Source organism: Notolepis coatsorum (genome assembly GCF_963971535.1).
Source record: "Notolepis coatsorum genome assembly, chromosome: 16".
NCBI classification, from domain to species: Eukaryota; Metazoa; Chordata; class Actinopteri; order Aulopiformes; family Paralepididae; genus Notolepis; species Notolepis coatsorum.
In genome coordinates this window covers 41,432,586-41,554,481 of record NC_140180.1, presented here as the reverse complement: position 1 = coordinate 41,554,481, position 121,896 = coordinate 41,432,586, and the positions used below count along the sequence as shown (strand labels likewise).

Below are 121,896 nucleotides of genomic sequence, written 5' to 3'. Positions count from 1 at the left end.
TTGGGTGGGTGGGGTGGGGTCGGGTGGGTGGGAGAGGGCTGTACATTGGAGGTGGGGGGGGGGGGGGGTTGGGTAGGGGACACACACACATTTTACACTGTACATTGGAATACTGACAAAGCCTTACTTGGTCATTTACTGTACAACTAGGTTAGGACATTTGTAGGGGCCAGTTTCGAATTGCAGTCTCACGTAGGTGTTTTTTGAGTGTTTTTGAAAGTGGGTAGTGATTCACATTCCTTTACAGCTTGTGTATTGTATTGTGTATTGAGCCGTACTGTATTGTACCCATTCTGCAATCTGTTAATACAATTTTCAATCAATCAATCAATCAATCAATGGATTTATTTGCCAAAGCGGCATCGAGATGGCCGCGAGGGGGCGGCAGATGTTACCCTGCGCCTGATACGTCACTGGGAATTTCCAGTGGGGAAGTCAAAATATTTTTTATTTTTTAAAACAAGTTGTTGATGTCACCGGCTGTCTTTTGTTGCACTTTGACTCGTTTCACTTTGATCACTTGGAGTCAACCGTCTTGGAGCTACGAACTGTAATGACGTTCTCGCTGTTAACTTAGACACCGCCAGCAGCCAGTGTTAGTGAGTGTACCGCAGCAGCAGCAGCAGCAGCATGGCCGTGGTGGCGCAACGATGAGCTGCACAAACCAACTACACTGAGCTGGACTGGAGAGAGACTAGTGTCACTCTTCATTTCATGTTGACAAAGGAATACGACTTGCTGCGACCTTGCTGACTCGGTAAGACACTTGCTTTGTTTTGTTGTGTTATTAGTTACAAACTGGTAACAACATTATTTCCCAGCTTAGCTGTCGCTACAGCGATCACTTGTTTCTTGCCCACTTGCTTTGTTGCTGTTCACTTCCTTATTGTGAGCTAACGTTAGCCTGTTAGCCAGCGAGCTAACCCAGTAGACTGGATAACCTTTGCAATGACAAGGCGCACCGCGGGCAACAAACTGCAGAACACTAACGCATGACAGCCACATGCTTCCGTTGTACAATCATAGTATGTTTATTTGGTTGACGTTCTGTTTTAGTGAGGTGGACAACTAAACGTTGCAAGGGTGCAACTAGCCAGTGAGCTGCTAGCTAACCCCAACAGCAACAAGTGCCACTGGGCAGCTTTTATGATGAATTGAAAATGGGGGACCCTGATGTAAACAAGACGAAAGTCTTTCTCTGGTCTGCATCCCCTTAACAATTGTATGTATTGAGCCGTACTGTACTATACTGTACTGTACCCATTCTGCAATCTGTTAATAAAGTTTTCAATCAATCAAGCCTAGACATCAGACCAGCATCCATTATGAGTTATCCATCATCAATTGTAGGCAGCTGGGTGATGTGATGGGTGTGACTATTAAAGTTACTTACACACATAATAGGTCAACGTTTTATAGAGGCATAACCCTTTCTGTCCCTTTGCAGACACCATGGCTGGGGAGGATCCCTACCTTACAGGTCACCATCAGGTAATGACCCCGAGCCAGTATAGCCTATTCCATTAAATCACTAGAATAGAATAGAAAACTTTATTGCCATTTCAACATATGGTTGATTGGGATTTGTCTTGGTGCCAGCACATACAGTGTATACAGTATAAAACATACAATATAATTAAAAACACAAGAATACATGCAATACAATCCCCACAATAAAAGTTTTACACAAACAATTGAAAAAAAATGCTACAGTACCTAAAAGAAATAGCTCAGTGTTCCAGTTTAAAGTGCATATTGCCTTAAAGTGCCTGTCGGCTGGTGCTAGCCCTTGTGGTACAAAGTGCCTGTGCATTTGGACTTGAGTTCAGGTGCCAGACAGCCTCGGGATATGTACTGTTTTTAAAACGGATGTCCTGCACCTGAGACTTTGGAGTTTTCTGCCAGAGGGAAGGGGGTTAAAAAGGTAGAAAGCAGGGTGAGAGGGGTAGCTGATCACCTTCTCCCCTTTCCGCCTGATTTGTGTGGCATAAATGGAGGCCACAGAAGGGAGATCACAGCTGATGATTTTTGACGCTGTGCGTACAGTTCTTTCTAGATGTCCCCTATCATGGACGGTGGTGTTACTGTTTCCGTACCACACAGTCATTGAGAAGGTGAGGACACTAGTCTCCACAGTGGCTCTGTAGAAGTTGAGCATCGCCTCCCTGGACACACCAAACTTTTTAAGCTGGCGCAGGGAGTGGAGCCTCTGGTGGGCTTTGCTAATTATGGAGGCTGGTGTTAACTTCCCACTTTAAATTATCACATATGGTGATGCTGAGGAATTTAAAACTGTCTACCCTCTCCACCTGCTGGCCATTTATGTACAGAGGAGGGTGGACTGCCTCCCCGCGCCGGAAGTAACTATAATTTCCTTTGTCTTAGAGATGTTTAATAGCAGGTCGTTCTCCTTGCACCATACAGCAAAGCTATCAACTTCAGCTCTATAGGCCGATTCATCCCTGTTCTTAATTAATCCCACTACTGTTGTGTCATCCGCGTATTTGAAAAATCGGACAGAATCAGAGTGGGAGGCACAGTCATTAGTGTATCGACAGTAGAGCAGAGGAGAGAGAACACAGCCCTGGGGGGCCCCGGTGTTCAAGGTCCTGGATCTAGAGAACAAATTACCTATTTTAACCACTTGTTCTCTGTCTGAGAGAAAATCTAGGTGGCAGGGTTTGGAAGGTTGCTTTGCAAATGTAACCCACTGCTGAAACTGTTTAAAACTGTAATCAGTAACAGATCTTCAGGTATACAGACAATTTATTTGATCTTGATTATATATATGTATATATGATGTCATTTTAAAATGTTTGAAATAATATAAATATGGAAAGAAAGAGACCACTCGATCACACTGGTATCGTTGTGTCCTTGAGCAAGGCACCAAACCTTGTCTGCTTTAGGGGTGCTGCAAAAGGCTAACCCTTTACTCTGACCCCTCTGGTGAGTGTGTTTCAGAGGGATCTGTGAAGGGAATAAATTCCTAAATACACTGTGCATAATATGGTGATTAAATGCCCTTGAACATGTCTGAATCGGCAGTGTTTGCATTATTGAATAAGATGGACATGGCCTCATTATATCATGCCACACATCATGCTACTGCACCTCAAATTCAAGTGTTTTGTCTTTGTGTGTGTGTGTGTGTGTGCGTCTTGCAGCTTCTTGACATGATGGATCCAATATGGGAATTTCAAACCTTCCCCCCAATGCCCCAAACCGGTTCACTACGGACAGGTAAGAGTCCATCCTCCTACTAAGCCATGGGATTTTAAAATTGGCCGCTGCCATGATTGTTTTGGTTGTAGAGAACATCAGTGAAGTCACACCTTTTATTGACATTTTTGGAAGTAAAGTATAAATCCACTTCCTGAAAGAAACCATGCTAACCTGTCTTCAATACAATCTGGAAGACGGTAGACATCCAGTGATTTTAAAGGAACACGCCAACATTATGGGAAATGCACTTACCGTCTTCTCCAGAGTCAGACAAGAAGATAGTTATTAGATACCAATTTCCTCTCTGCATTCAGTAGAAAGCTATCTGGATGCAAGCTAGCCTAGCATAAATGAATGGAAGTGTATACGGATCAGCTTATGGTCCATATCCGTTTCCATGAATTTGTGCTTAGCTAGGCTAGCTTGCAGCCGGATAGCTTTCTACTGAATGCACAGAGGAAATTGGTATCTAATATCTATCTTCTTGTCTGACTTTGGAGAAGACGGTAAGCGCATTTCCCATAATGTTGGCGTGGTCCTTTTTTACGATTACTGAAGGGTACCCAAAAATGCCTACTCGACCATCAAAAAGTTCAGAATAATGAACCTCAACACTGAAAACGAACACTGAATCTTCAGACACGACAACTTGTCTCTGGGTTGTTGAGAATCCTCATTATTAGAATCCTCAACATGGGAATCACACTTCTCAACGGGTCTAGGGATGAATCCTGCCAGTGTATTCTCAGAATACCACAGTGTCCTATTACTTTTAATCGGTAATAGTCCCTTGTCTAAGAACATTTTAAAAAGCAGAAATGGTTGGAATTAGGGATGTTCGATATTATCGGCCTACCGATATTATGTGCCGATATCGGCATAAAAATGTGATATCGGAAAATATCAGTATCGGTTTTCAAATTATTACAATTTTTTTTTTGATTTTTTTTTACATTTATTTAACCTTTATTTACCCAGGCAAGCAAGTAAGAACAAATTATTATTTTATTTATTGTCAAAGTATGCATAATGTTGTGTTAATTACACAACAAGAGATATGTAATGTTAATTACCTGAAATTATTCCATTTTGGGGGGGGACTCTGCATATATCGGTACCTGTTGATATCGGTTGATATCGGTTGATATCGGTATCGGAAATTAAGAGTTGGACAATATCGGTATCGGTAAAAAAGCCAATATCGAGCATCCCTAATTGGAATGTATATTCTCTCTTTTTTGTTGTTGTTGCAATCATGAAAAATAACACGATCCCTCACTCCTTGCCCCCTGAATGTAAACTGAAACAGCGGAACAGAGTTTCACTACGTCACCACATGGACACAGAGTCGTAGCATAGTCATAGGTGGTGGTGTTGCACTGTACTTTCTCTGTCCCTGGGAAGCTCTCACTTCCCCCCTGTGGCTGCTGAAGACCCTGCCAGGCCTAATGTAAAGATGCAAACAGTCCGTTGCTTTAGACAAGATGGTGGGTGTGGGTGTGAGCACCGATATGGAATTAGTTACTCTCCCTTTAGGGCGGAATACCCAGCTCATGCATACAATGTGTTTACATGCTGTCACAAACCGGCCGTACGGCGATGACAAAGAGGGAGACGCAGACAACCAAAGTCAAGCAACAAGGGATTTATTCCACAAAAGGAGACAAATACCAGGAATAACCAACAACATGTGTAACGGTGTCTCAGGGGGAGAGCGCGCAGCATCTAAACTCCATGAGTGTTTTAACAGCATGGGAACACCGGGCCCAGGTGTCTCCCATTGCGCTGATGATTGCTCCAGCCACGCCCACCTCCAGCTAGGGATGGGTACCTTTCACATTTGAACCGATACCGGTACCTGTGAATCGATACCGGTACCCAACGGTACCTTTTTTCTGTACTTTAGTCTCAAGAAATTTAATTTACCTACCTCAGTCGTAAAAAAAAAATCCAAACTTCAAATAACTACAATTTCGACAGTTTTCGGCTTGTCATTGCTCCGACTGCTTTGTTGTTGAATCAAGTCAAATCCTAGGTAAGCATATATTGTGCGTGTGAACGTTGACATGAAAAGAAAAAAGTTAAAAAAAAAAAAAAAATCTTTTCTCGGTATCTCACTTGATTCGATACTCGGTAGTACCGACGTGTTTCGGTTCGGTACCTCAAAAGTACCGAATTCGGTACCCATCCCTACCTCCAGCACCTGTCAACATGGAACATAACATACAGACAGACAGGCGGACGGACAATGGTAACAGAGTGGAGGGGGTCGTAACAATGCACATTGATGTTCCCACTTTATTTGGTCATTTTACTAGTGTTTTTGTGTCTTTGGGGTTGCAACATGTTACATATTGTGATTCGTACCCCAGTTATAATAACAGGGATAAGCTTAATATCCCCATAATGAGTAACTCAAATGTGATCACTGGGAAATGACGATGTTAACTGGGAGCCGTTGCTAATTACGCACCAAAGCTATGGAATACCTTACCATGGACATTGGGGAGTCTAGCTCACTAAATATGATCTCTTCACCTTAGCCTTTTAATACATTCTGCCACCTTACACTGATTACATCCACACTGAGTATTATATTGTAAATTAGATCTATTTCCCTGTTGTTGTTTTAATACCTGCATTGTTTTTACCCCTTTTCTTTTTCTCTGCACTGCTTTTATTTAATATTTTATGCTAATTCTATGTGTGTTTTTCACTGCAGTTTATATCTGCATTTTATGTCTATCTGTATGCCTATGTCGATGTCGATTATGAAAAATCGTCGACGAGATATTGTTGCGTCGATTAGTCATTAATTAATTTTTTTTTTTTTTTTGGCACTACCTATCTTTGTGAAAGTGGCTTCTCAGCTCTGGTCCAGCCAGCTGAAGACTTCTTAGCTTAACATAACAGACCGACAGTAAGTTTGGGGGAACTAATGGGATAACTGGGGATGTTGTTTGGTCCTGACAAGTCTCAAAGCAACTCTGAGGTCATGCTCAGTGTCCAATCTGTTCCTCTGCTCTGTCTTCAGCTGGACCAGAGCTGAGAAGCCACTTTCACAAAGATAGGTAGTGAAAAAAAAAAAAAAATTATATATATATTTTTTTAAATATAATTGTTTTTCGATTAGTCGACTAATCGAAAAAATAATCGACAGATTAGTCGACTACCAAAATAGTCATTAGTTGCAGCCCTAATCTGGAATATTAATGTGCATGTAAAACACTCACTGATGCCAGCGGGAAGTGTTTCTCTGGGCTGAGCAGACCCTCCGGGGTTATAATTATATGACGTTCTGTTGGTTTTAATGACCACATGAAACCGCAATCGGAGCAGGTTTTGATCTGTTGATCTGTGTTCCCAATCAAACAAAGATTAAATAAACAGACTAAATTTTAACATTAATATCAGTAATCTGGAGAGTAGCATTGTTGTTAGGCTTGACTCATTGTTGAGGACCAATGAAAAAGATGTTTTAGGTGATAGGAGGAGGGGCCATGGGATTGTTTTTAAAATAGTTTATAATTTATTGGATTTTTATGTATGTTCCCAATTGCTGGGTGGGTCAGCAAAAAATGGTTGCAGTTTCCGTGAATAGAGGAGAATGGTGTTTTTTTTTTTTAAATTGTGGTTTTTCTTTTGCATGCATGCTTGTATTGGATTTGGTTTGTATTATAGTACATTCAGAGACATGAGGTAACCAGATGTAAAAGTACATTTTCAGTTTCAACTAGGCAGTTCCTGATCCCCGATCCAAAAAGTTAGAGAAATGTCGGCATAGAGTCTAGATTGGTTGAAATTAGGGATCAACTGATTGGTTTGACTGATGTATCAGCCAATATTGGCATTTTCTTTTTTATATCTCTATCAGCCCGTATAGAATTTCCAATATCGGCCGCCAACATTACAATCTTTCGCAGGCATATAATGCTCAAGTTCAAGTTCAAGTTCTTTAATAGTTGTCATACAGAAGTACAGAATACTTTCATACAAAATGCTTCTTACTGTTACGCTCCAGAGACTGTGCTAGACAAGATAGTATCAAATAACATAATAACATAATATAGCATGAATTTAGAAGAAGAAAATGAGGTCACAGTGTTCGGTATAGACATATGTACAATGTTCTGAGTTACCATATAATATACAATACACAATACTATGCAGTGTACTAATGTACAGTACTATCTAGTGCAAAGCAGGAATGGGATGAGGTACAATTTTAGGTACAATTTACAGTAAGGTGTACGAGTTGTAGTGCAATCCTTCATCCATAAATATAAAGTGTGGGGAGTGGGTGCTACAGTGTGTTTGTTTAAAGTGGGTGTGTGCTATAAAGTGTGTGGAGTGGGTGCTACAGTGTGTTTGTTTAAAGTGAGTGTGTGCGTGTGGATGTGTGTGCTATGTGCGTTTGGTGGTTGTTGTTGTGTAGTGTTCATTCATTGTTCGTTTAGCAGCCTGATGGCCTGGGGATAGAAGCTACTTCTGAGTCTTTCTGTGCTCGCCTTGAGACTCCTGTATCGCTTGCCTGACCGCAGCAGTTCGAAGAGGCAGTTGTTCGGGTGACTGGAGTCTTTAATGATTCTCTTAGCCTTGCCCTTGCAACGCTTGTAGTAAATGTTCTGGAGGGTGGGGAGCCCCCCTCCAATTGTGCGTTCGGCTGAACGTGTCACTCTTTGTAGTCTGCTTCGGTCTTTTGCAGTGCTATTCCCAAACCAGGAGGTGATGTTGCCGGTCAAGATGCTCTCTATTGTACATGAGTAGAAGTTCTTAAGGATCTTCTGGCTGACTTGGAACTTCCTTAGGCGCCTGAGGAAGTAGAGGCGTTGTCGTGCCTTCTTCACCACACTGTTAATGTGTGTGGTCCATGTCAAGTCCTCGGATATGTAGGCTCCGAGGTACTTGAAGCTGTTGACTCTCTCAACCGGTGCCCCGTCGATGCTGAGGGGGCTGTAGTCCTTGACCCCCGACCTCCTGAAGTCCACAATCATCTCCTTTGTTTTGCTGACGTTCAGGGAGAGGCTGTTTTCCTGGCACCATCCCGCCAGGACCTTGACCTCTTCCAGGTAGGCCCTCTCGTCGTTGGCAGAGATCAGGCCCACCACCACTGTGTCGTCAGCAAATTTGACGATTGTATTGCTACTCCGCTGAGCCACACAGTCGTGTGTGTACAGGGAGTAGAGGAGGGGACTCAGAACACAGCCCTGGGGGGCCCCTATGTTGAGGGTGATGGATGAGGAGGTGCAGTTGCCTGCTCTCACCACCTGGGGTCTGCCAGTCAGGAAGTATGCTGGTATCATATGAAACTAGAGATCTCAAGGAATCCTAAATAGGGCTCCAAAGTTCACCGATATTTTGAAGGGGAAAAATACTGCATTATTTTATATCAAAAGATTAGCAATATTTTGTCAGGCTAAATCTAAGATAACGCAAGTGCAAACCTATATCTGTTATCAACCAACTAAGATGGCAAATTAACATAGTAGGCCTGCACAATATTAGAAAGGATTGACATTGTGATATCTTTTGTTTTTGTGATTATATATATACATATTGCGATATGAAAGAAAAAAAATCACATATATATATATACAGCTTTTAACTTCCAATAGCTCCATTTGGGAAGAATGATTCGCTCTAGCAATGATTAGGGTAATTCTGGCGGGAAATTAGATAATCGTTTAATACTCTGGTTGACTCACCAGGATACTATTGTATTCAGATAATACTCATCAATACAGGCTAAAGTCCATAATACAACATGATATTAATAATGCATGTTGCTTAACCTAAAATAAGGGGTGTCTAGAAGATATCCAGGAGATTACAGGCCGTTTATCTCTGGTCTCCAGTTCAAAGCACAACATCAAACTTAGAATTAACGTCCTTAATGTCCTTTACAAAAGAAACAACAACATTGTGTCCTTCATGATGTCACTGTGTGTGTGTGTGTGTGTGTGTGTGTGTACATGGACCAGGCCTTCCGGGACAAGTATATCAAATACCAACCACTGCTCAATGTGATGGCCGACCTTGGGTATAGGTGTAGTCATAGTGTACTTGTATTCGGAAGTCTTGGCCATGTATACAAATGCACCATGACCGGTCTGAGAATTGCTGCAATGTCTAAAAGAAAAGTCAAACAAATTGCCAAATATTGCTCTGTCTCAGCTATTATTGGCAGCTTAGCCACGTGAGAAGGAGGTGCTATGTGTACCCTTAAGTGTTCAGTGCTGCTTAGCCCGATACATTTGATTCCCTGTTTATGTAATATAATCTGTGGAACCAAATAAAGTATTCAAGTGTGCGTGTGCGTGCTTGTGTGCGCGCTCACATTGCCATATTGGTGCTGGAATGATATCGTGCAGCCCTATAGCATAGCTAACATTAGTGAACTTAAGTTTAGCAATTTAATATGTCGTATTTGATCAACTACAAAAAAATATATATATTTGCCATCAGACTCTTTGCGCTCTAAATATCTGTATCAGCCATTGAAAAACCCATTTCAGTGCTGCATGGTGGCGCAGCAGGGGCCTTTCTAAATGGTAAATGGCACATTTATATAGTACATTTATATAGCACGTTTATCCAAAGTGCTTTACAATTGGTTCCTCACATTTTATCCATGCAGGCAACCATGCAAGGTGCCAACCTGCTCATCGGGAGCAGTTGGGGGTTAAGTGTCTTGCTCAAGGACACTTCGGCGCGCTGCCCAGGAGGAGCGGGAATCGAACCGGGAACCTCTGTATTACCAGACGACTGCTCTACCTCTCGAGCCACTGTCGCCCCCTTTCTGTTTGTGAAGTGAAATAATCCTTTGATGCCTCCTCCGATACACGTGGAGTCGCCAGCCGCTTCTTTTCACATAAAGGTGGCTTTCTGGAGTTTCACTGGGAGAGCGTAACACGCGCAGAGGTTCACGCTATCTTCCCCATATCCCCTCGCTGTTGAACCGGCGACCGACCGACCACTAGGAGTCGCTATAGCAACGACCAGGACTAATACCCTCACCGGCTTCCCACCTGCGAACACTGCCAATTGTGTTCATGGGGAACGACTGACCAAGCCGGAGATACTGCTGCCAGGAAATGAACCCGGGTCTCTGTGATGGCAGGCGAGTGCTTAGACCTCTATGCCAGAGGTTCCCAAAGTAGGGGTCGCGACCCGCCGTGGGGGGGTCGCCAGATTTCCCAAAAAAAAAATTATGCAGTCATGCCATCACAAACACTGGCATTTAAAGGGTACAAATAAAACAATTCCTGCACCAGAATGCAGGAAATTAAGTCTTTGTAACACAAAATGTCCTGGTGGGGGACCCCCCGCTTAAAAAGTGGCCTGACTGGGGCTATATTTCGAACTATATTTCCTGGCCTGAATGATTTCCCCAGTCCGGCCCTGGTTAAAAGCCGCCAATGCTTATTAGTGTGTGTGCGTTTGAATGGTTGCATGTTTCAACCATACATTTCCATTTATATTTAAAAAAAAATAATAATAATACTTTTTTTTATACCTCTTATAATAGTGGGGGACACTGTTATTTCGGCGGTCGTGGCCTGAAAACTTTGGGAACCCCTGCTCTATGCTACCCAGCCGCCCACCCACAAGGTTTTGAGATAGACTTTCAACTTTGATGGCCTAGTTTACAGTCATAATGCCCAGTCATTATCGGCGTACAATACTGAGTGACGATATCAACCTAAACCTTCAAACCCAGTCAAAATATAATTAAATGGATGACGACCCCGGTCATAAAATCCAGAGGAAACACTTGCATCCCGAGGGCTGAGATGGACAACGCGTTCTTTCCCCTAATAGATGATTCATATTTGAGCTTTTTGACGATCACTCAATTGAGTGGAAGTTGAGTCTGTTTGATAGATGTGGGAGGAAGTGTTTGAGGCCTGTGGGCAGGAAGAGGCTGCTCAGGTACAGCAACAGGATGCTACAGCAGGAGAGTTCAACACACTTTCACACCATCTCCTTTTTTAGCCTCAACATGGACCACATGTTACTTTGTCTGTACCGTGTCGGTCACTTTGCTGTCGTGCATCTTCCCCACCGGGGGCGAGAATGTTCCCTCTAAGGTGCGCCTGTGCGTGCGCACATGGCAAAACGCTCCTGCGCACATCTGAAATCTGTCGCGCACAGAAACGCATGTAGTTAAATTGACTGGCGCGTTGCACCGAATACTACGGTACCCTGTTGCATGTGACGTTACCAAGAGAAGCCCCGCTTTCCAATAGTATCCATCTGCAGAACGTCAGCGCAGCACTCTCAGTCCCCGCACTGTCAGGCCCCTCAGGAATTTGTGAGCAAAAGTATAGTTACTGGCAGTACAATACTGCTGTAGGCCTATAATACTTATATAACAGAACTTGCAGCATCATATTGTTAATTTTGTTGTCAAAATCTGCAGTACAGCTCAATACACACAATTGTTAAGGGGATGCAGACCAGAGAAAGACTTCCGTCTTGTTTACATCAGGGTCCCCCAGTTTCAATTCTTCATAAATTTACAGTTCCCTCCCCCTTGTATATATTTACTGTATGTCACAAATGTAACAGTACTGCATTGAGTGTCATAAATGTCATTATGAATTGAAAATGGGGGACCCTGATGTAAACAAGACAAAAGTCTTTCTCTGGTCTGCATCCCCTTAAAGGATAACGCCAACATTTTGGGAAATTAGCTTATTTAACATCTTCCCTGGAGTTAGACAAGAAGATACATACCTTTTTTGTCTCTGTGCGTGCATTTAGCTTAGGGAACAGACGCTCCTTTAGCATAGCTTAGCTTCATCACTGGAAGTGAGGCGGGACAGTACCCTGACGTTCCCTCTACAGGTTTGTTGATATTCTCATTCCTTCAAAGGATCTGAACCGATTGAAGTTTATGGATACCATGACTTAAAATCCTCTTACCTTGACGATTAAAAGCCTCCCTAATTTAGAAAACAGTAATCCAATGGCTGGTATTGATAATATACTACTACGTACTGGACGCTCGGAGCTAACCGGAGCTAACGCAGAACAGGATGTGTAAGCAGAAAACGAGGCATCATTTTTACTTCCAGTCAGGGGGTTTCAAAATAAAAGTGCGACATTTATAGCAGCGGAAAACGTTTATTTTGTACATTATCTAACGTTAACACGAACCTAAACTAACTTTAGGTTAGTTGTAACGTTAGTTTAGGTTCGTGTTAACGTTAGATAATGTAGAAAATAAACGTATTTCCGGTGCTTTAGACGTCGCTCTTTTATTTTGAAACCCCCTGACCGGAAGTAAAAATGATCCCTCGTTTTCTGCTTAGACATCCTGTTCTGCGTTAGCTCCGGTTAGCTCCGAGCGTCCAGTAGGTAGTAGTATATTATCAATACCAGCCATTGGATTACTGTTTTCTAAATTGGGGAGGCTTTTAATCGTCAAGGTAAGAGGATTTTAAGTCATGGTATCCATAAACTTCAATCGGTTCAGATCCTTTGAAGGAATGAGAATATCAACAAACCTGTAGAGGGAACGTCAGGGTACTGTCCCGCCTCACTTCCAGTGATGAAGCTAAGCTATGCTAACGGAGCGTCTGTTCCCTAAGCTAAATGCACGCACAGAGACAAAAAAGGTATGTATCTTCTTGTCTAACTCCAGGGAAGATGTTAAATAAGCTAATTTCCCAAAATGTTGGCGTTATCCTTTAACAATTGTGTGTATTGAGCTGTACTGTACTGTACCCATTCTGCAATCTGTTAAATAAAGTTTAAATAAACGCATCGCGGATCTGCCCGCACAGTGCAATACTCCAATTCAGCCATTGGCAATTCAGCCATTGGGTGGGTGGCGCTGCTGAGCGGGCCTGTGACGGTCTCGTGACCCAAATTCCTGGGGGGCCTGACAGCGCGGGGACTGAGCGTGCTGCGCTAACGTTCTGCAGATGGATGCTTCTCCCGCTTTCAGTGCCTTGTGGGCGTCGCTACTGCGCTCTCACACACACAACAGATGAGGAAGTGGACAGATTCGACCAGCATTGCTGGCTCCTCACAATGCAAACGCGAAAATGTACATTACAGATGAACTGCAGAGAAAATTCCCAATTTATCGTCCCGGTCGAGACTAATTGGAAGCGGGAGTTTAACGCGTGCAAAGCTTGACCATATGTTTCTGTGTCTAATAAAGGTGCTGGCGATCTCGAAGCTCACATGGACACAGAAAAACATTACAAACAAAGCAGTGCGAGGCAAGAGTTTGATGGCAAAGTTGACCGAATTGATTGAAGAATGCAGCTATACAGAGAGAGAAAGAAAATAATTGAAATCTATTTTGATGCCTCAAAATGATGTTTTGGTTTGATAAGATGCTTATGATACAATCATTCTAAGGATTATGTGTGTAATAAATTAGTTTAGTACACTAATTGCAACAAATCTGAAACTGCATAGTGCACTTTTAAATTAGTATCTTTGTGAGGTTACTGTTTTATAATTTACATTACATTGAAAAGATACAAAGATATATTTTTTAAAGCTGGATTTTCTAATACAGAAGAGGTATTATTTAGAACATTACTTCATATTTTTCTTGTTATTTATTTTGTCCAATAAGACTTGAAAATATATATTATTTTGTCATAGGTTGATTTAGTTATTTTCTTGAGATTTGTCAGATAGATTACTTTAGGCATAATACAGCATGTTGAGTAACTTTGGTTATAGAGAGATATTATTTTGTTATATAAAATAATATAAACTAATTTTATATCCATACAGAGGAGGCATACTTTAAATATATTATAATGATAAGGCATCTTTGAGTAAACTTTGAGTATCATTAAGTATCTTGAGGCTGAAGGCAGAGTGTCCTCTTTAAAAAAAAAAATCACTGGTCACCCTTGAAGTCGCATTATAATTCACTTAATAAAATAATGACGAGTCAGCCTCCTAAAAAGACAAAAGTTAGTTACACGACTCACACCGCTGCCGCCAACCCAGCCAAAGTAAGGACTATGCTCTGTATCGTCAATCAATGGTCAAATAAATATTTGATTAAGGAATATAATATGCCTTTTTGTATTATTTCTGTGTATCAGCAAAATGTATAGATTTCTATGTTAGACATTGAGGGAAATTAAGATTCTCAGATTTTTTCAAAGAACCACTTATCAACTAACCGGTTAACCGGCAGGTGATGTATGTTGCTCAGTGGTTGCTGATGTCTGCTCAGGAGGTTTGAGTGTTTGCTCAGACCGAAAAAAAAATTAGAGGGAACATTGGCGACAGGATGAGGTGGGTAAGATACATGGTTGAATAAGAAACGAGAAGAAATAAACGCACATCCCCAACGCCCATTGCTGGATCAACAAATATCTTGAAGACGTTTATTTTCTGCTGTGAGTTTCGAGCACAAGGGTCTTCTGCCAACTTCTGATAGATTAGATTAGATTCAAATGTATTGTCAATATACAGCACAAGTACAACGAAAATAAGTTTGGCATCCAACCAGAGTTTGGTAAAGTGCAATAGCAATTAAACTGGTTTATATATAAATGAGTAATGCTAATCAGATGTATGTACAGTGTTATAGTATTATGTACAGTGATACACGTATAACATCCCTATGGTAGTAAGTCATACTGGCCAGTGGCCAGTGGTATAACTAGTAAGAGTAGGTAATTAAGGAACATGTACAGATATAAATATAGTATCTACAGGTATGTAAAAAGGATTATATGCAGGTATATACAGACGGATGTGGATACATATATATATATATACAGTAAATATATTATATATGTATACATATATTATTGTACATACAATGCTATATTGGTAGACTGTAGTTTGAGGTAGGTATGTTATGATTACAATGTAAAGCAGTTCAGGTATAAATTGAATATAGGCAACATAGTTTGGACAGTATGGGTAACAGAGCCTAGAGTATAGGCACACAAGAGAGTCTCCATCTTAAATGTGAGTTGCTGACCGGAGTGTCGGACGTCCCGTGATGAAGGCCGGGAGGATGCGACCCTCTCTGCGTGCCCTCCTGTCTCCGGCGGCCTCCTAGTGGTGACCGGAGTGCTGGACGTCCCGCCATGATGTCGGGGAGGTTGCGACCCTCTCTGCGCCGCCCCCTATCTCCCTGTCTCCGGCTGTCTCGGAGCAATGACCGGAGTGTTGAATGTCCCGTGATTAAGACGGGGAGGACGCGACCCTCTTTGCGCCGCCCCTGTGCCTCAAATAGATTCGCTATCAGCTCTATCTTTAATCTTTCAAAATGTTCAGTTGCTATCGCTATCAGCTCTATCTTTAATCTTTCAAAATGTTCAGTTGCTATCGCTATCAGCTCTATCTTTAATCTTTCAAAATGTTCAGTTGCTATTGCATGCACTGATCTGTGTTTCACTACACACTTGAGTGCATGCTTACCAACTGTTAGTCTGCAACACTACTATCACCGACATCTAAGAAGGGAGATCCCCCCTTGAATGGCCCTTCTAAGGTTTCTCTCCTCCACACTGCCTGTGGAGCATTTTTCCCTATTGTTAGGTTTTAGTGAGTTTTTCCTTACCTTCGCGTGGGGTATGTCTGGGAGTGCTTGCATTCTTTCATTTATTTGCATTTATTTTAAATTTGTTTGACCTTATGGTGTTCTTGTTCTGTTCTTGACTTATTGTTATGTTTCTTCTTGACTTGTTTAAAGAAGACGTGTATGGCCCATGGGGACATTAACGTGTGTTGTCGGGCCTTACAAATAAATTTGATTTGATTTGATTTAAATACCCATAGTCTACTACAAACACATGTGACACAATACACCTGGTGCTAATTGCCATCAATCAAATTGTTACAAACAATACATTTCATATTTTACATATTAAACATTTATCTATAAGCTACATGTATACAAAAGGTACATAAAGAAAATGATGTATGTACCCCCAATAGCTTGTACTCCAACAAAAGACTCAGTATGACAAACTATTAGGGCTGGGTTAAAAAAAAATATCTTCATTTGAATAATTCAATATATATATATATATTTTTAAATAAAACGTCAGGTTAACGGGTTCCTTGTACAATTTACAGCATTAGTTCTCTGAGAATCTCTTTCATATCCAAGAAAATATTGGTATTATGACTGAAATATCCCTAACCGAATCGATCAAATCAAATTGGAAATCGAATAGAACCTGGACATTTCAGGACATCAGTGGTGATACCCTACTACCTATTAGAGGCGACTCTGTCTATTTATAAAAGTATAAATGTTTTGACATGGGGATAATGTAACACCATAAGCTAAAAAGAACACCAAAATGACGACGGCATATAGAAAGGCAACATTACTGCTAGAGGGTATTCATTCACAACATTACTGCTCTAGACCTGATACACAGGGTATTCATTCACAACATTACTGCTCGAGACCTGATACACAGGGTATTCATTCACAACATTACTGCTCGAGACCTGATACATAGGGTATTCATTCACAGCATTACTGCTCGAGACCTGATACACAGGGTATTCATTCACAACATTACTGCTCGAGACCTGATACACGGTATTCATTCACAGCATTACTGCTCGAGACCTGATACACAGGGTATTCATTCACAACATTACTGCTCGAGACCTGATACACAGGGTATTCATTCACAACATTACTGCTCGAGACCTGATACACAGGGTATTCATTCACAACATTACTGCTCGAGACCTGATACACAGGGTATTCATTCACAAAAATGGTCTAATGTCAAAGTCCTCATTAAGACCTTTGGGGGCCAAAGGGCCCAGTGTAGTACAGTATGTTTGATGCACAGATGAGCAGTGGACAGGACTCGAGGCATGCAAGACGAGAGTTCACATTATTCCTGTGCCCCAGGACAGTCCAGTTGAATATCTGTGAACATGTACCTCTTTCCTAAAGCTAGAAATCAGAGGGAACCTTAGTTTGTTGCGCAGCCAGTTTGTTGTCATTTTCAATGAGCAATGAATGGGGCATTGACCCATACAATGTTTACGTGAGCTCTTCCACCTAAATAAAATAACCTAATATCCGCAAATTCGATCTTATTGGTGTTTACATTCTTATAATATTAGATGGTTAATGACGAGATTCATATCACAGGTTTTTTTCTTTCTTTTCAGCTGATGGCCCATTCCTGCAAATCATCGAGCAGCCTAAACAGGTAAGCCCAAATGTTGACAATCCGAATACTTCTCAGGATCCCAATCGCTGCTGTTGCCTGATATCTTAAATTTTACTCCATTACATGCCATATTTGCCTGGATATAAGACAACCTTGATTATAAGAAGACCACCCCCTTTTCCCCCTAGATTATTGATTTGAAAAATATGTCTTGTAAAATGCTTGTTTGACATTTTGGAGATTCTTTGGTAAATGATTAGGTGGGGGAAAACAAGTCTTTTCAGGCTTGTCAACTATTTAAAGCTATTTAAAGCAGCCTGTTGTATAGTACCATAAAGTGTGACATCAGTCCACGTATTTCCAGAACTTCCAGTTGTGAGTCTGACGTACTGTATTTACCTGTTTAACCAGAGGGGATTCCGGTTTCGGTATGGCTGCGAGGGGCCCTCTCATGGTGGCCTGCCCGGCGCCTCCAGCGAGAAGAACAGGAAGTCCTACCCCACTGTCAAGGTAACACTTCCTGGAGATAATCTCCAACAAAGACCTGAGAGATGTTTTAGGGTGATGAAGTTTCTGTCATGAACGAGTTTCACGCTAAGGTCCCATTGTTGATGACGAACTTGCTTGTGCTTGCTCATTTTGTTAAATGTTTGGAGGGCATGCCTATCAATGCAAATGTGACAGAAATCATTGACAATGCGCGTGACAGGAAGGCTTTAAATGCGAGTGCTTGTGATTGTTAGATTTCGTTACTTGCTCCCGTTCTGTTCTATGGGAAGTATACCACGTTACTTGAAAGATTCCGCTACATGCACTTTGCACTTGCCCGGCCACCTACATGTACTGTATATATGCGAGGGGTGTGACCGTACATCCGCCTTCCCGTTTCTTTCATTCTAGGAAGTGTTTGCTACAGGCACACGGCAAGTGAGTGATTAGTTAGGTTTTTAGATTCGTTTTTTGTGTTTCTTTTTTTGTAAAAGAATGGCATCGCCACTGGGTCCCGGGAAACGCTTTTCTGGGCTCCACCAGCGGTTCACCGTTGCGACTTCCTCCGTGCGCCGCGGGGGTTCCCTGATCCCACGCTCGTGGTGAGAGGGTGAGCCTCGGCGGCGTGCAGAGCTGGGTGTGCGCCGCTCGGAGGCCGTTGAGCGTCCCTCACCAGTGAGGTGGCCCTCCGGCTCCGACGTCCCTATCGCGAGACCCTCGGCCAGCCCGGCGGTCTCTTTGATGGGTGACGACCTGCGGCGCAAACACTCAGCTTCTGCTCGCTTCCGGCGGTGAGCGAGTGGAGCGGGTGGTCTGGCGACGGAGCGTTTCCTCTCCATTGCATCCGATGGGGAATTGCTCTTCGACGCCCCGGCGGAATCGGGGCCCCGGGCCCTGGTTCCACACCAGGAAGCCTCCACGGAGTCGGAGTTTGCATCCCCAGATCCATGGTGGGACACCTCTTCAGCATAGTCAGGTTACAGCCCCCACCTACCAAGTGGGTTCAGCCACCCGACTGCAAGGGATGCGAGCGCGGTGGAGGAGAGACGGCAGGGAGAGCTGCTGGCTCTCTTCCCCGAGCTCATGACTGCAGCGGCGCACGCCAACGGCATCCCGTTGCCAACGCCCCTGCCGGCGCCTGTCCCCGATGACATGGTGGGCCATTCATTCCAACGCGACCCGCTGGGTGAGTTGAGCGTGGTGTGCCCGGCCTTCCCAGCCATGGGCGCCTACGTGGCTCGGGGACAGGTGGTACCCCGCATCATAGGCCTGACCCCCTCCTACCTGCCGTTTACGCAGGTAGAGGGTCTGGTCCAGGGCTTAAGGGACAGCAGGCCACAGTTGGATAAACCGCTGGCATCCGTCCTTTGCCCTGAGATGGTGTGGGAGCCCTGGAAGAAGCCTCTTCCGAAGGGGAGGTCGGCCCGGCGGCTGGCCTACTGGTCCGACCAGACCTACATCGCCTCGATTCAGAACCTGGCTGCGACAACCAACATCGCGCAGCTGGCGCGCTACCAGTTGGGGCTGATGGCGAGTGGGGAGGACCTGGGCCCGGACCAGTGCTTTTCCCATGCGCAGGCGTTTGGTGCTATCCTGCACCTGACCCAGCTCCAGGCCATATCTGCTGGCCACCCTGACCCAACGACACCTGTGGCTGGAACAGGCGTCGCTGGATGAGCGGAGGAGACTGCCCCTCCTCCTGGCCTCCCTCTCCGACGATGGTCTCTTCGGCTCCGCCATCGACGAGGTGTCGGTCGCCTGCAGGGAGATGGAAGAGCAGCGGTCGGTCCTCTGCCAGCACTTCCCTCGACCCGTCCCCCCGACGATGGGGGCCGCCAACGCGCAACGCTGCGGCCAGCGCCGCCAAGAAGGCTCGCAAACCAAAGGGGAGAACCCGACGGCCTACCTCGGCCTGGTACCTCCTACCCTGCGCCCGGGAGAAAAGGTAGGGACCTGCGAGCGCAAGCTGCACCCCCGAACCGCCCCCCCTGGGCAGCCTGCCCGAGGGGGCAAACGAGGTTGCGCCATGTGCGGCGGGAGGTGACTGGCGAGGGGCTAACCCTGGGCTCTGTTCCCCCTCTACCTCTCTCTCCTGCTCTGCACTTAACCCCCTATCCCCCCCCCCCCCCTCAAAATACTACGTTTTAAATAAAAAGTCCCTCTATGAGAGCGGCGAGTTTTTGTTGTAACAAGCGTGTGATTATTCACTGTATTTTTTTAGTATGCCTCTTACAAAATAAACAATGGGGGCCCGCTATCTTTCTGATGCAGTTAACACATTCAGGGCCATTCGATTTCAGCATCTAGCTATAGCACGGCCAGGTTTTCATTACATAGTTTCACTGTGCCACGTTGTTTGTAGAGTTAAATCTATATTTTATATTATAGCTATGGATACAATAACATGGTCATTTGACCGTAACTATCTTCCGTTCAAGATGCAAAAAAGAATACATTTTTTCATGAATACGTTCACACGTTATTCCGTGGTGAATACGAGTATAATTTTGGAATGATCCGGGCTAATTCCTGGGAGGCTGGCTATAGGGTGCAACGCTACTATTTTCAAATCAAATGCATATGATAGGTATTATGTTTCATCATGAATGCATGAAAGGGGGGGGGGGGGTTGTTTCTGATTAATTTATGTGGTAATAACGAATTCTGTTATTGGCAAACACACGCCGATCAGGGGGATGGGTATGAAAACCATGCACGATCAAGCTGAAATTGACGTCAGATTGTCCTTACCTGTGGTCGGTGGTATTCCAAAAATAATATTCCAATTATTTGATCGCCGTCTGGTCCATCCTATGCCCATCTGGTCCACGACCAGGTTCCCCATACCCACCAGCTTAGAGGGTGGGGCTGGGGTTCCCGGCCATTGTAAACGTCACAGGCTTTCGCGTTTTCTCATTGGCCCGAGAGATATGTCCCGAGAGCCTCCTCAGAGAGCTTCGGAGCCTCCTCCTCAGAGAGCTTCTGCCTTGAGTGATCCATGGGGCTGGGACCTCCTCCGTGCCCCGCTGCTAAGGCTTCGCCTGCGGGTCAGGGTTCGGAACCCCGACCCACGGGACGCCTCGCGGTGGCATCAGGGTTCAACGACCCCGACCCCATGAGGTGTGGGAGCGGTAACGCAGGCTTATGCTTTGCGTATGTTTCCCTGGTAGCAAGCGGGATGCGCGGTGGGGTAGACGCGGGGCCTCCTGTCCTGCGGTCTACTCACCTTGTGCGTCTTTTGGGTGCTGCCCCCTTTTTTCACACAGTCTGTGTCCTGCCCCCCACCCCTCACTAGGAAGGGTGGGGGGGCCCGGACCCTCCCTGGTGTTCTGATGGTTGTAGGGGACCTCAGCGGGTGCATTTGTCCGGCTCTCCGTGTCCTGCTCCGGTTCTGTGTCCCATAGAGCAGAACGGGAGAAAGTAACGAAATGTAACGAAGATTATCCTATAACCCTAGTTACATGAGTTACTTGCAAGTGTTCTGCTCTCAACTCACTGAGGACCCCTGACTGTCTTCCTAATGAAGGTCAATACTCGGGAAGGCGGATGTACGGTCACACCCCTCGCATATATACATGTAGGCAGACAGGGGCGTGGCTGTGCAAGTGCAAAGTGCATGTAGCGGAATCTTTCAAGTAATGTGGTAGTATACCTAGGTATACTTCCCATAGAGCAGAACGCTCGCAAGTAACTCATGTAACTAGGGTTATAGGATAACCTTTGTTATTACAGAAACTGAGTGCAGCCCATGATAACCTGTAGCCCCCATCCCCCAACCTTTTATTCACCTAAGCTCTGTCCACGCGTATATGGATATTTCTGAAAATGCAATTTCCCCCTGTCCACACCAACAGTGTTTTAGAAAATCTCTATCTACACGAGAACGCAAAAGCCATTTAAAGCACTTGCATAAGCATGCCAGGCCAGTAGGTCACGATAGTGTGTCATAAAACCTTTATTGTCAAACACAAACATGAGGAGCAAGCATATTGAGCTTATTCTTTAGCGGTGGATTAATAATACACAGCGAATATATTTATACGCCTTGGCAATGTCGGTATAATGATGTAAGTAAAGCTAGGTTGCCTTGTAAACATGCAATTAAACCCACCAGTACCAGAACACATGTAAACAAACCGGTAGCCCACCATTGCTCATAGGTTCCTGGCACATGCTCAATACATATAAAACAACAATGCCATGCGTAAGGCGAGATCATGATGTCAGTGTTTTTCAGAAGTGTTGTTTCATTTGATCACAAGAATACAGTGTTTTGAAAAATCCAAAAGCTGGTTTCCAGCTACCTAAAACACTTCATGTGGATGGGAGGCCAAAACGCAGCGTATCTGCACTTAAGCGTAAGTATCCATATATGCATGGTCAGGGCCCTACGCTTAACCCTCCCTACCATTTGATAACTGCTATGACATGCCCACTATCTACCACCTATTTCTGAAGTTTACCAACCTTAGTATATGTGGTAACATCCTATCCTGTGTATTGGTGAATGCCCTTGGTTTGTGAGAGTGCTCAGACCGACCTGCAGCTGATGGTTATGCGCTGATTATCACTGTTGTCACGTGAAAACCTTGTATCTCCAGAGGGATTTTCCAGGAATTGAGAATAGCTCTTGTTTTTAGGTCGACTACTATGGGCTAGATCCACAAAGAATGGATTGCATGGAGCAAGTTGCACCCTTACTTACAATTCATTATGAATTGAAAATGGGGGACCCTGATGTAAACAAGACGAAAGTCTTTCTCTGGTCTGCATCCCCTTAACAATTTTCATTCAATCAATCACAGTGCAGATTGATTGATTGAATGAAAGTTTTATTAACAGATTGCAGAATGGGTACAATACAGTACGGCTCAATACACACAATTGTTAAGGGGATGCAGACCAGAGAAAGACTTTTGTCTTGTTTACATCAGGGTCCCCCATTTTCAATTCATAATGAATTGTAAGTAAGGGTGCAACTTGCACCGTGCAATCCATTCTTTGTGGATCTAGCCCTGTACTATTTGTACATGTATGTGTGAAGTGTATTGTAATCACTCACATGTCTGTCAAACTTGTTATGTAGGTTGGTTGACAGTCAACCAAGGGCCTTATATATATGTATGATACATTGTATATGATACTAGTAGTTTGGATGCCATTAATATCGAGCCCTGCCTACATTCAAATCCACAATGTAGCAGTAGCCTTCACAGTGAGTGTAGAGAGGAAGACTGGCACAGGCATATGATAAATTATATATTATCGAGTCATAACCAAGCTAAACAAACCTCTGGGCAAAAATCTGTTTAAGATTATCTCCTACACTGACCAGCTCCACAAGTGAATGCCTCCTAAATACTATAACATTACTTCTTGCACATGGGGTCAAAGAAAAAAAACTTCTTCCACTCACCTGATCGATGATGAAGTTGAAACCTCATGTCATGATGTTTCACCATCTCTGTAGAGATCACTTCTGGATCTATGTGTAGTTTGTTGTTTGGTTGCTTGCTAATGCTAGCAGCAACCTTCATTGCTAACTATTAGCATTAACATTAGCAACCGGAGGGCAATTTGGTGACTTCTGTACTGTACACACTGACATAAACATAAATGGCAAACTATCGTCCCAATCTTTATTTGACCTATTCTATCAAAAGTTGCAGATAAATGGGTTGTCAAATTGCTTGTAGAACATCTAAGCAATGGCCACACAAACTGCAATGAATTTGTTTTTAGAGAAAGTCAAAGGCCTGTGGCTGCCGTCTTCCTAGACCTAAAAAGGGCCTTCGACACTGTTGACCACTGAGACCTTCTATCTAGGCTAACTAGTTAAAATGTCTGTAAAGATGCCTTACTGTGGTTTAAAATCGTACCTATCCAACAGGAGACGACATGTCACTGTCGACAGTGTAAAATCCCCCAGTCCTCTTTGTAATGTCTGTGTCCCACAGGGTTTTGTCCTCGGACCAATTCTATTGTCCCCGTTTATCAACCGTCTTCCCCAACATCTGTTAGAACATCAACACCCAGATGTGGTCATCTTCACTGAGGCCAAAAACCTCAGGGAGGTCTCCCATGTCCTCACATCTGCAATGTCGAACCTTAAGAACTGGCTGACTGAATCTTTTCTGTTCTGTAATTATTATCCTCCTCTTCTGCTGACCGGCCACAGGGTTGGTTGTTGTGGTCACCACTGTAGTAAAGTCTTTTCTCACAATGTCACTTTCCGGTTTGCCAAGGACGTGCTTTCAAAAATAAAAGTTCAACTTCAACTTCAAACGTCAAATTACTTTATTTTCCTTCGGAACTTCATTTGTGCAGTGGTTGAAAGACAAACATACAGTCACAGTACATAGACACTCACCACTATATATATAAAAAATGTGGGTATATTAGGCCTTTTCAAAATAAAAGTATAGAATCGTCCCATTTTAGTATTGCGTTGTATCGTGTCACAATATGTACTTGTTACACCCCTACACATTACAGAAAGAAAGAAAAGCGGCACAATTTGAAGTTTACCGGTTTGCACATGACAAGTGTGTTGATTGGAGTGAGCCCCGGAATTCCCCCTCATTCCTAGTAAGCGTCTAGGAACGTTTCTCTGCGGCGTGTTGAACACACTGTTTGCTCTTGTGAAAAACAACATTACTCGTCGCCTGCATTTCTCACTAGAAAACAAAGTTAATTGTGTTTAAAAAAATATATATATATTTTCAAACTAGGGAGACTGTACTCACACACACACACACACACATGTGCACATATCCTGGACAATCTGCACATGTTCAGCCTGGGAAATCCCCCTCAACAAGTCTCTAAAATATAGCTCCAGTTGGGAGAGTAGGTGTGTTTGGTATGTTGATAAACTGAGTCATTTTCTCCACTCTGTCTGATTGTGTAGGTAGTAGGTACTGAGGGTAGTAGAGTTAGTAGCTTCTGTCTGATTGTGTAAGTACTGAGGGTAGTAGAGCTAGTAGCTTCTGTCTAATTGTGTAGGTACTGAGGGTAGTAGAGTTAGTACTGAGGGTAGTAGGGTTAGTAGCCTCTGTCTAACTGTGTAGGTACTGAGGGTAGTAGAGTTAGTAGCCTCTGTCTAATTGTGTAGGTACTGAGGGTAGTAGAGTTAGTAGCCTCTGTCTAATTGTGTAGGTACTGAGGGTAGTAGAGTTGGTAGCCTCTGTCTAATTGTGTAGGTACTGAGGGTAGTAGAGTTAGTAGCTTCTGTCTAATTGTGTAGGTACTGAGGGTAGTAGAGTTAGTAGCTTCTGTCTAATTAGTAGCTTCTGTCTAATTGTGTATTGTGTACAGAGGGATTTGAGACATGGCCACGGTATGCCTAAACCATTTGATTGTTTTTTTTATAAAGTAAAGACAACTTTATTTATAGCGCTTTAAAAACCATACCAGTTGGATATAAAGTGCTTTAGAAAACAGACGGAGGAAAAACAAACCCACAACCACACACTTGATGGCAAAAATAAGACTAGGTCAGACACAGTTAAAGATGCAGTTTCATGTAAGAACTACTTTCTACCGAAGTACATCCCCCATTCATTATTATGGGGGTAGTTTCAGTTTGGTAGAAAATAGTTCCTACATGAAACTGCTCACAACAAGGTATGTGGACAGTGGTTTAACGGGGGCATGGTTTCTGGAAAGGAACATTGCTTTTGTGTTTTTCAAATGTATTGGAGTGACGGCAAATATCTTTAGAGCAGATATCTCTAAAACTATATACTATATATAAATTGATGTGCCCTTGCATTTTATTATAATTTTTTTTTATCTCGAGAAAAGTATCCAATATACAATATAAATCTAACTTGACATCAGTTCATTCTACATGGTGTTGGTACAGGAGTGCGGTCGTGGGCGAAGAGCGAGTGGGACACCGGTGTTCAGGGTGAGGGTGGAGGAGGTGAGGTAGTCTAACCCAGTGGTTCCCAAACTGTGGTGCGCGCACCCCTTGTGGTGCACGAGCGCCCTCTAGGTGGTGCGTGACATGCGTGACATTTTTATTTATTTTTTTACAATAAAATGTCATACAAATCTTAGTCAAACCTTTAGTATTATGGATATTAAACATGCTGGCAGAGTACATGCATCCATGTTGTTGTGAACATTTTAATTAAATAAAGAATTCCCTATCCATAGTCGCCGTGGGAAGAGATAAAATAAAAAATTAGCTAGGTCGGGAGGTGACAGGGGGTGCACGGCCAAAAAAGTTTGGGAACCGCTGGTCTAACCTAACATACTGGGGTCTATTGGTTAGGAAGTCAAGTATCCAGTTGCAAATAGGGGGGTTGATGTCTGTCGAGTTCTTTGGTTTCCACGAGGTCACCAAGTTTGGAGATGAGTTTGGAGGGGATGATGGTGTTGAATGCTGAGCTGAAGTCGATGAACAGCGTTCTCGCATGGAGTTCAACAGTGAGAATGCTTAAAGCACAGCCGTGTCGGTAATCAACACTTTCCCACCGCGTTTTATGCCATTTATATCTACTAACAATTAGCCTTGTTACTAATCTCAACTGGCAACTATTTTTATAATCAATTAGTTGGGTCTATGTTATGCTGCACCTCCATGGCCTGTTAACACATAGTTTTTCTTGTCTTTGTCTTTATTATTATATTATTAACTGTTCAGCTCTTGATATTGAACTCTCTCCCCCCCCTCCTCCCTCCTCTCACTCTACCACCACAGAACCTGGACTAAGAACCCCCCCCCTGACACACACAGACACACACTGCCACTTCACAAACTCACTGCCACTTTACTTTACTGCCATTATTTTAGTTTACATTATATTAGTTTACTGCCATATCTATCATCTCACTGCCACTTTATTATTGTATTCTACTGCCATTATTTATTAGTTATACTTACTATGTACCACTGCTGCTAAAAAAAGATTTGCACTAAGTTCTCTTTTACCTCCTATAATTATTTCAATCATACATTAATTTCTTTAGCCACTGTTTATACTGTATATATAGTATTATGTATAGTGTATGTACATCGTGTCCCATATGTTACTTATGTTTATAGTGTCCTATATGTTACTTTATGTTTATATTAGATATTTTTCTTATATACACCGTGGGAAGGGGGAAACGCAATTACATTTCTCTGTATGTCTTGACATTATGAGAAGCGACAATAAAGCTGACTTTGACTTGATGTATAGCTTACATTTACATCAATTTGCAACTTGTTTGAAAGAGCATTGTACAAGAAGAGGAATAATGTTTTGTTTGCATACAGTTTTGCCTTTTTTCTTTTTATCCGATGAATTGATTAATCGTAAAAAAAAGAATTATAAATTAATTGACTATCAAAATAGCCTTACTTGTTATTAATGACTTATGTAGAGCAAATTTGTTAGATAAAAAATGTGCACTAAACCAAACTGATGAATAAAAATATGTGTATTACACCCCTACTACGGGGACTAAATATTAGTCATGTACAGAGGAGCATGTGGGGCTTGGTAAACAAATAGCATGTTTTCTTTTTTTTTTTTTTACTTCTGTAACTGATAGGTATGTAAGAACAGGAGTAATACTACATGTTCCCTTTTTTTGAATCTAGTCCATAGCTGCAGCATTCTGACCTAGCTGGAGGTAGGGGAGACTGAAGGCCAAATCCCATATCCCTTCCCTTGGCCCTACCTCTCGTTTTGGAGTGCCCTCGACTGGTTAGTGGCCCTTCAAACAAAGCTACAAGGGGTAGAGGTGGAAATCTTTACCTAGGAAATGGGACACCCCATTTTGTCATCTGTAGTAAAATTATGTAAAGGACCTACGTACTATGTATCAGCTGCTTATTTGTTTTTTTTGCAGGGCCTAGAACAGCGGGGGCTAGTGGGAGGGGTATATGACCACTTCCCCGTTCCCTCCAGGTCTGAGAGAGACCGAACGGTCCTGATGATAGAAATAACTCTTAAGTTGTAGTACTGTCCTCCACCAATGAAATTCTTAGTTGGTTATCAAATTTAATAGTCATATAGTCAATAGTCACAAGTTCTTGGTTGACCGACACTACTAAACTGATAGAGGCTGAATATCTTGGCAGAATCGATCTGTCGAATGTTTGTCACCAAGATATTTTTCAAACATTGCTGTTCCCTACATGTTCTACAACTCAGCTGTGATTATATTTAGTCTGTATTATTTTGTTGATATTAGCCAGTTGTTCCCATTTTAGGGTAGTATCCTTTTTGAGTCAGTGGTGTTGCATGGGTTGAATGAAGAGTCATTTAGAACAAGAGAATGATTAAACTTTTCTGTGTTTTGTGTCTTTGTGTGTGCCACTGCTTTCTGGTAGTTAGACGTAGTCCCATCTGCATTTGTTGTATTTTCAACTAGAGCCTAAGCAAAACGAGAAGAATTTACCCCACATGAAGACCGGTATTTCAATCATCATCCCACTCCTCATCCTCACCCCACCCATCACTTTGTTTCGAGTCTCGTGTTGGGAATTTCCTACACGTGGCACCTACGTATAATTACAAGGAAGTGCAGTCTGACGTCACAAAGGGGAAACGCACAGTGTTTCAGCTCAGCAGACAGAGCCAGACACGAAAGGCCTTCAGCCAAAGGTGAACCATGTAGGTTAGAGCGTACCTTGGCTTGGAGTTAACTATTCTATTCATCTCTGCTTTAAATAGCCCACATGTACGAGATGCAAGAGGACTAGACTTGAAGCATATCTAGCTAACAGCAGTGTTGTGCTGAACGGCGGTTCATATGATGGAGCATAAAATCTGTCTTTTTATTTAACTAGACCTGGAGTATGGCGCTAATCTTTTTTGCATTTTCCCATTCACATACATTCGCTTTGCGGGTTGTTTCCATCCGGGAAGCTGATTGGCTGACACCACATTCTACAGTCAGTGACCGTAAATCCCGGGCATCACCAGCAGTTATCTCCCCTACACACTAATGCTTAATGTTAGGATTTGGGGAGGGAAAGCTGATCCTAGACCAGAGGGGTAACTTCACCCTGCGGAGCCAGACCGCCCCCTAGCGGCACAATGTTACAGTGTGATGAAGGAAGGAAGGAACACACAGATAAATCTATAGTGATTCTCAGGGTGGGGGACAACTAGAATGTCACTCGCAGAGATGCTTACACCTGCTCTCCCCCATCTGGGTAACATCAATGATGTCAGTACTAGTCCACTACTGAGCTAAAACTAACTGCAGTGCAGCAACAAACTGCTTTTGTCACAGTGAAAAATGTATTGACCCTTTTCAATTGAACAGCATATTACATGCCTATGCTACACGGATTGAAATGACATTCAGTGATGTTTCATGCGAGTCAGTACACCAGAAAACAACCAGAATCAACATATATTCTTGCTATTTCAATGCACTGAATGAGGATGTTCTCAGTAGTCGGCCATAGAGAACTGAACCTTGGCGGTTCTTGAGCTTGGGCTGAGCAGGACAGACAGCCATGCACTTGCACAACCTCATGATCATACAACTTTGTAATATCAAAGCAAAGATTAATCAGTTTTAGGATAGACTGATGAGGTCAATTAACCATGTATTATCCACCCTTGGCAGATTATGATTATGAAAAAGGGATGTGATTCTTCATTATTGATGGCACATGGAAATTACCGATGGATGAAAAGACGAGGTTGCTTTAAAAGGCCATTTACATTACATCTTTCTTTTCTGTATTCTCTATTTGATATAGTTTACGGAGCCTCAGCCTATATTGCCATACTGAGGTGTACCATATATGTTTCGCATTAACCAAGCAGGCTTGGTTGTACAAGACTGGTGTAGGTTAGTGTAGTGAGAAAGTGCTGTGCTTTCTGCCCAGACCAGCCTTATTGTTTGGCCAAATAGTGAACATTGTAAACATTTCACCTTCACCTATGGCTGATGTGGACACACACACACACATGGACAGGAGTGATTACAATACCCCCGTTGCCCGCAGCGATCTCCGTGCGCGGGTGTAACAAATAACAAAATGGTATTATCCAAATTACTTTCTTCCATTCCTGGCAAGTGTCAATGTTTTGTCTCTGATCCATCATGCACATATAAATTAAAATTTAAAACTAAAACTACTAAACTATATTTTAAAATAACCACTCTGCCCCCGTCACTTCATATAGAATGTTCTTCCTAGTATTGACCCATCTCAGACCTTTTGTTGGTCCGAGGAAACTGGATTTATAAAGCACTGCAAGCACTGTGACCCGTTTGTCTTGAGCCGCACATTTCCGTATTTACCTTGATGTGTAAAGACAGCGTTGCTCTTGTGTAGAGGAGGGATCAGCAGTGATGGTCCACATGTATATGTCTAGATGTGCAAGATGCCATAACGTTCATTGTGGAGAACATTGACAAGTGGAAAAAAGACCTTCAGAGAGAAGTGGGGCCCTAACAGGGAAACATACCCTAACCCACTACTGTTTCCTCTCCTGGCTGTCTCCCCATATTAATCATCAGTACAGTGGTTTTAATTACAATGATGACAAGATGGCAAACTCCAGCAGTTGTTCCCAACTTCCGGCTGTCCAAACATGCGCACAGAGCTATGAATGCTTGCACCTCCACAACCACCATCAACAAAATGCCAGTGGCACTTCATCACAGAACTGTAATTTGGCCTTTATTGTGAGACCATGGTATTCAAGGCTACAGTGAAGAAGAAGAAGAAAAAGAAAAATACACACAAGTCGTGCTGGGAACATGATTTGTGTACACGTTGATAATAATAAATGACAGCCCTTTTGTAGAACTCAAAGTCGCTTTACACTAAGCAATGGGTGATAGTGAGTCAAACAACAGACAAACACACAAGGATGGACAGGGGGAGTGGCTAAGAGAAGGCATTGGAGAAGAAATCGGTCTTGAGGCAGGGTTGAAAAACTGAGGAACTCAAGTTTTTCAACCCTCAAATTGCTAAGGTTGGACTTGTGGGTGGAGAGAAGGCAGGTTGAGGTGGATCTGAGGGACAGAGGGTTGGTAGGGGGAGAGGAGCTCAGTGACGCCTGTGATATTAGTTTTGTCAAGCAGGAAGAGGATATGGGTGCCTATAATTCTTTGGTGACATTTATATCAGGGCTGGAAGGTATACTGAATATGAAGGTATAGCCTACCTTTCATGGATCCATGCAAAGGTATGGAATTTACTATACCGTCGCTCCACATAGTACATATTGTAAAAACATAATAAAAACAACATACTGTATTATTTATTATGTTCATCCCAAAAAAAATCATTGCAGCAGTATTAAAAAGTAAAAGAAATAAAATAGAATGTTGAATGAAATAGCACCATGGCAGTTGTATTACAAGGTAAAGACATACAAATATGTCTCATCACATTGTCATTTGTACTGGAAAACTATACCGTTATATCATCAACACTAAGAAAATAGCCTTAAAAAGCCTTATTTTATATACTGTGGCACATTAATCTGTTATTTAATAGCTTGAGAGATGTGATATTTTTGTTTTGTGTAGTAATAAAGTAGTGTGACATAGACCCACACACAGTCTGTCTGTCTGCTCTGACCCCAGTGGTCGTTAACCCTTTCACTACCACACTACCAACTGGTTAACCTTTTCACTGACGCCGACAATACAGAAGGTTAACCCTTTCACTGCCACATGACAAAGGGTTAACCCTTTCACTACATAAGGTTAACCCTTTCACTACCACACTACAGACTGTTAACCAGTGAAGTTTCTCATAGTTCGCTCGGCTTAGTCCATTATTTCACATCCCATGGGGGTGTTTCATTACCATATATGGATAATCATGCACGAGCATAGACGGTAAGAACAATGGTATTTATCAACACTGAGTGTGCGTACGACCTGTGCATGCACGGTTGATAAATCCCGATTTTTCTGTGCGTAGAGACATTCTAAATTCCTTGTGTAGGAACGAAAAATAGAACACTTTCTACGCACTATTGATAAATGAGGGCCCAGGACATTTACAACTAGTGTTGCAGGAGCATGGCTAAGAATAATCAAAGCCTCTAGTCACCCAAACAACTGCCTCTTTGAACTTCTGCAGTCAGGCAAGCGATACCGGAGTCTCATGGCCAGTACAGAGAGACTCAGAAGGAGCTTCCATCCCCCAGGCCATCAGGATGCTCAACGACAATGACACTATTTAACAACCCATCATCTACACTCACAGCGCACACATCCACACACACACACTCACTTTAAATAAACACTCACCGTAACACCCACTCTACTCACTTTAAACACTTTAACACACTTTATATTTATTAACAAAGAGATTTGCACTACAACTCATACCTCATTGCACCTTACCCTAAGTTGTACCTGATCCCATTGCTGCATTGTACCTCACTGTTTTTTACTCTGTATTGTATATGTGTATATTGATTGACTGAACACTTTTTGTTTATGTACTCTTGACTTTGTCTATTTTATACTTTTAATCTATTTTATCTAGCACACTCTCAGGAGCTCATACAGAAAAAAGCATTTAATGGAAAAATATTCTGTATTTTACTATGACAACTATTAAAGAAACTTGAACTTAACTTCAATAAAACCTCATGGAATTGTCCTAACATGATCATTTCCCCCTCAGTAGTGCCGTTTGCCCCTTGGCCAGCAGTTCATTGTATTTTGCTATCTTCTCTTGTATGATCACACTAGACTTTCTTTGACTGATATCGTTTTGGATGGCTGACAAATATCAGGTCCTTTTTTATTTCTCAGACCATCTAAATTAAAATGTGAAAGGCACATATCTCCCAGTTTTCCCCCTTGGATTTGACAACATCATGATGCTAACTCCAGTGCCTCTTCCTAACCTCATGATGGCGTGGGTTCCAATAGCTTTATGTCGCTTCCTAAAAGTAGTTGGTTGTTGTGTGGATGTCCAACCTCTATAGCTCACCATACTGTCAACATTACAACCTGCCCCAAGTACGTATAAACAGGATACAGTACAGGGACTACAACCCAAACATGAGATATTGTCCCTGTTTGTGATTTCTATTTCCACTTCAGTCAAACTTGAACAAAGTGACTGGTAACACACACACACACACACACACACACACACACACACACACACACACACACACACACACACACACACACACACACACACACACACACACACACACACACACACACACACACACACACTGATTTCTGCTATGTCTGTGGCAGACAGTGACTCATGCTGTTGACATTTCATACCAAACGATTCAGGAGAAGTTGCCCTTTAGTTTTTTTCTGTGAAAATGGTATGACTATTGTCTCTGTTAACATAAAGGGGGTTTCCAGGGTATGTGGTAAAGAAGAAGACCTGTAGGTCCCAGATATGTCCTCCATAGAACAAAAACCATTTTGTGTATCGATGTCCATTTAGTTTTTATGGAAGATTTGTACTCCATTTGTACTCTTGTGAAATCAACAAGGTGGATTGGTTAGATGGGAGGTAGGTTGGATTAAGCAGTATTGTCATGACTGGCAGGTTACTGGTTGAATTTCCTAGCTTAAAATCTGTGAAATAGTGGGGCTGGGGACCCTTTTTCATCATCTTTTGGGGACAGACTCCAGTGACATTCTGGATGACAGCACTTATCAGACGTTTTGTGGTTTCACTTTGAGGCTTCACCTGGAGGCTTCATCTGGACGCTTCATCTGGACACTTCACCTGTTGGCTTCACCTGGAGGCTTCACCTGGAGGCTTCACCTGAGGACTTTACCTGGACGCTTCACCTGAGGACTTTACCTGGAGGCTTCACCTGAGGACTTCACCTGAGGACTTTACCTGGAGGCTTCACCTGAGGACTTTACCTGAGGACTTTACCTGAGGACTTTACCTGGACGCTCCACCTGGGGACTTTACCTGAGGACTTTACCTGAGGACTTTACCTGGAGGCTTCACCTGAGGACTTTACCTGAGGACTTTACCTGATGACTTTACCTGGAGGCTTCACCTGAGGACTTCACCTGAGGACTTTACCTGAGGACTTTACCTGGGGACTTCACCTGGACGCTTTACCTGAGGACTTTACCTGAGGACTTTACCTGTAGGCTTCACCTGGACGCTTCACCTGAGGACTTTACCTGAGGACTTTACCTGGAGGCTTCACCTGAGGACTTTACCTGGAGGCTTCACCTGGAGGCCATACCACATGCCATGCCGTTTATTAATATAAACACACAAATCTTTGGTTTGTGTATTTCAAGCTCCTTTTGCTGTCTGACAACGTTGGTGTTGATAGAACAACAACTGAAAACTGTTTTGCATAAACACAATGTTGGCAATTCAGCAGACATGGGTGATCCCAGCAGAGTTCACCTGCATAATTGTATTAAGTTCTGTGCCATGCTATATCTATATTGTTGCAAAAACAATAATTAAATATAATTAAATACAATTATTTGTGATACACAAAATCAAAACCACATCAACATGTTTTTTTTTTTTTTTTTTTATTTTTTTTTTTGCGTTTATCGCTTTTTCTGGTCAAGCATGACCGACAGATACAGGGTGAAACGGGATATAGATCAGGGGAAGACATTCTGGTAAATGACGGCGGGTCCGGGAATCGAACTCGGGAGTCCACCAGATCCGTGACGCAGCACGGTTTTCCCTGGCGCAGAAATAGCGCCGATATATGCAGTGAGCTACTGGAGCTCCCATCAACATGTTTATTAGTGAAAACTGTTTTTAAAAAGCGCTGTCATTTATATTTCAATATGATGTGATCAAAGAATTGATGTTGTGAAGAAAAATGTAAATGACAAATGAGACTGTATCTCATTGTGTTCGTCAACCAAGATATCTTGATTACAAGTTACAGTTGAAAATAGTCATGAGACAAAAAAACTGAATGTTCACTGCTGTTGTGGGACAAACATAACTCCATAACGTGGACCTAGAAGACTAGGGTTGGCACGTGGGATGTGGCATTCTTCTGTAGGGTCGGGCCGGGCCATAATTCAATACTATTGTTTATTGTCTTTCAATGGGATCATATCGTGCTGAAATAACGATGGTGTGATATTGTTGCACTCAATTATGTCATCTAAATGAATGATGACGACCACATATTAAAGGGATAGTTTGTTTTTTGGACATTAAGTTGTATGAAATACTTGCCAGTAGTGTAGTGGATGTGAAGCTATTTATTCAGACCCTTGGTCGCTGCTGGGAGTTCTGGCCAGAAGCTTTTGACGGGTAGCATAGGGCAGAAACGGGGTCACAAAACCAGAAATATTTTAAACCACAACATGCATAAAGACCAGAGTTACCCATTTCCAACACAAAACCACAGTCCTCCAGCATTTTGAAACCTCTGGTTTTGAGACCCCATTTGCTTGCCGTTTCGCTCGGAACCCGGCCAGAACTCTGACCCGGTGACTCGGTAAGTAAGCTACTAGCGTTACATCGGCTACACTATAGTATACAACACTAAAGTATACAACTCGGTGTCCAAAAAACCAAACTATCCCTTTAAGTTTAATTTCTGCATGTTATTTGAGTTTTGGTTTTGACACTTTATATTACCCTGCAGTTCAATTTAATGAACATCAGCTGGGTTATTTATAATGTGATTTTGCATTTGTGCACATGATATCGGTATTGGAAAAGTTCCAGATGATTGTCTTGATATGAATTTCTTTAATTTCGCCAAGCCTTATTCTTCTGAGTGTCTTGTTTGCAATTTGGGGACGTGAGCTATTTTCAAGCCTAGAACATGTGACAGTAATTCTTTGAAAGACCGGAACATAGTCCCTTAAAGGGCCCGTGTCTTATAAGTGGCCTTTTCCAGTGTTTAGCATTGTTTTATAGCAATGGGGGGTTAGTATCAATGGGTCTGTGTCTCTAATTACGGATTGCTCTAATTCAGTTGAAACAATCTCCTCCCCCATTGAATTAGGTCATTCTGATTTGACTGTTTTGCTGATGTGAAGGCACTGATCTGCATAACTAACCCCCCCTCTATGGTTGTAGCGCAACCATGCGAGTGAAAATAGTAATACCTGCACTTCCTCAAGAGGGTGCCGACAGAGAGAGGCAGAGAACGAGAGAGGGAGAGAGAGATAAAGAGGGAGAGAGAGAGAGATAGAGAGGGACAGGAGCTTCTACACATTTACACACACACAACCTGACCGGCCGCACGGGGAAACACAAACACACACGCATTTACACACAACCTGGCTGTGTGGAAACACAAACACACACGCATTTACACACACACACAACCTGACCGGCATGCGGGGAAACACAAACACACACGCATTTTACACACAACCTGACCGGCGAGCATGGAGAGAGAGAGGGACCGCACGCAGGAGTGTGTAAATGTGTGTGTGCGCGCGGGGCTGGTGTGGGGCTTCTCCCTGGGATATCACTGTCCGTGCAATAATATTCACAGCGGTATATATTGTCATTTGAAACAAGTTACCAATGCATTGCCCCCCCCCCCACCGCGGCGAAATTAATTAGTATCCCCCTCAATCTTTCTACCTCTCTCTCTGTGCCAGTCGCAGACTGTGGGCGACTGTCACTCAAAGCGCTTATGGGCGGAGCCCGGCACAAACGGCTTGGAATCTTGAAGTCGAAATTTTTTGCTTTTGAGTAATTGATTAAAAATATAAAACAATGAATTTTTTTGCAAAATACTTTACAGATGTGTTCCATAGACTCACAGGAATTGTGTAAAGTTGCCCAAATAGTGAAAGGAATAGCAATGCATGTCCCCTTTAACTCTTTATTCGGCCCACAGTGAGTGTGTGTGCATTTAACCCTTTCACTACCACACTACAGAAGTGAAAGGGTTAACCTTCTGTAGTGTGGTAGTGAAAGGGTTAACCCTTTGTCGTGTGGCGGTGAAAGTGTTAATCCGTATTGTCGTAGTGAAAGGGTTAAGCAATACAGCATGTGTGCAATGCTCACAAACGGGTACTTGTCTAGAGCCTGGGCCTAAATTGAAAATGAGATTGTGGACTGGAGTGACTCATTATGCCAAGAGAAAGTGTGTGACTAACCACACAAGAGAGCAGAACACCAAGTGATGACAACATGTCCAAAAGCATCACATCACTCTTCTGTCTCTCTGAAGTCCTTGTGACTCGAGATAAGTTGAGAAGATATCAAACCACTGACTGCAATCACCAGCACTCACTTCAGAATAATCCAACAAATTAGCTTTTCTTTCCAGCTGCGTATCTGGGCTGTGAAACATTTGACTGTGCTTTTGTTTGTCGATTTGACGATTGGCCTTTTTGAATTCCTGCCAAGGCTAAAAAGCTTGTTATTGTTTATGGTGCAACCTATACTGTGTATAGAGGTCTGCTCAAAGATTAAACTATTTGTTTTTTTATGACCGAAGGCACAGAATTCATAGGATCTTTAATGTCGGTTGTCACTACAACTTTAAACGTGTTATTGTAGAATGGTGTAATTTCCCAGTTTCTGTTATTATGATATTACTTTGAATGTTTCTATAAAAAAAATATATTTGTTAATAAATGTGTACATTTTGCTTAGGTCACAGTTTATTAATTGTATGTGGTATATTTGTATTGACTTGACAACTCTTACAGTTTGTTTTAGTCTGATATCTCTTACCAGGATCCTCCATATACAGTAGCTACATATCAGATACTGATAGTGTTTTAGTCTGATATCTAGGGTTGGGCACCGGAAGTTAGGAACCGGAATTATTATTATTATTCTTTTTTATATAAATTAATTTGTTAATTAATACCCTAGTTACAGTACAGCAACCAAATTCAACTGTATCAAGTCAACTGACAATGTGAATAGTATGGGGGGAAAAAAGGATTTTTCAAATAAATCTTTTCTCCTGTGAAATAAGCTGTGACCTGTTTTGACCTGCACCTCTAAAAATGGGAATCGAGAATCGTTTAGAACAGGAATCGAAATGGAGAATCGGAATCATTCAAATCCAAACGATGCCCAACCCTACTGATAATCTGATATCCCTACCAGGGTGTATCTACACTACACTAGGTACATCTCAGATACTGATAGTGTTTTAGTCTGATATCTGATATCCCTACCAGGGTGTATCTACACTAGGTACATCTCTCAGATACTGATAGTGTTTTAGTCTGATATCTGATATCCCTACCAGGGTGTATCTAGTCTACACTAGGTACATCTCTCAGATACTGATAGTGTTTTAGTCTGATATCTGATATCCCTACCAGGGTTTATCTACACTAGGTACATATCTCAGATACTGATAGTGTTTTAGTCTGATATCTGATATCCCTACCAGGGTGTATCTACACTAGGTACATCTCTCAGATACTGATAGTGTTTTAGTCTGATATCCCTACCAGGGTGTATCTAGTCTACACTAGGTACATCTCTCAGATAATGATACTGTTTTAGTCTGATATCCCTACCAGGGTGTATCTAGTCTACACTAGGTACATCTCTCAGATACTGATAGTGTTTTAGTCTGATATCCCTACCAGGGTGTATCTAGTCTACACTAGGTACATCTCTCAGATAATGATACTGTTTTAGTCTGATATCCCTACCAGGGTGTATACACTAGGTACATCTCAGATAATGATACTGTTTTAGTCTGATATCCCTACCAGGGTGTATACACTAGGTACATCTCAGATACTGATACTGTTTTAGTCTGATATCCCTACCAGGGTGTATACACTAGGTACATCTCAGATAATGATACTGTTTTAGTCTGATATCCCTACCAGGGTGTATACACTAGGTACATCTCAGATAATGATACTGTTTTAGTCTGATATCCCTACCAGGGTGTATACACTAGGTACATCTCAGATACTGATACTGTTTTAGTCTGATATCCCTACCAGGGTGTATACACTAGGTACATCTCAGATAATGATACTGTTTTAGTCTGATATCCCTACCAGGGTGTATACACTAGGTACATCTCAGATACTGATACTGTTTTAGTCTGATATCCCTACCAGGGTGTATATGGCTATTGCAGAGATGGAACCTGTGACCTTCCAGTTATGTGATGGTTTCACTAACCTCTAGGCTGCTGCATGATTATACGTATTTCTCTTTAAATCTCTCCTTATTCCCCTCCTCCCAGATCTCAAACTACCAGGGCATGGCGCGGGTGGTGGTCCAGCTGGTGACGGCCAACTCTACTCTGGCCCACCTCCACGCTCACAGTCTGGTGGGCAAGCAGTGTGACAAGGGCATCTGTGTCACGGACATGCAGCCTAAAGACTCCATGATCAGGTGATCTTTCTGTCTCTCTCTCTCTCTCTCACTCTCTCACCTTCTCTTTCCCTCACCCGTTTAGTTCATAGATACATGTAGATAGATAGAAGGATAGAATGGGTATGTGAGTATGTGCACTATCTCATACTCCCTCCATCTCTGCCTCCCTCCATTACCCCTCTCTGTCTGCTACGTTGCTCTCTCTCTCTCTCGCTCTCACTACTTCGAACACACACACACACACTTGTGTTTCATGTGTCCAGGGTCAGTTTACTGAAATGCCGTTCATCATGCCACTGAAATGTTACACCAGTTGCACTTGAACCGCGTTCAGTCACTGCTGTAAACCACCAAGCAGTTATCACTTTAGACATTTATTTAGCACCATTATTCATGCTCTTCCTTATGTTGGGGGTTATTATATTGACTGTACAGTAGTTGTTGAAGGATTAATCTTCCCCGCTCAGGTTCTCCCGGCTGGTCAACCCCTCCGGGTTGAAAAACGGGGCTTTTGAGGTGATGAAATCACTGCGCCCAGGCAGCAGTGGTTCGGCAAAAAATGGTTCCGATTAGATATCTGTTTTTATTTACGTGGTGAATACACAGGTCACAACATGAAACCTCAGCAAAGCCTCCATACCAACATGAAAGTTTTGGAGTTGTATTTGGAGTGTATTTCGTGACTGTTGGGAACTAGGCTACACTGGCACACCTACTTCCAGTGAATGACACTAAGCTAGGCTAACGGTGGGGCTGTTCCCTAAGCCTAATGCATGCACAGAGAAGAAAAGGGTATGTATCTGCTTGTCTAACTCCAGGGTAGATGGCAAATAAGCTAATTTCCCAAAAAGTTTGTGTGTTCCTTTTTAAGTTCTGCCCAAAATCAACGGCCGCCTATTGCTCCTTTAGGTACTAAGGGCAGAGAAGAGCCAACACAGCTTGCTTATTTATGTATTTTTAATTTTTTTTTATTATTATCTTTTTCCCCCTCCTTTTTTCCGATTTTTCTCCCATCCCACTGTTAGTCGTTATGCCAATTCCCAACCCCCTTCCTGGTTGTTGCGCACCCCCCCCCCCCCCCCCCCCCCCCCCCCCTACTGTTGGTCCGGGAGGCCGGAGACTGTCACATGTTTTCCTCCGACACATGTGCAGCCAGCCGGCAGCCAGCCTGGCAGCGCAGATTCTCACCGGGAGAGTGTAACGTGTGGAAGGTCACACTACCTCCCTCCAGATCCTACCCTCGCTGTGCAGGCGCCCCGACCGAACTGTAGGGGTCGCTGTCCACAACTCCCAGGACCCACCCACGGCTTCCCTCCCCCTAACTCAGCCAAACGAGTTAGTATAGCGATCAGCCCAAGCCAAGGCAATGCTGACTCTCCGGGAGTCGAGACCGCAGCCTCTTGCATTGGTGACGAGCACAATCTCCGCTACGCCACCTGACCGCCTTATTTATGTATTTTTATTTTTATTAAATCGGGATCAAGAGTGAGATCTTGTCGACTGAGGTGTCTGAATAATGCAACTTGTGTTCTTCCTTTTGAGAACGTTTTGATTACGCTGCTATATTAGGCTATACATAGAAAGGAATGACCAACCATGTCCCTCCTGTCATTAAAACTCCCGCCACGTTTCCTCGGTGTAGCCCTTGTTCAATGCTCCTGAAAGTTATCCCATATCCTATCGTTGCTCTGCAGGCAGTTCTTTTAATTGCCACATGTGGAGAAAGCTTTCCGACTTGGGAGTAATATTCCAGTGTCCCATCAATCCTTTCTGTGTATTTTTCTGTCCTAGTTTTCCCAACCTGGGAATCCTGCATGTGACCAAGAAGAATGTGAGCAAGGTCCTGGAGGAGCGTATGACGGAGGTCTACAGGATGGGCTACAACTGTGGCGTGTCCATCCACCCCGAGATAGACACCTTCCCGGGAGAGTTCCGTGTGCCCAGGGATGTCACAGGTTAGTGTACTAGAGGAAAACTATACTATTCCTGTTTTTCCTTTCCTGTACGCACCAATTACTGTAGTGAATCATTATATATAATCATTATAATAATTTCTATGGGAAAGCGACAGGAATACTAAAGTGATTAACCATGCATTTCTCTAATATTCCACCACTATCACGACTCGCTACAATATTTTGTGGTAAATCTCGAAACCACAGGAATGCTATAGGTTTTTCTATAGTTCATTTTCATATGGGAGAGCTTGCATGGTGAAACAAAACATAAGAAGTCTTTTCATCTTGTATTGAGCCTCTAGGCCGGCTGGGGAGGTCAAGAAGTCAGGTTAGAAGCAAGGTACAAGAGAGAGAAAGAGCCCCCTGGCTTTTATAGGACAAGGTGGAGTCAAGGTTCATTCATGCCGTACCATTGGTCAGTTTAAATCATTTGATGTTAGTCATTATGCCAATTCCCAATCCCCTTACTGGTCGTTGCGCACTCTACCCCCTACCGTCGGTCCGGGAGGGCGGAGACTATCACATGCTTCCTCCGACACATGTGTAGCCAGCCCACCGCTTCTTTTCACCTGGCAGCGCGGACTCTTACCGGGAGAGTGTAACGTGTGGAAGGTCACACTACCTCACCCAGATCATTCCCTCGCTGTGCAGGCGCCCCGACCAACCTGTAGGAGTTGCTGTTTACAACGACCAGGACCCACCCTCGCCGGCTTTCCCACCCGCTAACACTGCCAATTGTGTTAGTATGGACGATCGGCCAACCCGGAAGCACCACAGCTGGATTCGATCCCACTGTCTCTGTGGTGGTAGACAGTCGCTTAGTCCGCTGCGCTACCCGGCCGCCCCACAGTACAGTATTCTGAGAGATCTCTTGAAACAAGTTTTATCGTATTGGAACAATAGCTATTTTCTCATCCCACCAAACTGGAAACTGTTTGAAAATAAGATTATAAGACTGGGTACAATTGTAAAATTGATTTTCTTTGCTCTGTGTGTGTGGTGCATGCAGTCAGACTTATATTATTTTAGAATCTAAAGTTATCTTATTATCTAAAGCTTAGATAATGGCATCAAATGAAATGGCTCAAGTCGTACTTTTGAGTAGAATATGATTGAGTGAAATAATACGTTGATCAAACCCTTCCTTGCCAGACTTTGTTTTGGGGAAGGGAGGAGAAGGTAGCTTACAAAATGTTTGTGTGTGTCCATGGAAATTGTATGATTTGTTCTGTGTGTGTGTGCGTGTGTGTATGTGTGTGCGTGTGCAGAGCACCAGCGGTGCCTGGTCAGCAGTGCGGCAGCCCACCAGTCTAAAGAGATGGACCTGAGCGTGGTGCGTCTGATGTTCACAGCCTTCCTCCCCGACAGCGACGGGGGCTTCTCCCGTAAACTGGACCCCGTGATCTCGGATCCCATCTACGACAGCAGTGAGTTTTCTATAGTCTGTTGAAGTCCAGTCCCCTTAGCGTTAGCGTTCCCCTTAGCTCAGTAGGAGGGCTGAGAGGGAGACGGAGTAGAGGAGACATGGGTGAGAAGTAGGGATGCTCGATATTGGCTTTTTTACTGATACCGATATTCCGATATTGTCCAACTCTTAATTTCCGATACCGATATCAACCGATACCGATATATGCAGGGTTTCCCCGTCCAAAAAACTGAATAATTTCAGGTAACTAATAATTTCACTGGATATATATATAACAAATATTGTTATTTTTTTTTTATTTTTTTTAAACCGATACCGATATTTTCCGATATCACATTTTACTGCCGATATTGGCCGATAATATCGGTCGGCCGATAATATCGGACATCCCTAGTGAGAAGGCTCCGCTGGGATTTGATCCTAGGCCAGGCTGGCTTCTTTAAAAAAAAATCGGTTTAAATTATATTAAAAAAGACACATTGAGATCCGATCGCACAGACCACATTCAGAGGTGGTCTGGTCCGCATATGGTCACATTCTGTTAACGGTGTGTACGCTAATGGGTCCTGGGCCACATTGAAGGATCACCCTGTCAACTGTGTGTCACGTCCTCTGGGGTCTTAATAGGGTCATCTGTGGCACTTCCGTGACCGTGGAGAGTGAAGGTCCGTTTCTCAATGGATTTGTCATCTAGGAGGGTTAATAAACAAATTTAGCCGGGGTGTATTTTTTTTTAAAAAGCGGGGGAAATTGACGCTACTATCTTGTGAACCTTTTACATTCACATTACATACATACAACCTTTTTCTGTATCATTTATTTTATTTGTTTATTTGTCAGGGACAATGCAAAAGAAAACATTTTTCAAACACAACAAAGACAGTAACAAGATACAGATGCATTGCATGTATGATTTCTAGCCAAAGCTAATTTGCAACTCCTGTCCCTGGTTATTGTTACTCAGCTGATAAAGTTGTACCCTTCCTGATGACTTGTCATACAGAACTTGTAAGTCGCTTTGGATCCACCCTCCTCTGTTCATAAATGGCCAGCAGGTGGAGAGGGTAGACCGTTTTTAATTCCTTGGCACCACCATATGTGATAATTTAAAATGGGAAGTTAACATCAGCCACATAATCAGCAAGGCCCACCAGAGGCTCCACTCCCTGCGCCAACTTAAAAAGTTTGGTGTGTCCAGGGAGGCGATGCTCAACTTCTACAGAGCCACTGTGGAGAGCGTCCTCACCTTCTCAGTGACGGTGTGGTACGGAAACATCACCGTCCATGATAGGGGACAGCTAGAAAGGACTGTACGCACAGCGTCAAAAATCATTGGCTGTGATCTTCCTTCTGTGGCCTATATATATGCCACACACATCAGGCGGAAAGGGGAGAAGGTGATCGGTGACCCCTCTCACCCTGCTTACTACCTCTTTAACTCCCTTCCCTCTGGCAGAAGACTCCAAAGTCTCAGGTGTAGGACATCTCGTTTTAAGAATAGCACATATCCCGAGGTTGTCCGTCACCTGAACTCAAGTCCTAATGCACAGGCACTTTGTACTATAAGGGCTAGCACTAGCCGACACCGACAGGCACACAATATGCACTTTAAATTGGAGCACTGAGCTCTTTTAGGCACTGCAGCATTGTTTGTGAAATACTTCTACTTTAGGGATTGCATTGCATGTATTCTTGTATGTTTTTATATTGTATGTTTTTATACTGTATGTACTGTATGTTTGGCACAGAGACAAATCCCAATCAACCATGTGTTGAAATGGCAATAAAGTTTTCTATCTATCTATCTCTATCTATCTATCTATCTATCTATCTATCTATCTATCTATCTATCTATCTATCTATCTATCTATCTATCTATCTATCTATCTATCTATCTATCTATCTATCTATCTATCTATCTATCTATCTATCTATCTATCTATCTATCTATCTATCTATCTATCATATCATCATTACCAAAAGTACATTCATTAAAATTAGCACATAATTAATAGTGACATTCTTTACATCATCATAAAGTAATTACAATAATTAAATCATATTACAGCCATTGTACCTGTGTTGCGTATGTGTGCGTGTGTTCCCTAATTCATGGCAGTGTATGTGCATTATGTTTAAACTTTATAGGTGTGTGTGTGTGTGTGTCGGACTGTGTCCATGTGCATGCATGCGTGTACTGTAGTAATATGTGTGTGTTTCTCTGTGTCTGTTCCTCTAGCTTTGTGTACATGTGTGTTTGTTCCTCTATCTGTCTGTACATGTCCGTGTGTGTCTGTACCTCTTATCTGTGTGTATGTATGAGTGCATGATCAGTGATCAATGATTGCAGGTTTGGTTTGGTTTCAGCTTTTCATTAAATGTCTTCAGATCAGTTGTTTTTATTTCATTTGGTAGGGCACTCCAAACATTTATCTCGTTTACCGAAAAGGATGACTGACTGAAAGTCATTCTATACTATGAACACAGAGAAAGTATCTGCTCTCCCTTTTTCTCATCTCCAGTTGGTTCTCATATGGCTTGAGCTGGCTTTATCCACAACGTCTGCATTGTAATGTGGGCTTGCCGGCGCCCTTCGGCAGCCCTGTGCCATTTCATAATCGCAACACGCATCCACAAAACAATTATTAGCCTAATTAAAACCGTTTCAGTGCACGGGCTCCCCACTGTTGATACAATTCCCAGAGTGATTTTCTTCTGCAGATACATTCATTCATACGGAACATGACTCTGGGCTAATCTCCGTTTGTTCATTTTGCGGCTCCTTTTCACTTCAGTTGAGAGCCTACATTTATTTTACTGCTTTTTTTTTTCTTTTTTTTTAATCTTTTCCCCCCTCCTTTTTCCTCCGATTTTCTCCCATCCCAATGTTAGTCGTTATGCCAATTCCCAATCCCCTTCCTGGTCGCTGCGCACTTACCCCCCACAGTCGGTCTGGGAGGGTGGAGGCTATCACATGCTTCCTCCGACACACGTCTAGCCAATCAACCGCTTCTTTTCACCTGGCAGCGCGGACTCTCACTGAGAGGGTGTAATGTGTGGAAGGATCACACTACCCCCCTTAGATCCTATCCGCGCTGAGCAAGCGCCCCGACCGAACTGTAGGAGTCGCTGTTTACAACGACCCGGACCCACCCCGCCAGCTTTCCCACCCTCTAATACAGCCAATTGTATTAGTGTGAACGGCCAGCCAAGCTGGTGACAACGCCGGAGCTGTGAGCTGGATTCGAACAGGCGAATCCTAGCGTCTCCGGTGTTGGTGACGAACGCAATCTCCGCTACGCCACCTGAGCGCTTTTTACTGCCTTTTTTAACTAGCAACTGATGAGTAGCCGTGCCCGATTCTAACAATAAATGGACGCTAAATTAATCCAAGGATTAAGACATTTTTACATGGAATTCCGGTGCGGGACAGAAGGAATACATTTGGTCTCATCCCTTTCATACACAACGCTTAATTATTCCTGCACATCAGAGTAAATGTAAGGAGCGAGGACAAAACTACCATATTCCTGCAAGTTTGAAGCCCATCTTTCACAGCGTAATGTTGGCAGGTATGGGATTCAAATTATGTCCAATAAAAGGCTGACCTGCGTGATCACATGGCTTTGTTTAGAAAGTTTGGTTCGTTTGTCAATTGGCAATGTGAACCATAACCCAACCAATAACAACTGCAACAGAAGTAACAATTTCACTTTTGATGCAGGCCATGTCAAAATGAACGCCTCCATACCACTCCGCTCAGATCTCACCATTAGCTTATTATTCATGAACCACAGCAGGCTGGCCTGCTTTCATTTCCCCAGTGCTGTGAACATCCATCTTCCTCCATTCTGCTTCCTCTCAGCAAGCCTGAGACCTGAAACTCCATGTGCAATCTGCTCTTCTTCACCCTAAAACCTCTTGATATTTCGACGGCTGTCATATCTAAGCTATTACAAATGACTGAGAATGAATTCTCTATCATTAAGAAATAAACTGCAGTTGTTGTTCTTGTTGTTGTTGACAATAGAAAGTAAAATCCACCCCAACTCTGCTATCAGTCAAGTTCCAGGCAGCACACAATTCATTTTCTCTATGGTTTCTCAGAACAGAAGAACTCCTTAGAGGAAAAGAAAGGAGTTCCTCTTACAATTTCAGAAAGAACTACCTTCAAGGGTCCTGTGTGAGAGATTGTCAAAGCCTTGCCCACATTCTTTCTCATCTTGTATTATTCATATCGGCATGGAAACAGAACGTGCTATTAATTTGCTAATGATACAGCATCCATTCCAAATTACATCTTGGTTGATTGATTATGACAACCTTCTCATGCCAAAACTTTATTTCAGTTCCACTTCCTGAATTGGTTGAAAGTGAACCAACTTGGGCGCTCCAGTAGCACACCACATAGCGCGCTAAGTCGCAAAGCGGTCGTCCCGGGTTCGTTTCCCAGACCCGGTGACCATATGCTGCATGTCTTCCCTTCTTCTCCTCCCGTTTCTCCCTCTCTCCTCTGTCGGCCCTGCGTGGCCAAGAAAAAGCTGTCAGTCCTGCACGACCAGGAAAAAGCTAATAAAGCTAATTTTAGAAAGTGAACCAACTCCAGCCCAGCTATGAAGCATTCATCATCTCCACCAGGTGAAAACCTGGGGGAGATCATGTAATTGGTTGCGTCTGTGTGTGTATCTTTCTGTCTCCAGCTAAACTACAGAAGTTACTGCTTTTTGCCTTCGTAGGGCAGTATATAAATATATTACTGTCCTTTTTAGGTTTTCTACATTCCTCTTTGTTTTTCTTATTGTATTTTTCTCTTTGCTGATCCTGCCCCAGTATTGGCCATAACGACAAAATATAATGTAAAAAATGTAATTCTAATGTTCATTACTCACTGCATAACTTTGCCTGGGAAACTGTAAACGTAGGCTCCTCTGGTCTGCGCGCCGTAAACTGTTTTGTCTGTTCCGTCACCCTGAAGACGGGAAAATAATGAATCTTCTCGCTGATTGTCTCGTTTGCATAATGTACCTTAAACCTTTCCTGCCCTCTGTCGTTATGGGAAATGTGCCTTATAGGACTCTTTGAGCTTTCTGTTGATCCCTTCAAAAACACAATCCTAACATGCAATAATTAATTAGGACAAGTTTTGACTTAACCCTCAGAATCCAGGGCGGGTCGTTCTAGAGCTTTGTATGTAATGCATACAAAGCTGGTCAATAGCTGGTGTACACGGACTGTTCCACTGACCACACGTCTGTGTCTGTCCCTCCAGAGGCCCCCAACGCCTCCAACCTGAAGATAGTGAGGATGGACCGAACGGCTGGCTGTGTGACCGGAGGAGAGGAGGTCTACCTGCTCTGTGACAAGGTTCAGAAAGGTAGGTTTCTTTTCTTTACCACAAATGCTCACAGAGGATGCCCTGGTGTTGAGAATGTGGCGGGCAGTGGCTTTGGTTCTTATCTTTTGGTTCTAAGAAATATGTGGGTTGCTCTATATTTTCAGTCACACTGACACAGCCAAACATGTTTAGAGTTCTCTGCACTGTTGGAAAGACGACACTGCTTTCTAACAACATCGTTATCTTTTCCCTACTCCTTATATCAGCCCAGTTATGTTCTGTTGAATAGTCACTATTTCCAAACCATGTTTTGGGGGAATTGCCTTCAGTTAAACAGGTTAATGCACTGGAATGAATTCATTAGCCATTACGAATAACAACTCAAAACAAGAGATCACAAAGTGGGTATAAAACAGGAGGGAAGACTGTCAAGTTTTAAACTGGATACCAAACAGAAGGTAAAGACGACTTTGAACTGTTGAACAGTAATCCAGAACAATTTTATTGCACTGTAAAAATATATATTTTATCTATTCTATTCTACCTATTTTATTGCACTGCACTATTTTACTCTGTATTTTATCTTACTCTTTTTATTATTGTCTATTTAAAACGGAATCAAACCATAAACAAGGTGGCCTGTTGGGATGTTAGATCCTAATGTGAAAAACTGTAATTTTATATGTCTGCACTTTATGTGCTCATTTTATGCCTGTCTTTTTTCAGTCGTGAAGCACTTTGAGCTGCAGTTTCTGTATGAAAGGTGCTATACAAATAAAGTTTATTATTATTATCACCTTGCATATTAGTAGTAATATGAGTGCTATCTATCCATCCGCAGTTTTGGTGTGATTTGCCTAGTTTTGGAGATATCTGCCATAGAGATGTTTACATTATTATGGGGGTGTACTTCAGTAAAAAGCAAATACTGCCTACATGAAACTACTCACAGCATGGTCTGTGGATTATCTTGAGTAACCGGGTCATGGTTTCTGGAAATAGACATTGCTTTTACTTGCATTACTTTATCTTTTTTTATGTATTTCGTTGGCATTTTGAGCGCCACAAACTGAGTGCCATTCAGCACCATTGTATTGGAGTAACGGCAAACATCTCTACGGCAGATATCTCCAAAACTAGCAGCCCAACCAACAACACGGTGGTGGTGTAGACAAACTAACTGTCGGTACACATCTGTGTTCAGCCAGTGTCCAAGTTTTAACCTCTTATCTCAGTTGGCTTTGTTTGTATATGTTGACATTTTACCTCCTGTGTGGAAGGTGTACAGCAGGGGTCGCCAATTAGGTTTTGCCGCGGGCCAGATTTTCCCCAAGCCGTTGCTTGGCGGGCCAGGATCAAAAACAATGGCTAATTTAATATACTGATATTGAAAAAAGACAAAGGTTTTTCTCTGGTCTGCATCCCCCCAACAACCGTGTGCACTGCGCCGCACTGCACTGCACCCACTCTGCAATCCGCCAAACAAAGTTCTCACTCATCCATTCATTCATGAACAGCTCTCAGCTGTTGCAGATCAGCTTAACAATTGTGTGTATTGCGCCGTACTGTATTGTACCCATTCTGCAATCTGTTAAATAAAGTTTTCATTCATTCATTCATGAACAGCAGATCAGCTGTTGCAGATCACCGCGGCGGGTGATGAACAGATCAGAAGACAGAATGCATGAAAACACGACTCACCATACCTTGTTTGTTGTTCAGTCCTCCAAAATCCCTGCTAATGTTTGAAACATGTCACATATCCACTCGCCGCCCTCCAATTCCAGATTGGCGTTGAATGCAGCTACTTTATCTGCCAACTTGAACACAGTTGTAATAACAACCATTTCCTCGTTGTTGTTGTCGCCACATATTATGCAGAGAGGACGTCGGCTCGGCACGCAAGAATCACCGACCTGTTGCAATAAACCCGTATTTTAAGTATGGCTCCTGTTTATTAAAAGAAGCGTTATATTTCCCTGTTGCATTTCCCTATCCAAAGATGTTTGTTTTGTTTTTTAACACATTTTGTTACTCGCTCCATCTCGAACGCGGAAGTGAAAGTTCGTTAGGGACTATTCCATTGGTTCTCCCAGTCCATGTGACCATTTCTAGCATTTCAATTGGCTATAGTGCTATTGATGACTACCGGTAGATAGATACAGCTTCACAATAAAAGACACCCTGGCGTCCCGAGTGAATATTTCCTGCGCGTAAAATAAATATCATATTCTCAAAATAATCTGACGGGCCAGAAATTATTGCTGGCGGGCCAATGTCGGCCCGCGGGCCGCCTATTGCCGATCCCTGGTGTACAGTATATGCATGCAAAAGACAGAACTACTTCTGTGGCTACGCCTTCTGGCCTCCATCCCAACACAACTCAAATGATATACAGTGTACTGTTTGACATATACTGTATTATATTAAAACCCACAGTGTTAACCCTGGTCCAGTACAGTATCTTACAGGCTTTTCCAACCGCAGGGAATTCCCCAGCTGTTATGCAAATTAAGTAGGATGAAGAGACTTGTGTTCTGCCCTTTCTCACCTTTTTCCTCTATGCTTCGGTATCAAGTCTACAACCCTATAGAACGCAAGATCCTTTGGTAGATTTAGAGCTCAGAGTTCCAGCATTGCGCTCCTCAGTGTTTGACCGTGAACATTGTCAAATTAATGTCTTGAGAGGTGATTGATTGTCCTAAAGTGATAATTAGGTAAATACCTAGAGGTGTACAAATGTTGTGGTAGCAGTTAGACTATATAGAAATGCTTGAGCTTTGAGGGGTACAAAGACAGACTGAGGATACAGAGATGTATATAGATGTTGACGTGTGTGTGTATGTGTATGTGTATGTGTGTGTGTGTGTGTGCACGCACCTGCTTGCCTGCTTGCCTGCCTGTTGCACACTAGATGACATCCAGGTGCGTTTCTATGAGGAAGACGACTCGGGGCTGACGTGGGACGCACTAGGAGACTTCTCCCCTACAGATGTCCACCGGCAGGTCAGTAGTACATCAGGACAGCGTTGTCTTGAAAATCATCCTCCTCCGGTGGATCCGTCGTCACTCAGTCGTCACACATCTTAAACTGCACCAGAGCACCAGGTGCTTCCACATTACACATCTGATCCAATAATGTCCAGGAAATGTTGGGCTGGGCTTCCCTCAAGCGCTGGCATGTAATTGATCTTTGTCCAACTGACTTGGGATATACATTAAAAACACAGCCCTGTAGTCTTTGCATTCTGTTGTGTTGCTGCTTTACATAGTATTATGGCCCAATCCCAATTCCTTCCCTTTGACCCTACCCCTTGGCACTTCAGAACAGAGTTACAAGGGGAAGGGGTTGGAATCTTTACCTAGGAAATTCCCCCTGCCTCGTTACCATCGTTATCATCGGTAGTAAAATAATGTAGGACTTACATATTTGTGTAGTGATATGAGTGTATCAGCTGATTTGGTTTTTGCAGGGCCTAGAAACGTAACCTACAGTGTATGTATACAAAATATACATATCACTACAAAAACCTAAGTCCTTTATTTTCTCCCTTCTACCGCTCCGTTTGGAGTCGGCATCTGAAAACACTCCGTTTGGAGGGCTAGTTGGAGGGCTACATGATCACTACGCCTAGATCCACAAAACAAATCGGGACACCCTACCCTATGCAGCCACGTGCAAAACAGAGAGGTATAGGGCCAAGGAGAGTGATTGGGATTGGGCCTATATCTGGATCATGATCTTATGTGAGCAATTTGTTTTCACATATTGAACTACCAGCCAGAGGAGTTGAGTGAGGTACCAGAAAATGACACTGTTGATGCTTAGTTTGAGTTCATTGTGATGACCTGACTTTCACCTGCCCCACCAGTTTGCCATAGTGTTCAAGACGCCCAAGTACAGAGACCTGAACCTGCAGAAGCCCACCTCAGTGTTTGTCCAACTGAAGAGGAAGTCAGACAACGAAACCAGCGAGCCCAAACCCTTCACCTACCACCCACAGATCATAGGTAGGCACTGGTCACACTGCTACCCAGGTTGTCTATTCCAGTGGTTCTCAAACCCTTCACCCACAGATCATAGGTAGGCACTGGTCACACTGCTACCCAGGTTGTCTATTCCAGTGGTTCTCAAAGTGGGGCGCTTGAGGGGTCGCCAGGGGGTCCTCCCCAGCAGAATGGGGAACACTTTAATTTCACCAATATTTTCTTCACTAGTGATCTCGCACAATGACAGAATGCAATAGTGACTATTCTGATCCTCTCCACTGTCTCAAATAATAGTAGACATCTATTGACCTAATCATATCCATCAACAACCTCTCAGATGGGGGTCCCTGAAATTAAATCTTATCAAATGGGGGTCCGTGGCCTTTTACTTTTCAATTCGGGACTCCTTGACATAAAAAGAAAAGGTTTGAGAACCACTGGTCTATTCCACAATGTCAACTTGTACTACCAACTTTGCCTGCTAAGTGCTAACTCTCTTTGGGATAAGTGGAGGCCGTTGCTGATCTCATCAGCATTGCAACAAGAAAACATAACTACATTCATGTTGTGAGAGGGGGCTGGGTCAGTGATCAATAGGATAGGCTTCTTTTTTTTTTTTGATCTTTTTCCCCCTCCTTTTTCCTCCAATTTTCTCCCATCCCAATGTTAGTCGTTATGCCAATTCCCAATCCCCTTCCTGGTCGCTGCGCACTTACCCCCCACAGTCGGTCTGGGAGAGTGGAGGCTATCACGTGCTTCCTCCGACACATGTCTAGCCAATCAACCGCTTCTTTTCACCTGGCAGCGCGGACTCTCACTGAGAGGGTGTAACGTGTGGAAGGATCACACTACCCCCCTTAGATCCTATCCGCGCTGAGCAGGCGCCCCGACCGAACTGTAGGAGTCGCTGTTTACAACGACCTGGACCCACCCCGCCAGCTTTCCCACCCTCTAATACAGCCAATTGTATTAGTGTGAACGGCCAGCCAAGCTGGTGACAACGCCGGAGCTGTGAGCTGGATTCGAACAGGCGAATCCAGCGTCTCCGGTGTTGGTGACGAACGCAATCTCCGCTACGCCAGCTGACCGCCTAATAGGATAGGCTTCTAATAATCTTGAACCTTCCAAGGTAGATTCTAGGATATGCTGTCATGGCCAATGTGATATGAGTCATCTTTCAGAGATCATGAAAATATGTTGCTCTGTGCTATAAATCACAAGAAAGAAAGCAGGTGTTACAGCATGTAACTAATTATTGGTGAAAGACTGTTGAGCTTTCAGGAGTCAGAGCAGTGAAATGCTTTCAGGAGTCAGAGCAGTGAAATACTGTTGAGCTTTCAGGAGCGAGAGCAGTGAAATACTGTTGAGCTTTCAGGAGTGAGAGCAGTGAAATACTGTTGAGCTTTCAGGAGTGAGAGCAGTGAAATACTGCCCCTTAGTGCCAGTCTCCATTAACCCTCTCCATGTACATACATTACAATGTATTGTAATTGTATTATAATGCAAACATATGAGTCAATAATTTAATATTAATAATAAAACATGTAAATACATTCTGACTATTGGGGAGAAAAGTGTTATGCACTATATTATCAAATAATAATTAAATAATAACTTATTTATTAAAATGCTGATGGTGGCACTTACTTCACATTTCAATAATGAGAAAGAGGGGCACATTTCTCAGTTCAAGATGTTTGAGAACTATGATAAAATAATAAATATATTGCACTCATTCTCTCTTATTTCAGAAAAAGAGTAAAAGTAATGGCTATTATTTTCACTTTAATATAAAATGAAGACTGTACAAGAATAATCTGATTGCACAACACAAAATGATGAATATATTTCAGCAAATTCATTCTCTCTTATTTCAGAGGCAAAACAGAGTAAAAGTAGCAGCTATTATTAAAGAAAAAAGGCCATGAAATCCATATTCATGTCTGCTCTATTGCAGCACAGATGTTCAATCTTGTCTCTGTAGCGCTCCTTCAGTGTGACAGATAGCACTGGGACCAACAAGTCCATGCATGTCTGGGCTGTAGCTACTGGTTGCAATTCTTAAAGCAGCCACAAGGTGGTCATCTCTCTCTGGATCTGACCTTTGACTTGAAAACCTTCATGTGTTAAAAATGCAGACTAGGTTGATGCAAGCAGTGCTGTCAGGTTGATGACACACTGTCTGGTGTGGGGGTGTTGTCCGTCTCCGGCAGACTCCAGTATCCACTCATTTCCTTTGGATTTGAAAGAGCTTTAACAACAAAGTCACACTGCAGGGTCGTAATCTCCACATCAGTGATGTCCATGCGGAAGATAATTGTAACAGTAATTACCGGTACATATCAGGCAGTGCATCTTTTGTTCGACATGACGAAAAAATAATCCTCTTCCCATTCTGTGTGGGAAATGGTTCTTCTGTCTCTTGCTGTCTCTTGCCATTCTATTACACAGTCTTGTCAGCTCAGGTGTGTGGTTGTAAAACGGGTAATAAAACCTCGCTGAAAACAGCATATTTATAATCCCAGCTAGGATTATAGGCTATTCATGATGTCGTCCCAGGGGGTGGATCCCTGGGGGAAAAGGAGGCGGGCCAGAGAGCCTCAAAGGACGGGGATTAGTTGGGATTCACGTTGAAAACAGAAAGCCTGAGTGTGATTGGCTATATTTGTTTGGATTCCAAAATCATCCAGAGATCGTCTGAGAGGCCCCTTGAGATCGAAACGACATGGTTGCCCACCTCTGGTTTACAAGGTGCTATACTTGTGGTCAGAACTGGTGTCCAGACCAAGAGAGAGCGATCAATATAGCTGATGTGGTCTATCCACAAAATATCCAGTGTGGTCTATCCACAAAATATCCAGTGTGGTCTATACTGAAAAAGCAGAATGCATTTTTATTTAGGATTGATCTCATTCAGGGGTGACCAGAGAAGCTTGGGTGACGTTGCTTCAGTATGTGCGTCATGCACACTTGTATACATGTCATGCATGTTTGTGCCTCTATTTATGTGTTTTTTTATGTGCAGACAAAGAGGAGGTACAGAGGAAGAGGCAGAAGACATTGCCTAACTTTCAGGACTTCAGTCATGGAGGAGGAGGAGGAGGAGGAGGAGGGATGTACCGAGGAGGAGGAGGTGGAGGAGGAGGTTCCGCCACAGGTGGAGGGCCCGGGCCTGGTGGCGGAGGTACAGAGTGGGTTTCTAATTAGTTTGTACTAGTAGTTCTTATGCAAATCCCCTGTCTCTGGTGCTGAGCCAAACTGTGAAACACAGGTATTCAAATCATGAAGAAGGGCTCCCAACTCTTGTTTTTCCACTCCTAAAATAGTTAAATTAAATGCACGAAGTCGGATCAAAACTTTGTGAATTTAATCAATTATTTTTGGAGCGTGAGGCACAATGGGTTTCTGCCATTATGGAAAATAATAATGATCTATTAGTAATGTTTTTATCTTATCTTAAATTATGTCTGAAGCCATTATGGAAACTGGGACCTGTCCAGAAAGTTTTAGAAATGTTTTAATATAATTTAATATATAATATAATTATTCCCCCCATCCAGTCAAGTCTAGGTACTTTTGAAGGAATAATAACCCAAATAACACATTTCCTGATTGCATAAGTCCCATGTGCTTGTTGAAACAAGTCAAGTCAACTTTATTTATATAGTGGTTTAAAAAACAGAAATAATACAAACAAACAAAGAGGACGAGCTGGGGGACCCGTCGGGCACAATTAAAAGCTAACGAGTAAAGATAGGTTTTTAAGTTGTTGTTGTTTTAATATTATGAGGAAGGTTATTATTTTATTTGTTTTATTTTATTCTGTTTCATTTGATCATCAATATTGTGCTTGTATATTTGTTTTTATGATAATATTTGGTTGTCTTTTATTGTTCTCGCTTGTCTATCATTGTTTTAGAAGAGTGCTACAAGAAGAAGTGTATTATATATTTTTCTACTTTGTTTATTCAAATAAATAAATTATATTGCAGATTTGTGTCTAAAAAAACGTGTATTTGTCCTTTAGGCTACTTCCAGAGCTATCCCACCTACAACTATGGCACTAGTAATTATACCACTGGATACTCAGCTGGCATGGGTGGCAATGGAGCTGGCATCAAACATGGTGAGATATTAGAGAGAGAGAGAGAGAGAGATCCACCATGTATCCATCTGTGTGTTCATTATTCGGAGGAGCAAGGAGTCCACGAGTCCTCACAATGAATAATGCTTCTTTTGGGGTTAAAGGGTAAGGGTATTCCCTACTTATCCATGATGTTGTCGATGGATAGAGTAATTTCTCAGCGCAAGCTATGCTGTGCTTCATACTGGATTCCCAGCTCCTCCTTAGTTAAGCACACAATGAATGTAAAGTTAGTGGGGCCACTGTAAAAGGCATTTAAACATACTTGAAAACATACGTCTTTGCCTTTGGTGCACTGTGGAGTAGGAAATAGGGCTAGGGGTAAAAAATTCTGAACTTACCCTTTAAGGTTAGAAAGAGAAATATGATATGAATTGTCTCGCTGTACTTGCATCAGTTTGACTGTTGGACACTAGCAAAACTGGCGTGAAGACATGTGACGTGTGTTTGGTCGCAACAGTAGCATTGTTGATATTTACACACAAAAAAACTACTATTCAATATCTATAGGCTACAGAGCATTAGGGTTGGGTACCGAGTGGTACCGGTGCCACGCCAGCAGTCTCACATGCACTTCAGACAATAAGCAAAACAGCATAATGTGAAAGGCAAAATTCTCTCAAGTATATTAGCGTCACTGAATGACAGCAGCAGGTCACATCTTGCACCTTTTTACGTAGACAGGCCAATTCATTTTCTTTAGGTTGCACTGGTGTAAAAACTAAGACATTACTTTCAAGATTTGTTTAAAAGGTACAAGTGTACATTGTCCATCCCACTATCAACGTCTTCGAGTGTGTCTCTCTCTCCACCCCTCTCTGTCTCGCTGCAAACAGTATAGGCTACAGCAGCCCTCTGCATCATATTTCATATACGTACTTTTCGGACTATAAGCCGCGGCTTTTCCCCCCATTTTTCGACCCTGCGGCTTATATAACGGTGCGGCTTATATGTGACTCAACGTGACCAAACCCGAAAATGTAAAAATCAAAATATTGCTTTTTTGACTGCATTGAAATGTTATTTATCTGTTCCCTTATTTGCTAAACTTAATACAACTTGTAAATGAGTTAATTCTTGTTATTTGTCTGACAGTATTGTGTCCCAATGCTAATTACATATGGTAATTAAACATTAAAACACGTGCGGCTTATAGTCCAGTGCGGCTTATATATGTACACATCATTCAATTTAGCTGCTGCGGCTTATAGTCAGGTGCGGCTTATAGTGCGAAAAGTACGGTAGCTCTGTACAGTGCTTCAGCAAATCAACCAGTACCACAAGCAGATGAAATAAAAAGACAGGATTCAGATCCTGAACCAGGACAGCCGGTGAAACATCCTGCCTAGCAAAGGTTTCGTTTTTCTGGTGGAGTAGTTTCAATGGTTAAAGCACAACAATGGGACAATTAATGAATACACCGTACATACTGTAAGCGGTCTGGTGCAGCCATGTGTTGGAGCTGAGGGGCTGTCCCCCTGGTTGCAGGCTTTCAGAGGCAGGACAGAAGGAACAGAGCGAGTGCAGGTTACACGTGTAACTCCGGTTATATGATCGAACAAGAGATGCAAGTGAAGTTTAAAGCTGCACTGTGTATATTTGGGAAAGAAGTTTGACCCTCTGAAGACTCGAGATGAGATGTGATGTATGATTAGAACAGAGTGTCTCGAGGGAAGCTGGATCCCTGGAACACACTATGACCTAGAGATGATCTGTGGTGTTCCACCCCTGACACATTTACAATATAAAGAAGCATCTTTTAAGGTTAATGTTGGTCATGATTTCTATTCTTTGTGTTGAGATAATTTCATATAATAACTAGTGCTGTCAATCGATTAAAATATTTAATCTGATTGATCGCATGATTGTCCATAGTTAACTCGCGATTAATCGCAAATTAATCGCATACATTTCTTTTTAAATTTTTTTGTTGTATTGTAAATGTATTGTTAAACAGATCTTTTTCAAGTTCCAAGTTTTAATACTCTTATCAACATGAGTCAACAAATGCTTGCTTTATGCAGCCATTTAACACAAAAGGATGACCCTCATGCATTGAATTTGCATCAAATTCAAAACAGAGTGATGCACAACATAACTTAAAAGAAAATAATAATTTAAAACAATGAATAAAGTGTGCATGAAATAATAGGGGAAAGAAAACGTTAGGAACTTGTTACATTCACCCACACAAGGGCTGAGTACTCACCCCCCCCCCCTCTCTCTCTCTCTCACACACACTTTCCCAGCTCTTTCTCTCTTGCCCCTTCCTCATCTCTCTCACCCCCCTCTCTCTCTCTCTATATCTCACACACACACACACACACACACACACACACACACACACACACACACACACACACACACACACACACACACACACACACACACACACTTTGACTCAGAAACAAACATAGTATCAATGAGAGTATCAATAATACACCTGAGTGAAGTCTAGTAAAAAAAAAATATATTATAAATAAATAAAACATTTCTGAAAAGTTAATCGTGAGTTAAAAAAAAATAGTGGCGTTAATAGAATCGTGCATTAATACCGTGTTAACTTTGACAGCCTTAATAATAACATATCATTTCAAACATGATTCCTCCCAAAACTAGCTTTAAATCAGCAATTCGATGTTGGCTTGGTTTTTATTAAAGAAAATGGGTATTGATTCTGGAATCGTTTAGGAATGGGCATAATTTAGAATTTGCGATTTTTGGCACAGGGATCGGAAAATATTTCTGATATCCCACCCTACCAAGCATTCATAGTAGTCTACTTCATATTCATTATGAAGATAAACACACGTTTTCTCCCTCATGCCTGGCGGATTTCTTGTTGAAGTTGAACCATTTCCCCCACCTCCTAGAGCGAAGCGGCATCTGTTCACCTCCAATCCCATTTTTCCATTGTCCTTGTATGCATTCAGGCCGCCCTCTAGATTGTGTGCCGTATTTGAACATACGCACTTGCGCTCACGTCTGCATTCAGGCCTTGCCTCTGGGTCCACCTCTACGAGGAGGACACTTCAGCTGTCATCGGTCAGCGCTGACCACCACCCGGGCGTATACATTCCCCTTATCTGTAACCCGAGCCTTGTTCACACCCCTACAGCCACGCAGGGTGGAGCGGCAGACGACAGCGATGGCGGCGACGGCCCCGCCTCGGCCCAGCCAGGGAGCCTCGAGGACGGGGAGAGCTGTGAGGAGAGAGGGGCCGGCGTGGAGCCCGGAGCAGAGGACGTGACTGCAGAACCAAACAGAGGTGTGTTTGGAATCACGTCGAGCCGGCAGTGGCACACGGGACTATATGTAGAAGGGGTTCTTTTGAGGAATACAATGTCAGTATTTCATTATTATCAATGTAAGTCACATTATAGCAGGTGTAGACTCGAAAAACAAATGTAAAGTGACTTCTTGAGTGACACATGAATATTGATAATAATCTTAACGTGTACTATTTCTGGGTACTGCTATACTTAAGCGTCATCCATGTATACCATGCTACCAAAACCAGCAGTATGGTACAGTATGTCCTGCTGTCTCTCTTTGCGATGTATGTGAGGTCCTGTTTCTCTCGTACCGTATCCGTACTGTATGTACTACGACACATCTCTGCATCACCACCAGGGCAGACTCGTGGCCTCTTGGTACATTAATAGTGCTTGGCTTGTTTCCCATTCTAATGGTGTGTGTGTGGCATTTCTCTGTAGGTGTGTGTGTGCTGGAGGAATGCCTGGTGGAGGTGGCTGAGAGGCAGGCCCGGGCGCTGTTCCAGTACGCCGTCACAGGAGACGTACGCTTCCTCCTGGGGCCCCAACATCACCTCATGACCACGCAGGACGAGAACGGAGACACGTAGGTCCACACATAACACACACGTACAGTATACACTTGTACACAGACTATATTCCCTTATATTGCATTCATATATTATAGGTTTGAGTAAGATTTTGAGCAGTTGTGGGTCCAAGAACTGTATGTATTTGTCATGTACAACTGAACCAATGTCCAAACATGAGACAATTCAAACTGATGTATAAGGAAATTATGTTCACAAGGTACAGGGATGAGGAAGGGACTTGATATTCAAGGGTGTTTACATTTTTATTTTGTTTTCTATTTTATTTTATTTTATACATTATAGTTTTTGTTTTGCATATATATATATATTTTTTTTTCTTTTCTTTTTTATGTTTAAAATAGTACACTCATTTGAGTAGTGGAAAAGGGGTAGGATTAAATAAGTGTATACTTCTTCCTACTCCTTTTCGAACATGCAGATTGAGTTGTTTTTCTTTTTTTGTTATTGTTTGTTGTATTCATAGCATGTTCGAAATAAAGACTTCAAATCAAATCAAATCAAACCTAAACAGTGCCCAACTAGCTGCCTGGTTTGTTTATGTAAATTGGTTCAGAAATGCATTCTGTCAAAGATTGCATTTTCTTTACAGTGACAGGGCTCAATTGGCTTTCTTTCTTCTTCTTTCTGTCTATCCATCCATCCGTCTATCCAGTGGTCTTCATTTAGGAGTGATCCACAGCCAGCCAGAGGCAGTGAGGAGTCTGGCCCAGGTCCTGGCTGCTCTGCCTGGGGAGGAGGTGATCAATATGAGGAACAACCTCTACCAGGTACCTATACCACTCTGATGCACTTTAAACTCTATCAGGTACCTACAGTATACCACTCTGATGCACTCTAAACTCTATCAGGTACCTATACCACTCTAATATGACCGTCGCTTATCAATGACTTGTTTGCAGTCAACATTGTCGAAACGGATTGTTTTTTTAATCGGTTAATTTCCGTTTGATACCATTTTGAAAAACGCTCGTTTTTTTTAAACTTTCAACAACAACAAAAAAGATTCTGCAGGAGTCGCGCTTTACTGTAATACACAAAACACGTTGTCATTTTTCGGCCTATTTATGAATAGTTTTCAAATAAAAGCTAGATTATCGATAGTACCGTATATGTGTACTTATGCACGCTATAGATGCGGGCTGAAAAATGGATTATCTTATTTCCTGATCAGCACGCATATATAGGTGAAAACAGCTCTGATTATCCCAAGACTGGTAAAATAGATTCCTTACCTCAGATCAGATGTTCTCCAAAAAGATTATTCCAATTCCTGATCGCCATTCCAAATATCGATCGCGTTTATTGATCCAACGCTGGGTGGTCGAAAGACATATTCCACGCTATTCTGATGGTGGGCGATGACTGCAATAGGCTCGGATTACATGCCTGACAAGTAAAATGTGGAATCCGGACTCTTTTTCCCCATGCGTTTCATTCAGTCCAATCCAATGGGGTGCAATACCATCCGGAGAGACGATAGGGGGCGGTATTTTCCCTGTTCAAGCTCAGACAGATCCCCACTGGTAACGTGAGGCTAGATTGATGAAAAATTTATGGAAATCGATAATAAAAAGAATAACGATTAAAAAATTTGATTTCTCGTCTGTTGGCACTCAACGGTTGGCATGAACTAACGAGAATTCTCGTCGCTGGCACTCAAAGTGTTAATAGCTAATGCAGGATGTGAGCAATATTTTGTTTGTAAATCTTTTGAGTACATGGATGATGTTTGAAAATTGGATGCATTACTTTTAACACATTGATACCCCATTCATCGCCAGGTCTTTATTCAATGGATATAGTTTTAGACTGTGACATTTGCGAGTGCTTAAAATATATCTTATATTATATCTATGGGTCTAATAACGCTGTCGAGTCTCAGTGAGTTGCTTCTAGTCAACATGCCTGAGACAGATTGTTTTTTCATCCATACATTTCCGTTTTATACCGTTTTGAATAGAGTATGGTTGGGTGTTTTTCAGTAATTCCAGGAAAAAGGCGAGAAAAAGGCATTTTACTGTAATCCAGTCATCACGTTGTAATTTTTCGGCTGATTATCTAATCATCCTGAAATCAACACTAGATTATCATTAGTATGTCTCCTCGTCCATACATGAAATGGCCGTCGTAGCGTGGGCGCTCGCCCCCCCTCCTCCTACCCAACGGTAAACAGCCATACACGGTCCACACATAGCTGTGATCGGGGTAGAAATAAATGTCAGATCAACGATCAAATTTATATATAATATTCTTACCTTGTATCTGAATCTAATGCAAAAGAGATAATCCAAATATCTGATCGCAATTCCAAATAATGCTCATGGAGGTCCGCACCACACTACCGACCGTTTCACAATGACGGGCGGGCGGAGTTACTGCTCGATGCCACCGTTGTATAGAACTGGTTTGCCAGAGTATTTAAACCCCGCCCGCTCGGCTCAGATCGCCTCCTAAAACACACCAGCCCATTTTCAATGAGATGCAATATCTCCGCCTGGCAGTAGAGGGCGGTGTTGACCGTCTGCCAGCTCAGACAGGCTCTGAAGGGGATACCAGAGGCTGCAGCTATGAATTATGAATAGATATAGCGAATAAACAAAATAACTAGTTAACTCGTTTTTGGCGCTCAACGCATGGCGGCCAATAACGAGTTAACTCGTTTATGGCGCAGAATGTGTTAAGAGTTGAGTCAAAGGTATTTGTGTAGCCCAATATCACAATACATGTCTCAACGGGCTTCACAAGCAAGAACAACACCCTCTGACCTTAACCCTCAATGAAGATGCGGAATGCATTGTAAGAGCTGTCCACTAGATGACGTGGCTCAGACTAAATCTAATTGCCTTAATAACTTCTTCTTAGCAATGATGAGGAATCTGAGCGACCAGAAACGGGCCTCTAAGGCCCTCAGGATGTGGGCCAAAGACACGGGGCTCACAGACCTCTGGCGCTTATGCAACCCCACCCTCAGAGATTACTCTCACCTGTCAGCCAGACACAAAAGCTTCTCTCGAATTGACTATGCATTCGCGTCCCCTAATATGTTTGATAGTTTCGATGTCTCATTGGTTCCCTTGGCTCTCTCAGACCACAAGGGGATTTTCCTTACGGCAACCTTTGGCAGGCTCTCCGCAAGAGCTCCCAGATGGCGTTTTAATTCGACCTTGCTAAAGAACGATGACTTCTGTTCTGAGTTCAGGAGTAAACTAGCTGAATTTTTGCAGATCAACGTTGGCACAGTAGAAGACCCTAGGGTCCTGTGGAACGCATTGAAAGGATTCATCAGGGGTCATGTCACACTATTTGCCTCCAATTTGCGAAAATCCCGGTCAAAAAAGCTAGAAGGACTGGAATCATTATATGCGGACCTATACGCATCCTTGCAAACTGACTATAATGAACGACTAAACACACAACGTAAGATAGTCAAAAAAGAAATAAACTCCATACTTAAACAACAGTCTGAGTTTTTGATACATAGGACAAGACAAAATTACTATTTTCACGGCTCCAGACCTAGCCATCTATTGGCAATGAAAATACGATCAAATGATCATTTCTCAGATATCCCCTCGATTAGGACGAGCCAGGGTGCAGTCACTACTGATTCGAAAAAGATCAATGACACTTTTAAAGAGTTTTACTCACAGTTATATAGCTCAGAGGGTAATCTGGATGACTCTAGATTTGAATCGTTCATTGGCGGGCTTGAGATACCCCACATTTCTGAGGAAGAGGCCAAGGAACTGGGGAGACCGATTACTCTCGTAGAATTGAGGGAGACTATTGTTGAAATGCAGAGGGGTAAGGCGCCAGGCTGGGATGGTATTCCACCCGAAGTGTATTTAGCTTTCTGGGACCAACTGGGTCCATTGATGCTCGATATGATCAATTACGCTATCGAACAAGGGGAGTTCTCAAGAGATGTCAATATGGCGTTGATTTCTTTACTTCTCAAAAAGGACAAAGATCCCAATGATTGTGGTAGCTATAGACCCTTGAGTCTTCTCGGGCCGATTTAAAGGTGTTTGCCAAGGTGCTGGCCCGTCGCCTGCAGAGATTTATGTCTGTATTGGTACACTGCGATCAAACTGGTTTTATCCCGGGGCGTCTGGCTGCAGATAATCTTAGGAGGCTGTTGCATGTAATCGATAACAGTAAAGACAATACAACTCCATCCACAGTTCTGTCTTTGGATGCCATGAAGGCGTTTGACAGACTTGAGTGGTCATATCTGTGGAAGGTACTTGAGGTCATGGGTCTTGGAAAGAGTTTTATTCATATGATTAAAGTCCTGTATGCCTCGCCGTCTGCGATGATACTGACAGGCAAAAACTGTTCCACACTCTTTCCAGTCTCCAGATCTTCTAGACAGGGTTGCCCTCTGAGCCCGGGACTGTTCGCGCTTTCCCTCGAACCTTTGGCCCAATTTATTAGGCAATCGGAGGACATCGTCCCCATAATGGTCAACAATACTCCACACAAAATTGCTCTCTATGCGGATGACCTGCTGATTTTCATGGACGACCCCTCCCGGTCGGCCACAAAATTATTGAGGATAATCGACGACTTTGGTAAATTGTCAGGTTTTAAGATTAACTGGAACAAATCAGCCTGCCTACCTCTTAATGAACTGGCCAAGGCGGTACGACTACCAGCTGATATCCCCATAGTAGAACATTTTAAATACCTGGGCATAGAGATATTCCCCACGCTGAACCAAACTACTAAGTACAACTTCACGGGTACTTATGATAAAATACGCCAGGATCTAGACAGGTGGTCGTCCCTTCCTAACTCCTTACAAGCCCGGGCTTCCATAATCAAAATGAACATCCTGCCTAGGATAAATTTTATTAGCTCAATGCTCCCCCTGCCCCCTCCAATAGACCACTGGCGCAAGGTACAATCGATGGTATCTAAGTTTGTCTGGAATAACAAACGCCCGAGAATCAAAAGGGCTACTACTCAACGTAGGAAACAAGATGGGGGCCTCGCAATCCCTGATTTTAAACTGTATTTCTGGTCCTTTTCACTGAGACCTTTGATGTGCTGGCTAGACCCTGTAGAGGCTGTATCGTGGCGCTCCTTAGAAGCGGCGGCGGTGTCTCCGCTAAGATTGCAGGATGTAGTGTACTCCACTGTCTCTATTGCGAAATGCCGGCTGAGGTATGGACCGATCATAACTCACGTGATCCAAACGTGGCGTAATGTACAGAGGTCGTGTGGGGTTAAATGCCCTTGGCACCTGGACTCTCCAATTTTTAATAACCAGCAATTACTTGTTGGACACAAGCCGGTTAATATTCCTCAATGGCAAAGGAGGGGAGTGCATACTCTGGAGGATATTTATGATAAGAACGGCCTCCGTGCGTTTCAGGACTTAAGAGAATTTTATGATCTTCCCGGCGAGTCCTTCTTTCTTTACCTTCAACTAAGGTCAGCACTGAGGGCGCATGGCGTACCGTGGGCTCAAGCCTTGCACCCACACCCCTTCCTCAGGCTCATAGTGGACAGGACGACATCCAGAGGGTTTGTCTCCGACTTTTATACGCTCTTAATTCAATCCACGTATAAAAATTTATCATTGGATACAATCTGGCGTGTGGATATCCCGGAGTTGGACCCCGAGTTTGACTGGGATGATGTTTGGGCAAATGTGGCATTATCTTCCCGCAACCCCAATCACCAGCAAATTAATTTTAATTATATTCATAGGACCTATCTTACACCTAGGAAGCTATTTGCTATGGGACTGATAACCGACTCTCGGTGCACTTTGTGCTCTCAAAAGGCCACTGGCACTTATATGCATATGTATTGGGATTGCCCACCAGTGGCCCGCTTCTGGAGGTCAATAACGGACAAACTTTCAGATCTGTGTGGCTTAACTATCCCATTCATAGCTCTTACGCTACTCCTGAACGATATAACGACACTACCCGCGTCCGTACAACTGAAAAGGGTTGTCCTAGCGGGCGTCACAGCAGCGAAGAAGCTAATAGCAATGAGATGGAAGGAGCCTGAGAAGCTTACAATGATTAACTGGTCCCTAACTCTATTGGATGTGATTTATCTTGAGATATCCACGGCCCGGGTGATCGGGGTAGGGCAGGCTGGAATTGACCTGTGGTTCGCAGCAGCTGAGAAGGTAAAGACCGCAGTGTGCGGCTGAGCGGGGTTGGGGCGCTTGATCGGGGGGGTCCGGCGGTCTCTGGGGAGGGGGAGGAGGAAATGTCTTGTCTGTCTTGGTTTTTGTCTTGTCCTTCTTAACTTTGACTGGGGGGATTTTAGGGGGGGTTGGTATTTAGCTATTCTGCGCTATATGTTAATTCACATGCCATCTCCCCAAGAGACTAATATTGGCAGACTGATTGACCTGTCAACCAACTTGGAGGAAGAATTTCTTTCTTCTTACACTTTACCTTCTGCAAGTTTGGCAGTCTTGAACATGTGTAAGGGACCTAGGCTATCTACAGTAAATCTGCGGCAACACTCTCATAAACAATCTTTTAAGTCACTCCACTTTGTAAAGGTGGGGAAAGGTTGCCATGTTTTGAAGACCCTTTTTGTTATTGAAGTAGCCATCTATATTTGATAGGTTGGACGCTGTTTCTTTTTCTTTTTGTCTTTATAATTTATTATTCTGTATTATTATTGTTTGTTATTCTCCTGTGAAAGTTATGTTTTTTGTTACTGTGGTTATTGTGTTGTCCTGTTTCATGTAATTAATAATAAAAAAACTTGATCAAAAAAAAAAGCAATGATGAGGAATCTTCAGACCCTCCTTTGTTCCAGCTACAAGCTGTGTTTTTACCTGTTTAATATCTACCCTAGTGAATGTCCCAATTACCTGTTTAATATCTACCCTAGTGTCCCAATTACCTGTTTAATATCTACCCTAGTGAGTGTCCCAATTACCTGTTTAATATCTACCCTAGTGAGTGTCCCAATTACCTGTTTAATATCTACCCTAGTGAGTGTCCCAATTACCTGTTTAATATCTACCCTAGTGAGTGTCCCAATTACCTGTTTAATATCTACCCTAGTGAGTGTCCCAATTACCTGTTTAATATCTACCCTAGTGAGTGTCCCAATTACCTGTTTAATATCTACCTTAGTGAGTGTCCCAATTACCCGTTTAATATCTACCTTAGTGAGTGTCCCAATTACCCGTTTAATATCTACCCTAGTGTCCCAATTACCTGTTTAATATCTACCCTAGTGAGTGTCCCAATTACCTGTTTACTATCTACCCTAGTGAGTGTCCCAATTACCTGTTTAATATCTACCCTAGTGAGTGTCCCAATTACCTGTTTAATATCTACCCTAGTGAGTGCCCCCCATACCCCAACCACACACGACACGGGGGGCACTCACTCCTGCTGCCTCTAGGAATGTTTACATACTTTTAATTTCAGACTAATCCACTTTGGGAGTGAGCACAGCACACATTGCGACGGCTCATCTCACTGTGGTGACAGAGTAAACGCCACCTAACCTGGGAATTAATCCTATAGAATATTTAATTGTATTTATACACACTTACAAAATGGAAGCAGTTGGCGCAATAAAGACGTTTTCCACTTAATCTCGAAGCTCGCGCCATCGCTTCCTCTCTGATATCCCAAATATTTCTCTCTACCAGACTCCTTTACACCTGGCAGTCATCACGCAACAGAGGGAGGCGGCTGAAGCCCTGCTATTGGCCGGGGCAGACGCCACTCTGACGGATCGTCGTGGTAACACGGCGCTCCACCTGGCAGCACAACAGAAGGAGGGAGGGATGGTTGGCTTCCTGCTGAGGCACAGACAAGTGGCCGAGCTGCTGGACTTCCCCAACGCAGCAGGTACACACACACACACACACACACATAAACACATACACACACACACACACACACCAATGCTGGGTACTGTAGAGGCTTTCAAGTAGTAGAAAGTGAGGCCATTCACAATGTTTTTAATATTATTTTGCTTTATTAGTGAGGAGATGTAAAAAGAGGCAATTTTTTGTAATATAGTGTTGAATCCCTTGCTCAGGGGCATACAAACATTACTCACCAAGGTTTCCCTGCCAGCCCAGATATCTAACTGACCTACTTCCAGCCACAAGCCCACTTCTCTAACCTTCAGGCCACCGCTGGCTCTACTAGTGATGATATGAGGGGAATTCACAGTGATTCACCACAGTGCTGTCTTCCTCAGGTCTGTGTGCACTCCACCTGGCAGTGCTGGCGGACAGTCTGCGCTCTCTCAGAGATCTGCTGGACAGCAGGGCCGGTGTGGAGGCTCAGGACAGGAGCTGCGGCAGGACGGCCCTCCACCTGGCCACCGAGAAGGACAACGTCTCTCTGGCCGGATGCCTGCTACTGGAGGTCAGACCTGGGATCAGTGTCTCTCAGTATTTCATTTTAGTCCACTCAGTACAGTAACCTGTTCCAGGGAGGCCTGGGTATTAATAAAAAAAAAGATTATGGCAGGGGGGAGGTTGGAAATACAACAAACAACAATTGAACTACTCTCAAATCATTAATCTCCATAACAACCAGTATTGTTTCATTAGAATGAATGAATGAAGTGTATTTTTCGGTCTTGTTTACAAATCAAACATACCCGTGTGGACTTACAAAAAAAAAAAAAAAAAAAATCACTAATGTACATATTCAAGGCAAGCTCAAACACAAAATCCAAAATCAACGACAGAGTAAAATCATGTGCAGGTCCTCTTCTCAGACCTGTGGGGCAAAGCACTGCACACGCATCATGCAAGCTACACGTTGCGGCATGTTGATAGCACAATAGTAGCCCACTCTGTGCATCACACTCACTGACTGTGATGCACCGAGTGGGCTACTATTGTGCTATCAACATGCCGCGGCGTGTAGCTTGTTAGCCGGCATGAATGCCCGATTTAAAATGGTTCTCTCCTCTTCGTATACCTTTGTCCTCACAAGTATTCTGCCAGGGAACTTATGGACACGACAATAGTAGTAGTTATAAGGTGTTTGAGCTTGTAACGTTAGTTAGCTCATAGCTATCGTGGTAGCCAGTCTCTCACCATGGTGATGTGTTACCATGGTGATGTGTTACCATGGTGACGTGTTGGAGTCTCATCTCTCACCATGGTGACGTGTTGGAGTCTCATCTCTCACCATGGTGACGTGTTGGAGTCTCATCTCTCACCATGGTGATGTGTTACCATGGTGATGTGTTACCATGGTGATGTGTTGGAGTCTCATCTCTCACCATGGTGACGTGTTGGAGTCTCATCTCTCACCATGGTGACGTGTTGGAGTCTCATCTCTCACCATGGTGACGTGTTGGAGTCTCATCTCTCACCATGGTGACGTGTTGGAGTCTCATCTCTCACCATGGTGACGTGTTGGAGTCTCATCTCTCACCATGGTGACGTGTTGGAGTCTCATCTCTCACCATGGTGACGTGTTGGAGTCTCATCTCTCACCATGGTGATGTGTTGGAGTCTCATCTCTCACCATGGTGACGTGTTGGAGTCTCATCTCTCACCATGGTGACGTGTTGGAGTCTCATCTCTCACCATGGTGATGTGTTGGAGTCTCATCTCTCACCATGGTGATGTGTTGGAGTCTTGTTACCATGGTGATGTGTTGGAGTCTCATCTCTCACCATGGTGATGTGTTGGAGTCTTGTTACCATGGTGATGTGTTGGAGTCTCGTCTCTCACCATGGTGATGTGTTGGAGTCTTGTTACCATGGTGATGTGTTGGAGTCTCATCTCTCACCATGGTGATGTGTTGGAGTCTCGTCTCTCACCATGGTGATGTGTTGGAGTCTTGTTACCATGGTGATGTGTTGGAGTCTCATCTCTCACCATGGTGATGTGTTGGAGTCTCGTCTCTCACCATGGTGATGTGTTGGAGTCTTGTTACCATGGTGATGTGTTGGAGTCTCATCTCTCACCATGGTGATGTGTTGGAGTCTCGTCTCTCACCATGGTGATGTGTTGGAGTCTTGTTACCATGGTGATGTGTTGGAGTCTCATCTCTCACCATGGTGATGTGTTGGAGTCTTGTTACCATGGTGATGTGTTGGAGTCTCATCTCTCACCATGGTGATGTGTTGGAGTCTCGTTACCATGGTGATGTGTTGGAGTCTTGTTACCATGGTGATGTGTTGGAGTCTCGTTTCTCACCATGGTGATGTGTTGGAGTCTTGTTACCATGGTGATGTGTTGGAGTCTTGTCTCTCACCATGGTGACTGAAAAAGACAGTTTTTCTCTGTTACCAAGGTAACAGGCTGTGCGAACAGGGTTTTATATAGATGTTTATCTCCATGCGCACAGGGCTTGTTTCCAGTGGGAGAGCTGTTGGCTAGTACAGAGAAACCGAGAAATCATCTTTTTCCCCTCACTGCAATGTGATTACGGTGCCAGGAATGCATTATGGGATGAGAAACAAGACAGAAACATCACCATTATAAGTCGAACTGACTTTATTGATGATTATTTTCGTCGGGAGGCTAATTGTTTACTTTCACAGTCTGCCGTGTTCAGAGCCAATGGAGAGCTAGCTTGCGTAGTGTTCCATGGGTCTGACGTATCAGGCTAAGCCCAGTGTAGCCTCGGATAAGAATAAAAAAGCCTTTGATAATTAACGTCACAGTGACCAATCGCAGCCACTCTTATTGTCTGGGACCAAATACGGCCACGCCCCATTCCCAGTAAAAAGTGGGAATCTCTAGAATGGGTTTGGGGCGGCGCTGTATACGGAAGTGGCTCTCAAGGTGACGATTAGACAACACTTTCTGTTGTCAGTAGATGGCAGCATTGGTTTAAAATTAAAAGGTGAAAATGTTGAAAACTACATGAATACATTTCCCAAGATCCTTAGCACAGGTCACAGGTCACTGGGATGTGTCTATTCTTCGCCGTGATCTGAACAGCGGTAAACTATTACTGCAACCTCGGTATAGCGACCGCGAATGGTAAACTAATTATCTTAACAAAAGTGCGCTGGTAGCGTTACATATGTTGTCTAAAGGGGGACATATGGTACAATTTAAGATTTTAATGATGATCGGCATATAAAGGACAACATAAAGCATCGTTAATTTGTAAGAAACCTCAATGAAAACGGTAATATTCGCTATTGTTATGAAAATGTGCTAGAATCCTATAAAAATGTGGACGCATTTGGTCTACGTTCCGTTATCTACAAAGGTTGACATTAGGTTTGGTAGTCTCTATCTCTTGGGTAATGCATCCACAAGGCAAGGCTCACCTCACATGACCCTAATGAGCCATAGGCAGCTATTTGTGGTGGTGCTGCTTGATTGAATCTACTGTGAAAGAGTGACTTCATGTTGCGTTAGTATTAAACAATGGTTTTCTCTCTGCTTAGGGCAACGCCAAAGTGGACTGCTGCACCTACGACGGCTCCACCCCTCTCCACATAGCTGCCGGGCGGGGCTCTGTCAAACTCACAGCGCTCCTTATAGCTGCAGGTAAGGAAAGGAGTGCCTCTCCAGGTTGACTGAGCATGCTGTTTTCAGCAACAATTGCTTTACACTTATTCAGTTCCACACATTCATACCTGGGAGCTGCCCAGTACCGACAGTCTTCGGGCTCAAGATAAGAATGGTAAATAGGACTTCCGGTTTGCGACGTTCTGGTGAGCAGCCACAAGCAGAGAAGCTACAGGCTAACATACAAACTAGCTTACAAGCTAACATAGAGGCTAACCAACGGAGGTGGCAATGAAGCGTCGGAGCTATGTAGAAATAAAGAAATTTCAGAAAAAGAAAGGAACCAGGTCCCAACAACGTGCAGGAGGCGGCGAGGGACACGGCGCGGAGAGGATGGAAGGTGCCGGGAGGGGAAGGAGAGAGGCCTACACTGACGCAGAGGATGGAGAGGGCACGCAGGTGGACCAGAAACACAGAGACGAGGACGGGAGGAGGAAAAGAGGGGACCTGAACCGATTCAAAGCAGATCAACTATGAAGAACGACAAAGGGGCATGAAGGGCCACGGTGATCCAAGGAAAGATACAAGACAAAATCAATGTGGAAGAGTACCCAATACAAACATACACACAGGGGACCTGGGGATGAGAATAGATGCAACAGAGGAAAGATAATTGAACAGTTACCCCAAGAAGTATAAGAAAACTATAACACCAGAATTTAGAATAATTAACACTATGATTTACAATACACACGTTATAGACAAACTATTTGAAATATTTTTTTTAAAGGGACACGCTGATTAGGAAACATATTGGGGAATAATACACAATGGACTGGTATGAAGGAACTACAGGATTACATGTGACACACAATACAAATGAGTCGAGTACCTCCCCTCGCTCCTCTACTGAGCCTAGCCCAATTTAATTCAAGGGACCCGTGTCACTGAGCGCTCGGCCCCACGCGGGACGGACCTGGGATGTGGGGGAGCCCTATTTCTAGGGGTGGATGGCGGGAGGGGGGGTCCCTCTTATGGGGGTCTGGGCGGCTGAACGCAGCCGTATTATAGAAATTCAAGTATATTGCTATGTTATTGATGTCATTGTAAGTATTGTCTAAGTGTTGTATGTCTATAAATGTTAATAAAAATTTAAGTAAAAAAAAAAAAAAGTAAATAGACTGCATTTATATCGCGTTTTTATCCAGAGCACTTTACAACTTATACCTCACATTCACCCATTCACTCATACATTCACACTAGGGGTGGAACGGTACGCATTCGAACCGTGTACCGAACAATACACACATGCCCCGAACCGTGGAGGTCGTACCGAACGGTACGCATTCGGGGCATGTGTGTATTGTTCGGTTATATAACGTTACGTTAGCTACGAGCTAACTAACTTTAGCCGCGAGCTAACTAATGTTAGCCGCAAGCTAACCGTGGAAACCCTCACAGAGAAGTGACTCCACGACACCAGTTCGATTAGTGGGGAAGGGGGGTATATTGACGAGTTAATACTTTGACAAATGTTGCCTATTTTTTTTCAGTCAGTTCGGTCTTTGTGTGCCAAACATTATTAAAGGTAAACCTTTTTTTTTACCAAATAAATGAGAAGCATGTTTAAATCTGCAATGCCTCCCTCCCCTCTTGCTGTACCAAAATCTCTCCTAGCTCTAACCATCACTGTCAAAATAATGTGCCTGATGTCAAATGGCCTCATTCTTTCAGTTTTTGCATGACTACATCCTTGAGAATAACTGAAAAGTTGGATTATTTTTAGGCTATATATCATATGTTGATGTATGGTATTTTTGGAGTGTTCAATTTTTTTTAAATGAAAAACAACGTATACCGAACCGTAACTCTAAAACCGTGATACGACCCGAACCGTCGATTTTGTGAACCGTTCCACCCCTAATTCACACTAACAGTGGAGGCAACCATGCAAGGTGCCAACCTGCTCATCGGGAGCAGTTAGGGGTAGTGCTGCACAATTAATCTAATTGCAATCGAGATGTGAGCCTGTGTAATTATATAACCGCAAAAAAGGCTGCGATTTGCAATTTAATTAAATAAGTGTGTGTATGTCTAGGTGCAGATCCACATAAAGAGAACTTTGAGCCATTGTACTTCAGAGAGAAGGACTGCAGCAGCAGTGATGGAGAGGAGGATGAGGAAGAGGAGGATGAAGGCTATGTCCCAGGAACAACTCCTGTCAACATGGCTGCCACACCTCAGGTGGGCCTCCGCTTTCGCTAAGCTGTCCATATCAGAGGACATGTCCTGCTTTACCTACACTGTCCACATCAGAGGACATGTCCTGCTTTACCTACACTGTCCACATCAGAGGACATGTCCTGCTTTGCCTACACTGTCCACATCAGAGGACATGTCCTGCTTTACCTACACTGTCCACATCAGAGGACATGTCCTGCTTTACCTACACTGTCCACATCAGAGGACATGTCCTGCTTTACCTACACTGTCCACATCAGAGGACATGTCCTGCTTTACCTACACTGTCCACATCAGAGGACATGTCCTGCTTTACCTACACTGTCCACATCAGAGGACATGTCCTGCTTTACCTACACTGTCCACATCAGAGGACATGTCCTGCTTTACCTTTACCTACACTGTCCACATCAGAGGACATGTCCTGCTTTACCTACACTGTCCATATCAGAGGCAGTTGTTTCCACATGTTTGTATTTATTCACAGAACTTTGTCTTGATGTGCAGGTGTTGTTGATGAAAGGCTACATTGTTCTGACTTAAAGGTGACCTATGTAGCGACATATGCACATAGGAAGCACATTGCAACTGGACAAGCTGTGCCGATTCATTCATTCAGCAACCTTTTATTTGTTATTTTTTTCATCTCTTGTTATTATTGGTCTTTCTTCTTATACATAGCTGCATGGTTCCTGGGCCCCGTTCCCCATACGTGGCTAACTGAGTTAGCCGGATAATCTTCAGGATTAACATAAATCAGGCTTTTCGGTTCCACGAAGCAGGTTTGACTAAATCACTATGGCAACAGATCGAAAAATTTGAACCTGCTCCAGCGCAGGTTTAGTTAAGTTAGCTGGATACGCTGGCCACTCCCTCGGAGAAAAATGCCAGCTCCCTTCCTCAGAGATCCCATTATACCATTCTGAATAATGTTTTTGTGCTTAGTTTTTCTAGAGGGGTCGCGAGCAGCCGCAGGGGGGGGATCGCAAGATGATTTCCAGAATGTATTGATTTCATAGAATGTGTGAAATAGGCCTATAATTAAAAACAATTAAAATACATTAAACTGGTAACAGAAATGCTTTTGAAATGTAAAATAATAGACCTAAAATGCTGATAATCATATTCAGCCTATGGATTTACTTTGTCCTAAATAATGCATGTCATAGCTATACGGCGCACACGACACCCTATGTGGTTATTTTAATAAGGGAGCATTGCAAATGTGAATCCTGCTGGGATATTTTTAATGTATTCAAGCATAAATTGAAGTGTCTTTACACGTGGATTGTGGATGTGAATTAAGAGGAATCTGAATATGTGGATTGTTGAATTGTATCACTGTGAAACTGTTAACTCATTCAGCGCCAGCCATTAGCCGCATCCCGTTGTAGCTATGCCACGCTTTAAAGATAGGAGTGCGTCACCTTGTTTGTAGAGCTATATCATTATTCTATATTATAGCTATGGGGACAATACTATGGTCATTTGACACTGACTTTCTTCCGTCCAAGATGCAAAAAAGAGAAAAAAATGTCATGCATACTGATAAGTGCTGGCATAAGCCTCGGTCAGATTGATAACCCCATAACTCATTGGTCCGCATCTCAACTTCAAGCAGCGTCCTGCGACATCTGTGATGTCCAGGACTCAATGCGTCTACAAACTGCAGGGGTTAAACCCAGCCGACCCAAGCCCACACACGCACCCCTCTGTCCCCTCCAGTCATGCGGTTGATTGATTGGAGTTGCGGAGTATTTTTATTCTATTTTGCACTGAGAAGGACTTTTCCTATTCATAGGATATCCATTTTACTTATTCGGTTACACGTATTACCACTGTATGGCTTTACTTGATAATCACATTTATACAGAACCCACCTTTAGTCCATATACATATACATTTTTCTCCTTAGGCCTCCGTATGGATAAAGCCACACTTCTAAAGTCTTTTCATCATAAATCAGAACGCAAAGGGTAAAGTTACAATGCAAACAACATTTCAATGCTTACCCGTCCGTCTGGTCAGAAGAATGGATACAAAAAGATATATTATAAAAAGCTGTTTTATTTAGAAAAAGCAAGTTACAAAAGAGACTTCATTGGAAATTTCCAATTTAGTTAAAAGAAGTATAAAACAAAAACATCTCATCTGGCACGGCTTGTGCCTGGTGTCTGCAAGCAACATCTTCAAATCTCTCAAAAAAGTCTGCCTCTTGAATGGGCAACAGTCATTTTTATATTGATCCTGTATCATATTCCGATTGGTCTAAAAACAGTGATGTCACAGGGATGTCATTTCGCTTAGCAAACCAAAATACAATATGTAGTCAGTATGGACTCTCCTCCTCCTTTTACTAGCGTTACCTTTAGTTACCTAGTGTTTTTAAGTAAGAGAAAGTCCCTCCATTTTTCAGAACAAACAAAGGGTTTGCCTGTGGTAACCATGTGGTACCAGGCAGTACCGGGCGAGGCCATCCATAAGATTTCTTATCAAGACTCCTTAGAGGTTATAGCAGAGAATCTTCAGAGATGCCCTCCTCCAGAAAAACAGTTTACACATCATTTAGTATTATTCTCTACTGACAGTTAATTATAAGCATGACATTATGAAAACTTTACTGTAAACATTTAACATTTAATTGTTATATAGTTTTTAAGATTCTCTCTATCGTTTCAAGACTCCCCTTTACTCTAAAATTTCACAACCTCAGCCTTTACCTCCCCGGGGGCCCCATCACCTCAGAACATAAATGCATGTCTGTTCTGCTTCCTCCCTGTAAGGGTTAACATTACAGTTTACTCTCCTCTCCTGCTGCATCTCAGGGTCACATTCTTTAGGGTTAACTCCCTACTGCAGGCCTGCTCTCACAGACACCTCTTATGCAGACCAGGCAATTCTTTTTTAAGCAGAACAATCATTTCACTATCTTCCAACCAGAGTTTAGTTTTAAAGTCTATAAAGAATATACTGGTTATAAAGGAACGAACAGGATGTCAATTTCCAAAAGGGTCACTGTTGTTCTGTGGCACTTCACACATACGTTCACGTGTTATCCTGTGGTGAATATAAGTATAATTTCAGAGTGATCCGGGATAATTCCTGGGAAGTGAGTAATAGGGCGCAACGTGAATTCTACTATAAGCGTTGGCGTTTCTTGCCTGGACACGCTACTATTTCCAAATCAAATGTATATAATAGGTATTATGTTTCATCATGAATGCATGAAAGGGGGGGGGGTCGTTTCTGATGCTTTGATTGCCAGTAACGGCATTCGTATTGAACACTAAAAATGCTGATCAGCTGGATCGGTATCAAAACATTGTTGGATCGAGCTGAAATTTATGTCAGATAGTCCTTACCTGTGATCGGTGGTATTCCAAAAAGAATATTCCAATTGTCTTATCGCGATTTCCAGTATTGGTGTCCATCTGGTCCCGGACATAATTTGGCACAACTTATGGATCAAGTGTACCAGATGCGTCTCGAAGTGCTCGGATGAAGTGACTTACTCTGCTCCGTCTAAATATAGCGCCCGGTGACATTTCAGTATAACACAGTTAGATATAAGGTTTCAAAGGGTGCAAGACACTGCCACAGCGAATAAAAGAAAAAAATACCAAAACCCAAGATATCTCTGGTTCTGGCGTACAACGCATGGCGAGTTAACCCGAGATATCTCGGGTCTGGCAATTAAAGAGTTAATAGCCTCCATGCTTATTAGTGCGTCTGAACGTTTGCATGTTTAAATTTTAACATTTAGTCATTAGCTGACGCTTTTATCCAAAGCGACTTACAAGTTCTGTACGACAAGTCATCAGGAAGGGCACAACTCTATCAGCTGAGTAACAATGTTCATTAAAGTGTTGAGTGCTACACTGTAGGTTAGTATATTAGGACAAGTGCATGACAGTAAGGTTAGTTAGGGTTATTTATTTTCATTTCAGATAATGGTTGATACTTGATAATGTTTCAACCACCTCCTATAATAGTGGGGTTCGCTGCTCTCTGACACCGTTATTACGGGGGTCGCGGCTTGAAAACTTTGGGAACCCCTGATCTACACATACATGTATTTGTAATGAGGGACTTAAAATGTGCCTATAGATATGCATTTAACTTGTCTGCGATATCTTCCCGTTAGAAAATCATGGTTTTCAGGGATCGACATCTGCTGCCTTTTCAGCTGAGGCGGCCATGCGCAATTATCCTGAGTACTCAAGTCTGGTTCGAATTAACGAGTGTTTGCGACCGGATCAGCCTTTGAGGAACCGGGATAGCCTGATTTCAATCATCGGGTTAATTGAATCTGGCTAATGGGACTTTTGATCGACTTAGTTGAACCACGTACAGGGAACAGGGCCCAGGTGTGCTGCTGTTTTGAGTCTCTTGTATTATATGCTGCACCTATTGGTTTCAATGACGAACATTTTAACAGTTTAAGGGAAGCTGAAGAACAATCTACCAAGTGAGGAAACATAAATCTGAAGTTTAAAATGTCATATCTCTAACACTTTCGGGGCCAACTACATATACGTTATTGGGCCCAACGGTTAACAGCCAAAAAAACTTGTATATATACTTTTTTGGATCGTTTTAGCTTTTTTTCTATTTTAATATCCTATTCAATGTCAGGGACCTGTATGTTGCCGTTAAAAGGCATACTGGGACTCCGAAGGTGCAGTACCGGCCAGATCCTGCTAGTAGGCAGTATCGAAAGTGCAGTAAACCCTGTTCCAGACCGGGTGCTACACTCAAATGTCTCGGACTCATTCCCTATGGTAACACCAAGGTCCCTGGATGAATAATGAATACAAATATCGAAAAAAAGGAAAAACGATCAAATAACGCGTATACTCGTTGGCGTTCAAGCGTCGGCTCCCAATAACGCGTAAACTCGTTGTTGGCGGGGAATGAGTTAATGGTCTGGTTTCCTGGGCCCTATTCCCCGTACCTGGTTCAACTAAGTCGATCAAAAGTAGCCAGATTCAATTAACCCGATGAATAAATCCAGGCTTTCCCTGTTCCTCGAACGCTGATTCAGTCTCGTTAATTCGAACCAGACTTGATAATTGCGCATGGCCGCCTCACCTGAAAAGACAGCAGGTGTCGATCGCAGAAATCCTGATTTTCTAACAGCATTGATTGATTGAAAACTTTATAACAGATTGCAGAATGGGTACAATGCAGTACGGCTCAATAGCCTCGCCGACAAGTTAAATGCATATCTATAGGCAAATTTTAAGTCCCTCATTACCCCAATCAATCAGATTATATTTCTTTAAATGTGCCTGCTGGCAGTAGGCTTAATGGAATGAATAATCGAATGAGATCTTGCTAGCGAAAATAATTTGTTCAACTTTCAGAATAAGTAGATAAAAACAAGCCCAAATAGTATCTAATTGATACGAATTAATAGATACTTATGAGGATATCTGTACTGTATGCGCTCGGCTTAGGTATCATGTACTATATAAATACATGGTTCCCAAAGTTTTCAAGGCGCGACCCCCGAAATAACGTGTCAGAGGCTTGGAGGGAGGCTATACAGTTTCACTTATTAATCAGGTTTTAATCTGTTTCGGACATCATCCATACATGCATTGAATTGATTAACCTTTGGTTTATACCAGTGACACCTCATGTTCATCATCAGATAACAGTGCTTGATTAAATTTCTCAAGTCACGTCCACGTCATCAAATCCGTCAAACAGCGCATCTCCTAAAACATTTTAATCCCAGTTACAATATCACAATAACGTGTGAGTGACAGTGATACAATTCAACAATCCACAGATTCAGATTCCTCGTAATTCATATCCACAATCCACGCATAAAGACGCTTCAAGTTATGCTTGAATGAAACACAATTCGGGCGCCCCATTAAGCAAATACATCCACAGCGAAGAATATGAAACGAATCAGAGCCAAACGACCGATAGGTTTCATTCATTAAAAATATCCCAGCAGGATTCACATTTGCAATACTCCGTTATTAAAATAACCACATAGTGTGTGTCGCGACTCGCGAGCGCCGTATCCGTATAACTAAAGTAAATCCATAGGCTGAATATGATTTATTATCAGAATTTTAGGTCTATTATTTTACATTTCAAAAGCCCCCTCTAGAAAAACGAAGCACAAAAACATAATTTAGAATGGTATAATGGGATCTGTGAGGATAGCTGGCATTTCTTTGCGAGGGCGTGGCCAGGTTATCCAGCTAACTGAACTTAACCCTGCACTGGAGCAGGTTCAAACTTTCTGATCTGTTGCCATAGTGATTTAGACAATCGCATGTCGGGGAACCGAAAGATCTGGCTTATGTCAAGTTATCCTGAAAATTATCCGGCTAACTCAGTTAGCCAGGTACGAGGAATAATAATAATGATGATGATGATAATAAGAAGCCTAGTTCTAGACTAATTGTCTTTCATCATCTGTATCGTATGCTTTGTAATTCTAGGTCTTGGAGATTCTAAATGGCAAAGAGTATGAGCCTGAACCCCTCACCAAGGTCTACATCCCTCCTCAAGGTCTGGCTATGTTTTCAAAACCAAGATCTCCAACCTCACCACCAGGCCTACATGGAATCTGCAGATTTTAGTTCTCATTTTGTTTGTCACTTTTTGTAAGAATAAAAATAAATAATTTGCGGAATTCTATTATTTGTAGTTTTAGAATCCTATCGTTTCTAACTGAATTTCTACAGATTTTTCATCTGAATTATTTGACCTCAGATTCCATCCGGTCCTGGTCATCACTGCATTTCACTACCGTCTTGTAACTCCAGTACTCATAACTCCAATATTGGGGTTTTTCATTTTCTTACTAGAATTTAAAGGTTACATTGTCCTTTTATAAAATCTAAATAATCTTTGTCCCTGAAAAGTGGAACCATTTCCTGGTAAATTATTTTCATTCAACAGTTGTTTCCTGTCGATTCTGTCTGCTGTATGGTTGACTTTGCAGTGTTTTTTGTACAGGAGACTTGGGCACCTTGGGGCCTGATACAAAGCGGGCGCTCTGCCAGGCCCTGGAGGGCACAGAGGGGGGATGGGAGAGCCTGGCACACACGCTGGGTCTGGGCATCCTCAACAGCGCTTTCAGACTCAGCCCCTCGCCCGCCAGCACGCTGCTGGACAGCTATGAGGTGCACATACACACACACACACACACACATACATTCATATACTGTACATACATACATGCATATACCATAAAACTTCATTTTAAAAGCAGAGTCTATTTTTCTGGCCGGGTCCCGCTACATGTCTAGACAAATAAACGCTGGTGTCTATTAGAAGCTGGGGTCTAAATGAATAGTTTTTTGCAATTTCCATGGGCGCGGTTTTGTTTTTCTTTTCATCATCATTTGCGGTCATAAGTCGATGCCGAGCAAAACTCTGGGAAATGCAGCAGCGAGACATTTCTCCATTTTCAATTTATCAAGCTTACAAAACATACACACAGCGATCATCTGTGCTTTAACCCTGCTCCTCATCATCACAACACAATGCATCATGTCAACTACAAAACTACAAGGCACCTGCATGTCAAATGTAAATACTCACCGTTAGTAGGGACACTTGTAAACTGAGTGAAACTCTCTGTAAGTAAGTAAGTATTTATAAAGCACCTTTCATACATGTCATGTAGCTCAAAGTGCTGTACACAAACATAGGCATATATAACGATAAAAGCAATAAAGTCACAGTGATCAGTTAAGATCAATGTTTAAAAAAAATAATAATAATAACGTAAAAATGAAAACCGTCATTTGCTGACCAGTTTGGGAGAACAGGTCCGCACAAACATGTCCGTTCAGTAGCAACCGGAAGTAGGAAATGCACTAAACCAATGCACTTGTATAGTAGGTAGCAATGTTAGCTCTCATAACGTTAGTGTAGTTACGTTTTTATTAGTGGTCGCATATTGTGTGCGTATGTATCCGTTCCCTCATCTAAAGAGTTGGGTCCATAAAGCCATAGCGTCTTTGTGTTATGTCTCATAACGTTAGCCAGTTAGGAAGTAGGAAATGCACTAAACCAATGCACTTGTACTTGTTTAGCAGCAACTGGAAGTAGGAAGTGCACTAGACCAATAACTAGTAGGTAGCAACGTTAGCTCTCATAACGTGCACTAAACCAATGCTAAACCAATATCTAGTAGGTAGCAACGTTAGCTCTCATAACGTGCACTAAACCAATGCACTTGTACTTGTTTAGCAGCAACCGGAAGTAAGAAGTGCACTAAACCAATGCACTTGTACAGTACGTAGCAACGTTGGCTCTCATAACGTCAGCTAGCCAGCAGCTCCGGGTACAGCAGGTAGCAACGTTAGCTTTCATAACGTTAGCCAGTTAGCAGCTCCGGGTACTAAAAATAAAGCATCACATTAATAAGACAACAGTAATAAAAGTACGGCAATAGGCAAAGTACAGTAAAATAACATTTCAGTAAAAGATCAATACATAAAAAATAAAAACATAATAATAAAAACATTTCAATAAGATACTTGCTTTCCCTAAGGCATGGTACACTATTTGTAAGCTAGACTGTATAGGTACGTTTTTAATTTTCCTTAAAAAATGTGTATGGAGCTGGCGTTTCTGATGTGTGTTGGTAGTGTGTTCCATAGTTTTGGGGCATAGTTGGCAAATGCCATACTTCCTATCCTCTTTTGGTTTCTGGGTGTGTCTAGTAAACCTGTAGTGGATGACCGTAGCGTTCTTGAGGGCAGATAACTAACTAGGGAATTTGCTATGTATTTTGGGCCTTGCTCATTAAGACCTTTATATGTCAGGAAAAGGACCTTAAAATCAATTAGCGTACTTTTCGCACTATAAGCCGCACCGGACTATAAGCCGCAGCAGCTAAATTGAATGATGTGTACATATATAAGCCGCACTGGACTATAAGCCGCAGGTGTTTTAATGTTTAATTACCATATGTAATTAGCATTGGGACACAATACTGTCGGACAAATAACAAGCATTAACTCATTTACAAGTTGTATTAAGTTTAGCAAATAAGGGAACAGATAAATAACATTTCAATGCAGTCAAAAAAGCAATATTTAGATGTTTACACTTTCGAGTTTGGTCACGTCGAGTCACATATAAGCCGCACCGTTATATAAGCCGCAGGGTCGAAAAATGGGGAAAAAAGCCGCGGCTTATAGTCCGAAAAGTACGGTATATGAGTTATTGGAAGCCAGTGCAGAGTGGCTAGGACTGGAGTGATATGTTCTCTTCTCTTTGTATGAGTTAGTAATCGAGCTGCAGAGTTTTGGATAAGCTGAAGCTTCCCAATGGTTGCTTTGGGAAGACCAGTGAACAGTGCATTACATTTACATTTACATTTAGTCATTTAGCTGACGCTTTTATCCAAAGCGACTTACAAGTTCTGTACGACAAGCCATCAGGAAGGGCACAACTCTATCAGCTGAGTAACAATGTTCATCAAAGTGTTGAGTGCTACAGTGTAGGTTAGTTTATTAGGACAAGTGCATGACAGTACGGTTAGTTAGGGTTAGATTTTTTTTTTTTTATAGTTTTTTTTATAGTTTTTTTTTTAATTCAGATAATGGTTGAAGAAGTGCGTCTTTAGTCGACGGCGAAAGATTGGACGTGATTCGGCTGTCCTAACTGGGGTGGGTAGTTCATTCCACCATTGTGGGGCAAGGACTGAGAATAGGCGACTTCTCTTTGATGACCCTCCCGGAGCTTGGATAGGAGTAGGTCTGAGGCGGCCAGAAGATGCAGAGCGTAGGGGTCTTGAGGGTGTGTAGTTAGAGACCATTGACCGGAGGTAGGCGGGAGCGGTTCCCTTTGCCGCACGGTATGCTAGGTCGAGGGCCTTGAAGCGGATTCGTGCAGCAATGGGGAGCCAGTGCAGGTCCCTAAGAAGTGGGGTGACATGGGCCGACTTCGGTAGGTTTGAGATCAGGCGGGCCGCTGCGTTCTGAATGAGTTGAAGAGGCTTAGTGGCAGTGGCCGGGAGGCCAGCGAGCAGTGCATTGCAGTAGTCGAGGCGGGAGATGACTGTTGATTGGACGAGGAGTTGGGGGGCTTCTTTTGTCAGGAAGGGGCGGATCCTTCTGACGTTGCTCAGGAGGAATCGGCAGGTTCTGGTCGTCGCTGCGATGTGAGCAGAGAAGTTCAACTGGTCGTCGAGGACAACACCAAGGTTCTTGGCGGTCGGGGACGCAGTCACAGCTGCATTCTCGACTGTGATTGAAAGGTCGGTTAGGGGGGAGGATTTGGCCGGCAGGTGGAGCAATTCTGTTTTGCTTAGGTTCAGTTTGAGGTGGTTGGACGTCATCCAGGCGGAGATGTCGGACAGACAGGCCGAGATCCGCTCAGAGACGTGGATATCTGAGGGAGGGAAGGAGAGGAAGAGTTGAGTATCGTCGGCATAACAATGGTAGGAGAAGCCATGAGACGTGATAATGTTACCCAGTGATTTAGTGTAGAGGGAGAAGAGAAGGGGTCCTAAAACCGAGCCCTGGGGGACACCCGTCCGCAGGGGGCGGGTGGCCGACAGGGTCCCCTCTCCATGACACTTGGTAGGAGCGGTCATTGAGGTATGATGACAGCCATGTCAGCGCAGAGCCAGCCACTCCCATTCCTGCGAGGGCCGCAAGGAGGATCTGGTGGTTGACTGTGTCGAAGGCTGCAGATAGATCTAGGAGAATCAGGACAGAGGAGAGGCCTTTCGCTTTTGCTAAGTGAAGTGCCTCTGTGACCGCAATGAGGGCTGTCTCTGTGGAGTGACCAGTCCTGAAGCCTGACTGATTAGGGTCTAGGAGGTCATTCTGTAAGAGATAAGCAGTAAGTTGGTTGGATACAGCACGTTCAAGTGTTTTAGAAAGGAAGGAGAGAAGAGAGACAGGACGGTAGTTGCCTATGACGGTAGGGTTCAGGGTTGGTTTTTTTATGAGCGGCGTGACTCTGGCTTGTTTTAGGGAGGTAGGGACCACCCCCGAGTTGAGTGAGGAGTTGATGGTTGCCGTTAGGAATGGGAGGATGTCTGGTGCTATGGTCTGGAGGAGTGGGGAGGGTAGCTGGTCCAGCTGGCAAGTAGTCGGACGGTTCGACGTTACCAGTGTCAGGGTCTCTGCTTCTGTAATGGGAGAGAAAGATGACAGAGTGAAGGATGAGGTTCTCGATTCAGCATTTGGAATGGGTGGGGGTTGGGAGAAGGAGCTGCGGATGTTCTCCACTTTTTCCTCAAAGAAGATCGCAAAGTCTTCGGCAGAGAAAGATGAGGGAGGGGGGGTGGGGGGGGGGTGAGGAGGGAGGACATGGTAGCATGCAGTTTGCGAAGATTCTTGGCAGAGGCCTCGATCCTATGGTGGAAGAAAGAAGCTTTGGCATTAGTGATGGTTTTGGAGAATGTTAACAAGAGGTTGTGATATGTGTCGATGTCAGCAGTGAGGCGTGACTTTCTATACTTCCTTTCAGCTGCTCTCAGGACCTGTCTTTGTTCTCTCACTGGATCTGTCAGCCATGGACTGGGTGGGGAACGGCGGGCAGGTTTCTCAACGAGGGGACAGAGCTTGTTGAAGGAGGTTGCAAGGGCTGAAAGGAGGGTGGAGGTTGCCATCTCTGTGGAGAGAGCAGAGAAGGTGTCACTCAAAGGTAGAGCGGATAGTATGTCAGAGGAGAGGGTGGAGGGGGATAGGGAGGGCAGGTTGCGTCTGAGTGAGACTATTACAATAGTCAAGCCAGCTTGAGACAAAAGCATGAATCAGTGTCTCTACATCCTTTTTATTTACGAAAGGTCTTACTTTCGCTATGTTTCTTAGGTGGAAGAATGACGTTTTCATGGCCTTATTAATATGAGACTTAAAGGTCAGGTCTGAGTCCAAGATGACACCTAGGCTTGTAACCTCAGTCTTTACATAGGCTGACAGACTCCCCAGATTTTCACACAGCACTTCCCTTTTCGCTTTTGGGCCGATCAATAGGATTTCGGTCTTGCTTTCGTTTAATTTTAGGAAGTTATTGTTCATCCACTTGTTTATTGCTAACAGACAGTTTGTAATGGACTGTATGGCTGTAGTGTTATTTGGTTCTGCGGAGATATATAGTTGTGTATCATCAGCATAACTATGGAAGCATACATTGTGGTCTCGAATGATGTCCCCGAGGGGCAGCATATATAGTGAGAAGAGTAATGGACCAAGGCAGCTTCCTTGTGCAACTCCAAAGTTGCTGTCATGTTTCTCGGATACATTGTCTCCAAGCTTAACATAGAACCTTCTCCCCTTAATGTATGTTATGAGCCAATTTAGTACATGATCGGAAAAGCCAACCAGTCTTTCAAGACGACTGATCAGGATATTATGGTCAATCGTATCGAACGCTGCACTAAGGTCCAATAGGACAATAATTGAGACTTTGCCAGCATCGGAGTTTAGCCTGAGGTCGCTAACTATTTTAGTAAGGGCAGTTTCAGTGCTGTGATTTGTTCTGAAACCTGATTGTAATTCCTCCATGATGTTATTATCTTTGAGAAAGGAGTTTATTTGTACTGAAACTATCTTTTCTAATATCTTGCTGATAAATGGAAGGTTCAATATTGGCCTATAGTTTTTTAGTTCGTTTACATCTAAGTTTGTTTTCTTTAGTAGTGGTTTTACTACAGCCGTTTTAAATGCATCTGGAAAAGTGCCTGTTTGAAGCGACATATTTATGATTTCAAGGACATGATTTGAGACACTATCGAACACCCACTTGAGAAATGCTGTTGGTATAGGATCAAGGCAGGAGGTGGCGGAATTACACTCAGAGACAATCTTACAGAGGTCAGGTAATGTAATGCATGTGAATTCCCCCATAGTTATCTCAGGTGGGTTTCCACTCACAGCCAGATCTATATCAGAGGCAATGCTTGCTCTAATCAATGATATTTTTTCATTAAAGAAAACTGCGAACTCTTCACATTTTGTGGCTGATTGCTGCGGTATATGGGGGGGTGGCATGTTAATCAGCCGGTCGATGGTGGAAAAAAGTACCCTGGAGTTACCTATATTTTCTGACATCATTTTGGAAAAATATTCCTTTCTCTCTGTGAACAACATCATTCCATTCCTCCGTGACTGCTCTTTCTCTCTAGCTCATTATTTCTCTGAGTGCGTGAGGTAGGGCGTTAAAATGAGAATGCTCTGTCTTGGAGCGAGATCAAATGAATGATTCATCAAGTAATTCCATAGCCTAATTTGTATACAGGTAATATTCATACTGGTTTAAATAAACAATTTGATAGTATTTCCCATCTTTGCTCAAGGCCGGTCCCTTATAGAAGTTTTATGGTAAATACATACACACACACATAATTACACTACATATATATATATATATATATATATATACCGTATATATATATATACATAGATACGTACACTACAAATATATATATACGTCATACATACATACATGCACTACAAATATACCGTAATTCTTCTAATAGTAACCGGTATTCAATTAAAAGCCGGGTCTCTATTAATGACCGGGTGCGCTGTTGAGCTAAGCAATTATAAGCCGGCCTCCTAATACAAGCCGGGTTTCATGTATATGCTGGCCTGGCTGTGCAGTAAATACCATATAATGGTATGGTGTTAATGTTTACCAAGAGAGTAAGCCTACCTCAGAATTGTATAAAACAAAGTTATTATTATTATTATTATTATTATTATTATTATTATTATTATTATTATTATTATTATTATTATTATTATTATTATTATTATTATTATTATTATACCAGTATTGTGATTGCACTATTTTACTTTATTTAACTTTTTTTGACCACCTGTAATTGCACTGTTTACTACCGTATTTCATACAGTACTTGGTTTCAATAAATTAACCCAGTACATTTTACTGGGTTCAAACTGACACAAAATGTTGATTTATTCATTATGATCTGTTTGAAAATTAGAAATATAGGCCTCTCTCTTATACATGCCTCCTCCTAATACAAGCCTGGTATCAGCTACAGTTGAAACAAATACAAGTCGGGGTTACTATTAGAGGAATTACAGTATATATACATACATACATTGGCTGTAAACATTTTCTTGTATCCTCTCTGTAAAGAAATGTTTGTTGTGTCTTGAGGCTTGAATGTGCTGTGATGTGGTTGTCTCGGCTGATGATGAGTATTTGTGTGTAGGTCTCCGGGGGGACGGTCAAGGAGCTGGCAGCCGGCCTGAGGTCAATAGGAAACCAACCCGCTCTGACAATCCTGGAGGGGGCGCTCTGTGGAATGCAGGGAGAGGGGACTCCAGCACCGCAAAGCACCACAGAGCTGCTAGGTAATCATAATAACTCAAAAAATATATATTGTTGACATGCACATAAAAGTTCTGATATTATCTGGGATGCACGAGTATTCTGTTTTGGAATTGACAATATCCTTTTTATGGTAGCCAGGAAAAATGCTTATCAGACGAGAAGAAACTCTGTATCATGGCCAGAAAAAATGCCTCAACCCATTCACTGTTATTAAAGACTGTAATATTAACATACCCATGTTAATGCTCATAATATTCTCTTCACTCATCTATACAGAGATATTCATGAGCAGGATATGAATATGCATGTAAATACCTTATCCCGACCTAAGACCTTAACCAGGATATTAGCTCTGTGCATGTAAACACATCCACTGTTACGAGCACTTTACAATAAAAACAACAGATGGTAAAGTATTTTAAAGCAGAGAATGTGATGTAGAACAGAACCAGGAATGTCTGGTCCGGCAGGACCCTAGTGACCAACATTCAGAGTTAACGGTCCAATAAAAACAAATCAAGGCCAATATCATAAAATAGAATTACAGTGGTCTACGTCTTAGGACAGTGACATTTTTGTTGTCGTTTTGGCTCTGTACTCCAGCACATTGGACATGAAATGAGGTTAAAGTGCAGACTTTCAGCTTTCATTTGAGAATTTCATTGAATTTTAATACATAGTCCCACCCATACGGACCAAAGGTAAATAAAACACAAATAAATTTGTCATATTTAATAGTTTGTTGCAAATCCTTTGCAATCAATGACTGCCGGAAGTCTGCAACCTTTAACCATTTCAGTGCCACGGACGACATATCTAGTTTTATCAGCCCCCCCATTGAATGCCCACGACGACAAATAACGGTAAATCTTTTTATTAGCGATCTGAATTCATATTTCATCAACCAAGTCTCCCGTTGGTACACCAGCCCTACAGGAGCTCAGATTGGAAAAAAGCGCCCCCTATCGTCTATCCCTGTGTAACTGCAGGTCAGTCGCTTAGACTGACCTGGGATCTGTAGATCTCTGGGGGGGGAGCCAACTGGCTCCTTGTGCTGGCGAGCAGTCTGCTCAAGAGGGATCTGCTCGCGGGACGCAAATCAGCCTGGAATATATATTTACAGCAGCCAATAATCAATCAATAAGCGTGATCGATATTTGGAATGGCGATCAGGAATTGGAATACTCTTTTTGGAGAACATCTGATCTAAGGTAAGGAGTCTATGTTACCAGTCTTGGGGTAATCGGAGCTGTATTCGCGGAGATATCGGCGTGTCCCCTATGTGTGATGTGGCTGTTTGGCTGTGATCGCTGATGAGGAAATAAGGGAATCGATTTTTCAGCTCGCGTCTATAGCGTGCATACGTACACATATACTATCGATAATCTAGCGTTTATTTGAAAACGATTCATAAATAGGCCGAAAAATTACAACGTTTTTGTGTATTCTAGAATATTCCAGTAAATGTCTTTTATCATGGAATCTTTATATTTTCCTTGAAAACGAGGGCTTTTCAAAATGCTATAAAACGCAAAAAATGAACCGATAGAAAAACAATCTGTTTCGACAATGTTGACTGCAAACGAGTCATTGATAAGCGACGGGCAGATTAGACACAGCCATAATTTAAAACATAGATTAGGCGTTTTTAACGCTAACATTGAAGTGGATGGTGGCATTCAGCGGGGTAAATCAACGTTAATCAAAGGCACTGAAAGTGTTAAGTGATCATTTGTGAAATCATTTAGACTTTCCTGCTAACAAAGCAGAGACCAATGCTTCTCAATACATTTGGGTCTTATTGGGATTTTAGGTGTACAGTGGACTCTCCATCAGAATACTCAGTACGGGACATGTACTCAGAAGACAACTACAGTATAGAGTATATATCCCATACCATACTGTGAACTGCACTGGTCTGGAAAACTGAAAATCGTGTACTGTATGTTGTAACTAGCTAGTGAATGTACGTATACTGGTAATCAACATGCTGTGAACTAATGCCTTGGCGTAAAGGTTTTTAACTGCATTTATTTAATTGTTTGGTAAATGCTGACTGAATCAGTGAAGTCATATGTGTATCCCAAATACATTTACATTTAGTAATTTAGCTGACACTTTTATCCAAAGCGACTTACAAGTTCTGTACGACAAGTCATCAGGAAGGGCACAACTCTTATCAGCTGAGTAACAATGTTCATCAAAGTGTTGAGTGCTACAGTATAGGTTAGTATATTAGGACAAGTGCATGACAGTAAGGTTAGTTAGGGTTCGATTTTTATTTTTAGATAATGGTTGAAGAAGTGCGTCGTTAAAATACTTTTAACCTTTTATAAAAATTATTCAAATCTAATTTAATTAAGATTTTATGATGCGTGGAGTCTAACCATCGCTGGACCGAATCGTTCCAGTCCTAGTTATTTTAGATGACCTTTGCACATTATGTAATCTGTTCATATACACTAGTTGTCATTCCATTTCTATCCATTGACCTTTGTGTGACAAATGAAACAAATGGACATGAGGCTGCTGTCATTGGAGGCAACAATACCCATCTCTCTCATTCTCCTTTTGTCCAGGCGAGTGTCTCTGCGAAACCGTGCACGACCTGAAGCTCGACGCTCAAAACGACAGCGTGGTTTGTGATAGTGGGGTGGAGCTCTCCACAGCGTGACCCCTGGATTGGCTGGATCTGTACCAAGGCCCCCCCCCCCCCCCCCCACACGATTTCAGGAGGCGTTCATCTCAATCAGGCAGAGAGTACATACGGTTTTCTCTCTGAAAGGGACAGTAACCCAAGCACTCTTCAAAAGACACAGCGACTGTTTTCAATTTTAGTTTTTGTAATGAATTTAATTTTTTTCTGCTTATCACCAGAAACATTTTTATACATTTGTAAAGAAAAGAAATAACGTCATTTGTGTGTAATTGTTGCAATTGTATGTAATAACGTATCAACTGTCAAATACTGGGGAAATGCGGATCACAAGGGCAATGATATGAAAGGCATTTTAAACCTATTTTATTGAAAAAGAAAAGGATATTTTAACAAATGGGATATTGTTGTGACTAGGCATTGGCAATCTTCTGCCCACACTACAGTTCATGGTAAGTCATTCAGCCCAGACCTTTATAAGGTTGACATTTAGAGTCTGCTATTTTTCTTCAACAGGCACTCATAACATTATGGAAGAAACGTCTCTGTGGTCATTGAGTTTGAATGGGGAATGCTAACCAGCCTTCGGTGAAATGGATAAGAAGTCCTTCTATATAATGTAGCCAGGTTGTGGAACAGGAAGCTGTCTGTAAGGTGCTTACATGTTGTTTTTCAGAGACATGCTAACAAACATCAACCGTTTCTCCTTCCAATATCTAAAATAAATAAAATTAGACTAGCATGGATGGACTAAAATGACTCATGGTAAAACAGATAGGGTCTTAAAGACCTGACCACCCCCTTTACATGAAATGGCAATTGAGAAAATGTTTCTTCATATCAAGACAAGTATCTGGTTAATAAGCTTAAATAATAATAAGCTTAAAATAAAAGGTATTTAGGCCATACCTTGCTCCGATATAACCCCCTGTACAAAAACTACCAACACCTGCGATAAATCTCACTTATTTTCCTATGATGGATGTATTCAACATTGATACGTTGTTTCTGGTAGAAGCGTCTAAGCTTTTGATGTTGGTGGTGTTTTGTTTGTAGCAGAATGTGTTACTTGGATGCAGTACGAAATGGTGCTACAAATCACAGAATGATCGCAACTATTGCAGGTTTAGTTATGGCACATTTGCTTTCACTATGCAAATATGTTTAAAAGACAGCATGCAATTTGTGATTTGCACAGTAACCACTGTTTATGTTGGACTATTTGATTTTCTTTTCTTTTCTTAATTCTTTTTATGGATATTCTGCATTGATCTCTTATATTATAACCAGATCACTCTCCATTTTAGTTTTGTTTCACTTTGGTAGAACATATTTTCTTTACAACTGCCGTCATGGACATTTAGGCTTCAATCAATCAATCTTTTTAAACAAGGAAAAGTACAAGGAAAAGTATGGTCCTGGACACATAATGAAATTATGAGTCTACTTTATTATGATTGTGTTGGGAGTATGACTTTCAGACCAGGTTTTCAAAATTAAACTAAGTGAAACAAATGTTTTGTTACCACAGGTCCCCAGAACGGTCAGTAGTGTAATTGATTGTTCATGTGCAGTAGAAAATGTAATTAAATTAGAAGGCTCTACCAAAATGGCACATCACTTTAAACATTGAGGTGTTTTTCTTGTCATTAAGGGATAACCTCATTTCACACATGCTGTACATATCAAAGAGTAGATATTGTACTCTGTGCTGTACTATATTATCTGATGAATAATATTTTTGTCACTTCATATCTCCGTCAAACCTCAACTCCCAACTGTGATGTGACCCAAGAAAATCATTCAAATAACACTGTAGAGAGAAAAGCAAATCACGAACATGAACAAACATGCTGTGTTTTTGAGAAGTGATTCCCGTCCCACCAGAGCGATATGTTTGTCACATTCAGATCAGGTTTTCACAGAGACTTCAAGAGGAGTCCCGTCCTGTTGGAACTCTCTTCTGGTGCTTTGTTTTGTTCACCTTTTATCTGTATTATATCAGTAAATCAATGACCATAACGGAAAAAAACATCAAAGTGAGAGGCATTATACAGCAGCTCAAAACTATGGAAAGATTGTGGCATAGATAGCGATCTCAATCTTGAACCAAAGGTTTGATGCATGTGTGCAGTTTACCACAGAATATTTATACATATACCCTGTGAAGCCTGCTTTTGTACAGCTGAAATGTGCTTCTTAATTGGTTGTAATATTTTTTAATAAAACACTTTTTGTAATACTTGTGTGTGCAGAGCTTTATAAATGCCAATAGACGTTTACTGGTTTACATTTAATTGAAAATCCCATCTATTTGCATTTAGTGCATTTCCATCATTTTATTAAACCGTGTAATTAGGGATTTATTTCTTAAAGGGGACATGCATTGCTATTCCTAGCACTATTTGGGCAACTTTACACAATTCCTGTGAGTCTATGGAACACCTCTAAGGTTTTATTTAAAAAAAAAAATGCATTGTTTTATATTTCTAATCAATTACCAAAGCCACATTTTTCTCACTTTGGATTTCAGGCTGTGTTGGCCTGGCTCCGCCCATAAGCACTTTGAGTGACAGTCATCCACACAGTCTGCGACTGGCAGACAGAGATAGAGACTGAGGGGGATACTAATTAATTTCGCCGCGGGGGGGGCATAATCCCACGGGACAATGCATTGGTAACTTGGTTTCAAATGACAATATATACTTGTGATTATTATTGTACAGATCTGAATACGGGCGTGCACGTGGGAGCATGCGCAAAGATATTACAGTGATATATAGTGCTCCCGACTCGAGGGAGAGAGACGGATAGAGGCTCATATGGAGCGATCTCAGTCTCCCCGAGTCCCCCTGCATCGCGACTCGAAGCACGCACACGTGGGCTGTCGGAGCGATCTCCCCTCTCTCTATCTCTCTGCCTCCCATTTGAGGAAGTGCCGGGTTTCACTGTGAAACCATCAAATCAGAACAGCTTAGTTGAGTGAGGGAGGATCTTGTGAACTCGACTAGACTGATGAGTCAATATGATAATTAGAGACAGACTTATTGATACTAACTCCTATTACTATAAAAACATGCTAAACACAGAAAAAAATCCATTTATAATGCATGTCCCCTTTAAGACACACAGCCTACATGTAAGCAGTCCACCGAGACGGTCAGAGCAGTCAGCCACCAGCAGGTAGGGGTTCACTACAGAGGGTCAGAGCAGAGTCAGCCACCAGCAGGTAGGGGTTCACTACAGAGGGTCAGAGCAGTCAGCCACCAGCAGGTAGGGGTTCACTACCAAGAGGGTCAGAGCAGAGTCAGCCACCAGCAGGTAGGGGTTCACTACAGAGGGTCAGAGCAGTCAGCCACCAGCAGGTAGGGGTTCACTACCAAGAGGGTCAGAGCAGAGTCAGCCACCAGCAGGTAGGGGTTCACTACAGACTAGTACAGAGGGTCAGAGCAGAGTCAGCCACCAGCAGGTAGGGGTTCACTACAGAGGGTCAGAGCAGTCAGCCACCAGCAGGTAGGGGTTCACTACCAAGAGGGTCAGAGCAGAGTCAGCCACCAGCAGGTAGGGGTTCACTACAGACTAGTACAGAGGGTCAGAGCAGAGTCAGCCACCAGCAGGTAGGGGTTCACTAGACTAGTAGAGGGTCAGAGCAGTCAGCCACCAGCAGGTAGGGGTTCACTACCAAGAGGGTAGGAGCAGTCAGCCACCAGCAGGTAGGGGTTCACTACAGAGGGTCAGAGCAGAGTCAGCCACCAGCAGGTAGGGGTTCACTACCTTGCTCAGGAACAGTCCCGGCCGGGATGGGCACACTGGCCATTGCAGGGGATCAAACCTGCGACCATTCGGTCACTCGTCACCCCACCTCCCTTTTATGAGATAATGTGTATTGCGTTGCTGGTATGCGCCGACGAGAAAGCGGGTTCTAATGAGTCTTGGAAAACCTAGAAAATAGGCTTTAGATGGTTCTCTCAGGTTACCAAAAATTGGTATTTTATTCATTTCATAGAACTACCTACTAATATCGTCCCTAAAGCGAGCTCATGCTCAGCATTACAAAAGGCACTACTCCATTATACAGCATAACTGGATTTCATACAATGAAGGAACTCTAGTTAGATGGCCCACAGTTCTACACATGAAAAGATGCGTTGGGTCTACTGAGAAGTTAAACTAAAAGTGGTTCACATACACACACAAGTTCCTCTTCAGGCTCTACAATCACTGGGCGTCCTATTAATAGCCCCACAGTTGTTGAAGGCCTCTGAATTACCAGGGGCATATCGTTTGCTACTCGTAGCACAGCCAAACTACCAACAGCCGATTTGGGCCCTTTCTGTTCCAAGTCTGAAATTAAATAAAACATTTGGCAGTGCTTCTTACGAGATTTTGTTACTAGGTAGAAGGACCATATACCTCTCAACCACATGAGTCCAAGAGTAGTTATAATTTCAACTAGTGTGGCTGAGAAATCTCTAAATTGCTCCATTGAAATGAGGAAAATCATGGATGATTCTGATAATGTATAGTTAACATACAAAAACTAACATGTTTAGGCTAGGCTCGATATAGAAAACTCTTCTCCACATCTCCCTTTTACTGAAATGTCCCATTTGCTTAAAGGGGTTAAACTTTTTAAAAACTGCAGAAAATACAAAAGCAGGTATTTTCCTACGAGGCCATGGTACATTTCTGCCAGAGTTAAAAGATAAACCCATGCAGGCTTTTCTCCAAATATCTCATGTGACATGAGAGCTTCTTACCATAAGCATATCATTTACAGTCCCACTCCCTGCAGCTTTTGATGCACATCTTAAACCAAAACAACTCCCAATATGGACAAAAGTACAAACAAGTCACTGGGACGACACTTGCAACAGCAACGTTTTACCCCCTTGGTGTTGGAATGCATCATCACAACAGTTACATTTTCACGTTAAAAACAAAACAAACCACACGATACGTCGAAAGTCGCAATTTGTTCAACTTTAATGAGAAAAAAAAGTAACCATTACATAGCAGAGCTATTAGTTGATCGATCAGCCATTGAGAGCTTTGAATAATGTATTCAGTGCAAAAGAGAACAGTGTTGTGGATGATGGATTAACTAACGGCTCTCTGATCTAAAAACAAACCCCCGAAAGAAAGGAAGAGCGGTAACAAAAAGAGAAAATCAACTTTTTAAAAGTGGACACATTTGCGCTCAGACTCTCCTCAATCCACTCAGCAGCACATGAATCAATTACTTCCATTATTGACATGCAGAAAATGTTTCTTTTTCCTTATTCACCGGCAAGTTTTTTTTATTTTATTTTTTTAGCAATTCTCTATTCAAACAGTCAAGTTTAAGAGTGAGTGTATAATATTCACAGACCTCAAAAGTTCTCTAACGTTATTAGAAAAAGCTCACAGACAAGTGACTGCACCATGTTGATCCCCAATGGAGAAATGACAGCAAGAGGATAATCCTTGTTTGTTTTTTTACGTTATGATTTTGTAGTTGGCACCTTCTTGTTCGGAGCTCAGCGAGAGGCTCGTCACAAAGTGGCTGTGGTATATTTCTATACAGATAACATGCTCCATTTAGAGTTCTCAGCCCTTGGCATCTTTTGGAAAGCAAAAAAGGGCAGTCGAAGACATTTATAAAAGCATTTGGATAGATTTTAAGTTGGGGGTGGGGGAGGTGGGCAAAATCAAAACAAATCATATTGGCTGATGAGGACTTGTGGCCAAATGGGCAAAAAAAACAAAGAGTAATTGAGAGTTTATTCCAGCTCTATAATGAAGTATATAGTTGGACCGTCACAGAGTTTCACATTGCGTACTTCTGAGTCCATTCCCGAGCAGTCTTGTTGTACCTGTTAGGTGGAGAAAGACATTTGTTAAAAATCTATTCAAAACACTTTAAAGCTAAACTAGAAATACCGTCTTGCGGTTGTATGCCTCCGCCAACCAGTGGGGGTTTAAGAGTAGGAGGGCGGGGCAAAAATAGATCAATTAAAAGCGGATCTCCCCAGCTGAATCCAAAAGGCGCCACCCCGCAAGTCTCAATGAATGCTTAACGAGATAGGGGCGGGGCAGGGCTTAAGTGTAGGAGGCAAACATAGGACAATGTAAGCGGATGTCCCTGCCGAGTCCAATGTAACCACCCACAAATTTGTATGACAAACAGTTGACGAGATACAAAAGGGGCTGGGCTTAAGTATAGGGCTTGTTTAACCTAGACCAATGAAAGCAGTAGTCTGTACTTTCAGTCTGAGTTCATTGACACTTATGGGAGATAAGTCTATACAACAAACAGTTCATGAGATACTCCCTCAAGGCATTCCTGAGATATCATATTGCATTCACAAGAGAATGGGATCAGACGTGAGGTCACCAAAATCAGTTCATCACCGAGTCCAAGTGGATGTTTGTCAAATTTTAAGAAATTCCCTCATGGCGTTCCCAAGATATCGTGTTGGCGAGAATGGGAACAGACAGACGACAACCCAAAAGCATAATGTCACAGCTGCGCCGTGCGGAGGCATAACAAAAGGAAATCCCATGCCTTTTATGTTACTTCCATCACAGATGCAAAATGCCCACTCACAAACCAAAATCCTGATCAAAACTATTAATCTTTAGATGATAGTTATTAGTTAACAAAACAAGCATTGTCCTTTGGTAGTTTCACAAACTTTGTAATAACAGCCCGACAACAAGTGACACACAAATATAACACAACTTTACAAATCTGATATACCAATACTCGCCTGCTCTAACCAGACATTACACTCTAGGCCCATGTTCTGGACATATATAAACATAATGGTGTCAAGATGCAAAGCTTTCCCCTGAAATGCTTGTTACAGCTAAATAATCGGCTACTAACAACCATTCCTGGATAGCTAGGAATCAGCTTCTATCTTACCACAAGGCAAAGATCCAATAACCAGGATGCACAAGCACAGCCAGGCAGGTTTGGAAGCAAATACATTACTAAATACATGACTAAAGCCAGAATTTATCTAAGCCCTGCTGCATGAGTTGAGTAAAGTATTTTTTTTTTCTTCTTTTTTTTTTAATCAATGCAAAAAGATTTGGATGAAGTCAACAAGTCTTAAGCACACACCAACTCTCCCTCCAAGATGCATTCTGTCCTTACCCTTAAAGCATTGCATACTTCTCTGTCCACTCTCTGGCTAGTTTATTATACCTGAGATGAGCAGGGAGGACAGCACCTTCATTAAAAGGATCTGAATCGCCAAGTTTCATTATTACCGGTTAATGCTAGTGAACACTTTTCATTAACGGGTTGATGCCATTAAAGACAATGCACCAAAAAGGATGATCTTCTACTGGGAGCTTACGTCCAACTATTCATAGTATCTGATTGCAAACATCTTGGTCAGCAAACACACGTGATTGTAATCAAATAATATGAGCTTATGATTAAATGACAACCATGGCCAATGAGCTGTGGTATTGCGCCATATTCCTTGCAGTGACACTTGTGGTTGACAGACATGGGTTTTCCCAATGGCCCGTGCAATACAAATATTTAGAGAGCATGGCGGCCGGTGGCTGATATAATCCGATAACATTTTATAATAAAATCACAGAATTGCTAAACTTAAGTTGACCAACTATGGCTATATTAGCGATTTAGCTGGTTGATTACAGCTAGGTTTACAACTAACATTACAATAGTAGGAATTGAATATTAAATATTGCAGCATTTTCTCCCATCAAAATATCTTAACTATTTGCCCACTTTCCAGGTAAACTAGCATGAAGTGATTGGCATCAACAGATTCCTTGATCTAGTTTCATGGTACCATCATTATTGCTCCAACTTTAAAACAGAGCCCCTGAAAGATGGTTTATGTCACCCAACAGATATCAAAATTCGATATTGTTCAATACTGATATTTTAAAAACTGCCAATATCAGCCAGATATATGGGTAAACTAATATATCGGTCGACCATTACGTCATGAGAATACTATGAATAAGGATGATCTGCTGGCCCAGAGAGACAGGTAAAGTCATTTAAGTAATTCGCTTGAATAGGCAACTTCTTGCCAGAACTCAAGTTTCTCATCATTTGCCACAAAGATTATTAAGAGTGCAAATGGGAAATTAAAGTAAACTCTGGTGATCAATTTAATCCTGCCCTCATGGATTTGGACTAATTTCCAGCACTCCTTTTTTCAGAAAATAATCATTCTACTGCACCGACTCATGGGCCTGAATGTGATACTTATGCTACTATAGTAGGTCATGGAATGAAGATGGTGAAAACTCTTACGGAGTACTAGGATACAGATAATTTATTAGAATAAAACACTTTCTTGGATCAGGCCAGTGGGGAAGGAAGGACCACATTGGACTGTGCTAAGAGGTAAACCAAGTTAATCTAATCAATCATCCAGTTGGACAACTCACTTATTGGGATCCGTTTTGTAGATGCGAGCGATCTCTGGCACTAACGGGTCGTCAGGGTTTGGGTCACATAACAGGGAACAAATGGACAAAAGTACTGCAAGAGAAACACAGAAAAGCAACTGTTACTATGCAATTGCTTCAACAAATGGAACAGAATGAGTATAAATAAAACGTGCTATACTTGTAAAGATGCATAACATCAAGGATGGCTGATTCTATAACCACTCTGATACAAGAAAGTATCAATATCAAATGGTTGAAAGTTATTAATTTGTTATAAAAAGAACAAGGCCATTATTGTGCTAGCATCAAACCAGTGCAGTGTATGTTTACAGTAAAGAGTGGATATTTACTAAATAGAAAAAAGGGGCCTCTCTTCCTGGTATGGTGGACTCTACATGCAAAACAAAGCAGTGAGTCTGCAATTCTTGCCCCGGTTGCAAATTCACTATTCTGGTAGCGTGAATGGTCTATTCCTAATGCCTTAAGTTCTATCAATCATTTATCACATTTGAAAACATTCCATATCCACGTGTTGTCCTGTTTCATGGATCAACCCTCTATAAAAGCCATGCTGTAACCTGAACGTGATGGTAATGTATTTGCATGATGTTATGAAAGGGTCATGTCTGCAACATCTTTCAAACAAGCCAATGTCTTTAGAGATAAAGTCCTACTTTTAGAGATAGTTAACGTCTTACCTTTAGAGATAATTAATGTCTTACCTTTAGAGATAATTAATGTCTTACCTTTAGTTACCATAATGTCTTACCTTTAGAGATAGTTAATGCAGGAGACCACTGCGATCTCAAAATATCCAGGCAGATGCTGCCGTTACTGTTAATATTTGGGTGATAAATTCTTGTGGTGAAGGCGACCTGGAGGGGGAGGAAGGTTGGAATAAATGAGCCAGAAAACCACTTTCTCACAGAATACTGCAGCTCTTATACAAGTACTACACACAAGAATTAACCACAGATATTGTTGGGGTGAACTTCAGCTGGGAAGAGCCTACCTTAGGTGGTTTGAAGGGATAATCTGTAGGGAAATGAATAGTCAGGAAAAACACACCACCCTGGTAGGGACTGTCGTTCTGGAGAAACAAAAGACAACAGGGGACATCAATAGACTGACATGAACGTTTTTAAATCAATGTTGGCCATTCAGTGTGGGGCTTGATAAAACCTTCAGGGTTTTGTTTGGATGTATTTATCTTCGGTTAGTAGGGGTGGGGGAAAAAAATCGATACGTAGTAGTATCGCGATACTTTGCATGGCGATACTGTATCGATACAGGGACGGCAAGTATCGATATTTAATTATTCATAAAAAAAATTAAGAATTTGTATAAGGAAGTTGCATTGTTCATTTCAATACCTGTAATAGTACAGTAGTCCACACACATGTGCATTCAGTTAAGTTGGAATATGATTCAGTTAAGTTGGAATATGACTAATACAAACAGTTCAGTTTGTCAGGTACATGCAACACAGATTACAGTGTTTACATCTGTCTGCTTGAGAAAATACCATGTTCTGCAATAAAGATTATTGAAGTGATGAACAGACTGAACTTTATTTGATTAGATAAAACATGTTGACAGTTTTACTTTGCAGTTGAAAAAAGGTAATAAATTAAATGTGATCAAAAAAATCTTTATTTTATTTATTTTTTTAGCAATACTCAGCGTATCGCGATATATTTAGTATCGTGAGGTCTCTGGCGATTCCCACCCCTATCGGTTAGTAGATTCAGTTACTGCAGTACAGAATGGGCTTTAGATATATGCAGGGAGTTTGTGTACATAGAAAGCAGGGGTGTAAATAATTATAGAATAATCATAAATATAATCAATTCAGGGGTTGACACTAAGGTCCCAAAAAAACATACCCATCAGGCAAGTACGTGTCATGTTCTACTTGCCCAAAGGTCATGTTCACTTGCCAAATTTGAAAAGGGACCAAAAACCGTCAGTTATAAACAATAAAGGGTACATTTTGAATTACCTTTCATTTCAACATTTGACCTCTGCCTCAAGCGGGCACCAACGCATTATTCTCCAGCACCCACTAATGCTAGCTAGCCAATCTTGGTGATCAACATGCTTACGTGATCATTTGGGCGTCTACGCTCAAAACAGCCATGGCATTAGCAAAACGATGTTAAACAATACATATGATCAGAATTGCGATCAAGTGGCCATCAGTCCATGCGCCGGGGGCCACGTGGATACAACTCTGGCTTCATCCTGGATCTGTGTTACTGGCTTTTGGAGTTGAATCTTGAATGGAAGGAATCACTGTCTGGATTTGCACCTTGTATTTAAGATACAACGCTAGATGCCTAGTCTTGATATCACAATCGGAGTTGGGCTTTCAGAATGAAAGATTAGTTGTTAAAGACTTTTTTTGGCACCTCAGCAAGCTAACATCACAAGCGAATAACTGTTACTCGTGCTACAACAGGCTCGAGGAAGTACAACATTAGGCTGAACCATAATAGCTCCCGATTCTGCTGTCTCGTCAGTGGATGATTGGGCAGCTGCATGTTTACATTAACATGTAGTCATTTAGCGGACGCTTTTATCCAAAGCGACCTACACGTTTTGTATGACAAGTCAGCAGGAAGAGTACAACTCTATCAGCTGAGTAACAATGTTCATCAAAGTGTTGAGTGCTAAAATGTAGGTTAGTATATATTAGGACAAGTGCATGACAGTAAGGTTAGTTCGTTTTTTCCATTTCAGATATTGATAAGATATTGTTTACATGAGATGGTGAGAGGGGGGGGGGGGTGTGAGGATGTTCAAGTGTGTATACAGTAGGGGTGGGAATCACCAGAGGCCTCACGATACGATAGTATTGCGATACTAAATATATTGCGATATGCTGAGTATTGTGATATTAATATTGCGATTTATTACCTTTTTTCAACTGCAAAGTAAAACTTTGTCAACATGTTTTATCTAATAAAATAAAGTTCAGTCTGTTCATCTCACTTCAATAATTTTTATTGCAGCAAATGGTATTTTCTCAAGCAGACATCTGTGTTGCATGTACCTGACAAACTGAACTGTTTGTATTAGTCATATTCCAACTTAACTGAATGCACACGTGTGCGTGTGGACTACTGTACTATTACAGGTATTGAAATGAACAATGCAACTTTTTTTAAATAAATAAATTAACACTTTAATCGCCAAAAATGCCGTAGGACGTCTTTCCCCGCCATGCTCATTCTGCCAAAGACGCTGTACCACGTCTTTGATATCAATATTTCAAAAATCTGTGATCGAAATCATATTTCTCCCCCGGAGACCTGAGATCTACTGTTGAGCCCCTCTCAACTCTCCAACGGTTCAAGAGCGCCATCTGGTGGCCGATCGCCCAAACAGGAAGTGATGCGCCGGAAGTGGTGCTCGCCCATATTTCGTCCGGGCACTCGCTATCGTTAGCGGGACTCCATCTTGAATAACTCGATAAACAACATGATTTGGACGTATATACTATTATACAACCTGGAAATGGATCGCATATTTCTACATCCCATAATAGGAACATTTGTTCCACGCTCATCGCCCAACGGCGCGAGGAAGCTACGGTAAGATTCAGCGTTTTTTTTTAACGTGTTCGATACTAACTGCTCTAATGATCATATCACCCACACTAGATGAATCATCTAACGTTGGCCACGGAATTATAAACGACCCCCCCCCCCCCCCCCCCTCCATCCATCCGGTCAACATCAAATGATCAGTAGTAACTTCTAGAAGCACGTCCATTTGAAATTTTTTTCATCTCGCGCGGATTCCTATCAAACTATTTCATCATCAATATAATGCATTTGGGGCTATAAATCACGTTCTGGAGAAAGCTGCAGAAACAGATAAAAACACTTATACTTTAGACCGTATTTTAGTATGAATATGTGAATGAAAAAGTATAACGTTGCTACACCCTGAACAATAGATATAGGATGTTGAATGGGCCATAGTAATGTCAATTTAGCAATACAATTTAAAAAGTTATAGCCCTGCAAAGAAGGGGAACTTATCCATATTAAATAGGGCTGGCGGAGGATGGTAAATTATGAATTTAAGCCTGGCGATCAAAGTGTTAAATATCGATACTTGGCGTCCCTGTATCGACACAGTATCGCCACGCAAAGTATCACGATACTACTACGTATCGATATTTTCCCCCACCACTAATAGACAAGATATCTCACGTTGTGTGCATAGCAAAACAAAAAGGTTGCTTGCTTCCCAGTCTCTAAAAACATCCAAAAACTAAAAGAAACCCCATGCAAAAACCCACTTGACCGAATGTTTTTAAATTAATCAACAAACCGTTAAGTGTCATTCAAATGAATTATTGAATCAAGCCAGTCAGAATTTCATGTTTTATGATTCATTGCATGATCAAACCATTACACCCCTACAACATACAATACAAACAGCAGCTTTTGAGAAAGAAAATCGGTACTTACAGGCCCCATAATAGTAGCTTGCCAATGAAACACTGGAAAAATAAGGGAAGAAAATTAAATTAATTTATAGATTAACACGAAAACACATTCACGCCCGTTGACTAAAATATATATATATTAGTCTTACTGTCATCTCCCACTGGGCCTGCAGAACACTGAGCAGGAGGGTCCCTGGCAAGGTCATTCAGTTCCTGAAAGAAGCAAAAAAAAATTGAAAACACATCATGCAGCCAGATTGAGCCCCGTCATTGTACAGAAAATACAATATTTGCCAGAATGAATTTCTCAACTAATTTAATAATTGAGCATGTAGTATGGTTGCTCGATTATGGCAAAGATCATAATCACAATTAATTTGTCAATATTGAGATCAATTATTTAACAGGATTACTCACTGACTTTGTAAACATCATGCATTTATTTTGTCTTTTTAAACAGTGGATTTCCTTGAACTTTAGATATAATTCAACTGAAAAACAAAAACATGACCTGGCTAATAGTCGATTATAGGGATGCCCCGATCGATCGGCCACCGATCGTTATCGGCCGATACTCAGTATAAATATGCAATCTGTGAATTCCGATAATTAGTCATATTCGTCTATAGCGGAAACCGATCAAGCGAAGCTCTCACTCGCTGTCTGTCTCAGACACACACGACCTGCAAACTGCCGCTGCTCCTCCTCCCTAGCCCCGCCCGCCCCCGTGTAGAGTTTGTAAACAAAGAGGTGCGGCTCCTCTGCTCGAGTCTGTAGTGCACTGCATTCGACCTGCGCTAACGTTAGCTACCTAGCTATCGTTACTGTTTAAACAAAATTACCCAGTCAACTATTCACGTTTAGTAGGCATTGTCTAACGGTATTTAGCCGGCTAGCTACCGATAGCTCCTGATATCAACAAATGATCCAGAAAGTCTAGTAGTTCATGTTCATACCTCAGTTAGCTTGCGTTAGCCGACGTTCGTTTACTGTTCAAAACGAAATGTCCCATTGAACTAAAGTTCTGTCTTAACGTCATCTAGCCGGCTAGCAGTAGCTACAGATAGCTCTTGATATCAATGTCTTATAACATTGATTTAATGCGTATTCGAGCTGAGGGCTTGCTGAATGTGAAACGACCAAAGCACTTAACGTTACCAATGGGGTCCCGCTGCAGCGCCGGAGAATCCTTTTGAGCTGGGCTACTAGAGTACACACAGACAGTGGAGCTGTTTGCAGATAGTGAGCATTTTGACTTGTTGCGTGGTGGCGATGTCTCGCAGTCGCAGATAATACAAGTACAAGTCTAATTATATAATATATATATTTTATAAAAAAAAAAAAAAAAAAAATTTATATAAAATAATTTTTAATTTCTTTTTAATCAAAAACAATCGGTATCGGATCGGTATCGGCCGATATGGATCACGACGATCGGTGACAAAAAAAGTGATCGGGGCATCCCTAGTCGATTATCTTGTTTTCATAATCATTGGAAGCCAGAATCATAATTGAAAATTGTATTGTAATAATTGCCCTAGAATGTAGTAATGCAAACTATCCCCAACTGAAAAGCTGTAAAGGAAAGCATGGCGTTATAGACTCTTTGGGGTTAGCGACTGTGTGAGTAAACATGTTTGTCAGAGAACTGCCAAGCTAGCACACCTACATAATGTCTGATTAAGGCTACTTCATAACAACACTGGATTATCCAAAGCCTACAAGTATGGCACATCCGATACAAGGTGGTTTCTAATAGGGATGCACCGATCCGACTTTCAGTCCCAATACCTGGCTTTAGTTTGGGAAATAAAATAAAAAATACTAATCTAACCCTAACTAACCTACACTGTAGCACTCCTGATGAACATTGTTACTCAGCTGATAAGAGTTGTCCTTCCTGATGACTTGTCGTACAGAACTTGTAAGTCGCTTTGGATAAAAGAGTCAGCTAAATTACTAAATGTAAATGTAAATACCCATTGTTCAATTAATAAACTCCTGTATGCCTCACTGTGTGGAAGAGACTGGAATCATTATTCAGGCTTGACTTAAAACATTACTTTCCTAACTTAGTGAAACTAAATGTAACAAATTAACACAGATATAAATGTACTGAATTGTTATTTCTTATTATATTAAACAAAATTAAAAGAAATCAGATATATATTTTTTTAGCGATACCAGATCCAGCTATTTTAGTGATATCGGGGCAGATATCCGATATCAATATCGGAGCATCCCTACTAGTTTCTAACCAAAATCACGTATACATTAGTCATATTTGCAAATTTGATAAATGTATCACTTCTCCCAAAAACAACCTAAGATTGACAGACTGGTTGTGTACATGGGAGGGAAATGTCACAATTCTAAGTCTTCCTTTGCCATCTGCCTCCAGCCAGCTTTAAGCTTCCACATGTCACCTCTGCTTCATGACAGCAGCTTTAAAATAAATAATAATAATAGAAAAGCCTATTCAAGTAAAGTCCAGGAAGGGCAGACATTCAGAAAGCCACTGTGATGTCATTCATGTTTCTTGAGTCCTCTAAATCCACCCCACAATGCAACACGGACCACATTTATTTTGTCATTCATAGGCAGCTAATGTTTGGCAGCTAATGTTTGCTAGCAAAGCAGTCAACAACATAGTTAAATGTAGGCCTGCCACGATAACACATTTTGCTGGGCGATTAATTGCCCCCGAAAATATCGCGATAAGCGATATTATTGCGACCGGTTAGAGAATTTTTTTGAGAAATTTATTTCCCAAAACTTTTATTTTGAAGCCGACCGCTCCGTCTTTTCCGGTGTTTAAACTTTTATTTTGAAGCCCACCGACCGGACCGGAAGTATTGTTGCGATTATCCTAGCCGACAACTTGACTCGTCCGGTTGTGTTTTTTAGTTTTAACGTTAGCTACAGATGCAGCTACTACAGGCAATCAACGATGAGGAGGAAGCGTCAAAGCAGTATTATAATAGAATAGCTGTGGTGCGTAGGCACTGCAGCACGACTCGAAAACGACCCGTTATAATAAATTAATTCATGTTTAACTTGTCCCCGTCTCCAGTCCTTTGACTAGCCCCACCCGTTCATTGTAAACAATGATGCATGTAATTGTATTAACGTTATTCTGTGTTATTCTAACGTTACACTACAAATAACGCTACTTGGTTAAAAGGAGCAACACTATTAAGAAATGTAGTTAAGCTATGTGGTGTTGCCCCACGGAGCTCCTGTAGTAAAGCCAGCGGCCTGCCTCCCAACACGGACAGTGACTGACAAGGGGCACTGGTTCCGCCTCATTAAAACAAACGCGCAAATAGCAATTAATCGCGTCCGTCAAAATCATTGCATTCATTTAAATTATCGCGGCAATTAATCGATTTATTGCTTATCGCGGCAGGCCTAGTTAAATGTAAACAAAAATAGAATATATCTATAGACATAAACAACTTTTGGATACATGACATCAGTGAGCCCATTGGGAGTAAGAGTCATTAAGAGAGACTATTCTGATCACTTCTTCTACGGTTATCTCCACAACTATAGAATTATGGTCTTAATCATATCTAATCTCCTCAACTATAGTAGACAACTATAGAACCCTGGTCTTATATCATAGCCAACAACAAGGATCTTCTCAGACAAAGGTTGTCTTATTAAATGCGAGTCTGCAGGCTAATGTGTATCAATGTATGGGCCCTTGACATAAAAAAAAATTGAGAAAAGGGCTGAGAACCTCTAGATTAGGAGGACTTGAAACCCCTGAATGCCGTCACACAACAGCCTTTCATGAATGTCGGCCATTTGACATCAAACCAAGAGTGGCTCCTGAGCCCCAACATTGACTTCCATAATAGGGAGAATGGAATAAGGGTCTACTCTGAGCATATTCATACACAATACAACATTCTGCATGTTTCCTCCTCCACTCCCAGTCCTCTTGTGCCACGGCTGCTGTTGGGGAGTAAACTATTTTGCATTGCACCCTTGGTTTGTAATGAACTTCCCGTCTCAAAATGTCAACGAGAGTCAGGTGTTCAAAACAAGCGCTCATCTGTCAGTTGTAGCTTGAGGAACAAAATTGTTTACGTTATCTGATATGGTCAAAGGTTAAAGCTAGGTGTCAAAACTACAGGGACACTTCAGTGTTATCAGGCACTTCTGAATAGAAAGCAATTTAGTGCAGGTTCATAAACTTAATATGTAACCGACACAGGACGTGCAATAACATTAAGCCCAATTCTAAGTGTAAGGCAATGGAGGCCATAATGTGTGACCAACATAGGCCTAGTACTACACACAACCAACTTTTTTTTATATATTAAAATAACTCACCCCAATAGTGGCGTGCCGGTTATTATGCAGGGTTTTGCCCAGGTGGCTGTGATTTAGAAATGGCACATGCCAGTTGCCTCTCAGTTGACTATGCGTGAGCATGATCAACATGACTAAATTGATGAATGCTATTCAGGTGTACACAAAATCATACTGCTAATGTAACTAATGTTACTCAAGTGGTGTTATCCGTGGTGGCAATTAATTGTCCACTAAGAGTGACCACAGCTTTTGCCAGTCAGTGCTGATTTGTCAGCTGACACGGACATGCTTACTGCTACCAGGTTATAATCTCACTAATTTAAGCGGTTGTCTTCATCCTTGCTACGAAGTACTTACTAAGCAGCACACTGGCATTCCTAACTACTGGCATTCCTAACTATTGTGTACAGAGTTATATCCAATCTGTTGTGTTGCGCTACAATTCAATTAGCATGAACTGCCATGCCTATATATTCTAATCTGGTCTCTTGTTTGCTGGTTTGAAATAGCCGTCCCCTCTTGATCAGACAAATAATTGGACACAGACAACTGTGAAAGGCCGATAGTGGAAGCCATGTGGACCTATGTCTTGAGTGCAATGCAATTGAGAAAATCTTGTTGAATAGGAGTGAGATGAGCTAAAGAGAACAACGCTACAGGAGCTTAATTAAGGGATGCAAAGCACACCGGATGTAGTGGGCAGCTTGACTGCAAGGCCTAGGTGGCAGAGCTACCATAAGGTGTGAATTATTATGATGCAAGGTTAGTGATAAAAATGCACACTTGTCAATCAATCTAAAAGAGGCTTGAGTTTGTAACAGCCAAGATCCTATTCTTTGCTTTCACTAATGACAGATCGCATCTGTGGTAATTTTATGGCAGCCATTTTATGTAGCAATTTTAGCCATTTGGCTTAGCTCATTGAAGATGCAAAATGGGGCAGTAGAAAGCAGTGTCAGAGAAATGGCATAGGTGGGTGTGGCTGGTTATTTACATCTAATGTAAGGTGACCATCATCTCTGCCACAGTGCTCACGAATGAGGCATTAAACCAACAACTGGACCAGCAATGTGTGGGCAACCCTTGACACTTAAGTAAGATATGCAAACAGAAATTCCAATTATGCTACCTTGTGTTATCATGGCCAATAAAGTTTGTAATAAAGCCACATTTGTAATTGACCATTGTAACGTATAATATAACTGATAAGTCATGCAGACACTCATGTGTACCTTTGATAACACTTGTTCACTCTCATATTCAGAGTTAATTATATTGTTTACGTTTATTTTTATATTCAGATGAAATTGTATTGCCTATATTTATGTCTTTCTACTATTACCGAGTCCTTGCCTGTACCTGACCACTTCCTCATGCTGCTATGACTCCTGAATTTCCCAAAGGGGATCAATAAAGGAATATCTCATCTTACTTCTAAAAAGAATCAGAATGGTAGGATAACTATTTTAGATAATGTGTACATCTATTAAAAAAAATTATGGAATGAGATTTCCCCCCTACAATGAATATCTGCCTAAAGAACTGAGACTTGAATTGATACTTACTCAAAACACCACCACTCTACTGTGCCCATGTAGAAACACGCAAAACAAGTTAGGCTGAAAGTGTTCTCAAAAGTGGGCCTATGTATGACAGCTTCCCCTGACAAACTTGCAGCAATATTGCTCTGCATTAAAAAACCAGTTGGGATACTGTCATTTCCAAAGATTACATCTGAGGCTGCGGTTACATTAGGGCCACAGAAGGGCCTGCCGGGTGTTGTGTATAATTGGGCTTGGGCACACAGCAATGCCAGACCATTATAGTAAGGTAAGCACCACAGTCTATTTTTACGCAGTGGGTTTTCTAGATAGGGTAGACAGAGGAAGAGAGGCCACGGAAGGATACAGCCACACTGGGGAAAGACACTCCTTGCATCATGGCAGGGTTTGCATTTCCAACTGTGAGAAAGAGAAACCTAAACGAAAAAGCTGCTGTGTGTTTGGTAGGTATGCGACACAGCCTTGTACTCCCAGCTCATCTTTCAGGTTTGACAGACTTGGGCGCAAGAGAGACAGTCACACTGCAAACTGGATTCAAGATCTGGCTGATGATTAGGAATGGCACTTGACTGCAATAACATGAACTGAAAGAGACTGAAAGGGTTTGAGATAGAACATAAAGACATTTATTGGCCGTTCTAAATGCTGCATACTGCCTGTAAGTATACAGGAAGGCCCTAAAGGCACTAAATTAAAGTAAGGAACGAGACAAGTTCTACGAATCTACTAGAAAAGGCCTAACGTTGGGTACAGCTAGACTACTAAAAGAAAACCATGCAAGACTCCGTCGATATAGATATATCGTTAGCTAACAGACATAACAGTTACACTAAACAATTAATGTAGACTTGAAGATGGCACATCGGGCTGGATTTATCCCCCTAGTTTCGCTACCAGCCCGACATTAGCGACATGACGAGCAGAGCTGTGTCATTGATCCACTGGTTCTGGATGGTGATGGTGGACAGCGAGCTAACGTTAGCCACCATCACACAGAAGCACTCTGAGCCAGGAACGTTGTTAACAGACACATTGTTATTTTACATTTAGTTAGCTTAGGTCGAAATGTTCGACTTAAGGGGTTTATATTCAAACGTAAAAACAGGTTACCTTGTGAATTCGTTTTAAAGCCATTCCGTCCGTCGGTGTGGTGAAGGGACCGGCTGTCGAGGAGGAGGGCAGGCCAGCTAGCTGTCGCTAACTAGCTTAGCATCTAGGAGGGAGCTAGCTTGTGTATTAGCTCGCCGGGATACACATACGCTGATTATTAACCAATACAAATGTCAGCAACTTTGACGATAGTATTCTCGGCTATTTATATATATAGAGAGAGAGAGATAGAGAGAGCTGGCTATTAGTCGATTCAAAGAAGATTGGCTTTCCAACACGTTGGCGTGGCTTCACGCTGTCCACACCGCCCAACTGGCTCCTGTTCAGACAAACCGACCGCACGGACTCAAAATGTCTTCCGTAGCAGAAAGCCGTGTGAGCCAGACTGATGGCACAGCAGCCCGGCGGTAAATGTAGTCCTGACGGCACAGCATCCCGGCGGGAAATGTAGTCCCGTGACAAGAGAAACACAGCAGCCCGGCGGTAAATGTAGTCCTGATGGCACAGCATCCCGGCGGTAAATGTAGTCCTGTGACGAGAGAAACAGCGGATGCCTTGCCGCAACCTTGGCATAGCCTACTTCCGAATACGCCTATTTCCTTCGAAATGATGATTTTTCTTGGCGTAGGAGAGTTTGGTATATATTAGTAAGCATTACTAGAACTAGAGTTTGCCATATTTAAGAGGGCAATCAGTGACCACCCTTGGTCTATAGCTTAATTAAAGCACAGTTTCTCAACCTTTTTAGTCTCAATGACTAAATCAAATGACTATTTCACTGCAAAGGCCTCAAGATCCCACCTCAGGCTCAGAATAAGATAAATGTCCAATAATTATGGCTGCATTTCGCTCTTTAGGCCTAGAATTTTTTTTTTTTTTTTAAATACTAACTAACACAAACATCTCAAAACAAACTGGTCAGACTACTGCTTGACCTTACTCCTAGAACCCACCGTCCTCACCCCTGCCCACTTTGACAACCTAGGATGGCTTAGAGTAGACGACAGAGTACAGTAACTTGCAATGGGCCTGGTCTACAAGATACACTACTACACGACTAAGGTACCCTTGTCAAAATACTTCCCAAAGGTCAGTGAATACCACGATCACAACACCAGAGGGAGCTCCACAAATCATGTTAAACCCAGATTCGGCTCAAACAAGGGCCTAAACACGTTTCGCAATTATGCCACATCAATGTGGAGTACCCACAGCTGTAAAGGAATGTGAATCACTACCCACTTTCAAAACCACTCTCAACCCCCTCCAATGTACAATAAATGTCCTATTAAACCCAATAATACACAAGACCCTCTTCTTGGGACCAAGTAAGGTTTAGTCGATAACCCAGTGTACAGTTTCCCCCCCCCCACCCAACCGCCTATACCCGAAACCCCCCCCCCCCCATCCCCAACCCGTACCTACAATGTACAGTTTCAAATCCAAATAAATGGGATATATTTTGAAATATAAGAATCAGACATGGAGTAATTATCTATTTGCCCCTTTCCTACTCTGAGTCAGTCAAACAAACATGGTCTTGCTGAGCCCACAGCCTCCACCTCCATACTACAAAGGTATTTTGAGCATTGGTGTGTTTAGGCAGGGTTTTGGTGTTAATTGCAGCCAAATGACCGCACATTTAGTCTTTGCAGAATGGCAATGTGTTGTGTTTTCTGCTGCAGGAGTAAAGTGCAACCAGCTAAAATAATAATTAACCATGTACTGTAGGAAGCACTTGGCTACAAACCAGCAAAGAAAACATAATCACATGCCAGGTCAGTGTTTAATATGTAATGCATTGCTTTCATGCCTCTCTCATCTTTTGTATTTTTATTTCTTATTCAAAGGTGCACTAACTTAATATTTTGATGATTTAAAAGGTAAAATCTGTAATGCTGTCAAACAACGACCTCTATAGGCAAAAGAGAAAAGACCATTGCTTGTTATTGCACTTTGTTTACATTTTCTGTTTTGGTCTGATATTGGAGTTAAGTTACTTGTACTGTTAATTTCTCCAGACCTCTCAGGGCCATGGGGTGTGGCCAGCAATACAAACCCTTCTCTATCCCCACTCAACTCCATCCTTTAAATGTGTTTTGAATGTTGTTAAAGAAGACAATGACTTAAAAGTTGTATTCAGTACATTTCAGAGATGAGGTTCTCTAATTTTGATGATGAATGGAAGTGTCATAAGGTAAATGAAAGTCCTTTGTATATACGCCTCATTGAATATGAATGAATGTCTGACAATAAAATGAAAAAAATATTAAATGTGTCTGGAAGGCTTTGCTTCTGATGTATGTATTTAAATCATAAAACACATATTTGAAAAGTATTTACATAATATAAATTGACAAAAGCTTATGTCCTAAACAGAAGTGTAGATGGCTAGTGGAGTTTTAAATCTTTTTTGGATTACAAGTATCTGGTTGAGGTATGATATGTGGATGGATATGTAGCAGCCCAAACCATTGCAATAATTGATATATATGGATAGTGTTGTGAAGGGCCAGATTAAAGCTGAGAATCTACCTTTATTGTTTTATATACATTGTATATTATTTATATATACACGGTATGTCCCTTTACCTGCGTTCGAACCATAGTGATATTTGCTCTCCTTATTGGATGGCGCCCTAGGCGCCAGCCCGCAAGCCCCCAACGTCAGGTTCAAAGACAAGCTCAGGCATGTCGTAACATGCCCGGAGACAGCGTATTGATCCCAGACAAGAACTGAGGTTTGGGACTAGATAACCACTTAAGTATATATACGGCGCAAGGTGCGCACAGCAGCAGTTCGTTCATCAAGTTCATCCCGAGTCAGCGGGTAGTGAAGTGAGCAACCGTGCGTTGAGAACATGTGCGAATAGAATAGTAAAGTGTCAGAGTTTAATGCAGTAACGTCAAGTTCGACCTAGTTTAATGTGAAGTAAATAGTCGTTCATTTATTGTATATCGTGCAACCACAGTTCGTTCGTGTGTAGCATTACCCAGCGGTTCGTTCGTGTTAGCTAGTGAACCTTAGCCAGGGTGCGTGGCCTAAATACGTTGGTGCCAGTACCGAGGAGGCCTAGTCGGAGAACCGTTGGACATGTGCACAGGAGAACCAGTGGCGGCGATTGCAGAACCATTACTGGTTGGATTATATTGATTTGGAACGTGTTACCCGGAGAAGAGCCTCGTTGATTTCCACTATCGTTTGGGATTTAACCTCGTGAGGATTACACTCGGGCTGGCCTCATGGACAGAGGCTGGCTAGCTATCATCGTTTGCTATCGAGCATTTGGATTACAGTTATTGCTTTGCTGCTGATCGTTGGATGTACAAGGACTGGCTTCTGTACGTGGAGTCCCCTTATTCTTCATTGAATCAGACTGAGTATCCGAACATTCCTCTATCCTCTAGATCTTACAACTCTGAGAGGAACCCAGTGTCTCCAGGCGGTACCAGCGTTACCTTCTATAATTGCTATTATACGGCAGGTGGCGTCAACCTAGTACCCATCGTAGGAATCCTGCTATTCCCAGTGACTCATGCTACTGACTGACTTTATGCATATTCTTCGCCATACAAGCGCGACCCTAATTCTCATTCTGTAACCTAATGTTGCATAATAATAAAATACCTTCAAATACTATTTCTTTGTCAATGCCGTGTTCTTATGAGTGTTCACCATCTATATTCGATGTACTGTCTGGCCAGTAATTAAAGTACATACCTAGCAGTGGTTTAATCTATCACAATCTTTAATACAGTCAGGGTTTTGTAACCCCTCAGTTACAGATAGTGTGACGAGCCTGGTGGGGTTCAGACTCGCCACGGTTCAAATACAAACAAATTCGAATGTCCACACAAGAGCAATATCAATCAATACAAGTATTTATTGAATTAAAGGCAGAATCCAGTGGAAAAGGCATGGTCGTGATCCAGTCCGAGGGTCAAAAACACAACAGGCTCGCAGACAGAAAAAGGGATTGTTCAATACTCTGGGTAGTCGTCCGGTCCAGGGTCAGTACACAAGGGGGGTTCTCAGCCATTCCAGGGTCCAGTACACAATGAACACCTACTCGCTTTCACCTCTCCTCTCACTACCTCTCACCTTCACAACTCTGTATGACACAATCTCTCTCTCTCTGTAACAAAAACTACAACTTCACCTCCACTCAACTTACTCCTCACTAACCTAGTGGCTTTGTAGTGTGTGGGTCCGGGCGTACATGTGAGATGTGGGGGGACTAATGATGCGCAGGTGTATTCTATCAGTACTAATCAGCTACCTAATTGTCTCTACTCCTTCCGTGGAAAAAGTATCCATCCTTCACATATCCATGAGAGGGGGGGGTGAGATCTGCCACAATAGATTAGAGTCTAGACTATAATAGGGAGAACAGGGATGGTTATCACACTTTTTACTCAGTCTGAATTGCTCATTATCAAAACATCTTTCAATAGTGATTCCATTAAATTGATGCTTGAGATGTTGGCTTGAAATGTGTATCCCTCTCATTTTCCAACTTATTGTAACACAGAGGAAATTACCTATCAAAGACACTCTGACACATTGTGACAACCAACCCCATCACGGGGATGGTTGTCACACACTATGGGGTTGGTTGTCACTACTGTATGTGTTTTAATGGGAACAATCTTAAAAAGAAGGCAAGAGGGAAGAACTAAATTTTAAAGTTGAATTTTTATTTATTTATTTAGACGGGACAGAGCATATTACTGGACACTACAAATAAATGCAGTGTAAATACACCGGATTTAGCAAGGATGCTAATTTTCATCCGTAGTCCCCACACAAAGCATAAAAACGAAACATGCAGGCAGTGAAGCATAACATGCTATGAGACAAGACATAAAAACATACATACAGAAAAAAATACAAGGTTTAAAGGGTGCACTACAATACTATTTGACTATACATGGTCACAGGTTTGGTTGTTGAGTAACCATTTTTTTTAGATTGAATTTAAAAGATGGAAATTATGTACAATCTCGTATGGTCAGTGGTAGATTATTCCAGATTAAACAGCCCTGGACTGAGAGGGTGTTTTTAGCAAAGGCGGTTTGCCGGAAGGGCACTTCGCAATCCCCTCTAGTGGTTGCTCTAGTGCTGATTCCTCTATCAGGCTTCCTTTCTATTCCCTCAGAGGGGGCGGGCACAGACCATGTCTTGTAAATAACAATAGCCTGTTTAAAAATTTTTTTTTTTGTCAAAACTCAAATAATTGTACCTCTGAAGAATGTGACAGTGGTGATATGAGTGAGGTTTCTTATCGAATACTTTAAGTGCACTCTTGTATAGCTGTTCTATGGGTTTGAGGATTGTCACACCTGTGCAAGACCAGTTTGTGAAGCAGTACTCAATGTGTGATAGAATCATATGAAGATAGGATCTAGCAGCACTGACTGTCAGGAAGGGTCTCTAATATGTTTGAAGTTTTGAAGGTTGTATTTGATTGTGTTTGTAACTTTCTTCACATGTTTTTTGAAGGTTAAGGTTGAGTCTAGCTTGACCCAGAGGTACTTGAACTCTGTCACAAGTTCAAGTTTCTCCCCGCCCATAAACACATTTGAGGACTCTAATACAACAGATTTTTTTGAAAAAGCCATGCAGACTGTCTTTTTTGCGTTCAGGAGCAGACATGAGTCTATATGAGCCAGTCCTGAACACTGGTCAAGACAGAGGTTAAGACCGTTGATACCTCTGCATAGCTTTTGCCATGCTGGGTAAATATAACAGCATCATCTGCATACATCTGGAGTCTGGAGTCTGGACATTGTACATTGTTACACACATCAGGTAGATCATTTATAAACAGTGAGAACAGAATTGGTCCTACACTGTAAAAAAAATAATAATAATAATCACAGGAAATTCACTGTATTATTTGACGTATTATAGTTTTTCTACTTTAAGTGTAAATATCATAAAAATACAGTAAATTACCTTTTATCAAAATATGAACCATTAAATAAAGGTTGTAATCTGTAAATGTATTTGATTTTACTGTAATTTGACAGTAAGTATTTGGAAACCATTGATGCCAGATATTTATCATTTTCTTGCAGCTTTTTTTCTTACAGTGTATTGATCCCTGGGGGACACCAACCGAGCAAGTGTGGTAAGGAGACTTGATACCATTAACACTTACACACTGTTCCCTGTTGGATAAATATGAGCTAAACCACTGGATAGCCTCTGGGGAAAAATTTAAATGTGATAATTCGGCTAGGAGGACCTGGTGACTGACGGAGTCAAAGGCTTTTTTGAAGTCCAGAAACACTGCCATTGCGCAGGGGGCTTTGTCCAAAGCACACTTCACCCTTTCAGTGAAAAGGCAGTTTGCCGACTCAGTGGAGTGGAAGGCCCGGAACCCAAACTGCCTAGGATGTAGTGGGGTGTGACCTTTGTCTAGATGTTTAATAATGGACTTAACAAACCACTTTTCAGCCACTTTTGAGATCATTGGTAAGATGCTTATGGGTCTATAATTTGATATGTCCGTTTTGGCGCCAGATTTGAAGATTGGTGTTATTACTGCAACCTTCCACTGAGATGGGACAGTACATTGTCTAATGGACAAATTAATCAGGTGTGTAATAGGTGTCACCAGGGAGTCAGCATTTGTTTTTAGAAAGTTTGTATCAAGCCCATGAGCATCCTTGGCCTTGGATGCTTTCAGTGATATAATAGTATTTGCCACCTCGGTTTCAGTGATTTCCTCCAAATTAAAGATGGGGAGGTCATTTTGGACAGGGCGTGGTACAAACTTGGAGGGTTTAAACAGCTGTGTGATTTCATTAACAGAGTCTAGAAAGAACATACTTTGGTTACTAGCAAGAGTGCAGGGATCTTTCACCAGGACATTGTCTATCTTTAGTTCTAAATTGTTGTTATTCTGCTTATGGTATTTCCCTGTAATTTTGTTTATGTACTCCCAGACTTTTTTGCCGTTTCCTTTAGCACTCTCTATGATGTAGACGTAATATTTGGCTTCGGCCTTCCTTAAGAAGTGGGTGACTATGTTTCGTGCATGGGAGAACTTTTGCCTGTCTGCTGTTAGGCCAGACTTTAATGCTTGTATATATTTTTTTTCATTAGCCCTCTGCATTCATTATCTATCCAGGGAAGAGTGATTTTTTGTTCTTTCCCCTGGATCCTATTTCTGGTGAAAGATTCCATTACTTTGCTTATTTTAGACAGCAAGACATTACACCCCATTTCAACATCATCACATGTATAGATTTCATTCCACTCAAGCCCTTGTAGGGCGACCTCAAGGCTATGTTCGAGATGCTTTGGGATGGTTCTGATTAATGGTTGGGGCTGAGTTTTACTGAAACGTTGTTTTGAGAGTTTTCTAGAAAATAAAATTATATTGTGGTCTGAGAGGCCTGTTAAGTAGTTATATGTTTTGGTGATTCTTTCCACTTTATTGGAGAATAGTAAATCTATTCTGGTTGCTGAGTGGCTGGTGATTCTTGTGGGCTGTTCTATTAATTGAGTTAGATTATAGTGGTCTGTTATTTGTTTAAGGTTTTTTCTTAGCTTTTTATCATCCCAATTTACATTTATGTCGCCGATTAAAATCACTTCATGGTTAAAATCACATGCTGTGAGGATTGGTTTGAGCTGGTCATAGACTTCTACTTTAGCTTTGGGCTGACGGTACAGGGTGAATCAGGGCAAATCAGGGTGAACGTCATCTCTGTGGAGAGTGTAATTTCTATGCCTACATACTCTGCCTGGATCTCAATTGTGAATTGCATTGACAAGTTGACAAATACATAACTTAATGCATCTTAACATGAACATAAACAGGAAACACATCTTTAGGCCATCCTATACATATATAGTCTTCTTTGGAGTAAGACAGCTGAACTTGAGGTGAGAGGACTTTTTGTGTTTTTCATGTGCAATTGTAAATATTCAGCTCCTCAGTATTTTTCTTCTATAGGCTTTTACACAATTGGTTTATAATGAAACAATTGTTACCCTTAAAAAGTGTGAAGGGAAAGCTATAGTTTAGATTGTTGTTGGCTCGTTTTTAGATGGTTGTTAGCCTTGATACTAGCAAGACATTCCAGTTGGGGTTGGTTGTCACATTATCTTTGGGGTTGGTTGTCACATGTCACATTTATTAATAATTATTTTATTCTTTTAACTATGTTTTAACCCTGTAGCACTTTGGGATCCTAGTGAACGAAAAGTGCAATACAAATACAATTTATTATTATTATTACAGTGCTTTTAATGAGCACAACATGGGCCGTTTCTTCACCAACTTGGAGGTGATGGATGAGCTGAGGACAGACCGAGCAGAGCCCAATGCACCCCAGCCCACCTACCAAGCCTAGTACATCCCAGCCTAGACTACCTACCAAGCCTAGTACATCCCAGCCTAGACTACCTACCAAGCCTAGTACATCCCAGCCTAGACCACCTGCCAAGCCTATACATCCCAGTGTACTCCACCCAGCTGGAAAAGGCAGCCAGCAAGAAGAAGAAACAGAAAAGAAAGAGACAGGAGGAATATTCATCAGATGAAGATGATTGTTTTTGTTTGGTTTGTATGGAAACGTTCTCCAACAGCTGTTCAGGGGAGGTATGGGAGAGGTGTTGCCGTTGGGTGTGCAACCAGTGGGCACACAAGCTCTGCTTAGTTGGAGTGCCCAGGCCCTACAGTACATTTGCCATAACTGTAACTCAGATAGTGAATGTGTGTAGCCTAGTTGTGTTGGCTATTATTGTTAGGCCATTTTGTTCTTATTTTGTTATATATAAGCAGCACTGTAATAATAATTATAATAAATTGTATTTGTATTGCACTTTTCGTTCACTAGGATGTAGGATCCCAAAGTGCTACAGAGGGTTAAAACATAGTTAAAAGAATACAATTATTATTAATAACTGTGACAACCAACCCCAAAGATAATGTGACAACCAACCCCAACTGGAATGTCTTGTATCAAGGCTAAACAACCATCTAAAAACAAGTTAGCCAACAACAATCTAAACTATAGCTTTCCCTTCACACTTTTTAAGGGTAACAATTGTTTCATTATAAACCAATTGTGTAAAAGCCTATAGAAGAAAAATACTGAGGAGCTGAATATTTACAATTGCATGAAAAACACAAAAAGTCCTCTCACCTCAAGTTCAGCTGTCTTACTCCATTTACATTTACATGTAAATTTCAGATAATGGTTGAAGAAGTGCGTCTTTAGTCGACCGCGAAAGATTGAACTGGTATCGGCTGTCCTAACTGGGGTGGGTATTGTGGGGCAAGGACTGAGAATAGGCGACTTCTCTTTGATGACCCTCCCGGAGCTTGGATAGGAGTAGGTCTGAGGTGGCCAGAAGATACAGACTCCAAAGAAGACTGTATATATGCATGAGCTCTGATCCCAATTCTGGACATTTCCATAAAAAAATATGGGAGACAACGCTTTTTGGTAGCGAAGTATAATGAATGTGACAACCAACCTGTGTGACAACCAACCCCGTTCTCCCCTACAGAGTTAAATGAGAAGAATGATGAATTAGTCAACAAACTTTCATCAGTATTATTATAGTGCACAGTAATGCATAGTTCCATAAAAGAAAAAAAAAGTGTTTCATAATCAAAGCACATCTCAATTTACACATTCTATAAGTGAAAAGGAGCAGGGAGGAGAAAATCATACCTAATCATACATCTTACTCAAAACAATAAATAAATAATTGTCAATTACAAACATTTAACAATTAATGAGAATTTATTTTTATAAATAGTCATACAGAAACCCGTTAGCCCTCAACTTCATAAAGTCTAATTGTTCGTTTAGTTATATTTCGTTATATTTTCTTGAACTGAAATTTGTACAACTCTTTAAATCATTCTGTAGAATTCCACAGTTTTACGCCACATACTGAAATGCACATCTGCTTTAAAGTAGTCTGTGCATAGCCTACTGGTGCTTAAAATAAAATGTCCTTCTATGGCTCTCGTCCTAAAAATCAAATAAACAAAAAATCATCAGTATCATTTATGTATAATTTAGTGTCGTAAATTGTTGCATAGTCATCTTTGCATTGTCCTCTTTTGAATATTTCAAAATATATATAATCTTCATCATTGCATTGTCATCTTTTGAATATTTCAAAATATATATAATCTTTATTTACGGTAATTCAAAAAAGTTAATTTATGTTAATCCGAAACTCAATATGTTTCATCATTTACATTGCAAACCATGGGCAAAAATAGAGTAACCTTGCGGTACTCCACAGAGTAAATGCAATCATTTATGGATACAAATAGTTCTCTATTATTAAAAAAATTTGCAAGCCATTTCAAATAAAATCAATTAACATTTATTTGTAAAGCCCGAAATCACAAATTAATGTCTCCATGGGCCGGGCAAGTCTTCTTTAAACAAGTCAAGAAGAAACATCACATAAATCGAGAACAAAAACCCCACCATGAAATACAAAATAAATGTAAAATAAATAAATGCAACACCCCCAGCAAAGGTAAGGAAAAACTCACTAAAAACCTAACAATAGGAAAAAAGCACCACAGGCGATGTGGAGGAGGGAAACCTTAGAAGGGCCGTTCAAGGGGGGATCCCCCTGCTTGGATGTCAGTGATAATAGTGTTGCTATGGATGATCGATGGGTGGAGAATAAAACTGGCGAATAGTTGGTATGTATGTGCATATACGTGTATTAAAACACAAATATGTACATGCAATAGCAACTGGGGTACATAAGAAAATTTTTGAAAGATCTTAATAGAATAGGGCGCCCTCGTGCCCTCGCACACCTACGCGGCCGTCCCGGGTTCGCCTCCCGCTCCCGGTGACATTTGTTGCATGTCTTCCCCACTCTACTCCCGTTCATCCTCTCCTCCTCTGTCGGTCATGTCTGACCATGAAAAAAGCAATAAATCCTAAAAAATAAATCTTCCGCACTACCAAACGGTTAACCCTTTCACTGCGACAATACACATAAGGTTAACCCTTTCACTGCCACACAACAGCAGGTTGACCCTTTCACTGCCACTCTACAGAAGGTTAACCCTTTACTATCACACTACCGTCAGTAGTGTGATAGTAAAGGGTTAACCTTCTGTAGTGTGGCAGTGAAAGGGTTAAAACGATTTTAATAGAATAGAGCTAAGAACAACAACAACAACAACAACAACAACAACAACAACAACAACAACAAAAGAAAAAGCATAGGGAAACGAGCGTTAGTATGTAAATAGGATAAAGGCTAAATGTCAAGGCTCAGAGTTAAAAATATGAGAGTCATATTCTGTTTGCACACAAGTATGTATTCCGCTTGGATCCATTTGAAGAATGGGGGCGACGTAGAGAGGATCGCATCATCTTGGCCCTCACCATGCACGAGACATCCACACCTTGGCCATCCCCACGAGACATCCACTCACATTTGAGTGCAACAACTTGTAGTCAATATTGTGCTTAACTGTATCAAATGCTTTGGATTCTG

The 121,896-nt window shown here is 42.1% G+C and overlaps 2 protein-coding genes across 2 annotated transcripts; one reads left to right on the top strand and one right to left on the bottom strand.

Annotated features, from left to right (window-relative positions):
* The first annotated feature begins 490 nt into the window (after positions 1–490).
* On the top strand, positions 491–92,725 carry nfkb1 (nuclear factor of kappa light polypeptide gene enhancer in B-cells 1). The gene is made up of 24 exons (XM_084331290.1): positions 491–757; positions 1,448–1,491; positions 3,168–3,243; positions 17,374–17,414; positions 17,787–17,885; positions 38,990–39,141; positions 40,915–41,078; positions 42,350–42,508; positions 47,777–47,881; positions 50,757–50,848; positions 51,715–51,853; positions 54,858–55,016; positions 55,860–55,958; positions 59,095–59,244; positions 59,693–59,837; positions 60,497–60,611; positions 67,493–67,694; positions 68,053–68,222; positions 71,227–71,329; positions 73,389–73,534; positions 79,999–80,068; positions 80,519–80,685; positions 87,717–87,858; positions 90,418–92,725. The coding sequence occupies exons 2-24, from the start codon at positions 1,453–1,455 to the stop codon at positions 90,510–90,512; spliced, it is 2,829 nt and encodes a 942-aa protein (XP_084187416.1). The 5' UTR covers positions 491–757; positions 1,448–1,452; the 3' UTR covers positions 90,513–92,725.
* A 2,737-nt stretch (positions 92,726–95,462) lies between these two features.
* On the bottom strand, positions 95,463–110,751 carry LOC311243160 (ubiquitin-conjugating enzyme E2 D2-like). The gene is made up of 7 exons (XM_084332274.1): positions 110,385–110,751; positions 103,536–103,599; positions 103,409–103,440; positions 99,937–100,014; positions 99,694–99,799; positions 98,922–99,015; positions 95,463–96,349 (listed from the first exon to the last, which is right to left on the bottom strand). Exons 1-7 carry the CDS (start codon positions 110,406–110,408, stop codon positions 96,304–96,306), a joined length of 444 nt encoding a protein of 147 aa, XP_084188400.1. The 5' UTR covers positions 110,409–110,751; the 3' UTR covers positions 95,463–96,303.
* Between the last annotated feature and the right edge of the window lie 11,145 nt (positions 110,752–121,896).

Excerpts from the sequence above, each read along its gene's own strand:
- nfkb1 (XM_084331290.1), top strand. The coding sequence starts at position 1,453 with ATGGCTGGGGAGGATCCCTACCTTACAGGTCACCATCAG. Across the intron at positions 68,223-71,226 it reads CCGGATGCCTGCTACTGGAG|GGCAACGCCAAAGTGGACTG; the intron begins GTCAGACCTGGG and ends CTCTCTGCTTAG. Across the intron at positions 80,686-87,716 it reads CGCTGCTGGACAGCTATGAG|GTCTCCGGGGGGACGGTCAA; the intron begins GTGCACATACAC and ends ATTTGTGTGTAG.
- LOC311243160 (XM_084332274.1), bottom strand. The coding sequence starts at position 110,408 with ATGGCTTTAAAACGAATTCACAAG. Across the intron at positions 100,015-103,408 it reads AAGCTACTATTATGGGGCCT|AACGACAGTCCCTACCAGGG; the intron begins GTAAGTACCGAT and ends TTGTTTCTCCAG. Across the intron at positions 99,800-99,936 it reads ATCCCTTCAAACCACCTAAG|GTCGCCTTCACCACAAGAAT; the intron begins GTAGGCTCTTCC and ends CTCCCCCTCCAG.